The sequence below is a fragment of the Culex pipiens genome, chromosome 3 (genome assembly GCF_016801865.2).
Source record: "Culex pipiens pallens isolate TS chromosome 3, TS_CPP_V2, whole genome shotgun sequence".
Lineage (NCBI taxonomy): Eukaryota > Metazoa > Arthropoda > Insecta > Diptera > Culicidae > Culex > Culex pipiens.
The window spans coordinates 3,947,578-4,059,861 of NC_068939.1; the positions used below are offsets into that span (position 1 = coordinate 3,947,578).

The 112,284-nt window shown below is 36.6% G+C and overlaps 6 protein-coding genes across 10 annotated transcripts; 3 read left to right on the top strand and 3 right to left on the bottom strand.

Annotated features, from left to right (window-relative positions):
- Nucleotides 1–21,110: 21,110 nt before the first annotated feature.
- Nucleotides 21,111–59,757, top strand: LOC120417811 (pancreatic triacylglycerol lipase). Of its 3 annotated transcripts, XM_039580011.2 has the most exons (8): nucleotides 21,111–21,255; nucleotides 21,546–21,668; nucleotides 21,987–22,273; nucleotides 50,241–50,383; nucleotides 54,299–55,174; nucleotides 55,239–55,454; nucleotides 55,512–55,845; nucleotides 59,007–59,757. In XM_039580011.2, the coding sequence occupies exons 4-8, from the start codon at nucleotides 50,254–50,256 to the stop codon at nucleotides 59,110–59,112; spliced, it is 1,662 nt and encodes a 553-aa protein (XP_039435945.1). In that variant the 5' UTR covers nucleotides 21,111–21,255; nucleotides 21,546–21,668; nucleotides 21,987–22,273; nucleotides 50,241–50,253; the 3' UTR covers nucleotides 59,113–59,757. The 3 variants fall into 3 exon arrangements, with proteins under 3 accessions (XP_039435945.1, XP_039435947.1, XP_039435949.1); XM_039580013.2 differs by lacking the exon at nucleotides 21,546–21,668; XM_039580015.2 differs by lacking the exons at nucleotides 21,111–21,255; nucleotides 21,546–21,668; nucleotides 21,987–22,273 and adding an exon at nucleotides 50,574–50,652 and having other exon boundaries at nucleotides 50,280–50,383.
- On the bottom strand, nucleotides 59,309–61,053 carry LOC120417813 (serine/threonine-protein kinase Nek5-like). The gene is made up of 2 exons (XM_039580016.1): nucleotides 60,881–61,053; nucleotides 59,309–60,809 (listed from the first exon to the last, which is right to left on the bottom strand). Exons 1-2 carry the CDS (start codon nucleotides 60,955–60,957, stop codon nucleotides 60,026–60,028), a joined length of 861 nt encoding a protein of 286 aa, XP_039435950.1. The 5' UTR covers nucleotides 60,958–61,053; the 3' UTR covers nucleotides 59,309–60,025.
- A 3,949-nt stretch (nucleotides 61,054–65,002) lies between these two features.
- LOC120417821 (probable U2 small nuclear ribonucleoprotein A') lies at nucleotides 65,003–66,319 on the top strand. 2 transcript variants are annotated; one of them, XM_039580034.2, is made up of 5 exons: nucleotides 65,003–65,181; nucleotides 65,237–65,384; nucleotides 65,450–65,919; nucleotides 65,971–66,012; nucleotides 66,067–66,319. In XM_039580034.2, exons 1-5 carry the CDS (start codon nucleotides 65,100–65,102, stop codon nucleotides 66,087–66,089), a joined length of 765 nt encoding a protein of 254 aa, XP_039435968.1. In that variant the 5' UTR covers nucleotides 65,003–65,099; the 3' UTR covers nucleotides 66,090–66,319. The 2 variants fall into 2 exon arrangements, with proteins under 2 accessions (XP_039435968.1, XP_039435969.1); XM_039580035.2 differs by lacking the exon at nucleotides 65,971–66,012 and having other exon boundaries at nucleotides 66,151–66,319.
- A 105-nt stretch (nucleotides 66,320–66,424) lies between these two features.
- LOC120417820 (uncharacterized) lies at nucleotides 66,425–67,710 on the bottom strand. The gene is made up of 2 exons (XM_039580033.2): nucleotides 67,551–67,710; nucleotides 66,425–67,490 (listed from the first exon to the last, which is right to left on the bottom strand). The coding sequence occupies exons 1-2, from the start codon at nucleotides 67,563–67,565 to the stop codon at nucleotides 66,549–66,551; spliced, it is 957 nt and encodes a 318-aa protein (XP_039435967.1). The 5' UTR covers nucleotides 67,566–67,710; the 3' UTR covers nucleotides 66,425–66,548.
- A 4,377-nt stretch (nucleotides 67,711–72,087) lies between these two features.
- On the top strand, nucleotides 72,088–73,420 carry LOC120417806 (eukaryotic translation initiation factor 3 subunit G). The gene is made up of 3 exons (XM_039580005.2): nucleotides 72,088–72,238; nucleotides 72,406–72,867; nucleotides 72,937–73,420. The coding sequence occupies exons 2-3, from the start codon at nucleotides 72,414–72,416 to the stop codon at nucleotides 73,299–73,301; spliced, it is 819 nt and encodes a 272-aa protein (XP_039435939.1). The 5' UTR covers nucleotides 72,088–72,238; nucleotides 72,406–72,413; the 3' UTR covers nucleotides 73,302–73,420.
- A 3,094-nt stretch (nucleotides 73,421–76,514) lies between these two features.
- LOC120417833 (facilitated trehalose transporter Tret1-like) lies at nucleotides 76,515–95,157 on the bottom strand. 2 transcript variants are annotated; one of them, XM_039580048.2, is made up of 4 exons: nucleotides 94,902–95,157; nucleotides 94,013–94,455; nucleotides 89,030–89,301; nucleotides 76,515–78,335 (listed from the first exon to the last, which is right to left on the bottom strand). In XM_039580048.2, the coding sequence occupies exons 2-4, from the start codon at nucleotides 94,018–94,020 to the stop codon at nucleotides 77,014–77,016; spliced, it is 1,602 nt and encodes a 533-aa protein (XP_039435982.1). In that variant the 5' UTR covers nucleotides 94,021–94,455; nucleotides 94,902–95,157; the 3' UTR covers nucleotides 76,515–77,013. The 2 variants fall into 2 exon arrangements, with proteins under 2 accessions (XP_039435982.1, XP_052566677.1); XM_052710717.1 differs by having other exon boundaries at nucleotides 89,030–89,297; nucleotides 94,009–94,455.
- Nucleotides 95,158–112,284: the final 17,127 nt, after the last annotated feature.

The window sequence follows — 112,284 nt, forward strand, 5'->3', positions numbered from 1 at the left end:
TGGTATTGAAATGGTTTTATTTTGAGGTATTATTTTACCCTTGGAATAACACGGTTTAGTATTGTTGTGCCCTTCCACATACAAGACTTTGGTATGATTTCATGGTATTTTACCATCTATTACTGGGCAACCAAGTGCACATTTTGGTCTCTGTTATTTGCCCAAGTAATACCAAAATTTGGTATTCCCGTGTTATTTACCCCTGCTCGGGAGAGTCAGCCAGCGAACCAGTCTACAAGTGGTTGGTTTTAATTCACATCGAGACGGTTCCAGCAGCAGCAGTAGATTTTGATCTGCCCGTGCATTTCCTTCGGCGACTGCAACTGCTTGCTGGTGGAAAATTTTCAAAGGCTTATGTAAATGGCTTTACTTGGTCAGGGCGACATTTCTGAAGGTTCTGAACTAGAACTAAGGTTCTAGAACGTTGACTTCCAGCTGATGCGGATGCGAGATTGTATAAGACAAGAGGGGTGTGTGGCTAGTTTTAAGCACTTAATTTCATTTCATTTAATTTATTTCGCTGTTTAAGCATTACTTGTGTGAAGTTACTATCCTACGCTGAGATGTGGACTACCTTCCAACAGCGGATTAATTCAAAGGGTGCGGGACATTTCGCCGAATGTCGTTTCGCCGACGGTCATTTCGCCGAAGGTCATTTCGCCGAATGTCGTTTCGCCGCATGGGACGTTTCGCCGAATGGGACGTTTCGCCGAATTGACAAATAATCGTAAAATAAATATATAAAATGGACACAAATTGTATTGAAATATTTATTTTGAAAAAGTATAATGTCCCTAAAAGGTGATTTTGCAATCTTTTTAAAAAATAATTGTTGTTTCTTAGTATGTTATTTTTAATATTCCTCTAATTGGTCGCAGTGGTCATAAGGCTCAACAAAAAATAAATGTTATTTTTATAAGTTTATGCATTATAACATGCATAAACAATCGCTTAAAAAATAATCTAGTTGAAAAAAATTGTGCGAGTTTTTGCATTCTTTCAAATATAAGCAGTTATTTAATTACAGCAAACAATTTTAAATCATTTCTGTGAGTTTTTGCATTAATTTCTGTTAGTTTTTTGCATTCTTGTTTTAATAAATCATTTGAATTATTTCTGTAAGTTTTTACGTTTTGTTAACCACGAGCAGTTCTTTTAATTTTCTGCTTATAATTTTGATAAATTTCTGTTAGTTTTTGCATTCTTTGTTTTTTAAGCATATTATTTGTATAATTTTTGTAAGTTTTTGTATTCTTTCCAACATGAGGAGTTCTTTTGATTTTCAGCATAACATTTTGGAAAAATGCCGGTAGTTTTTGCATTCTTTACTGAGCATATTTTTTTTTATAGAGTTTTTGCATTCTTTCAAACATGAGCAGTTCTTTTGATTTTTAGCATAACATTTTGGAATTTTTTTGTTAGTTTTTGCATTCTTTGTACACAGAAAAAAAAAGTTGAATTTTGGAATGTTGAAAATTTGGTAGGTTGAATATTACCTCTTTTTTTGAGTAATATTACATAAAAAATGTGTAAAAATGTGAACCTGATGAATATTCATCAAAAACTGATAAAAGTTCATCATTTTCAGAGGTAAAATTACTCATGTTTTTCGACACAAAATCTGTCACCATTTCCTGCTGAATATTACCATAATTTTTTTTCTGTGTATTTAAGCATATTTTTTTTAATTATTTCTGTGAGTTTTTGCATTCTTTCAAACATGAGCAGTTCTTTTAATTGGCTGCTTATAATTTAGATTATTTCTGTTTGTTTTTGCATTCTTTGTTTTTCCCGCAATTTTTTTGTATAATTTTTGGGAGTTTTTGCATTCTTTCAAACCTGAGCAGTTCTTTTGGTTTTCAGCACAACATTTTGCAAAATTGCTGTTAGTTTTTGCATTCTATATTTTTGGCATATTTTTCAATTATTTCGGTGAGTTTATGTATGTTTAGTTTTTAAAGCATATTATTTCTATAATTTTTGTTAGGTTTTGCAATCTTTCAAACATGAGCAGTTGTTTTGATTTTTAGCATAACATTTAGAAAAATTTCTGATAGTTTTTGCATTCTTCATTTTTTAAGCAAATTATTTGTATTATTTCTGTGAGTTTTTGCATTCTTTGAAACATGAGACGTTCTTTACTTTTTCAAATTATTATATTATTATCTTGCCACTCCTTCTCAAGTTTGCATTAGTGAATTACAAGATGGCACTGCAGCGAACAAATAGCATAAATTGTATAAAAAAGTTAATTTTTATTCAATTCGGCGAAACGTCCATTCGGCGAAATGACTTTCGGCGAAACGTACCATTCGGCGAAACGACATTCGGCAAAATGACCGTCGGCGAAACGACATTCGGCGAAACGTACCAGATCCATAACCTTCGAAATAGCTGATAAATGGGGGATAGTAAGAGGAATGGAAAGCACTTAGTTTTACTGATGTTTTTCCCAATAAAGAAAAATGAATTGGCAAACCATCAAAATCTTGTTCCTTTGCTTTGTTTAATTTCTATCTTCCCGTGTTGAAGTGTTCATTTTAAGCAACTTTAATTCTACGAAAAAATTTACTTCTCTTGTTTTATGTTTTTCTTCTTTTATTAGTTAATATTTTAATTTGCATTTATATTGTTTAGTTTATCTTTGTTTTTGGTAGAATTTGGCCTATTCTACCAAACGGCGTGGCTGGAGCAAAATATTATAAACCAAGATACCCCATCGGAGATTTATTCGTAGAATGTTGTGTTTACGGGTCTGAATCAGTATCTATAAATATGAAAATATTCTATCGGCTTTTTAAAAAAATCATTGCTTTTTTAATTGGGCCAAAGCTTTCTCTAATTAGATATTTTTATTTAACTGTCATTTTGATTTTAAAGGGATAACTTTTATAATTTTACGGGTTTTCCTCAGTTCAAACTTGATAGTCAATGATTGTTCTTTTCAAATTCCTTACAAAACATATTTATAAAATAAAAGATCAAATTTTGGCTTGTGGAAACCTTGTGTTGTGCTTGTATTTATAGGACCTTTCCAATAAAAACTCTAGAAATGTTTTCGTGAAAACACTAACAACGATATTATTCGTAAAAGCAAACTTGACATTTCGTTAACATTTAAACGTTTAACAAAAATATTTTTAATTCCCAAATTCCAAACTTATCTAAATAATTCCTTGACAATTTTTTGTTATGCCATGGTGTCATATCGGTAAAGTATACGGATTTTGGCTCAGCAAGAGTTGGTAGCCTTACTCAAAATATAGGCAATGTTAGCAAAAAAAACCACAGCCAAAGTTGACAATTTTTTTAAAACATTGGCAAAGTCAAATAAAACAAGTCAATCTTCCAACCCTAAAACTTTAAGAGTTTTTCTTTCAATGCATTTTAAAGATCAAAAATTGGATCGAAGCCCGACTAGTGGCGGGGTTGGGTTGTAGATAGTTAAGCCAGATCAATTCATTAACTCAAAATTGCAAAAAAAAAAATGTGGGACAGCTTACCTTTCTAGTTTCCGAGATTTTCCACTGTCAGTATCTGTCAGTATCAAACAATTTTAATCCCTTTCACATATGGACACCGTATGATGCTCGTTATGATGTTAAACCGTTGCAAATATTTTTGAAAGTTTATGAATTTCACCGCAATTTTACGGTACCATTTCCACAATTTATAATTCATGAAAAAAATCCTTGATTCAAACGTTATTTTAGAACCGAAACATTTAAATTTAACTGAACTACGTCATCCTTGTTTTTCTTAAATTCAGAGAGTTTAAAAGAATAATTTTAAGATAATTTGTTGAAAACATAAAATTCGTACTATTATTGTATGGAAATTACAATTTAAGTGTAAAATCACCGATGTAAATTTTTTTTAAATTAACTAGATAACATTATACAGAAATCGCTAAGAATAATTTAGCCCAAAATATTGCCTTTAATCCAAACAAAACCCGAAAAATACTAGACATAAATGGAAACAAAAATTTAGCTCTACAAGGAATTATTTTTCGAGGCTCTCGAATAATCTATGAATCTGAAGGGCTTACACAGGTGTTTGACCTCACCTATTAGACGCCCATAAATTGTAAGATTTTACCTTCCTCAAACCGAACTGATAGCGACTACCAGCTGCAACTTGACAAACGCACGCACTCTCATTAACGGAAAGTGAAAGTTTTCCCAAACTGGTTCTTGGCCCGTTATAATCTAGTGCTGTCTAAGCCCCACACCAGACTGCAACGGTAAACAACCACAGAAGAAAACATAAAATATCGAACGGGATGCCCATAAACCTTCAAATTATCATTAGATAATCCAGTCGCGCACCCACCCCCTGTTTCTGATGCTTAGTTGCGACCAGAAGCCTGATCAACATTCGAGGAAAGGCAAAAGATGGTCTTTGGGTAAGGTGAACGAGAAAGAGTAGCAACATTATCACAAGAAACGCACACCTGACGGTGGCGTGCCGCCGCTTAAAACTGGTTCGTCTTCTCGAAGGTCGTTGAAATCTCCACCAGCTGGGCGGACAGACTAGTGGCGACTGGCCATCGATTAATTATCGTTTCACAGACTATATGAGCAATTCTCTACGAAATCGGTCTTTTTTCTTCAATTTTATTTTTTGTATTTTTTAATCCGACTGAAACTTTTTTGGTGCTTTCGGTATGCCCAAAGAAGCCATTTTGCATCATTAGTTTGTCCATATAATTTTCCATACAAATTTGGCAGCTGTCCATACAAAAATGATGTATGAAAATTCAAAAATCTGTATCTTTTGAAGGGAATTTTTTGATCGATTTGGTGTCTTCGGCAAAGTTGTAGGTATGGATACGGACTACACTGGAACACTATGTTCAATTTTTTTTTATTTTTTGATATTTTTTAGAGGGCATAAAATGACAACTTTTCAGAAATTTCCAGGTTGTGCAAAAAATCTTTGAGCGAGTTATGAATTTTTGAAACAATACTGATTTTTTCAAAAAATGTAATGTGTAAAAATAAAATGTGTAAAATCAAATTTGCAATCAAAAAGTACTTTGGTGAAATTTTGATAAAGTGCACCGTTTTCAAGTTAAATCCATATTTAGGTGACTTTTTTGAAAATAGTCGCAGTTATTCATTTTTTAAAATTAGTGCACATGTTTGCACACTTTCGGAAAAAAATATTTTTGAAAAGCTGAGAAAATTCTCTATATTAAGCTTCTTCGGACTTTGTTGATACGACCTTTAGTTGCTGAGATATTGCAATGCAAAGGTTTAAAAACAGGAAAATTGATGTTTTCTTAGTCTCACCCAAACAACCAACAATTTTTCAATGTCGATATCTCAGCAACTAATGGTCCGATTTTCAATGTTAATATATGAAACATTTGTGAAATTTTCCGATCTTTTCGAAAACATTTTTTTTTAAGTCAAGACTTACATTTCAAAAGGGCCAAACATTCAATATCACGCCCTTTTAAAATGTTAGTCTTGGTTTAAAATATTGTTTTCGAAAAGATCGGAAAATTTCACAAATGTTTCATATATTAACATTGAAAATCGGACCATTAGTTGCTGAGATATAGCCATTAAAAAATGGTGGGCTGTTTGGGTGAGACTTAGAAAACATCAATTTTCCTGTTTTTAAACCTTTGCTATTGCAATGCAACTAAAGGTCGTATCAACAAAGTCCGAAGAAGCAAAATATAGAGAATTTTCTCAGCTTTTGAATTTTTTTTATAAAAGTGGGCAAACATGCGCACTATTTAAAAAAAATGAAAAACTGCGACTATTTTCAAAAAAGCCAACTAAATATGGATTTAACTTGAAAACGGTACACTTTATCAAAATTTCACTAAAGTACTTTTTGATTGCAAATTTGATTTTACATCGAAAAATGAAGTTGAAAAATTTTTGCGACCAATATTTCGATTTTTTGAAAAAATCAGTATTGATTCAAAAATTCATAACTCGCTCAAAGATTTTTTGCACAACCTGGAAATTTCTGAAAAGTTGGCATTTTATGTCCTCTAAAACATATCAAAAAATAAAAAAAAATTAAAATAGTGTTTTTTTGCAAATCAAGTTTTAGTGATAAAAAGTTAAATAAAAAATCACCAATTTTGTTTACCGTGTCTCATTTTTTTCCAGTGTAGTCCGTATCCATACCTACAACTTTGCCGAAGACACCAAATCGATCAAAAAATTCCTTCAAAAGATACAGATTTTTGAATTTTCATACATCATTTTTGTATGGACAGCTGCCAAATTTGTATGGAAAATTATATGGACAAACTAATGATGCAAAATGGCTTCTTTGGGCATACCAAAGGCACCAAAAAAGTTTCAGTCGGATTAAAAAATACAAAAAAAATCGAATGACCGAAATCCTAGAGAACTGCTCTATACCAGAGCAACACGCTATAAATATAGATAGAAGTGTTAGGAAATAGCCGCGCTAGAATTCTTATTTATTGGGTAGAATTCTCAAATGAAGTCTAGAATAAATTTCCAAAACATTTGGAATACAAACCATTCATACGATGTTTTGAAATTTTAATCTAGAATCTAGAAAAAGGAGATCCCCAGAACGTTCATCGATACTCCCCATGCCGGAGATACTTGTTTTGCGCTGACGGTGTAGGTAACCGCGACCAAATTGGATCGTACCCAACCCCAAATGGCTACTAAACGGATAATGACGGCACGGCTTTATGGAAATGAAGAAACCCGGCTTTGCATATCAATTAGGGTCGAGTGTGATGTACCATGGATCAGTATGTCAGTTCGTGGGCATTTAATGACGCTTTTTATCATCATTCGACACGTAAACGTTTGCGGATATGTTCAACACTTTGCAACGCACAACAAAGATTTCACTCAATTTCTGAACGACCCAGATCACCCTAACGTTCGACCCTCCGCTATGCTGCTACTGCGTAAGGACAACTCGTGCGCGTTATCATAAAAATCTCATAAATCTATAGCATTAGTTACAAGGAAAGGGAAATCGCTTTTTTGTTCAATGTAGCCTTCAGCAAGGTGGCCCTTCCCTGCTTCGTCTGTCCATTTGTAAAACTTGATGACTTTCCATTTTGCTTGGAATTACCCTTTTTGATGCTGTTAATTCAACTAAATAGTACGACACACTAGACGAAAAAGGAAATTATCTCGAGATTGTTTCCTGGTTAAAGATTCTTATAGTGTTCAGTTTCTTTTTATAGATAGTGTTAGGTGCACCTAGACAGGTGTACATTCTAACTATAGGCATTATTTGTTATTGTAATTAATACTGTTTTATATACAGTCCAGACTTGATAATCCAAAATCCTTTCAAAAATTTCACTTCAGATAGCACTGACTATTTTTTTGTGCATTTTCAAATCATGGGGAATCATAAATCAAAAGGTTATCAGAATCATGTGCTTTTTGATTTTTTCAAAAAAAATAATAAAGACTGTCGACCCTTGGTTTTTGTGGAGTGTTAGGGCAGTTCGTCGTTATTGCATAAAATTAAAAAATTGCATGCAATGTGACCAATTTTTTTTTTAATTTTTGTAGCATAAAATGTGATAAAAATGCAATAAATTGGAAAGTCACTAGAAACATATAAAAACACAGAATAAACAATGGATATTGATTGATGACTGAATAATAGAACTGATACTAAAAGCTTACTTATTCATGCATACAAAAATACTGAAAAAATAAAAACAGAAAACAAGAAAAGTAGATTTCTGTAGAGCAAAATAATGGCTTAAAATGACCCAGACATGGATAGAATAAAAAGAAAACTACGAAAAACTCTGGAAAGTCGAGACAACTATTGTCATTAAAAAAGAACATCATTTATTTTCATAATTTTATTAAAATTATGCATCAATCAATCTTCTGAATCGTGTTTAAGCGGGGGAGCGCTTTTTTGTTGGCAGTGCTGCCAGTAAAACAAGTTTGATTTTGAAAATTTAAAAATAATTTTGAGAATTTTTTTTATGTCGATTGATCTTAAATTTTGTGAAGAGGTTATATTGATCACTTTCATGACCAGGTGGCCACTTGTCTACTCCGGAACCGGTTCCGTCGGATTCCGTAAACCCGGGTGCGGTCATTTGACAGATTGGTTCGAACCTCATCATGTTACATATGAAATGTCCTGAAATTTGAAAAAAAAAAATCTGGAAAGTCATCATTTTATTAAAATTATGCATCAATCAACCTTCTAGAATCGTGTTTAATATTAGATTTGACTGCTCTGACCTTAAAAATAAAAATAGTTTTTAAGGAAATTTTCAAAATTGTTTTTCAAAAAAGAAATTTGATTTTTTTTGTTAAAAAATCAAATCAAATTCCCTATTTATTTCAAATTCAACAATTTCAACCACACCTTGTAAATTTCCCAAAAACTAGAAAATTTTCATTGAACAAATCTTGTCAAATTGATTGAAGGCTGTACAGATTACATTGTATATCGCTTATTGATGTATTTATAATGAAATGAAGCCATTTTAATCTTATTATAAATTTAGATCACAGATCAGAAAGACGAAGTTAGAAAAAAATATAAATTCTTTGACATTTTGTAAATTTTTTAAATTTTTTAAGTCATGTTGTGATACTTTTTGTTTCTAATGTTTGGAAATCAGGCTTGTTTTTTTACTGCAAATACAGTATTTTTTTCTTTTTTTTTTTTTAATTTTTGCTCTGCAAATACGAGATAAGGGAATCCATGGGTTGCGTGCATGTTACATAACCAAATGAATATTCTGTATATTCCGCCACCGCTATTTTGGATAACATAAATAACCCTAAATAAAACAACTATTTTTTCCAGACTATCCGAAGTGATTTTTTACGAGGATTATCCAGTCTGGCATGTTAAAACATATTTTGAGTCTGTATATTATTTTGATATTTTTTTTATTAACCCTCTACAACCCAACCTTGCCAATACTCTAGGCGGGCTTTGATCTAAAAAATCGCCAAAAATCCATTTTCAATCAATGCTTGAAAACATTGGAAAGAAGAACTCTAAAAATTTTAAAAAATTGAAAAGGTGAAAGTTTGACTTGTTTTATGTGATTGTGCCAATGTTTTTTTTTAAATTTTGTTTTTAGGGGTCAACTATGACTATGTTTTTACTAACATTTACTATATTTTAAGCAATAATAAGTTTGCAGTAATTTTTGTAGTGTCCCAGACTATGCATTTACACATTTTTAAATAATTTAAATGATATCAGTATCATTCTAAAGTAAAAAAATGTGAAAAACAATAAAAACATGAAAAACCTAAAAAGGCAAAAGGTTTTTTTTTATTTTTTTTATTTTTTTTTAAATTTATATTTATTCAGATTTTCTCTTCCACGTACATTCATTCAGTTAAAATATTATTGAGTGTCCAATCACAATCGATGACTTTTCACCTCAATTTTAAAAACTAGCAATTTTCATTTATACATGAAATATTGTAGCTTTCGCTATTCAGTGATTTCAAATGTAGGAGGTCCTACATGTACAAAAGGGAAAAGGGATACCTTAAAACTAACTTATAAACTATATAAAGAGCGGATCAATGCAGCTGAAGACTGCAATGATTTTTGTCGAAATGCATCAATTATCTTATTGGACATAACATCCAAAGTGTCAACTTCGGCTAATTGATGAAGTTCACTGGTGCTGAACCAGGGAGGAAGTTTCAGAATCATTTTCAGAATTTTGTTCTGAATTCTCTGAAGTTTTTTCTTCCTGGTTAAGCAACAGCTTGTCCAGATCGGCACAGCATAAAGCATGGCAGGTCTGAAAATCTGTTTATAAATTAACAGTTTATTCTTGAGACAAAGTCTAGAATTCCTGTTTATAAGTGGATACAAACATTTAATATATTTGTTACATTTAACCTGGATACTTTCAATGTGATCCTTGTAAGTAAGGTTTTTGTCAAAAGCAAGTCCAAGGTATTTCACTTTATCCTCCCACTTTAAATTTACCTCATTCATCTTTATAATGTGATGACTTTTTGGTTTAAGAAAATCAGCCCTTGGTTTGTGAGGGAAAATAATAAGTTGAGTTTTTGCAGCATTTGGAGTAATTTTCCATTCTTTCAAATAAGAATTGAAAATATCCAAGCTTTTTTGTAATCTTCTTGTGATGACACGAAGGCTTCTACCTTTGGCGGAGATGCTTGTATCATCAGCAAAAAGTGATTTCTGACATCCTGGGGGCAAATCAGGCAAGTCAGAAGTAAAAATATTGTATAAAATTGGACCCAAAATGCTTCCTTGAGGGACGCCAGCACGTACAGGTAGTTGATCAGATTTGCTATTCTGATAACATACCTGCAGAGTACGATCCGTCAAATAATTTTGGATAATTTTCACGATATAAATCGGAAAATTAAACCTTTTTAATTTCGCAATCAAACCTTTATGCCAAACACTGTCAAATGCTTTTTCTATGTCTAGAAGAGCAGCGCCAGTAGAATAGCCCTCAGATTTGTTGCTTCGAATCAAATTTGAAACTCTCAACAACTGATGAGTAGTTGAATGCCCAAGGCGAAATCCAAACTGCTCATCAGCGAAAATTGAATTTTCATTAATGTGCGTCATCATTCTATTAAGAATTATTCTTTCGAATAATTTACTAATAGATGAAAGCAAACTAATGGGCCGATAGCTTGAGGCTTCAGCAGGATTTTTATCCGGTTTCAAAATCGGAACTACTTTAGCATTTTTCCAACTACTGGGAAAATATGCCAAATCAAAACATTTGTTGCAAATTTTGACCAAGCTACTTAAAGTTGCTTCAGGTAATTTTTTAATTAAAATGTAAAAAATGCCATCCTCACCAGGGGCTTTCATATTTTTAAATTTTTTGATAATAGATTTTATTTCATTCAGATCCGTATTAAAAACTTCATCTGATGAAAATTCTTGTTCAGCAATATTCTGAAATTCTATTGAAATTTGATCTTCAATAGGACTCAAAACATTTAAGTTGAAATTATGAGCACTCTCAAACTGCTGAGCAAGTTTTTGAGCTTTCTCCCCATTAGTTAATAGAATATTATCACCATCTTTTAAAGAAGGGATTGGTTTTTGAGGTTTCTTAAGAACCTTTGAAAGTTTCCAAAAAGGTTTGGAATAAGGTTTAATTTGTTCGACATCTCTTGCGAACTTTTCATTTCGCAGGAGAGTGAATCTGTGGTCAATAACCTTTTGCAAATCTTTTTGAATTCGCTTCAGTGCAGGATCACGAGAACGTTGATACTGTCTTCGGCGAACATTTTTCAGACGAATCAGAAGCTGAAGATCGTCATCAATAATGGGAGAGTCAAATTTGACTTGGACTTTAGGAATAGCAATATTCTTAGCATCCAAAATTGCATTAGTTAAAGATTCCAAGGCTGAATCAATATCAGCTTTGGTTTCTAAAACAAAATCATGATTTAAATTATTCTCAATATGATGCTGATACCTGTCCCAATTAGCTTTGTGATAATTAAACACAGAACTATTGGGCCTGGTAACTGCTTCATGAGAAAGTGAAAAAGTTACTGGAAGGTGATCAGAATCAAAATCAGCATGAGTCACTAAAGGACCACAATACTGACTTTGATTTGTCAAAACCAAATCAATTGTTGATGGATTTCTAACAGAAGAAAAGCAAGTTGGCCCATTCGGGTATAATACCGAATAAAGACCAGAAGTGCAATCTCTGAATAGTATTTTACCATTGGAATTTACTTTTGAATTATTCCAAGATTGGTGTTTGGCATTAAAATCACCGATGATCAAAAATCGAGATCTATGCCGAGTAAGTTTATTCAAATCCCCTTTGAAATAATTTTTATTTTCCCCAGTGCATTGGAAAGGCAAATATGCAGCTGCAATCATAATTTTCCCAAAAGAAGTTTCAAGTTCAATGCCCAAACTTTCAATAACTTTCAACTTAAAGTCACGTAAAGTGCTATAAGTCATACTACGGTGGATAACTATTGCAACTCCACCGCCATTTCGATTCATTCTGTTATTGGTTATAACTTTATAATCTGGATCACTTTTCAAATAAGTGCCAGTTTTTAAAAATGTTTCGGTTATAACAGCAACATGCACGTTATGAACTCGTAAAAAGTTGAAAAATTCATTTTCTTTCGCTTTTAAAGAGCGAGCATTAAAATTCATAATATTGATGGAATTACTTAGATCCATGATTAAACTTCAGGGTAAGAACAACATCATTCGCAAATTTTAATCCAATCTGGATAGCTTCCATCATGGATGTAGCATTACTCATTGTTTGAATCAAACCAAACAGTGAGTTTTGCAAAAAAGTCATTTTTTCAAACGTAACATCGCCGAGATCAGAAGATCCCAAAGCGTTGCCAGCAGAAAAAATTTCAAATGAAATTTGAGGTACCTGCCCAATTTCAGGAAGATTGGTAGAGGATTTAAAATTCGTGGATGAACCCGAACCCGAAACGACGTTGGCATTAGAAATACCATTAGTGTTACCTAACTTTTCCACGGTAGGGGTATTTCTAGCATTGTTCGAGTGAGACAGCACGAACGTTTGATTTAAAGACGCAGGTACAACCCGACTTTGAGAAAATTTCGGTTTGGATTTCGGCTGATGCTTAGCACGAGAATCCAAAACCTTTTTTCTGATGGGGCAATCCCAGAAATTTGATTTGTGATTTCCACCACAATTTGCACATTTAAATTGGGTGACTTCTTTCACGGGACAATTGTCCTTGTCGTGAGAAGAATCCCCGCAAACCATGCATTTTGGAACCATGGCGCAATGATCAGTACCGTGACCGAATGCCTGGCAACGCCGGCACTGGGTCAGATTCTGGCCATTACCGCCATGTTTCTTAAAATGTTCCCACTTTACCCGTACATGGAACAAAAACTGAACTTTGTCCAAAAGTTTCAAATTGTTGATTTCATTTCTGTTGAAATGAATCAGATAAAATTGTGAAGTCAACCCAAAGCGAGAAATATTCCCGTTTGATTTTTTCTTCATTGGTATTACTTGAGATGGGGCAAAGCCAAGTAACAACTTAAGTTCGTTTTTGATCTCATCCACCGACAAGTCGTTGGAGAGACCTTTCAGGACCGCCTTGAATGGACGAGCATTCTTGGTCTCATACGTGTAGAAATTGTGTTTGTGGTTTTTCAAATAACCAACAAAAGTTTGGTGATCTTGTAAAGATTCCGTCAACAAGCGACATTCTCCTCTTCGACCAAGCTGGAACGAAACCTTCAAATTGCAAGTTTCCTTGCAATTCTTCAGTTGCGTTCGAAAGCTGGCCAAATCGGAGACGGAAGTCACTACAATTGGCGGAGCCTTTACTCGTTTCTCGACGGCAGAAGGCTCAGTACGAGGAGAAGGATCCTTGTCAACAGTTTCGGATAAAACACCGAAACTGTTTGCCAATGGAATTGGAGGATTGACCTCACTTTCAGAATCAGAATCAGACCTCAGAAGAGGCTGTTTTCTTTTTCTGTTTCCGTTAGCCGGTTTAGCGTTCAAACGCTTCACCGACGTAACGATCAAATCTTCAGAAGATTTGCGTTTACCTTTGTTTTGACGCATTTTGCAAGCAGAGTTCTCTTAAAAAGATGGCTTCGTTTGTAAAATACAACAAAATTTCAGGTGGGGTTAGTCTTGAAAAGACTGTTTAGAATTTTGGAAAGTAACTCAGGTAGTCTTTAAAAAGACTGTGAATTTTGTTTGAAATAACTCTGAACTTAGGTAGTAAAAAATACCGCAGCTCTAGTGTCCGTTCACCACGAAGGTTCGCAAGACACTGAAAGGCAAAAGGTTATTATAAGATGTGGTAGAATAAGCCAAAAACAATCAGAAGCGAACATAAACTAAACAAAATAAACGAAAATTAAAATATAAAAAATGAAACAAGAAAAACATTTAACAAGAGAGGTAAAGTAGAATAAAAGTTTTTCAAAATAACCTCATAAACCCGGGAAACATAAAAACAAAAAATAAAGCATAAGAGGTAAGCCATGTTTTGGTAAATTTCTGGAGTGCTTGAATCAACAACTGAAGAGAAATTTTTTACACGAAATTTCGACGGTAAATAACAAAATTATGATAAGCTGCTTAAAATCATCCAACATCGACTTTCAGCTTGTTCTAATCAAACTGGTTTTCTCATGCTATTTAACCTGGCCATGGTCTTCGTTTCGTACATACACTTATGGTACTCGGGTCTATATGACCCAGAAATGTATTTGGCTGCCAAAATTCGGAATCTTGACCGATTTTGGATGTCTTGGCCGCAAATGAAAGGTTAGAATGTCTACTTTGCGATTCCGACTGGCAGAACCGGTTTTGGGCACTGTGGCCACCGGGAACCTGCTACAACCGAAAAAAGTCCTTTTTGAGGCCCCGACTTTGAGGACCTGTATCTCCGGAACGATAACACATAGCGGGTTGCTTCCAGTTGCATTTGACGGGTAATAACCTCAACTTTAAGCTCCCGTAGAGATGATTTGTCAAAAGTGGACACCGGTTCCGTTAACCCGGAACATCCGAAAAACATGATTTTTTCAGCTTTTGTTATAAAATCAACACATTAGTCAATTTTTTCAACCGGATTTTTTGTAAATCATTACATACGCACACTACATACTACCTCTGACTGTTTGGGATCGTTCCGGCCAACTGTGGCCAATCCGGAACCGGTTCTAGGGTACCACCAAAACGGTTCCAATAATGGTATCGCTAGAAACCCGTCATGTTGCATATCAAACTTCATGAAATTGAAAATTATGACCATCTGAGGTCATGCCGATATCCTCTGACCCAACCTGGTCACTACGGAACCGGTTACCGGTGGCCAATGGGGAACACTGCCGGAGTATGCAAAGAACCCTACCATGCGACGTATCAAACTTCATGAAATTGAAAATTATGACCATCTGAGGTCATGCCAATATCCTATGACCCAACCTGGTAACGCTGGAACCGGTTACCGGAGTCCACGGGGGGACACTGCCGGAGTATGCAGGGAAGCATACCATGCGACGTATCAAACTTCATGAAATAGAAAATTATGACCATCTGAGGTCATTCCGATATCCTCTGACTCACCCTGGTCACGCCGGAACCGGTTACCGGTGGCCACTGGGGGACACTTCCGGAGTATGCAGGGAAGCATATCATGCGACGTATCAAACTTCATGAAATTGAAAATTATGACCATCTGAGGTCATGCCGATATCCTCTGACCCAACCTGGTCACTCCGGAACCGGTTACCGGTGGCCACTGGGGAACACTGCCGGAGTATGCAAAGAACCCTACCATGCGACGTATCAAACTTCATGAAATAGAAAATTATGACCATCTAAGGTCATGCCAATATCCTATGACCCAACCTGGTAACGCTGGAACCGGTTACCGGAGTCCACTGGGGGACACTGCCGGAGTATGCAGGGAAGCATACCATGCGACGTATCAAACTTCATGAAATAGAAAATTATGACCATCTAAGGTCATGCCAATATCCTATGACCCAACCTGGTCACGCCGGAACCGGTTACCGGTGGCCACTGGGGGACACTTCCGGAGTATGCAGGGAAGCATATCATGCGACATATCAAACTTCATGAAATTGAAAATTATGACCATCTGAGGTCATGCCAATATCCTCTGACCCAACCTGGTCACTACGGAACCGGTTACCGGTGGCCAATGGGGAACACTGCCGGAGTATGCAAAGAACCCTACCATGCGACGTATCAAACTTCATGAAATTGAAAATTATGACCATCTGAGGTCATGCCAATATCCTATGACCCAACCTGGTAACGCTGGAACCGGTTACCGGAGTCCACTGGGGGACACTGCCGGAGTATGCAGGGAAGCATACCATGCGACGTATCAAACTTCATGAAATATAAAATTATGACCATCTAAGGTCATGCCAATATCCTATGACCCAACCTGGTCACGCCGGAATTGGTTACCGGTGGACACGGGGGGACACTTACGGAGTATGCAAGGAAGCATATCATGCGACATATCAAACTTCATGAAATATAAAATTATGACCATCTAAGGTCATGCCAATATCCTATGACCCAACCTGGTCACGCCGGAACCGGTTACCGGTGGCCACTGGGGGACACTTCCGGAGTATGCAGGAAAGCATATCATGCGACATATCAAACTTCATGAAATTGAAAATTATGACCATCTGAGGTCATGCCGATATCCTCTGACCCAACCTGGTCACTACGGAACCGGTTACCGGTGGCCAATGGGGAACACTGCCGGAGTATGCAAAGAACCCTACCATGCGACGTATCAAACTTCATGAAATTGAAAATTATGACCATCTGAGGTCATGCCAATATCCTATGACCCAACCTGGTAACGCTGGAACCGGTTACCGGAGTCCACTGGGGGACACTGCCGGAGTATGCAGGGAAGCATACCATGCGACGTATCAAACTTCATGAAATAGAAAATTATGACCATCTGAGGTCATTCCGATATCCTCTGACTCACCCTGGTCACGCCGGAACCGGTTACCGGTGGCCACTGGGGGACACTTCCGGAGTATGCAGGGAAGCATATCATGCGACATATCAAACTTCATGAAATTGAAAATTATGACCATCTGAGGTCATGCCGATATCCTCTGACCCAACCTGGTCACTCCGGAACCGGTTACCGGTGGCCACTGGGGAACACTGCCGGAGTATGCAAAGAACCCTACCATGCGACGTATCAAACTTCATGAAATAGAAAATTATGACCATCTAAGGTCATGCCAATATCCTATGACCCAACCTGGTCACGCCGGAATTGGTTACCGGTGGACACGGGGGGACACTTACGGAGTATGCAAGGAAGCATATCATGCGACGTATCAAACTTCATGAAATATAAAATTATGACCATCTAAGGTCATGCCAATATCCTATGACCCAACCTGGTCACGCCGGAACCGGTTACCGGTGGCCACTGGGGGACACTTCCGGAGTATGCAGGGAAGCATATCATGCGACATATCAAACTTCATGAAATTGAAAATTATGACCATCTGAGGTCATGCCAATATCCTCTGACTCACCCTGGTCACGCCGGAACCGGTTACCGGTGGCCACTGGGGGACAATTCCGGAGTATGCAAGGAAGCATATCATGAGACATATCAAACCTCATGAAATTGCAAATTATGACCACCAAAGGTCTTGCCCACGTTTTTTAATCCAACCTGGCCACTGGGAGACAATTTCTGGTGGCGATGTCCTCCGGCCCATCCTGATTAATTTGGAACCGAAAATGGGTTGGGAATGGAGGAAATTTGTGAAACATGCAAAGAACCAAGTTTGAAGTTTCTTCTCGAACCTAAGATTTAAAAGGTTTTAATGGGGAGAGCACCAAATCCTTTTCATTTTCCAAGGAACCTTCCATCCCAGAGTTCGGACTGACGACCTTTGGATTGGGAGTCCAACCGCCGCCAGCGACTCCACCGGAGCAGGCTTGGTTTGGAGTGTTGATTGTAATTATAGCAGGGAGAAAACTGGAATGATCAAATGACCGTACAACAACTGAGGCTAGAACCGACGTTCTACTTCCCCATCCGATAGAAGGCGTGATGACACATTACTCGTCACAAGAAATGTGGACGCAATCACACTAGCAGCAACACAACCGAGCCCGATTACCAATCCGGAACCATTTAATTGATGGTGGTTTTAATTTTCTGTAGTAGATAAATTTAGTTGAACCTTCCAAAATTACCTAACTTACAGACCCTCCGGAAGTGTCCCCCAGTGGCAACCCGTATCCGGTTCCGGAGTGACCAAGTTGGGTCATAGGATATCGGCATGACCTTAGATGATGATAATTTTTAATTTCATGATGTTTGATACGTCGCGTGATATGTTTCCTTGAATTCTCCGGAAGTGTCCCCCACTGGCACCGGTAACCGGTTACGAAGTGACCAGGTTGGGTCAGAGGATATCGGCATGACCTTAGATCAGTGGTCCTCAGCCAGCTGATCATCGCGGGCTTATTTGGAAATTTGCCCCAGAGTCGTGGGCAACATGTAAAATATAAATAAAAAATAAGTTGTAGAGTAGAATAGTTTGAAATTGAAATTTTGACAAACAACTAAATTTTTGACAACTTAGAAATTGTCACCAATTATACATAATCAATTGAAAAAAAATCAACATTCTTCATAAATTTTTCTCATCATATTTCATGTTTTAAAATATAAATGTTGTACAATTCGACAATATTTCACTTTAAAAAAAATATTTTTTTGTTATATTTATATTAACTTTTTTTTGTTTATAATTATTTTCTTGGTTTTGCGAACACATTTGGTTTGATTGTTTTATTTAAGCTTTGAATGTTTTGAACATTTTTTCAATGATTTTTTGAGTGAATTTTGAAGAAACAGTAATAAGTTTTGAATAATCCGTGTGTTATAGGAAAAAATCATATTCATTGAAATTTAGAAGTTTTTTTTTTGTGTATTATTGAACAAGATAAAAAAGTGTTTTTTCAATGATTTTGAAATTTTTTAAGATCTTTTCGTACGAAGTACAATCTTCTCGTTTCATTTTGAATCAAAGATTAGGGCACAAAAAAAAAGATCAAAAATATAATCAAATAGAATTTTTATGTTCTGTCGATTTTTTAGGATAACAAAATTGAACCAAAAAATATTAGCTCGGAATTCATATTTTATAATTTCCTTATTCAATATTTCTAACAAGTTTTAGTCAGAAAGTGATCTGATGTTTAGAACTGTTGGATATTTATTTATTCTTAGTATTTTTAGCAACGTGATTCCCAGATAATACAAAGTTTTTGTCACACTATCACATTCATAATTTTATATTTTTAAAGGAATGAATGTTTCATATTCATTATTTCCAAATTTAGAAATTTAATCGCTTTATAAATTCTACAGGAAAATAAGGCACCACTAGTTTAATACTTCCCATGACCTTATAAATATTGTAGAAATCAGAAATCAATTATGGTTATTTCGTCAAAAAAAAACATATTTTTTCTTTTTAAAGAAACTTAGTTCATGATTTCTCTAGCGAACTTCATATGAGAACGCAAAGTGGGCCGGATTCCAAAATAATTTCAAAACCATCCCGAAGGCCGTACAGAAAACCTCGGTTAGCCACATACGGCCCGCAGGGCGCATTTTGGTGACCACCGCCTTAGATGGTTATAATTTTCAAATTCATGAAGTTTGATACGTCGCATGATATGCTTCTCTGCATACTCCGGAAGTGTCCCCCAGTGGCCTCCGGTTCCGGCGTGACCAGGTTGGGTCAGAGGATATTGGCATGACCTTAGATGGTCATAATTTTCTATTTCATGAAGTTTGATATGTCGCATGATATGCTTCCTTGCATACTCCGTAAGTGTCCCCCCGTGTCCACCGGTAACTGGTTCCGGAGGGACCAGGTTGGGTCAGAGGATATTGGCATGACCTTAGATGGTCATAATTTTCTATTTCATGAAGTTTGATACGTCGCATGGTAGGGTTCTTTGCATACTCCGGCAGTGTCCCCCAGTGGCCACCGGTAACCGGTTCCGGCGTGACCAGGTTGGGTCATAGGATATTGGCATGACCTCAGATGGTCATAATTTTCAATTTCATGACGTTTGATATGTCGCATGATATGCTTCCTTGCATACTCCGGAAGTGTCCCCCAGTGGCCACCGGTAACCGGTTCCGGAGTGACCAGGGTGAGTCAGAGGATATCGGAATGACCTCAGATGGTCATAATTTTCAATTTCATGACGTTTGATATGTCGCATGATATGCTTTCCTGCATACTCCGGAAGTGTCCCCCAGTGGCCACCGGTAACCGGTTCCGGAGTGACCAGGTTGGGTCAGAGGATATCGGCATGACCTCAGATGGTCATAATTTTCAATTTCATGAAGTTTGATATGCAACATGACGGGTTTCTAGCGATACCATTATTGGAACCGTTTTGGTGGTACCCTAGAACCGGTTCCGGATTGGCCACAGTTGGCCGGAACGATCCCAAACAGTCAGAGGTAGTATGTAGTGTGCGTATGTAATGATTTACAAAAAATCCGGTTGAAAAAATTGACTAATGTGTTGATTTTATAACAAAAGCTGAAAAAATCATGTTTTTCGGATGTTCCGGGTTAACGGAACCGGTGTCCACTTTTGACAAATCATCTCTACGGGAGCTTAAAGTTGAGGTTATTACCCGTCAAATGCAACTGGAAGCAACCCGCTATGTGTTATCGTTCCGGAGATACAGGTCCTCAAAGTCGGGGCCTCAAAAAGGACTTTTTTCGGTTGTAGCAGGTTCCCGGTGGCCACAGTGCCCAAAACCGGTTCTGCCAGTCGGAATCGCAAAGTAGACATTCTAACCTTTCATTTGCGGCCAAGACATCCAAAATCGGTCAAGGTTCCGAATTTTGGCAGCCAAAAACATTTCTGGGTCATATAGACCCGAGTACCATAAGTGTGACTTTTTTTCTGGGGGGCACTTCCGGTGGCCACCGGAAGTCCATTTTTGGCTCAAATGTGTGTCTTGGTAAGATGCACAAAGTCATAAAATTTCAGCTCTGTAAGTGCCAAAGGTCAAAAGTTACGATAACTTTTATCATGCTCTTGGGTCATATAGACCCGAAGACCATGCCCGGGTTAAATTACCCAGCGCTCAGCATAACTCATTGAGCCCACCGGTTCTACACGAAACCTTCCATTCCTTCTGTTCTTTCCTTTCAAGGATTAGAACCTTCCAGTGTTCGTTCACCACAGACACAAAGCCACACAGTATCGTTGTCAATCCTTTTCCACTTTGCTGTGCGTAAATAAAACGATTTACTATCATAACCGCATGAGTGGCTCATGTTTGTTTAATGTATTTCTTCAGTAATTCTAATTTCATTAAAAATTTAGCAAAATATCTTTAAAAAGTTATGATTTTTCTAATCATCATAGGACAGTTTTGCACCCAAAGCCACGATCAACATTCCGAATAGTAACTCCAGTAGTAGTGTTAGTATCCACACGCGGTCGGAACCCACGCGCCCCTCTCCCAACAGAAGAAAACGGCCCGAAGTCGGCCCCTCTCGGGTTAGTCTTCGTCCAGCTGCAAGAGGGTGCGCACGTGCCTTTGCGTCTTACAAATCCGCCTCCGCGTTGTTGTTATTTTCATTCGTTGAGCGTCGTCGTCGTCGCGCGGACTTCGCGTTGTTTGTGTGTTTTTCCAGACAGGTTGGTCAATCGATTCCAATTCGCAGCGAGTAGCAATAAAAATAACAATAATAATAATAACACCCCAACAGCGTCGCGGCGGTGCTTCGAAACGCGATTGCTGCATTTGAGTGCATTTGCGCGACGTTGCTTAACGCGTGAAGATGGCTTAATTATTTTGTTTAATTCGAAAGACTGGCGCCACAAATTGTCATTACTCAGCTATCGTTGCGTGAAGTGGTTTTCCTTTCAAAAAACCGATCGTACCTTGTCCAGCCTGTTTTGAATCGCATATTTTTTTTGGTTACCAGTTTCACACGCACTCGAAGTTATTTCCAGCAAAATAAGAGGAAAAAAGTGAACATTCAAAGTGTCCAAAAAAGGGGCGCACAGCGCGAAGCAACATCATCCCCACCGGTGGTGGTGTGTGATTGGTGGGTGTCGAATCGGTGTTTACCTGTCTGATAAAACAAAATTGTGAACCATGGGGGTGGGTTGGTTACGAAACTAGCCAATCAACGACGACAACGAGGAAGTGAAATGAACGCCAATTAGCTGTCAGGAAATTTCACTGTTTGGTGCCCTAATGTGGAAATTTAAGTGCCAATTTAAGACCCTTTCCCTAGGAAGAAAAACCGTGACCTATCAATCTGTGGCATTTCTTAAATTTCATACATAATTTTAAGTGTTAAGAAAAATTAAATTAATAAAATTATAATAATCCCTTAAAACATCTCTCTACCCACATCCAGAGTGTGAATCAATTAGCAAAGTTGGCTGTGAGTGTGTTGTCGTCGCGAAAATGCATCAAACGTGAAGCACGTGGTGGAATTGGAAAGTTGTGACAGCACACTCGCTCGCACAAACAAACCAAAACACAAACAAATATATATATTGCATACCAGAAGGGGAGAAAACCGTGTCGTCGCCGTTTTGCAATATTTCTTCAGCGTCGCCGCCTTCGACTACAAAATTAAATAAGGGCCGAAGGAAAGGAAGGAGTGAAAATCCGCCTGCTTTGATGCATATTTTTGCAAACGTAAGTAACTTTTTTTTTCTTATTTGGTTTGTAAAGTGGGTTTTCCTTGAGTAGTAGACCTCTGGCAGGGCTCGTTTACGAGTTAGGTTTATTTATTCATGCCGGTTGACTCATATTCGAGTTTTCACAATATTTTGGGCGGAAAGCAATCTGCAGTGATTCGCCTCACTGTGGTAATGCTTGGTGTTATTTTCGATGAACACGTAAATTTTGTAAATTATCTTCCGTTTCTTAAGCTTAAATGAACCTTGATATTTTTAAATCTGATTCAAACCATATTTTTTAAATTGAAGGTTTATTTTTTTTATTTTTTAACAATGAATAATGCTAACTTACTAACAAAAGTTTAAGACTATCTTGCTTTATTGATTAAGGAATTAAAAATTCTTTTTTGTTTTTGTCCCCGGTGTTGGCTGAGGTCAAGAAAAGAGGAAAAACTTAGCTTAACATAAAATTCAACGTATGCTTAAGAAATCGCATATATTGCTAATTTAAAGTATTTTTTGGATTTAGTATCTGTCTTTTTTAACGTTAATATTGGTATATGGACAAATTTGGACATTTTCAAACAGAAAAATCGCTGATCTCTTTATTGACAGAAAAGCCACAAACAATTCGAAATATATATTTTTTAATTCATAAAAAAATGTTGAAGTTTAATTTATTTTTAATTTAAAAATAAAACAGCTTTCAAAAAACAGTACTTGATTTGAAAAACGACACTTCTTTTTCTCATAACAAATACTCTTTTTATGAAACAAATGAAAAAAGAGCAGAAAAAGTATAGAAGAAAACAAAATTTAAATTTGTTTGATCTGTAGTTTTCACATAAAAAATCACCAACAATTAATATAAATATGAATATAATTGTTTGGTTAGTTTCAAACACTTTTTTCAAATTCAATTCTAAATAAATAAATTATTTTATTTTGAAAATGACACCAAGCCCTATTTATTCACAAATGTTTTTTTTTTGTGAAATGTATGAAACAAATAAATTTGTGGATACAAATAAACAGAAGAAAGCCAAATTTATTTTTTTAATTATTTTACTTAAACTAAGGGTTATTTTTTTATAAAATTGAAATTTTTGAAGAAATGAGTAAGCAAACTTGCTATAAAAATATATATTTTCTTAATTTTTTTAATTTGGAAGAAAAAATATAAACACATTGTTTTAATTTACAGTATGTTTGAAATCATTCTAAAATATGTTGTATATATTGAAATAAAATTGAGCGGAACCTCAAAAATGATTTTCTTTTAAAAAGATTATTTTTTATAAAATAAACTATTGATTGTAAAACAAAAGCAATGCTGCCTTATTGAAATTTGAATTTTTATGTTTTTTACGAAAGAATTAAACTTTCAAAATGCTTGCAACGACCTAAGAAGTTTAAATTTTTTTATTTAGGGTATTTAATTACAATTAACCGGAATAAATCTAATATAATTTAAGACGATTAAAAATTGGAAATTTTTATTTGCCTGATTATTTTTGTATTATCATTGGCAGTTTAGAATTATTCTTTCCGGCCCACTACTGCGTAGGAAAAATCAGATTTCGGCCACAGAACCGAAAGGATTGTAAAAAAAGTGCTTTCAAGGATCCCTAAACTCTGCATTTTTACAGTCTCTGATTTTTTTAATCAAATATTTTAATTTTTGGTAGATATATTCCTCGTATTTACTTCAGTTTTAGCCATTTATAATTTAGTAAAATCTTATCAAATCGAACACAAGCGCAGTCAGCTAGAAAAAAAATCCCAGGAAGAACTTGGGGTAGAATTAGGCTTTTCTTTCTCACTTATCAAATATATTGTTTATAAAAAAAAATATCAGTTATTTCAAAATATGTTTCAAGTTGGTCTGAATATTAATGTTTAAAGTTTTTAATTTCTAATTAAACAATTTAAAAAAATAGCAAAGAATGTGATTGATATTTATAAAGAATTACTAATATGATAAAATTGTTAAAAACGGGAGAAGAATCAAATAACTCCCAACATTTGAAAAGTGTTTTATAAACTGGTATTTTAAAAAGTTTGGTTGAATACAAATAACTATTAAATTAAAAAAAAAATCATACCAGCCGTTAGATGATTGTTTGAGTTTACAATACAAAAAGGGGATCAAGTCTTCCCACTTACCCCTAATCTGATTTATGATGCTCCCATATCATCAGACCTCATTTTCGTTGTGAATCGAGTTAAAAATAAACCACTTAAGAAACTTAATAACCGTGCAAACGAACCCAACTACCCTGGCCCAATAAAAAAGTTGTTGAGGTGTAGTGAAAAAGTTCATCAACAAGCAAAAAAAAACTCAATTTAGTTACTTTCAATTCGATTACATGGCCCGGTTTGCATGCTCCAGTTATGCATGATCAAAAGCGTTCATTCCGGGAACGCTGGCTGAACCACTTTCAGCAACAGTGTGTCCAAAGTAGCCCGGTTTGACAGTGTGCTTTTGGGCTGATTTGGTGACGCGGGCACGTGCGAACACATGATAAACATCGGTCGCGCACGTTAAATTACGTAAAATTTTGCCGACTTTTGTTTTGATGGTGAGTTTTGTGCTCTCACGTTTCTTTTATTTTGGCGGAAATCAAAGCCAAGCATAACAAGTTTCCAGCGGTCAGAATCTTCCGTCGAATAAAAGTGCTCCAGAAGGTTTCCAGAGCCCAAGATCCATTAGCCTTCGAGGAAGAATAAAGAACGATAAATGTAGACTCGTTCTATTTTTTTTTTCCATGGAAGAAATACCCACACAGGGTAACGAGATTCCACTCGTTCCTCAAAAGGTCGTAGCTCCTCTCGAGTTGCAATCTTGCACAGCTGCTTCAAGGATATCAAGTACATACATATTTTATTTATCTGTCGCAACGCCAGAGTGCAATAAATGGGGTACCTACACGACGCACTTGGGATCCAGTTCCTTCCAGATCATAAAAGAGTAACTAGTGACTGGTGCAATTCAACCATGTGACAGTAGCCTGTCCCATTTTGAGGTCATGTCGAGGAATTTCAGGTGCTCACTTCTTAAATGATAGATTATGATGTTAGGAACAATGTTTTCTTAGACAAGAAAAAATAATAAAATACTTTCTCGCACCCCCTAGTCGATTTACTGAAAAAAGTCACTTTTTTGAACAAATTTTCTAAAATCGCTTGGAATCAATACAAAAATTGTTTCGATCAGGTGTGTATTACCATCAAACGATAGGTTTCTGTCCATAGATTAAGATGCACTATCAATATTGGACCAAAATTTAAGTTTTTGGACTCTTCCAGGCGGATTTGTGTCGAAAAAATCGCATTTTTTCGAAACTTTTTTCAGAAATGTTCATTTAATTTAGGGTAGCCTATTTTTCCCAGTAAAACCAATACATGCAGCTTATAGGAAATTTCATGGCGAACATTTTTCCCTCTGAGAAAATCCAATTTCGACACTCCAGCGCCGAGATATTTGAGTTTTAGTGAGGAAAAAAGTGCCAATTTTCAAAATTTCTCAGAATTCAGAAGCAAGGCCTACTAATTACACGATGTAGCAAGCATATGTCTCAAAGGTCAGGGTATGCTTTTTTATAGTAATTTTGGCCGCTGAATCCGAATCTGAAATCAAATTTCGTGTAAACAGTGATGTTTTGGAGCTACACCCTTTTGGAATGTTATTTGCGTGTTTAAGAGGCAGTTTTTGTAAATATTGCTCGGTTTGTTCTAGAGGTCGTCTCGAGGTGCTCCGATTTGGATGAAACTTTCAGCGTTTGTTTGTCTATACATGAGATGAACTCATGCCAAATACGACAAAGGGAAGTGGGGTAAAACGGGCATTGAAGTTTTAATTTTCCGAGGATTTGAAATATGACAAAAGTGAGACTAAAAAGTGCCGCTATGGATGCCTACAGGACAATAACTAACGTTGTAAAATGTTTATTATAGAAATATCGAAAAACTATGAGAAAAACTGCGATTAGCCAAAAAGTTATTACCGCAGGCTTATAGTCCATGAAATTCCCTAACTTGCAAAAAGATATTGAGGTTTTTTTTAAAAAAAAAAACCATTTTTAACAGTAATTTGCAAAAGCTATGAGAAAATGTTAAACCAATCCTGGATGTCTATGGCTCATTTTGAAGTGCTTCAAAAGACCTTTCGAATGCATCTAAGAGAGTTGGAATTGATGAAGTTTTACTAAAATGCGAGCAATTTTAAGATTTTTTATGTTTTTTGGACCTCAAACTTCAATGCCCGTTTTACCCCACTTCCCTTTGTCGTATTTGGCATGAGTTCATCTCATGTATAGACAAACAAACGCTGAAAGTTTCATCCAAATCGGAGCACCTCGAGACGACCTCTAGAACAAACCGAGCAATATTTACAAAAACTGCCTCTTAAACACGCAAATAACATTCCAAAAGGGTGTAGCTCCAAAACATCACTGTTTACACGAAATTTGATTTCAGATTCGGATTCAGCGGCCAAAATTACTATAAAAAAGCATACCCTGACCTTTGAGACATATGCTTGCTACATCGTGTAATTAGTAGGCCTTGCTTCTGAATTCTGAGAAATTTTGAAAATTGGCACTTTTTTCCTCACTAAAACTCAAATATCTCGGCGCTGGAGTGTCGAAATTGGATTTTCTCAGAGGGAAAAATGTTCGCCATGAAATTTCCTATAAGCTGCATGTATTGGTTTCACTGGGAAAAATAGGCTACCCTAAATTAAATGAACATTTCTGAAAAAAGTTTCGAAAAAATGCGATTTTTTCGACACAAATCCTCCTGGGAGAGTCCAAAAACTTAAATTTTGGTCCAATATTGATAGTGCATCTTAATCTATGGACAGAAACCTATCGTTTGATGGTAATACACACCTGATCGAAACAATTTTTGTATTGATTCCAAGCGATTTTAGAAAATTTGTTCAAAAAAGTGACTTTTTTCAGTAAATCGACTAGGGGGTGCGAGAAAGTATTTTATTATTTTTTCTTGTCTAAGAAAACATTGTTCCTAACATCATAATCTATCATTTAAGAAGTGAGCACCTGAAATTCCTCGACATGACCTCAAAATGGGACAGGCTAATGTGACAGCCAATTGGGGCGAACAACTGACCTTTTCAACGGCATTGTCCAGCAAGGTAGGAAATGATTTCGCCGATCTTAGTCATATCTCGAAGAGTTTATTGATCCTGAGGGCTCACACACCCCGTTTCGATAATCGTTTTCTGTCGACCAGCCGAGGGTAGAAGTAGGTACGAGGAAATACGATTAATCACTATCATTTTATGGCGTGTTTCTCGATTTCAGCGCGATGAAAAATAACCGCAAGTTATTATGTGAGCAACGATAAATCGTTTGTTGTTTTCTTCGATTTTCAAGGCCGCGGACACGCGCCTTGGCTGATGAAAGAGGTAATTACCGGGCGTTTTGTAAATTGAGGTATGCGAGAGGAGAATTTTCGAGAAGTGTTGGAGCGAGTGAGCTTGAGTTTTTTTTACCGTACCAAATCAAAACAAAGACATAAGTGTTGATGATTCAGACTCTTTTATTAATAACAATGAATATGATACCGTAAACCGAGGTGACTTTGATAGGATTTCAATTTGTTTTTGGAATATTTTCCAAGAGGTAAGGTTTTTCTCAAGATTATTATTTTTAAAACATGTACCTCCCATGTGGCCTCCCCACAGACAAAGTCCATGCATATTTTTGGAAAAAAAGTTTTTTCAATAGTGTTTAAAAAAAATAGTTACGTTAAAAATTCTTAGTTTGAATTCCGCGGTGACTATCAATAGTTTTTCTTGTTAAAATCATATTTAAGATAATTAAACTTTATTTGTACGTTCAATGTACCATCACTAAAGTAGCTGATATAGTTTTTAAGAAAAAAAACTCAGTGTTTATATTAAGTTAACGAAGTTTATAAGCTTTTTACTAAAATATATATAAATTTCAGGTAAAATTGTTAAAAAGTCAGAATTTTGTCTGAAATTTGTTAAAACTAGTTTTGTTCATAAAATTATCGATTTATATTGCATTTTATACTGAATTCGAAGCACGAATCACAAGTTTTCACATTTTACATGAAATTTGTTCAACTTGAATTGCCTATAAATTTGGAGATTTTTTTAAGTGTGTCTCAAAAACACATGTTATTTATTATTTACAAACTTATTTAACCTTCTCCTAGTGAAAGATTGTCCAAAGAATCCAAATATGCATTCCGTTTTCGGATTCAAAATCATGTTTATTGAGAAAATCATGACACTTTGAGAAGTTTAAAATAATGACTTTCATCAACATTTTCTTAACTATAGTTAACTAACTTTATAAACTTTTCAAAATTTTATGAAAAGTTCTTCTTGAGGTACTTTGAAAACTTCTCTAGCACAGTCAATATGATTCTAAACCAGTCAGTAAGTATTTAAATTGTACTCTTCATTTTGCGGAAAACCCTATCAAAGTCACCCCGGCTATCAAAGTTTTACGGTAATATAAAATAAGAGAACATATATATAAGATATATCTTTTTCAAATTGTTGCATTCAGGGGCCAAATCCTGAAAAAATTTGATTGAAAAAGAGCGGGTTCGCGTTGCTCTAATGATATTACAACAAAATAGCATCAAAAAACCTGGGAGCACGCAGATTAGATTGAGGATGAGGATGCAATAAAATTCCAATGCATTTCAACTTTTTTGAAAAAAATCTTAGGTACATATCCGGCTTTTTCTTCAAATTTTAAAGCAGCCACAGAAGGCACCAACCACCTAAGGGTGGATTAAGTAACGTTTTTTTATATATAAATTGATCACTAGAAACGTATCGAAGAATTCTCAATTAAATTTTTAACAAAAGTAGTTAAGTTAAATGCGCTTGAATAAAATAAAACTGTGAGAAATCGCAATTTCTTCCTACAGGAACAGTTAAAAAAAGTATTGAACAAATATTAATTAAGAGGCAGGTTTTTTGAAAATTTGTTTTTTGAAAATTAGCCAAGAGAGGAAAAAAATATATTCTAAATTTTAAAGCATCACAAAAAGCTTATTCCCATTTTTAAAAGTTGAGCAATTCTTTACAAAAGCGGAGGATTTCATGATTTTCTTTATGCGGGTTCTTTCTTACTCTAAAAAAATCTTTTTTTTTTCGATAAACTATTTTTATAAAAAGTAAAATTCCCAAAAAACATATATTTTTTAATTTTTGATTATCCGCTGAGAAGAAATCCCAAACTATTTTTTACGGAGATACAAAAAAATCATGATTTTAAAGAATATTTAAAATGCACCCTAAAATTTTTTAAGTAAAAATCCATTTTTCAAGCGAAAAGTTCTTAATTTTTTTTTATCGATAAATCGCGTTGTCGCAATGCAATTTTAAAAATATCTAAAAGTATTTTTAAGAGCAAAATCAAAATCGCAAACGAAAAATAGTTATATCAAAGTTTCAAAACAAAATACCCCTTGTTTTTTTTAGGTGTTTTGGAGCAGTGCTGTTAAACGTATAAATTAACGACGTTTAACTTAACGGAATCGTTAAAAGTTAACCTAAACGTGAACGCGAACGGAGCCTACGTTGATGTTAACGAGAACGTGAACGGAGCACGTTAATTAACGTCGTTAATTAACGCCGTTAATTAACGCGTTAATCCTTCTGAGGCCCCGACTTTGAGGGCCTGTATATCCCAAATGACAACATTTAGCGGGTTACTTCCAATTGGACTTGACTCTATAAGCTCCCGGAAGAGGTATTTGGCCTTTGTGGCTACCGGTTCCGGCAACCCGGAACTTCCGGAAAACATATTTTTTACTGGTTTTATCAAGAAACAAGTATTTAAGTAAATTTTGGTTTTATCAAGAAACAAGTATTTAAGTAAATTTTTCAAACGGATGTTTTTTTGTTAATCTTAACATTGCCTGTTTTGGGTCGATTCAGGCCAACTGTGGCCACTCCAGAATCGGTTCCAATGTACCTTGTACCCAGTTCCGAAGACTGCCTTATTGAAACCCCCAACATGTAACATGTTGAACTCTGTGAAATTCATCTGTCATGGTCATGCCTATGTTTGCTGGCCCAACCGGACCACTCCGGAACCGGCTATCGTTGGCCAACATCCAAGGTTACGCCGTTTTGAAAAGTTGCTACGGAATCATACCGACGCCTAATGACCCGACCTTGTATTGAACTTGACCTTGAATATGGAGAAAAATTATGCCTACGACCGACATACAAAATTCCATGATTTTTTGTAATGCACTGCCTATTGTTTTCGGTGGTCCAGTTAAAAAACCTACAGTTTTCGTGGGTGCTTTCAGTTAGCATAGTGCAAGCAGACGCAGTCGCAAAGCACTGAATCCAAGTAGGCCAGCTATCCTGCTGCTTGTCACAGTTCTGCCGTCTCTACTTCCACCGTAACCATGGAAACCACGCTGGTTACCACACACAAACACCCACCCACCCCACGATAGGCTGCGTGGGTTGGGCTGCATGGTGGTTTCCATGGTTACGGTGGAAGTAGAGACGGCAGAACTGTGACAAGCTGTCAGTCAGATCTTAACTTCAGGGAGTCCTTGCATGACCCAGGACATCCAAACACATTAACAAAGAAGTCTACCATACTCACTGAAGCTATTCGGGTATGTGCCGGGGTCAAAAACCGTCAACCTCTGGCTTGTCACGGCGGTAGACCCGCAGATCTTAACTCCAGGGAGTCCTTGGATGACTCAGGACTTTCCAACACATTAGCAAAGTAGTCTACCATACTCTCTGAAGCTATTCGGGTATGTGCCGGGGTCAAAAACCGCCGACCTCCTGCTTGTTACGGCGGTAGACTCACCGGTCTTAACTCCAAGGGGTTCTCGGATGACTCAGAACATCCCAATAAATTGTTACAACAATGCACTGTAACCTATCATACTACTGAAGCAGTCTGGGTACACCCAAAACTGGCAGCGCTAGTCCGAGATAATGATGGTCTCGAGTCGAGAGAATAGTGGTACCATTCACGGACACAGAGAACACAGCTCGAGATGGGCGATAGAACTATTCTCTCGAGGTTCATTTGCAAAAAAAGTTCATCCGTCAAACAAAAAACTAAAAGTGTTGACTACGGGAATCGAACCAGAGACCTTTGACATACCATTCCAATGACTTAACTGCCTCGGCCACCACAGCTTGGTGACCAAGGAGAGGTCAGAAGTCGATGTATGACACTTGTTGGAAATTTATTGATTCAACTAACGAATGAACTCATTTGTTATGATGGTGTGAGTTGGTACCATTATTCTATCGATTTTGGCACTGATCCCTCAATAAATTTTGAGAGAACGATTATCTCGACTGTGAATTTTGGGTGTAGTATCCGTTGTCCGTTGTCGACTTGTTTCTTTGGTAAGCCTGTTGCAAAACATTCCCGGATGTTTCGGATGAACTAGAACATCCTAGGTTTTCCAAAACTATGCTAAAATGTGTTAATAACAAAATTAAACGAATTACAATTGATACATTTTGAAAATTATCCTCAACTTAAGTCATGGACATTCTTTTTTAAAACGTTTCTCGATTTAAACAACCCCATTTTGTTGTGTTAATCAAGTATATGGTGTACATTGGAACCGATTCTGGAGTGGTCACAGTTGGCCTGATTCGACCCAAAACAGGCAATGTTAAGATTAACAAAAAAAACGTTTGAAAAATTTACTCAAATACTTGTTCCTTAATAAAACCAGTAAAAAATATGTTTTCCGGAAGTTCCGGGTTGCCGGAACCGGTGGCCACGATGGCCAAATACCTCTTCCGGGAGCTTATAGAGTCAAGTCGAATTGGAAGTAACCCGCTAAATGTTGTCATTTGGGATATACAGGCCCTCAAAGTCGGGGCCTCAGAAGGATTAACGCGTTAATTAACGGCGTTAATTAACGTGCTCCGTTCACGTTCTCGTTAAGATCAACGTAGGCTCCGTTCGCGTTCACGTTAATTTTAACGATTAACGGACGCGTTAACGTTAATTAACGTTTAACAGCACTGTTTTGGAGTAATTTTGAAGAATTTCCAAAGATTTTTTTTGGGAATCTGTTACCCCCCCGTGGACAATTGTCCATACAAAAAAAAACTTTTTTGTATGGATCGTGGACAATCGCTACACAAACCCCCCCCCCCCTAAAGTGTCCACGTGGTTTATGGATGGTCCCTACAACATTATAAACATTATATATAACAAAAAGTGAATTAAAAAAATAGATATTGGGTAATTCTCTACCAACTCACACGAAATCGGGAAAAGTTGCCCCGACCCCTCTTCGATTTGCGTAAAACTTTGTCCTAAGGGGTAACTTTTGTCCCTGATCACGAAACCGAGGTCCGTTTTTTGATATCTCGTGACGGAGGGGCGGTACGACCCCTTCCATTTTTGAACATGCGAAAAAAGAGGTGTTTTTCAACAATTTGCAGCCTGAAACGGTGATGAGATAGAAATTTGGTGTCAAAGGGACTTTTATGTAAAATTAGACGCCCGATTTGATGGCGTGCTCAGAATTCCGAATAAACGTATTTTTCATCGAAAAAAACACTAAAAAAGTTTTAAAAATTCTCCCATTTTCCGTTACTCGACTGTAAAATTTTTTGGAACATGTCATTTTATGGGAAATTTAATGTACTTTTCGAATCTACATTGTCCCAGAAGGGTCATTTTTTCATTTAGAACAATTTTTTTCATTTTAAAATTTCGTGTTTTTTCTAACTTTGCAGGGTTATTTTTTAGAGTGTAACAATGTTCTACAAAGTTGTAGAGCAGACAATTACAAAAATTTTGATATATAGACATAAGGGGTTTGCTTATAAACATCACGAGTTATCGCGATTTTACGAAAAAAAGTTTTGAAAAAGTTACTTTTTGCGTTTCTCTTTGTTTCGTCGTCCGTGTCTGTCGCGGGTGACCATGAATGGCCATGATCGATGACGACCAACTTTTTCAAAACTTTTTTTCGTAAAATCGCAATAACTCGTGATGTTTATAAGCAAACCCCTTATGTCTATATATCAATTTTTTTGTAATTGTCTGCTCTACAACTTTGTAGAACATTGTTACACTCTAAAAAATAACCCTGCAAATTTAGAAAAAACACGAAATTTTAAAATGAAAAATTTTGTTCTAAATGAAAAAATGACCTTTCTGGGACAATGTAGATTCGAAAAGTACATTAAATTTCCCATAAAATGACATGTTCCAAAATTTTTTACAGTCGAGTAACGGAAAATGGGAGAATTTTTAAAACTTTTTCAGTGTTTTTTTCGATGAAAAATACGTTTATTCGGAATTCTGAGTACGCCATCAAATCGGGCGTCTAATTTTACACAAAAGTCCCTTTGACACCAAATTTCTATCTCATCACCGTTTCAGACTGCAAATTATTGAAAAACACCTCTTTTTTCACATGTTCAAAAATGGAAGGGGTCGTACCGCCCCTCCGTCACGAGATATCAAAAAACGGACCTCGGATTCGTGATCAGGGACAAAAGTTACCCCTTAGGACAAAGTTTCACGCAAATCGAAGAGGGGTCGGGGCAACTGCTGTGTGAGTTGGCGGAGAATTACCCTATTATCTTTTCAGTGCCTATGCCTCTTTTGTATGATCAGTTCGCAAAATAGAATGGAAACTTGTGTGGAAAAACTTACGATGCTAAATTGCCATTTTGATATAGAGCATGCAGTAAAAAAGGGATTGAATGGACAACCTTTTGTCCGAATCCAAAAAAAAAAACATGGCGATGTTTGATGTTTTATAAGAATGATATATATCCCAAGTATTTCTGGATAATTAATCTTTTGAGTTTTTCTGATTTAACAGAAAACTAAATAAACCTAACATAACACAAAATATGTTCGTACTACAAACAAACGGCATCCACCTCAATTAAGCTTCACCGTCCTAAGGAAGGCTCATTTACTGTACACCATACAGCATAACTAACTTCGGTATTAATTTAGCTTCCTCCAATAATCCCCTTGGCCGGTAATGCAATGCACAATGTCAGGTTGTTGTTGTTTTTTTTTTGTGAGTAAGTACCCAACGCCGAACGCACCCCACATGAGTGTGTCGAAGTGCGGCGGTGAAGAAAACCGGAAAGGCATTGGTAATTATAACTGACAGTGTGCTTGCTTGGGGGGGCTTAACCGGTTGTCCGTCCGTCCGTCCATTATAGAGTTGGAATGGTATGGTTATCGGTTACGGCGACTACGGCGTGACGATCGGCAATCATGGAGCTAATCGTTTGGGTCACCTTCCGGGTTCAATTTGAAGGATTTAATTAAGCAGATCGCACGCCGGTTGTTGTATCGGATGTGCAGGCTTTTACTCTGAAGGGTTAACGATGTGGCAACATCGTAATTGCTCACTGATAGGTACACGATTGAGGGAGATCAGGGTACTTTCACTTTCAAAACAGCTTAAATCTTTGGGAAATTAAACCTTTCTCGACAACTCCAAAACAACAACTTCCGAAAATTGCAACACTTCCTGCCCAAAACCGTCCAACTCAACTCCAATCTTAATTTGCATACGCGTATATCAAATCGGACGCAGTTCATTCAACCTGCAGTTCAGCTGGGGTCTGTCCGGTCATTCCAACGGTGGCGACTCGGCCAAGTTCGACGCAGTGCGACAACGACCTAGATCCTACTCGCTGACTGTGGCTACCCCTTTTACGCACCAATAGTCAACTAGTCACTCCGGCCAAGTGCCAACTTTTTTGCCGTTTTATTTTTCTTCGGTTGTGTGACCTCGAAATTTGGCGTCAAAAGCAATTTGGTCGCGCGCGCTAATCGAAACAAACAGCGCCAACAACCCCGCGAGCATCAACCTAGTTTTTTGTCGTTTTAGAGCTGTTGTTGTTGTGGGACTTTGGCTGGTCGAGACTTGAGCTACCGCACCACTGCACTGCAGCTGATGATATAATTTGGGCCTGAACCGTTGGGTTGGGTGCATTGGGTTGGGAAGTAAAGGGTGAAGCAGTCATTTACTGTTGGATGAACAAAGAAGGAAAATAATATAATTTAATGAGAAAAAATTGTCAGCGATATCAAAATTTTCAATAGGGTCCTAAACTGCCGTTCTACGCATAATTGTCCCATGTCAGTTTTGGACGATTTTAAGTTTAGTCTGATGTGTACTTTAAGAAAAACACATAAAATCTGGTAGTTTGTTCGGAAACTCATTAAAAACCACACCAAGTCTGTTTGTCCCATCGTTGAACTTCTACGCATAATTGCCCACCAAGTATTTTCTTACACGGAATCATTAGTCTTACTAAGCATTATGTCTTGTTTACCTGTTGTATAGCAAGAGAATCACAAATAAGGATGATAAACTGCTAACTGGGGCGATTAGGGACACATATGGCGAATAGGAACCCACGGGACAATTATGCGTAGAAACACAGAAATCGGTCGAAAAATTTCAATCGCGTTTTTCCCAGTTGCACTTTTTTGAACATAGGACAATTATGCGTAGAACGGCAGTAAAGCCCTATGTCAATGTTTATGTACAACGGCAAAAAACACGATTAAAACGTTACTTAATCCACCTTTAGGTGGTTGGTGCCTTCCTCATATTCATAAAGTCAATACATTCAGTAAAAATAGCAACATTACCCCTTAACATGTTTAACAAATCAACTTTATTACTCATTTCTTTTGATATGGTTCGCAGACCATCAATATTTCTGGCTCATCGGTAAGGTCTGATAAAAAAAAACCCTATCCAAAGATAGTTCGCATGGAAGATTCAGACAATATTTTTATCACAATATCTGAAATCCGACCTCTAAAAAGTGTATAAATAACACTTAAGTGCCAATAACTTTTAATAGGGTTGTCAGATCCTTGATGTTTCAGGCTCATTTGAAAGGTCTTTCGATTATCTAACTAACGATGGGTCGCATGATGGACCCGGACATCATTTTTACTGAAATATCTGAGATCCGGCCTCCAAAAAGTGTATGAATAACACTTAAGTGCCAATAACTTTTGATAGGGTTGTCAGATCCTTGATATTTTAGGCTCATTTGAAAGGTCTTTGGATTATCTAACTAACGATGGGTCGCATGATAGACCCGGACATCATTTTTACTGAAATATCTGAGATCCGGCCTCCAAAAAGTGTATGAATAACACTTAAGTGCCAATAACTTTTGATAGGGTTGTCAGATCCTTGATATTTTAGGCTCATTTGAAAGGTCTTTGGATTATCTAACTAACGATGGGTCGCATGATGGACCCGGACATCATTTTTACTGAAATATCTGAGATCCGGCCACCAAAAAGTGTATAAATAACACTTAAGTGCCAATAACTTTTGATAGGGTTGTCAGATCCTTGATGATTTAGGCTCATTTGAAAGGTCTTTCGATTAGCTAACTAACGATGGGCCGCATGATTAACCCGGATATCATTTTTACTGAAATATCTGAGATCCGGCCTCCAAAAAGTGTATAAATAACACTTAAGTGCTAATAACTTTTGATAGGGTTGTCAGATCTTCAATGTTTTGGGCTCATTGGAAAGGTTTTTTTAATACCTTTCTGAAAATGTATAACATGAAAGGGTTTCTTACAAAAACCACCCTTTTTACAATCTTCCGGACATACACCAAAATCGTTTTTTTAGCATAACTTTTGAAGTACTTAACTAAACTTGCTGATTTTAAATAGAGACCTATGGGACCCCAAGACGGATCGAATGACTTAACAACACGAATAATTAATTAGTTTAAGAGAACCTATCACTGTGTTAAATAGTTTTATTGAATCACGCAAGCACACAAATTGTAATAATTAAAAAGATTTTATCTTACGTTACATGAATAAATAAATAAATAAATAAAAAAAAATAAAAATAAATGAAACTAATTCGCAATTCGCAATTCGCAATTTTCAGTGTAAGAACGGGCCTTGACCGATCTTATGCACTAGGTTCCCGACGAACACGCACTGCCCTTACACCTACATTTCACCCTTGCTCTGAGTCAGTACGAGCAACACGCTAGAACACGCTTTGAGTGTTCGTGCCAGGCATGCACACCTTCTTTTCCGGTTACGCATTTTAACTCGGCCGGGGGTGGTACATTACGTAGGGTTTGATGTAAGTATAAGCGCCTAACCATTTATAGTGTGGCCTATCAACTTTCATTAAAAGCAAAAACTGTTTTATTTTAGTTTGAATTCAAAAACTAATTGTTATTTTACTGTGTATTGTTTTCTCCTGAAATCTTTCCTAGTGTTGAGTCGTGTTTATATGTTGCTATTTCTTTTGTCGCGTTGTTTTGTTACAATTTTTGGTCCTAAGCATGTTATAAAAGTTTACCAAAAATACAATAGTAATATTTGTGTTAATCCTTAACCATTCCATAAATTGAGTAAGGGCTCAAACCTCACTTGTCTAAAAACAAAGGGTGAAGATTAAAAACAATAAACAGTAAAAGAGAATTTATTTTATAAAAATCAAGAATCAATAGTAAGAGAATGATGAGCGTATTTTAAAGAATAAAAATGAGAAGCTAGATGTATTAGATGTAAAATTAGACAATAGTTAATAGAGATACAAAACAAGCTTAGATTATAGTAATGATAATTTATAGGACAGATAAAGAATTATTCAAATAAATAAATTCGCAATAAAATCAAAAAAGATTAGACAAATGATAAATAGACTTGATATTACTAGTACATTAAGGAAAAGTATATTTTTAGGAATTGAGAATCAGTAGAGCAAAATAAAAATAGGAGATAGGTGGTAGCTGAGAATGAAGAGAAGAGTAACCCCGTTGTGCGATGCTCAGGTACATCCACAGCAGTTGACTCAACATACTGCGAATCAAAACAATACCGTCTACAATCACAAATTACTTCCCTTTCCCACATTGTCGCGCCCCTTTCTTTTAGCCGTCTCGACTCTGACCCGCGGTGGTCAAAGGTTTACGATCCGTTTCCACAGGCCACCAGCTAGGTCATCATGAAAACCAAGCCAACGTGGAGGTAAGAAAATAGGACACTCGCAAGGAACCAGAGCTATACTGTTCTGATCAAGATAATTCGGATGATCTAACAGAACTACGGATGTAGTTAGTTACGCTCCTTCCAGGATGTTCCTTACGTGGACGTCAACCGAAGAGCACGCAACAAGGTCAGTGCCATTGCATGCTCTTAGGTATCAATCCTTGGCCTGCAATAAATGAAACTAATACAGTCAAAATCCGTTCATCCAGTCCGGAGATAATCGAGTGACAATTTTTTTGTCTACGAGGTCGAATTAAGAAGTTCATTTTTCGAGTGATTTTATAGCCTTTCCTCAGTAAGGTGAGGAAGGCAAAACCAGTTCTGAAGTGATCAGAAATGGTTTTTAATAGTTATAATGCAATAAAATAAATTGACAAGACAACATTTTTTCGATGGATCAACTATGGTCCCCTTGGAACGAGCTGTCTAATAGGACTCTTTCTGTCAAAAAGGGCTGCGAAGTTATTTTTTTTAAATTGGTTTAAAAATCAGTTTTAAATCCTTTGCGGTCGTACAAAGGGTCATTGTACTCAGAAAAATGAGCTTTATTGTTGTGAACAATAATATCAGCAATTTAAGCTTAATTTTAGAGCCCAATTAAGAAAATCTACACTAAAACTAGAGAAATGTCTAACCATTTTATTTAAAAAAAAAATAGGAATAAAATAAGGAATATTTCCCTAAAATGTTCATTTTATTTTTTTCTGTTGTTCTGTTGATCAAAATCAGATAAAAGTCTCCATAAAATTTTGGGGACTGGTCAAACAAAATGGGTTTGTAGATGTGTGAAATTTTGCAGATATGATTTTTTGAATGTAAAACTGGTTTAACAAAGCAAAATTGATTATGGAATCTATAAGTACCTTATGTATAATCTGTTTGATAAAATTTATAGTTTTCAAGTTGTTAGCTACTTTTAAGTAAAGTTTTTATTTTTTTAAGTTTTTTTTAGCTTAAAGAAATCTTTGAAGAAAGCACATCTGAAAAAATATTTTTGAAACGCTGGAAACATTTCCTGTAGAGAAAACTCTCTGGAACTTTGAAAATCGGGCAATTCGTTTCAGAGATGAATTGCCCAATGAATTTATCTAAGTAACTATTGATCCGATTTTATATGCTAAAAATTTAAACTTTTGCAAAATTGTCTGACATTTTCAATATACATATTTCAAAATTTGAAAATAAGGTATAACTTCTTAAAAGGTCTAAAAATAGAAAAAAATTATCTAATTTCATATTTTAGATCAAATTATTTTGCACCATGGCTCTTAAGATGTTTTTTAGTCCTTTAAAATATATAAGAATAAATCGAAAATTGAAAAATACGTATTTTGGAAATTCAACTTATAAGAAATAACTATTTGTTTTTGTTTGAAGATTTAAATTTTACTCATATTTAAGAGGTCATTTTGAGAGAAAAAAAAATTCTTCGAATTATTTACTCTACTTGTTTTAAGCTTGACTTTTTTCACATAAAGTCAGTCTGGTTGACTATGGGCCAAGTTAAATAACAATACATTTCTCATAACTTTTTAAGAACAAAAGGATATGAAATAACTTTTCATACGGAAATGTTCTAAAATTATTTTCAAACATTTTTTTCTCCAAAATGTATGTAAATTTTAATGATTTGGCCATCAAAATTCTTGATTCTTGATCTTGATGATCAACCATTAAAAATATTTGAAATATATTTTTTGGCTATAATCGTATCTCAAATTTGATCAGCTGCCAAAATGACAACGTGAAACGTGGTATTTTCATTTAAGTTTCCTCAAAAAATATTCCCATCACTACCTCTCAAAGAGAATAAAGTTTGATTAGAAAAGGAGCTATTAGACTATGCAAACAAACAAACAAACTCGCACTTTTTTGTATTTAACAGTTTTCCAAACTAGCAAACTTATTTGCGGCAAACTCGCAAACAAAGCCAAATGTATGCAGACTGACTGAAGTTTGTTTGTTTGCGGGTTTGTTTGTAGCAGTCTTATACTTCCTTAAGAATCTGAGTAATTGTTAAATGATGTTATTTTAATCCTGAATTTAAAAATTTGTCAATTTTTTAAATTTAAGAAATTTCCAAGAAAATAAGAGAGATTTGAAAAAAATATCACTTTTATACAATCTCTGTGTAAAGAATCTGATATAGATCATATAAAAAATAAACATGAATAAAAAAAAACAAATTTTACAAAACATTCCCATATCACCCCTTTCTTCCCCAAAGAAATAACTCACCATCATTCTCCGGTCAGCTGTTTGGATGTGGCTTCGTCATCCTTGGCAAGGCCGCGAGACGTTAGCTAATTGTTGCACCGCACGAGTGTTTTGTTTCATGTTTCAGACCAACTGCAGAAAGATTTCGCCACACTGCTTCACAACATTTCTGATTGGGTGTGAGTGAGTGTGTGCACTTTTGGAGTGAGTTTAGTTTGATGAAATCAACGGCTGATGGATGCATGGACTGAGCACCTCCTTAAGGCTTGAGGCGAGAGAAAAGAAAGGGTAACAACCTGCACGGCGACCAAAATAAACCCCAGACAGCAGGTTTTCCAAGTCAGCCGTAGATTCTTTTGTATGAGAGTGGCTGAAAGTGGTTGGACAGTTGGGATCTGCGCCGAATCTGCGTTAAGCCGGATTTAATGGATTTAACCTTAGTCCCAATTTCAACTGCTGTGTGGTGCAAGAGTTGGAATGTTTGGGTGCCCAAACCAGGGCCTCAGGCTGTTTTGTCTGGTTGGTGAGCGGCGCCAGTGAGGATTTGGAAATCGATTTCCGATCGATTTCTTGGTCAATTACATTTATTTTTTAAATTACTTTGATGTTTGATGATTGTCAAAGTGAATCTGGGATGTCCCAACATTGCTCGTCTAGAATTCCTCGTGCTCAATCTTTAAACACATCACCAGTCGGTCGTGACCCACTACTTGGGTTCAGCTGATGGATAGTTTAAGCATGTGACTTTTCTCTCTCTCTCTCTATTGACACTCGCCAGTTCTATTTGTAAGTCTATAATCACCGTGTTTGTGACCAGCTTAAACCGGTACGCACCAACCCGCAAACCACCCCACGGCTGCTGGTTGTCCCATTAGGGTGTAATATCAAAATCGATTTTCCAGCACAGCAATTTTTCAGTTCCTTTTGGGGTCCTAAACAACTCCCCAAAGTTTTGGAATGATTGGTTTAGTCCTCACTTTGCGCAAAGCGATTCATTTTTCCATATAAATTTGTATGGGAAAAACCATTTTTTTGGATTTTGATATTTATAAAATCCACGTTTTACGCTGTACTAAAACCGGATTCATATTCGGATGCTCTGGAAGGTGCTCTACAACTTTCCCGAAGAGAGTATGGTGCTAGTTTGTCCCTGAAAGAAGATACAGCGTCCTCAAAACTCGTCTAAAACGTGATTTTCGAGCAAAAAACACGTTTTAGACGAGTTTTGAACACGCTGTATCTTTTTTTAGGAGCAAGTTAGCACCATACTCTCTTCGGGAAAGTTGTAGAGCACCTTCCAGAGCATCCGAATATGAATTCGGTTTTAGTACAGCGTGAAACGTGGATTTTATAAATATCACAATCCAAAAAAATAGTTTTTCTCATACAAATTTATATGGAAAATTGAATCGCTTTGCGCAAAGTGAGGACTAAACCAATCGTTCCCAAACTTTGGGGAGTTGTTTAGGACCCCAAAAGGAACTGAAAAATTGCTGTGCTCGCTAAATTTGGACAACTTATTTTTTTTCCATACAACCATATTACACCCTATTGTCCCATGCAAACAGGTAGTGTCGGCGGGCGGTTTATTGCTTGCAACATCATCACTTTAAAAACATCGTGTGTGTTTTGTGCGGTTTTGCTTGCTTTCGCCTGGGCCGTTTCCTACTGTAGCTGCAATTTTGAAAAAAAAAATTGTTTACTCAAAAACTTGAAAAAACGGATCTTATCTTAAAACCCGCATTAACAGTGGACGCACTGTACAGATTTGTCATTTCAGCCAAATACGAATCGCACGACAAGACTGCAAAATGTCTGTACAAAATTTATGTAATTGTGTCAATTGAAAGGCTGCTGGAAGCAAGTGACTTGGTCGGGCCAGTAGGTGACGAACCCCGTTCTGGGACGTTGGCGTTTTTCGTCTAATCGTCGGATTATGCAGATTTCGGTGAATCATACGGGCAGTAGTTCCACTTTCTGGCAACCTACAAAAATTTCTCGCAACGACATCGAGCGCATACAAATGTGCAAACTCTGCCATTAGAGTGATTAATCAGCTGTCAGCTTAGATTTCGAAATCAATGAAACATGTAGCTTTACATCAACCCCTTCCAAGTGATTGGTGACTTTCTTTGAACCACCAACCCAACCTATTGCAAACCACATTTGTCCAGGATTGAGCCCAGCGCGCTGCCGTGTGGGCTTATTAAATGCTTCATTGAATTGCACATACCTTGCCTAATGGTTCGCGCGATCGATCGGTTGGCAGAACTCAAGCTCGGGCAAAGTCATATGGCCCTCTCTAAAGTGACATTTATTATCTAATGTAGTTGTGGTTACGTTTGCAAATTGAATCAGCAGCTGTAGAAGTACCTAGCACGCGGCAGGAGGAGGTAGCGAAATGGTTTATTGATGGCAGTAAAATTGCTGCTACACCTCGTTACGGTCGTTACTTCAATAAAGAGAGTGATTGTGTTGCAACTGGAAAAGTTCTGTGGGAGCGTATCTGATGAAACGTAGGTATCTGCTTAAGAGGTTATATATATATGTAAATCGGCAAAAATGTCAGAGGTTGGTTTGAGCACACACTTAAACTTTTTTCAAAATCTGTTTTCAGGGCATTAAAAAATACATTTCCATCTATTAACAAAACAAATTTGAAGACATTTGGTTGTATCATTGCCGAGATATAGCTATTTGAAGTTAGCAGTTTCAAAAAACGGGTGCCACGATATCTCAACATTGCTTCGACCAAATCGGCTCAAAATTTTGGTGAAGACTCGTTAAACCAGTCCCGTGTGCATGACGAAGGCCGATTTTCAAAAAGATTATTAAAAAAAAAGATAAAAATATTTATCTGTTTTTCATATAAAAAATTGCCAGTTTTTGATTTTTGTAATTTTTGAAAATTCAAGATTTCGAAATCGGGCTTCGTCATGCACACGGGATATGTCTTGGGAGTCTTCACCCAAAATTTCAGCCAATTTGGTCCGTCCCATCTCGAGATATCGTGGCACCCGTAAATCAACTTGGTGTTCAGAGAAAAACGCTCTCAAAGTTTGACAGCTCGCTTTGCGCATGGCAAAATTCTGAGCTTAAATCGTCTCTAACTCAGTTAAATCATGAAATATCTTCATGAAACTTTCAGGAGTGATTGAAAATCATCTTTTAAGTTGATTTAATAAATTTTCTGTAATATGAAATTTTGTGATTTTCTTCATGTATGTAACCCCTTAAACAAAGTTTTATTGAGAAAATCAAACCTTTTTTTAACATTTTGTTTAGTTTGCTAGACGCTAAAAAAATGTCCCTGCACTTCGTTTTCAACTGTTGCTATTTTTTACTAGGCTATAGTGGGAGAAAGGAGATTTCTCCAGGAGCCATTTTTTTGAAACAGTTGCACCCTTTAAAAATACCAATTTTATACAAATTATTAATTTATGCCTTGATCTATTTTAAGCTTTAAGCTATCCTCTTTTTTAGCAAATTAAGTATTATTTTTACTTGTTTTACTCCAGCTAAAAAAAAAAAATCTATAAGTTGTAACAGTTTCAAGATGAATTCAATGTAAAATATAGCTTATAAGGCTACCAAAACTCTATTTGGAGCGTAAAAATAACAAATTGTAAATTGATTATTCACAAATAAAACTAAGTTGAATTTAAAAAATACCCATTTTTTTAACTCTATTTCACTAACACTTGTAAATTGACCAAAAATCCATTCCTTGCAAAGGGGTTTTCTGATCATTTTGGTATCTTCGGCAAGGAATCGAAGTAAGCTACGCTCGGAGAAGGACGTCAAAGATTTTCGCTGTCGTTTTTTTCCTTGAATATTTGTTCTAAAATTGTGATTCCGGCAGATTCCGGTAATTCCGGTACTGGTGTTGGTTGCTGTGGAAGTGCGGAGTATTTAATAACAATATTTGAATGTTCGAATTCAAAAGTGAAAGTGCAGAGAGGAACGGCTCACGGCGGTTCAGTGTCCATGCCAAGAACCTGAGCAGCTGTTTTACAATTGGCAGAGGAACTACGAAACCTTTCAACGGGAAAGGTTCAAAGTCATCACTCAAGATCTGAAGAACTTGTGACAGCTTCAAAATTTGGTGTTCCTTTCTGGTTTTCATCACGGTCAGCATTCCCCAGTAGCAACAGTAACGGAAAATGGACGTCGCGATTCAATCCCAATAAGCTGGAACTTGACATCATTGGAAACCTGAAGTTTGAAGGCTGGATTGGATCAGGATTTGATGTTTTCTTATTTGGTGAGCCCGTTCTTTTTTTTTAAACAAAAAAACTCTCACTTATTCTATCATACTCACAAAACAATCAAGACAACTACGCCAACCTTATTATATACGCGGTAGGGTGTTTCCTTGGTCGTTCGCTGTGAGTTGTGGATTGCCTGCTTCTCTAATGAAGGTTCGACTGAGGGGGCATGCTTATTAATTTCTCGTCGCTCCATACCCTCAGTGACGTGATGGGAACAAGGGCGTCTATGCAAAGTGTCCCTACACCCGCTACAAATTTCCGGCGCTTGGGAAGGGAAGAGGGGACACCATTTCGATCTATGCGCCGGTATTTGTAGCACTAAAATTCGTGCAAAAAAACTTATGCACACGGGTGTACAGATTACGGAGTATAAGATGATCGAATTGTTCACCTAGCGCTCACATGTGTTTCGGGACCAAGTTGCCTGCGGGTATGGGGATCATACATACATACATACATTTTGGTATCTTCGGCAAGGTTGTAATTGAACAATTCTCTACACCCAACTGGCAGTCGCATGATTGTGATGCATGGCGGCATGAAAGTATATCAGAATCTGCATGAAATCTGTCCTCATGCATTTTTTGCGATATAGGAGTATGACATTTTTGCCCGTTAACGACACTTATCGACATTACCACGGCTTTTTGGTTGTATTTCACCAAAAAAAACACTTAGCAGAACGAGGATTGAACCACCAACTTCTTGGTTATTGATCCGACACGCTACCACCGCGCCATGGACGCTTGATGAAAAGTGAGTGAAAGAGCACCAACATATGCTTCTCTTTGGAGTGTTGCTCGGGGACGGGCCAGCATTATATGTGTTGGTGAGAACTGCAGATCGCTGAAATTTTTACACGCGGGCAAAAATGATCTACGGGCTTGCTGCAAAAAATGTTATAAAATATGACATTTTCTGCAGCAAATCCAATGTTGCAGATTTTGAGATATATTTTTCCTTTGGGTGTACCAAAACGTAATATTCAATGTTTGGCCCTTTTAAAATGCTAGTCTTGATTTAAATTTTTTTTTAATATTTTTTTCGAAAAGATCGGAAAATTTCACGAATGTTTCATGTATTAACATTGAAAATCAGACCATTAGTTGCTGAGATATCGTCATTAGAAAATGGTGGGTTGTTTTGGTGAGACTTCAATTTTCGTGGTTTTTTTTAAAGCGGCCTTATCTCAGCAACCCGAGGTCCAATCTTCAATGTCTCTTAGACAATTTTATAGCAAATTTTCTGAACTTTTCATAAAAAATATTTTGAGAAATGGTCACTCATAGTCACTATTTTTAAAAATCGAAAAACTGCAAATATTTCGCTTAAATCAAACTTTCGGTGGCTATATCTTGAAAACGGAGCCCTTTATCAAAAATTCTGTAAAGTACTTTTCGATTGCAAATTCAATTTTGCATTAAAAAATAACGTCAAATTTGTTTTTGCATGAAACTTCGATTTTTTCCAAAAATCACTATTTTTTCAAAAATTCATAACTCGGCGGCAGATTTTTGACCATGTTTCTCTATGGCTCAAAAGTTGCGGATTTTTGTCCCCTAAAACATATCAAAAAATCTCGAAAATCAAAAAATAGGTATTTTGGGAAATTGAGTTTTAGTGCAATTTTTTTCCGTGTACCTATTTTTTTCTCAATAGTCCTCAACAATACCTACAACTTTGCCAAAGACACCAAATTGATTAGAAAATTCACTCAAAAGTTACAGCTGTTTGAATATTCACATACCATTTTTGTATGGACAGCTGCGGGGGTGTGCGGACGCGATAACTTTTCGCTGTCACAGTTTTTCTCGGGCTTCAATAATTTTTGATGAAAAGTTGTGAAAGTTATGTTTTTCAAACGAATAGTTTTCGGTGGAAATTTTAAAAAAATCTGGAAGGATCGCGGTGGTGATGGTGCTGGAGGAGGACGGTTCAATCGAGGCCGTGGTTCGTTCCGGGTTGGTTGCGGAACTGGCATGGAACGCGATAGCTGTCGAGCTTCCTCCAAAGACCAGGATGGTGCTGGGTTCGACCGGGAAGTGCAAATTATCGGTCCTTGATTAGTTCACTGGTAATGTGGAACGCAGTCGCAGCAAGGAGGTTCCGTTGCCGCAGCGATAGAAGCATGGAAAAATCCTACCAAAGGAGGACGACGGAGCAGATTACGAGTGGAGCGGTGGCAAGCGGAAGTAGCTTAAGCGGGAACCGGCCTTTTTGACGAAGACGATTAGGACAAGCTGGTTTTGAAGATTTTGTTGACTGGTGAGCTCGTTCTTTTTATAAGACCACAATTCTTTCATTTATTCTGACATACATACACATCATTCAAGACAAAACCGGTTAACCGGTGTTTACAAGGAGCAGCCGTGGCTGACTGGTTACGGTGTTCGCTTCGCGAATGACACTGGGTTAGATGCCCATCTGCTCCCAACGAGAAAGTTTAAGACTTAGAAATACTTGAAATTCTTGAATATGAACGAAAGTCGCTCGAGGTGGGGTTCGATCCCCCATCCTTTGGATTGGTGAGCAAATGCTAGTGGTGGCCATGACGGCTTGGTGAGCTATGAGTGGAATTAGGAATACTGTTACTACCAACTATATACGCGCTGGGCCTTTGTCCACTTGGCAAGGATTCGGAAGTTCTAAATAACGTTTGAATCCGATTGATGCAAACGTTCTTCAGGGCGGGGCTTGTCGATTCAAGCTGAGGTACCTCGCGCACGGCTAGCCTGCGTAGAAATGGGTCACCGAAGCTCGGCAGAGCTAACACCATCCAAATGCCTATGCGAGTTATTTGCATGTATACAATGAAAAAAATCTACAATACATGGAAACAACTCAATTTGTAAGTAGCGGCCGCGTGGTCCCGTTTGGTAGGTTGCACACGCACGCACGCACACGCACGCACGCACCATTTTTGTATGGACAGATGCCAAAATTGTATGGAGACTTGTATGGGTGAACCAATGACACAAAATAGCTTATTTGGTCATAGGGAAGGCCCGCATAAAGTTTTAGCCAAACCAAAAAATACAAAAAATAAAAATGGTCAAAATCGACCGATTTCGTAGAGAGTTGCTCAATTTATGATAAGAGCAATTCAATACAATTGTGGGTGCTGTCCATACAAAAATGGCACGTAAATATTCGAAAATCTGTATTTTTCGAAGGAATTTTCTGATCGGTTTGTCATCTTCGGCAAAATTGTAGGTATTGATGAAAACTGTCCAGAATAAAAATTAGGACACGTAAAGAATTGCCGATTATTTGATTATCTTTTTGCCTTCCTCACCTCAATGAGGAAAGGCTATAAAATCACTCGAAATATGTACTTCTTTATTAGACCTCGTAGACCCACCTTCACGTAAAGGTACCTATACCTATCGACTCAGAATCAAATTCTGAAAAAATGTCTGTGCGTGTGTCTGGATGTGAGTCCGTGCACCGAAAAATATGCACACAATTATCTCCGGATTGGCTGAACCGATTTTGACCGTTTTGGTCTCATTCGACCCGTCTTGGGGTCCCACAAAACCCTAGTTAATATTATGAAGTTTTGTAAAGTACTCCAAAAGTTATGCTAAAAAAACGATTTCGAATAAAGTCCGGAAGATTGTAAAAAGGGTGGTTTTTGTAAGAAAACCCGTCATGCTATACATTTTTAGAAAGGTATTTAAAAGACCTTTCCAACGAGCCCAAAACGTTGAAGATCTGAAACCCCTATCAAAAGTTATAAGCACTTAAGTGTTATTTATGCACTTTTTGGCGGCCGGATCTCAGATATTTTGATAACAATAAGTCTTATTTATACTCTTTTTTGAGGCTCTGTAGTGTATTAACTTTATGAATGTAAGGAAGGCACCACCCACCTAAAGGTGGATTAAGCAACGTTTTTTTACAACAGAATAATTCTTAAAATCAATGTTATTATTTTTTTGACATTTTTGACAAAAAACCGCATCTTTTAAGCCATAGAAAAGCCATAGCCATTTTATTGACTTTATGCAAAATCAAATTTGCGAACAAAAAAAACTTTACAGATTTTACCGTTTTCAAGATTTAGACACTCAGAGTTTAATTTTGACTGGATTTTTTTTTAAACAGTGTTCATGATTTGAATTTCCTAAAAATATTTTTTCCGAAAAGTCGAGAAAATTTCCAATAAAATTGCCTTTGACATTGAAGATTGGACCTCTGGTTGCGAATAAAAGAAAAAGAAACAAGTAAATTTAAGTTTTATTAGTATCATCCAAACTTCAACTAATATTCATGTTAAAAAATTCAAAAAATATTCTAAAATCTTCTGACCTCTTCGAAAAAAATATTTTAAAGATAGCTTTTTTTAAGGGCTTTCTTTTTGCGTTAGTCATCATTTTCTATGAAAAAAAAATGTATTTATGTTTAAAGCGTTTAACTATTTTGCCAGAACCATTCAAACCAATATGTACAACTTAGCCGAAGACACCAAGTCAGACACTTGTATGGACTTGTATGGACGAACTAATAACGTAAAATGGCTTCTTTGGTGAAAAAACTTAAAGGGTAATAAAAAAATTTAAATGAAATTACTTCCGTTTTTTATTATTATTATTGTCCTTTAAAATTTGTTAACTGAATTCTCAAACGTATCTATGGATTCTTAAATCGTTTTCCTAGCATAAAAATAGCATGCTTTTGCATGAAAAAAATTAGCAATATTTTCATAGGGCTGTTGCAAATATTATAAAAAAAAAATATTTTCTTCAAAACTCAGAATTTTTGAAAACTAATTATGGAAAACCGACTGTATTGCTGTATAATTCATTTTCCATGTTTTTACATTGAAATGTTGGATTTCGGGCTTGTTGTTTCAATTTTTTTTTTTCGAGGGTTCTCAAAGCGATGTGAATTATTTAAGATGGCAATCAAAATATCAAATTTATTCGAAAATTCTTTGGTTGCTTTTTGTACACTGTTGAATTAATTCTCTATATTGTGTATAAATAACCAAAAGAATTCGGATAAATAAGCTTTATTCTGCATGAATAAATTTTTTAAAATGATTTAGTCATTATAAAAAGAACGGCCTTCATTTAATCGCTGAAATTGCTAGGCCAACTTTGAATCACCACGACAAGCAACGAGCTCAAACCAAAATGATCAACGAGTTTGGTTTGGGTTTGAAAACCACAAAAGGCCGCATTCCAATTGAAACCGAGCAACTTTTCACTTCCTTCTTTGAAACAATGATTTTTTTTGGCCCCGTTTCTTGCTACCAACTTCGCTAGGTTAAAATTTGGTTTCAGGATATTCTGCACTTATTTTTCGAAGTTCACAATAGACCGAGCACCTTAATATTATTTAAAGCAATCCATTGAAATTAACCGACTGCCATAACGCGATACTAATTTCATTCCACCCCTATTCTCGAATTCCATTTCCAGACCCGCCGCAACGATGTTGGGCTATCTCGCTGCATCATTGTTAGTTTTAAGTACCATCTACTCGATTGATCCCAGCAGTGCTGGTCCGCTGGACGCGCTAAGCTGGGCCCGGATGGACAACATCAACCTGCCATGGCTGCCATGTAAGTACAACCAATGTGTGTGTGATGATGATTTATTTTCGCACTCTATCTCTATCAAGTGACGAATGACCTCTCTAGGTTAAAGTCACGTTAATAAAATAAACAACAACAACTATCTCTATCACGCGCACTCATATTCGCTATACTATTTTCTGCAATTTATGAAATTTCTCATTCTATACACCACCAGACAGGAAGACAAGAAGATCAACAGCTATAATGTTTCCGTTGAGACCCAACTACGTTGAATGGTCCCTTCTGGACTGTAGGTAAATGACTGTGTGTTGAAGCTAACAAACTCCTCAAAACGACTCAATAAAAAATGGTATAACCTTACCAGTTTAATCTACTAACAAAATGTTAAAAATGCACTTCCGAGCATAGTCAGTAAACCCTAATTAGCATTCAAAGTCGGCAAATCCACCCAATGCCAAAAAGCCGGCCACTAAAGTGTTAATCAAACACAAAACCTACATTCAACTCGTAGACTTGAACTTGACCCCCGACCGGGCCTCCAGAGCTTGTGCGAGAAAGATGCAAAACTCACTAACACACACTCTCACTCACAATGCCGGCTTCTAAACACGAGTTTATGCTAATTATTATCATCGGCGATAAGCAGCGTCGAGAGCAGCGACTTTGAACGTCGTCGTCGTCGTCGTCGATGTCGATGAGGTGCGATATCCAGCCATGGGCATAGGTGTGACCGAAGCTGTGTCGGGTCGGATCGTGTCAACGCGAGTTTTCGCGGTCAAGAGCAAAAATAGATCAACCTTTCCTCTAGTAAGGCCGTGCATTTGATAAGGTCATTTAGACAAATTTATTTGCAAAAAAAATGGAGTTTTTGGAAAAACTATGTTTCACCGTGCAAACGTTTTACAGTTGAAATTAAACAATTTATGGGTGATTCTCCGCAAACAGTTACCCCGACCCCTCTTCGATTTGTGTGAAACTTTGTCCTAAGGGGTAACTTTTGTCCCTGATCACGAATCCGAGGTATTTTTTTATATCTCGTGGCGGAGAGGCGGTACGACCCCTTCAATTTTTGAACATGCGAAAAAAGACATGTTTTTCAATAATTTGCAGTCTGATATGGTGATGAGATGGAAATTTGGTGTCAAAGAGACTTTTATGTGAAATTGGCCCGATTTGGTGGCGTACCTAAAATTCCGTAAAAACGTATTTTTCATCGAAAAAAAACTGCCGTTTTCCGTTTACTCAACTGTAAAATTTTTTGGAACATGTAATTTTAAGGGAAATTTAATGTACTTTTCGAATCTTCATTAACCCAGAAGGGTAATTTTTCATTGAAAGCAAAATTTTTTCATTTTGAAATTTCGTGTTTTTTCTAGCTTTGCAGGGGTTTTTTTGTTCTACAAAGTTGTAAAGCAGACAATTACAAAAAAAAATATATTTAATAATCACGAGTTATTCCGATTTTACGAAAAAAAAGTTTTGAAAAGGTTACTTTTTTCGTTTCTCTTTGTCTCGTCGTTCGTGTCTTCGCAGGTGACGATGAACGGCCATGGTCAATAAAGATCAACTTTTTCAAAACATTTTTTCCTAAAATTCCGATAACTCGTGATGATTACAAGCTAAACCCTTATGTTTACATATCATTTTTTTGTAATTGTCTGCTCTACAACTTTGTAGAACATTATTACGCTGTAAAAAAATACCCCGGCAAAGTTAGAAAAAAAACACAGAATTTTAAATGATTTTTTTTTTCTAAATGAAAATGGATCCTTCAGGGTTAATGTAGATTCGAATAGCACATTAAATTTCCTTCAAAATGATATGAACCAAACATTTTTACAGTTGAGTAACAGAATATGGCAAATATTTGAATTTTTTTTTTTTTGGTGCTTTTTCACTGAAAATGCGTTTTTTCGAAATTTAGAGTATGCCATCAAATCGGGCGTCTAATTTTACATAAAAGACCCTTTGACACCAAATTACCATCTCACCACTATTTCAGGCTTGCAAAACATGTCTTTTTTCGAATGTTCAAAAATTGAAGGGGTCGTACCATCCTTCCGTCACGAGATATCAAAAAATAGACTTCAGATTCGTGATCAGGGACAAAAGTTACCCCTGAGGACAAAGTTTCCCGCAAATCGAAGAGGAGTCGAGGCAACTTTTCCCGATTTCGTGTGAATTTTAAGCTTTCGTAAAACGTGATGAAATTATTTTCTCTTTGTTTTTGCCTTCCTCACCTTACTGAGGAAAGGCTATAAAATCACTCGAAAACTGAACTTCTCAATTAGACCTCCTAGACCCACCTTCATGTATATTTTTTTGTCAACTTCGGCTGTGTTTTTAACTTATATTCTCTTTTTATGCCAAAATAATATACAGTTATTTTTGTAAGTCTCAAACAATATTTCAGCGAAGTTTGTTGCAACTTAAAAGCTAAATAAAGTGCATGGAAAAATGTGACAAACAAGCCTAAAAAAGTCTCAAGAAAAACATTTAAAACAAGACAAGTCTCAAACAAATTCAGGTGACAAATTGAGAGTCTTCGGAAAGTTTCTTATTTTTGACTGTCGAACTTAAGTATGACCCCTAAACTGCGCTAAAGTGATTTAGAATCATTAAATCCAAGATGGCGGCCAGTATGGCGGTGACTAAGTTTTTATTACTTTAATAGGCTATTCACTATTCAAATTTGGCTAAAATCACAGAACTCGAATTTTATTTCAAAAATAAGAAAAAGAGAAAAAAACTATTTTTTTCGTGATTCGTTTATTCGAGATCCCATACAAACCTTCGGATAATCGAAGTTGAGAAAATCGATTTTCGGATAATCGAAACTTCGGATAATCGAGTCTGGATTGTATATCTTTTTTTTTGTAAACTATTTTAAATACATTGTATAATAAATGTTTATTTTCGTATTTTAATGAATTAGGGCAATTTTGACCTTTTTGCACCCTTTGCATTTTGGGACTACAAATCGGAAAAAGGCAAAAAATTAGGAATAAAAATATGTTCATAAATCCATTAACATCTTGCAAATTTTCGAAAGTAGCATAACTGAATTATTGTATAAAACCGTATTTAGAGCAAGATTTTTTTTCAAAACTAGGGGAAATTAACCCTTTTTCGGCGCTTTTCTGTTATCGGCCTATCAGCACTTTGATCATGAGCTTTCATAAAGTGTTTGGACAATTCCAAAGTAATAAATAGCTCAAATAAAAGACAGGGAACAACTCTCCATTGTTGATGCATCTCAAGACATACATGTGATACTTTCTGTTCAATTTTTGGTTCAATTTTAGCAGATTTTTTTTTATTCTTTCTTGATCTTGATCCAAGCCGAAAGACCAATCTTGAAATATTTTTTTTTAAATTGCAAACATTAAACCTGCTGATAATACCTGATTAAAATGCTTTGAGACCTTCCCGACTTGCACTTGCACAGCTTGAAACTTGGCTGCTCGTTTCAACTCCAAAGTAGCCAACCTTCCGGTAACCTCTGTGATATTTAGTAGCGCTTGGTTGCCTCCCAGCTAGATATGAACTTCAGAAGCCGCTGGGACGACAACCCATAGAGCGTGTAATGCGATTTTACGGCTTCATAAATTCAACCCCTTTTCAAGGATCCCATTATGAACCGGACACATTTCCTCCTTCTCCTCCCCCAAAAGCAAATTGATGAATTGAACGAAAAAGAACCTGTTTGATTGCAATGCAACCTTGCTCCATTAAAAACCCGAATGATTACTTTCAGGAATGACCCCACCTCGACGCACACGGACCTTCTCCACTATCAACGGCACGGCCCTTCACCTATACAGACTCTACCTTCCGGACCATACTCTGCATTCGCACTTTCAACATCTTTTCAACTGTTTAAAGAAGAAAAACTAATCGTTTCAATCTAAACTACAACCTTCCTTCCCCCCGGCGCAGATGAGAACATGACCCGCTGCTACGGCGAGTTGGGATGTCTCAACATTACCAAGGAGTGGTACCACTTGATCTTCCGCCCGTTCAACGTGTTCCCCCTGCCGAGGAGCGTCATCAACACGCGGTTCATCCTGTACACGGAGAAGAATCCGACCGATGGTCAGCTGCTGCAGGCCGAGGTGAAGGACACCATCATGAAGAGCCACTTCCGGTCCGACTGGGACACCAAGTTCATCATCCACGGCTTCATCGATACGCCGCTGTCCAACTGGGTGTCGGAGATGCGTGACGAATTGATTACCCGCGGCGGGTTGAACGTGATCGTGGTGGACTGGGCGGGGGGATCGTTGCCACTGTACACACAGGCCACGGCCAACACACGGTTGGTTGGGCTGGAGATCGCGTATCTGATCAAGAAGTTGGGCGAGTACAAGGGCTTGCGAGCGGAGGACGTCCATTTGATTGGGCATTCGCTGGGGGCTCACACAGCTGGATATGCGGCTGAGCGGACACCCGGATTGGGTCGAATCACTGGCCTTGATCCAGCTGAACCGTACTTCCAAGGAATGGACCCGATCGTACGGTTGGACCCATCGGACGCCTCCCTCGTGGATGTAATCCATACGGACGGGCGTAGCGTGTTCCGGTTGGAGATTCCCGGCTATGGGATGTCACACGCGTGTGGCCACTTGGACTTTTATCCCAACAACGGTAAGGAACAGCCGGGATGTGCGTTGTCGCAGGAGGGCGCCGCCACAATTCCGCTTACCCTGATCAAGGATGGCATCGAAGAGGCGTCGCGGGTTCTGTTGGCCTGCAATCACATTCGAGCCATCAAACTATTCATCGACAGCATTAACGGGAAGTGTCCGTATGTCGGTAAGTTTGGATCAATGTGTTATTTTGAAGTTTTGAAATTAAGTATCTCTCCTCTCCCCCACAGCTCACCGCTGTCCTTCGTACCAGCATTTCCTCAGTGGTAACTGCTTCAAATGCACGTCTGGCAATTGTGCCCTCATGGGTTACCACGCGTCCCTGCCCATCACCACAACCAGGCAGAACATTTCCGAGAACGACATCGCCGTCGGTTCGTCGATTCCTGTCGCACCCCAGCCGGGCAAATACTTCCTGGCCACCGGGCGGGACTTTCCATTCTGCCGTGAGTCATTCAAACAGCTCATCGTTATCCCAAAAACTGATCACACGTTTCCCACAGAGCGCCACTACCGCTTCACGATCGAGCTGGCCAAGCCCAAGTCGGCGGAACCGTGGGTCCAGGGCCACCTGACGGCCGGCATCTTCTCCGAGCGGGGCGCCATCCGGAGCATCGACCTGACGCCGAAGGGGACGGCACGGTTCGAGCACGGCACCGTGTACCAGGTGGTGGTGACCAATCCGCACGACCTGGGCGACCGCATCCGGAAGGTCGAGCTGAGCTGGACGCACGACATGAACGTGCTGGAGCCGACGACGTTGTGCTTGCTGTGGTGCAACAATCACCTCTACGTCAAGACGATCCAGGTCGAAACGATGCAGATGCCATCGCGGGAGTGAGTATTCGTTTTTATTAGGGTCGAAATTTGAAGAGGAAAAACTATGGTTATGCAATCGCTCCTAACTCCATCCAATTTGCTGATTTTCACTATTTAAACAACATATTTTGTAAAACTTTTGATAGAAACTTGCTTGCTCACTTCCTATTCAACTATTTATCACTCGATTTCAGTTGAAAACGCCTTTTAAGAGCTGAAATTGAACGTCAAAGTGCTAATATGGTAACATTAGAGGCACGATGGATTTGGATGCTGTTGTGGATTTTATTTATATTTTTTTAATTGGCTAAAGTTTTTTGGGGCCTTCTGATCGATTTGCTGTCTTCAGCAAGTTGTATGAGGACTATTCAGAAAAATAATGGCATACGCAAATTTGTTTTGCCGATTTCTTAATTAACATTTTTTCACAAAAAATTCAACTTCCATACCTATTTCTGAAATTTAATAAAAATGTTCGAAAATTGAATTCACTAGCCAAGGTTTCAACATTTGAATGAAAAACGTGTTTTAAAATGCATTAAACACCTGTCCGGTTGTTTTGCAATCGTTAATTTCCAAAATATCTAAGTATTGGCGAAAATTTTATTTTTTACAAAAAAAAAAGCTTTTGCGACGCTGTGCATTAATATTTCATAAAAAATCTTAATATTTCTAGTCCAGCCCAAACATGCTAAATATGATTATCAATGCAAAAAAAAACAGTTAATTTAACTATTTTCATATTTTCAAAATTTTGAAGTTTTTGAAAAAAATATTTTTTTCGCCCCCTGATTTTTCGGGCGACATAAACTTTGAAAAATATTTGCAATGGCCTTAGGGGACAACAAATCGCAACTTATGAATTAAAAAAAAAAATTGGAAAAATTTAAATAATACTCGAATTTTTTTTTATCATCAAATTTTGGAATTGAAAGGTTCCTTACAGATTTGATTAATTGCACTGTTTAACTTTAACAGAAAAATCCGGGATTTGAAAAAAAAATTGAAAAATTGAGAAAATGTCGAATAACATTGGCCAAGAGACACTGAAGATTGAACCTCTGGTTGCTGAAATGCAGCGAAAAAAAAAACAAGAAAATCTAGAAAAGTTTAAGTCTCGAACAGCCTATTATTTTCTATAGTACCAATATCTCAGAAACTATAATGGTCTTATGTAATGCTTGTTAAATATCGGCATTTTTGTTGATAGGTGACACAGTGCTCCCATCGTCTTCACGATGACAAACTGATTTTGAAATTCTGCTTTTGTTCGTTTTACACACAAACGAATGCTACGCAAATTAACTCACACAGTCAGTGAACTCTTTCTTCAAATAAATTCGCTCAGAGAACGATCGTTTGACATTCTACCGAGAGTCCGATCATCTCTCCCATAATCGCATTCAAATGACTTTTTTCACCACGCAGCAAATACAAGGAAGAGAGAGACGACAAACGAGGGAAAGAGCATGCTGTCTCGTTCGGGCGGCTGTTTGAGTGGCGCTCGTTTTTCGTTCGTTTCGTCTTTGTGTTGGCGTTCACCGACCGTCGCCGTCGTTTTCGGAAATGAATGTTGACTGGAATTTCTTTCATATTTCGAGCAGTCCCCTTTTCAAGCCTTGGTCCCTATGTTAAAAAATGAAACATTTGTGAAATTTTATGAACCTTTCTGAAAAAAAATGTCAAGACATTTGAATCAACTCTAACATTTCAAAAGGACGTAATTTTTAATATTTGACCTTTAATTCAACAAAAGAAGAGATTTAGAAAATTTCACAAATGTTTCGTTTTTTAACATTGATAATAGGACGATTAATTTCGGACATATCGGTACTAGAAAATAAAAGGCTGTTTGGAAGAGACTTGAAAACTCAAATTTTCTTGTTTTCTTATTCTGTAAAGTTTTAAATTGCAAATTTGATGCAAAAATTGAAGTCAAAATTTTTCGAGTAAAATTTCAATTATTAAAAAAAACATTTAACCCTCTACTGCCCAAATTTTTTTTCGAAAATTTTTATTTTTCCCGTGTTCAGGAGGTCATTTTGAGCAACTTTTGTTCTACGAAAAACTTTACTTCTCTTGTTTTATGTTTTTCTTGCTTCATTTTTAGTATTTTAATTTGCATTTATCTTGTTTAGTTTATGTTTGTTTTTGGTAGTATTTGGCCTACTCTACCACCTCCTATCATTACATTTTACCTATCTAATTTTTTCATGTTTTTACAGTAACTTTTTCAATTTTTTGCATGTTTTTCACATTTTCTGCTATAAAATGAAACCATTATCATTTAAATTGTAAATAAATGCGTAGAGGCATAGTCTGGGGCACTAGAAAAATTACTGCATACTTCTTTTTACTTAAAATATAAGAAATGTTAGTAAAAAACACAGCCAAAGTTGACCCCAAAAAAAATTACAATTTTAAAAACATTGGCAAAGTCACATAAAACAAATCAAACTTCCAACCCTAAAATTTTCCAAAATTTTAAAAGTTCTTCTTTCCAATGCTTTTTGAAGATCAAAAATTGGTTGAAAAATTGATTTTTGGCGATTTTTTAAATCGAAGCCCGTCTAGAGGCGGGGTTGGGTTGTAGAGGGTTAAAAAACCTAATTATTTTTAAAAGTTTTTGTCGTTTTTTTGGGGGCCGAAAAAATATGTTTTCAAAAAAAGAGCAATGTCATACCGCCCCTTTCAAATGTTGCTCCAGAAATGGAAATGCAAGTGCAATCAGCTGAAATCAATTTAAAATGCATTCCCCTGCGTTTAAAATCATTGTTAGCATGTTTGGGTTTATTAAAAAATGTATTGAATTTTTGAAAAATCAGTATCGTAAAAAGTTTTTTTTCTCGAAAAAAATGTTTTCGTCAAATTTTACTTTTTTTAAACTAATGATTGAAAAACAACAGAACTAGTGTAAAATGCATTTTAAAACACCTTTTTCAGTCAAATATTGAAAATATGACTTGCTATTCCAATTTTTATATTTTTGATCTTCTGATTGGATTTGGTGTGAATCAATGAAAATTATGATGTAAGAAATAATTCAAAAATATGTGCTTTTCAAATGTTTTAAAAACTAACATAAAAATAAATACTTCTTTTGATATTAGAAATATTGTTTATTGTAACTCGATTATTTCACCAACCTTATTCAATATTTTTTCTCAATTCTTTCCCAGGAAACGCAACACAGAGTACTCCAACAAGCTGTGTGCGCAGAAGCGTGATTTTGCCGACATTGCCAGCCGTGGAACGTACGCATTCTACGACAACTGTAAACGATGAAATTCCTATCACACCGAATCACACTTCAACCTTCCAGCGTAGTTAATATAATATATATTTCAACAAACTGCCGTTTAGCCAACAAGAGGAAGGAGAAGATGATCAGAAGACAAATCCAATCGAAAGAGAGAGAGAGATTATATTCGTTATTATTTTGTTTCTAGCGTTCATCTAGACTAGACTAACCACCTTTAAAAAAAACCCAATATGTATTCAATGAAAACCCCAGTTTAAAAAAAAACCATTTCGGTAGAAAGATTTCACTCGACCCGACGACCCGACTCCGCGTTCGAATGGTTTAAGAGTGCGCGCAAGAAGCGAAAGTGAGACGAATGTTTGAGGCTGATTGTAAACAAAGTCATTTAATTTCGTTATAAATATATGTTAGATTATAAGGTTCAATCACATTGCGAAACTTGTGTTCCAAACAACCCCCCCGCAAAACTTTATCCCAAGTATTGTACAAATTTGTCTAGAGCGTAGTAGCGATTCGATTCGAGGCAGGAGTAAACCGTTTTTTTCCGCGTGCTTTTATTATTACATTGTAAGATTATTTCTATGAAATTTACTGAAACTCCCAAAAAACTGAAACAAACTTGAAAAGTTTACCTGTTGTTAGGGTTAAATTTTCAACTTTTACAAAAACCGTTCGAAAAAAGTAACGTTTTCCCCTCAAAACTATGCTTATTTTACGCGCGTCCTTATTTCGTTTTTAGTTTCGTAAACGTTGATTTTACGCTAGTTCTATCATGTTCTGTAGTCTTGTCTTTAGTTTACCTGCTAAGCTAAGAAATGTGATACATTGTGAAATAAATAAATTATAGACAATTAAAAGTCAAATTTGGTTCTATTGCATGATGACATCCACAAAAAAATATTAAATAATACAAAAAGTAAAAAAAAATAAATCTACTCACATTTCACGTTCCATCAGCCCAACCACGCGCTCGTCCTTCAGTATCTTTTCCAGCGTCCAGCGCTGCTTCGGCTCCACCTGGATCATCATCTCGCACAGCGACTGCATGTCCCGGCTGAATCCGTGCCGGGCGCAGTCAATTTGCGGCGGCGAAAACTTCTTCCTCTCCATCGACTCCTCGCCTTCCAAAAATCGCTCCACAAACGGATGTTCCAGCATGCACAGCTCGTAGAAAATCACTCCCAGCGGCCACACGTCGCTCTTGTAGTCGTACCGCTTTCCGCTGGCCACTTCCGGTGCCATAAAGAGCGGCGTCCCCACAATCGTCATGTTCATCTCCTCGTCCAGACTCACGTTGGTGCAAATCTTGGCGATGCCAAAGTCCGCCAGCTTCAAACGATTGTCCGCGTCGATCAGCACGTTTCCCGGCTTCAAGTCCCGGTGGATGACCTTGCGCTGGTGCAGATACTGCAGCGCTTCCGCCATGTCGCGATACTTGGCCATCACGACCCGCTGGGTGAGGAACGCGCCCTGCTGCTTGCGACGGTGCAAAAACTCCGCCAAATTTCCCCGCTCGGCAAACTCCGTGATCATATTCCAAGAATCGCTCGTTTGAAAGAAGCCAAAGTACCGGAGGATCCTCGGGTGGTTGACCTGCGACAGAATCGTGTGCTCCTTCGTGACGGTCTCGTACGCGTATTCCGGGCTGTTGTACGGAATCGACTTGACCACAATCCGGCGGTTGCGTTTGTCCTTCCGGTTGCGGTACAAGCAGACGCTTCTGTGAAAAGACAAAGGAAAATCTCTGTAAAGAATGGCCACCGGGAACCATTTTGCTCTTAAAGCGATTACCCGCCGTAACATCCGGAACCCAAACACGATTCGAACTCCAGCTGGCTCAGGTCAATGTTGAGGAACTTGAAGGACATTTTGTTAACTTTTAATCAACACAAACACAATAAATTAACACAAATTATAAATTAATATTTTTACAGGTAAATTTCGATAAAATATGAGCGATTGAATTTCTAACAATTTCAAACAATAAAAGTCAACTCTTTTGTTTATGAATTCCCGGATTCGGCGGAATTTGGTCGAAAGTCAAAACGCCGAATGTCATAAACTTAAAATCTGGAGCAACATTTGAAAAGGGTGCGTAGGCATTTTGAAAGCCAAAACATTTTTAAAAGTGCATCTTTCTGTCAAGCTTCTGTGAAGTTAAGAATTGGGTACTAAACGAGGTACTAAAGCTCTATGTCAATTTGTATGTACAACGGTAAAAAACACGATTAAAAACAATTTCTAATCACTTTTTTTTCATTTTAACGCAAAAAAAAAAATTTCGACAAGACAACATTTTTTCGATGGATCAACTATAATCCCCTTGAAACGAGCTGTCAAGTAGAAGCTTTTCTGTCAAAAAGGACCGAATTTAAGAATTTAAGAATTTAAAAATTTAAGAATTTAAGAATTTAAGAATTTAAGAATTTAAGAATTTAAGAATTTAAGAATTTAAGAATTTAAGAATTTAAGAATTTAAGAATTTAAGAATTTAAGAATTTAAGAATTTAAGTATTAAAGAATTTAAGAATTTAAGAATTTAAGAATTTAAGAATTTAAGAATTTAAGAATTTAAGAATTTAAGAATTAAAGAATTAAAGAATTAAAGAATTAAAGAATTAAAGAATTTAAGAATTTAAGAATTTAAGAATTTAAGAATTTAAGAATTTAAGAATTTAAGAATTTAAGAATTTAAGAATTTAAGAATTTAAGAATTTAAGAATTTAAGAATTTAAGAATTTAAGAATTTAAGAATTTAAGAATTTAAGAATTTAAGAATTGAAGAATTTAAGAATTTAAGAATTTAAGAATTTAAAAATTTAAGAATTTAAGAATTTAAGAATTTAAGAATTTAAGAATTTAAGAATTTAAGAATTTAAGAATTTAAGAATTTAAGAATTTAAGAATTTAAGAATTTAAGAATTTAAGAATTTAAGAATTTAAGAATTTAAGAATTTAAGAATTTAAGAATTTAAGAATTTAAGAATTTAAGAATTTAAGAATTTAAGAATTTAAGAATTTAAGAATTTAAGAATTTAAGAATTTAAGAATTTAAGAATTTAAGAATTTAAGAATTTAAGAATTTAAGAATTTAAGAATTTAAGAATTTAAGAATTTAATAATTTAAGAATTTAAGAATTTAAGAATTTAAGAATTTAAGAATTTAAGAATTTAAGAATTTAAGAATTTAAGAATTTAAGAATTTAAGAATTTAAGAATTTAAGAATTTAAGAATTTAAGAATTTAAGAATTTAAAAATTTAAGAATTCAAGAATTTAAGAATTTAAGAATTTAAGAATTTAAGAATTTAAGAATTTAAGAATTTAAGAATTTAAGAACTTAAGAATTAAAGAATTTAAGAATTTAAGAATTTAAAAAATAATTATTTTTTTAAGAATTTAGTAATTTCTATGTTTGTAATGTTTTTTTTAACGATTTTTTTTTAACATTTTCAATATCCAATAATTTTTGCCATAATTTTTTTGCAGTGGAATAAAATTAATGTAATTGAAATTATGTTTTAATGTCATTAAACAAATATTTAAAATAATTCCCTTGATTTCATATTTTTTTAGCATTTCATTTTCAAAATATTTTTTTCCCGTAATGAAATCTTCCATATTTCCCGGGAGCACCAGGGCTGAGCTGTAGGTTAGTCGAGGTTAGTCGTCGACTAACAAGTTCTTTACAAAAAATGTCGCCCTCCTTAAACAATTTGGCGCCCTCAGCAGGGCCCAAGAGAAACTTTGCATTTTGCAAATTTGCCAAGTTGCCGATTTGTGCTGCGCCTTCATAAAAAGATATAGCGCCCCGTCAGGAGGCCCCAGGGCGCCCAAAATGCCATTTTTTGCAAATTTCAAAAATATGCCGAAGGGAGTCAGGGCTGAGCTGTAGGTTAGTCGAGGTTAGTCGTCGACTAACAAGTTCTTTACAAAAAATGTCGCCCTCCTTAAACAATTTGGCGCCCTCAGCAGGGCCCAAGAGAAACTTTGCATTTTGCAAATTTGCTAAGTTGCCAAGTTGCGCCGCGAAACGCTGCCGCGTTTGTTTTGAATCAACTAGCAGTGCTCTTCGACGTGTTCCGTTTTGATGATTCTTTCCTTTTTTCTAGATGCTTATCTTCAGTAAGGGTGAAATTGGGTTAAAATGATTTTTTTATGGAATTTACAATTTCTCAGTCTTTTCAATGAAACTTAATTCTGTTTAAAGGGTTGAGTAGGAGACATCTTAACATTCCAACGCCCAAGGCTCCAAAAAAGTTGGAACGGTAACTTCAACTCGCTGGTTCTCGGGCATAACTCAACCAATCAAGATGATTCTTTTTTCCAGTGATTTGTTAGGATGTCTAGAAGGTTCTAGAACTTTGCAGAACTTAATTTGATCAAATCTGTAATTTTTGCGATCAAAAACATCGTTCCAACTTTTTTTTTCGCGTGTAAAAAAAAATTCGCCAAAAATTCCGCGGAGGCAGTCGTTTAAAAAAAAGGTGGAACGATGTTTTTGGTTGCAAAAATTACAGATTTGTTCAAATCAAGTTCTGCAAAATTTTAGGATCATCTAAACATTCTAACAAATCACTGGAAACAAGAATCGTCCCGATTGGATGAGTAATGCCCGAGAACCAGCGAGTTGAAGTTACCGTTCCAACTTTTTTGGGAGGCTTGGGCGTCCGTGTAAGTTGGACATGCGTTGGGCCTTCCAGTGTTAAAAAAAGTTTGCTGAAAATGTCACTTTCCTAGAACAAAAACTGATTTTTTGGCAGCTATATATATTTGGGGTACTTTTTTCACCAAAAATGATTTTCTAAAAATCTACCTTTTAATAAACTTTTTGAAATGGGTCGAAAAGTACCTCAAAGTTTAAAAATATCCACTTCGAATATTGTAGCATGTCAATACGATTCCTTGGAAATAGTAACATTGCTGAGTGATTTGTTTTGATCCTTGCTTTGTATTTGAGCATTATTTTAGTTTCAATTTTTCAACCGATTCATCAAATTCCAACATAATTTTGGAAAATGATGGTAAACTATCTAAGAACAATCCTTCGTTAAAAGTTTGTCGCTATCAATTAATTTTTTTTTATTCTTTAGAAGTAATGTGAGATGTATCGTTTTTGACCCATAGTCACCCAAACTGGCGGTACATAAATTTAAACTTGATACAATTTTCAGTGTAATTTAAAAAATGCTAGATTTATATTTTAGTAAGATTTCATTATGGTAAGATAATTGTAATGCGGTAGATTTTAATCGAATCGTTCATATTAAGGAGAACAGGGTTTTTTTTTTTCAGTTGGTGGTAACATCTAAAAGAGCATCAGTGGAAAAAGAAACAAACCCATAGTTTTTTTTAGAAGATTCTATAAACATTTGAAACACAATAGTTTATAGGGTAATTTCAAAAAATACTTTAGAAAACTGCTTAATTTGAGCGAGTATTTTCTTGTGATTTTGTAATGTCTAGTATTACGATGTTGTCCCGTCACGCTACATTTTCTTCTTAGGTACAATAATGTGTATTTCAAATGAAATATTTTTGTATGAAAATGAAATATCCGAATAGGGGATATATAGAGGTGCAAAAAATGACAGTCGAATAGATCACGTTGGAATGTTGTTGTATATCAAAAGGTTTTTAAAATGTATTGACGTAGTTGTTATTATTTGTAAGCAAAAAACGAATAACATATTAAACCCCCCCCCCCCCCCCAGCAGTTGGCGCCCCTTGTACAAATATAGGCGCCCTACGAGGAGAAACGCCCTCGGCAGGAACATTGGCGCCCTAAACCCGCCAACAGCGACTAACTAGTTCAAAATCGTACAGCTCAGCCCTGGGGAGCACACTCCCCCATTTATTTTTCACTGGGGCGCTTCGCTGCCTGCAAACAAACTGTCAACCGCAAGCTGTCATCCTCCTTCAAGCGGCATCATTTCGCGAAACATTCAAAACGTTGTAGCCCGATTTTAGCTTGTATTTTGTTGCTAAATTTTAGGAAAAACTCCGTCAAAATGGTGAAACTAACGCCGGACCTCATCAACCAGTCGATGCAGTACATGAATCCGTGCCGCGACCGCGAGCTGGATTTGCGAGGTGAGTTTTGTTTACCGATTTGTCGTGCTTCAAGGTTTTGTTCCGTCGTTTTTAGGGTATAAGATTCCGCAGATTGAAAATATGGGCGCCACGCTGGACCAGTTCGATACGATCGATTTCTCCGATAACGACATCCGGAAGCTGGACGGGTTTCCGCACCTGCCGCGGCTCAAGTGCCTGCTGCTGAACAACAATCGGATTGTGTAGGATTTAACGTTGCTTGTATCAGCAGGAGAATCGACACTAATTTGGTCTTGCTTTTTTGTAGGAGAATCAGTGACACCCTGGCCGAATCGCTGCCGAACCTGGAGAGTGTGATCCTCACTGGAAACAACGTCCAAGAGCTGGGCGATTTGGAACCGCTGACGAAGCTGGCGAATCTTCAAACCCTTTCCCTGCTGACGAATCCGGTTTCGACGAAGCAGCACTACCGGGAGTATGTGGCCTTTCGGTTTCCCAATCTGCGCCTGCTGGACTTTAGAAAGATCAAGCTGAAGGAGCGCGAAGCGGCCAAAGAGCTGTTCAAGAGCAAAAAGGGCAAAGAGCTGCAGCGGGAGATTATGCGCAAGGCCAAGCTGGCGATGCCGGTGCCGGACAAGCCGACCGTTCACAACGCGTCCCCGGCGGATATTCAGAAGATCAAGGAAGCGATCAAGCGGGCCACGAACCTGCACGAGGTGGAACGGTTAACGCGGATGCTGCAGTCGGGACAGATTACCGGCGATTTTGGCTTAAACGGTAATTTGGCGAAATTGAATTTATTTCGTATGAATGTTTGTTTCTTTGCAGAGCTTAAACTTGGCAATCAAGGCTGGAGGACGATGGCACCAGGTCTTTAATGCTTTAACCCAAGATCAACCGTTACTGATTGAATTTTCCTTCCAGATGGCCTCATCCAGATCGGCTAGAGATCGTCCCTTTGAACGTTAATCCAACTCAACTGATTGCCCATCTTTTCTATTCTTCCAGGAAACGGACACATGGAAACCGATTAGATTCGACGTTGACTGCGGCGGTTCTTTCGCTTTGGGTTTTCTCTGGTAACAACAGATACAAATTAAGAACAGATACAATTACACACTCTTAGTTTAGTTTGGCCAAGAGGGATGAAATGAATTAAAATACAGCATTTAAAATATTTGAAATTATCTCAAATCGAAAGAAATCTCCACAATTAGGTTTCACTAAATTTATTTGTAGAAATCAGGGTGAATAAAATTGAGATATTCATAAAAATATACAATTACAACTAGTTACAGTGGACATTCGGCCAGTAAATCGCTCGATCGTCTACACTTAGAAGATAAACTTTAATCGACTTTCACACTCGCACAGCTCTCTACTCTAAATCTCGAGGGGGAAAATCTCTACATTGCATCGTTGGTGAGCGCGTTGGCCAGCTCGTTCATCCCGTTCGAGAGTTGCAGCAACGCCGCGGACATGTTGGTGAGGGCCTGTGCGATCGCAAATTTCGAATCGTCCAACCGTCGCCGTTTCATGACCGACTCCAGCTTCTCGGAGGTCCGCTTGAGATCTTCCCGCAATCGGTCGGTCGAGGCAGAAGCAGCAGCAACGTTGACCGGAGTGGACGTCGAAGTCGATGCCGACGATGTCACGCTGCGGTGGACCACTTTGGGCCTGAGGAATTCGCTGGTGCTCGCCTCCAACGCGGCCGACGTTGTCAACTCGACGTATTCCGCCGTCGTAACTGCGTTGGTCAAATTCTTCAGCTCTTCCACCGTGGGCTTGCGGATTTCCAGTTCCGTTGTGACCGACGTTTCCTGGCTGTGATCTTCGCAATGATCTACCGGTTTGGAGAAGCTCGCCACAAATTCCTCGTCCAGCGGATCGTCACTGGCGTAGTGTTCGATCACAATTTCCTCCTTCTGAACCCCGGAATCATCCGGAAAATACTCCTCGTGAACATCCCCGGACATTGAAGTCTCCAGCACCCCGATCCCATCCGACGACAAAGCCTTTGTCCACAAATCCAGCACGTCGTAGCAGGTGGCTGCCGACAGAATTCGCACCTCCAGCGGACTCGGACCAATCTTCTTGGAACGTCCCTCGATGACCAGTTTGCACTTTCGCTTCAAATTAATAATGACATCCGCCCAATATTTGACCCACTTGGCCGTCGATTTCATCGTTCCCCCGGGAATTTTGTTCAGCCGATGGGTGGCCTCAATCCAGAACCGCTGCCGTTCCTTGTAATCCGTCTCGGCATTCTCCTGCTTCGGCCTCTGATTGTACTCCTCGAATATCCGCACCAATTCCTCCTTTTGCTCATTCGACGCACTTTTGGGCTTCTAAAAACAAAACATCCATAAAAAACCAACATCACACCACAATGAATCGAAGCAACCTACATCGAGTGGTCCCATCGTTGCCGAAACGGAATCCGGAATCGTCTGGATTGTAAATATTATTGGTGAAGAAGCCAGAGTGAAAATTTCCGGGCGAGATTTGAGAAGTGAAGACGCCAAACTTTCAGCTCGCTGCTCGCGCACTGGGATGGGATAGGCGGATACGCCGACGGTGAGCAGCTGTCAAACGGAGCCAGCAGACGCAGCTGTCAAGTGGTTGAGAAAAAAATAGGGGCTGTTAAATATTTGAAATTTTATGCATTTCCCTTTTTTTTATTGTTGGATTGCGATTTTTGGCAGAAAAATAATGGAGCACATATTCATCAAAATTTTATGTAAAAAAAATTATAACTGATATCAAAAAATTTCATAATTTTAAGTATTGTTTATACCAAAAAAAAATGAATGTAACCTCTATTAGAAATTCTGATGTGATTTGCTGGGCTGGGCTGGAAACTCTAATATTACTTAGGAATACTTAGTATACTAACGAGATTCCAGTATACTTGTTAGTATGCTAACCGAAAAGCAATAAACTGTTAGTGTATTAGGATACTCTCAGTATATTGGTAAGTATACTGGCGGTATGTAAAGGAAATGATAAGTATACTAACATATATTTTGATATACTGGTTAACATAATAATTATAGCCCTAAGAGTTTCCAACCCGCATAATCAAAAACCATCGGGGGAATAGTCCAAACTATATTACTACTAAAAGAGATGTAGTTACCACATACTTAACCATTATCATATAGTTACGGCACTATACAAAACCATAACGAAACTGATCGTCAAATGATGACGTTTTTATTGAAGTAAATCTAATGATTCTAACTATTTTTGAACTATTTGGGGTACAATAACCTTACACTAAACAGTTCGGATTGTTTAGACAACGTGACTCAACGAAAAAATGTACAAGTCCAAATAGTTTAAACAATTTATCAACTTTATTGAGAACAATATAGCAAAATTCCACAGATTTTAGATTTTTATAGTCAGAACCTGTAAGAACTAAAAACCTACTATAAATGCTATAGTAGAACACAATTGATGGCGGCCACATTTTTTTCGATAAGTTTGTATAATCCAAATAATTTGTCAACTTACATGAAGTAAAATTACTATACACCATACTATTTTGAATTAAAAATTTCTATAAGTCCAAATAGTTCAAACAATATTTCAACAGTATGGAGTACAATTACAGTTTGTTATATAATCCAACTATATGTTAAACGATTGGTACAAAAATTTCAACTTTTATCAAGTAAATTGATCACAGTCGATTCCTCTGGATGATAGAGAACCTTCAACACCCCCACTTCTCCTCAGATTATCAGAAAACTCCCCAAAAGAAGAAAAATGTTACGAGGGCTCATGAAATTGACTTTCACTATTCCAGAAAAAGTTGGCATGCTGTTCTTACCATACACCAAAAATATGTGTACTACATGGTGGACTATTACTGTTCACTATAAAATGAGTCAATTGTTTGGACTACTTGGACTTATCGAAAAATACTTGCCCCCGAGCTTGCTCCCTTCTAACACAACATGTCACCAAAACCACTGAAAAACCACCAACAGATATAGATCAATCGGATAAGGCGGCAGCAGTTCGGCAGCAACGTAAATAACATCACATATAATGGCGGTAAACATTCACCAACTATCGATAGAACTTAAAAATCAAATTTGATTATATCCGAAGTAGTTATCACAACAATTGTAGGGTTCATTTTTGCGGTCTTTTTTAAAGTGTCGGCAAAGTAGTGTCGGTAAAGTAGTTTTTCAGAAACTATATAGGGAATAGTCAATTTTTTGGGCAATGACTATTTGACGTAAAATCCAAGTTTATAAAAATATTTACATATGTATGAAAACCTCATATAGTTTTCTGCCTAACAACTAATTTCTCATATAGTAAAATCGACCAAAACTATTTTGGGAATGGAATTAATGGTTTGATATATCGTACATATATAGTTGGGTTACAATTTAATGAATAGTAGAGACCATTTGATAAATAGTTGAGTAACTATTTGTCATAAAGTAGTTATATAGTTCTTGACTATGCGGGAACCCCTTGCGATCGAACTGTTATTTGAAATTTTATGCATTTCACTTTTTTTATTGTGGGATTGCGATTTTTGGGAGAAAAATAATGGAGCACATATTCATCAAAATTTTATGTAAAAAAATTATAACTGATATCAAAAAATTTCATAATTTTAAGTATTGTTTATACCAAAAAAAAAAATGAATGTAAACTCTATTAGAAATTCTGATGTGATTTTTTTATATTTTTTAAATCAGTTGATTTTTTTTTTAATTATTACATAATATTCTGAAACTCTAAAAAAATAAAAAAAACTTATAAATTTTAAAATTCTATAGAATTTAAAAATTAAGGAATTTACTATATATACTATATATAGTTCTAAAAATCAAAATTTAAAAGTTCTTAAATTTTAATATCAACCGAGATATCAACATTTCAATTTTAACGTTTCAATTTAACATTGTTTAGAATATTTTAAATATGTAAATTCGAATTTTTTTTTATTCTTAAATTCCTAAATTTTTAAATTCTTAAATTTTTAAAGCTACTACTTTTTCGGCATTCTCAGATAAAAAAAATCATTAACTTTGGAGCCATGTTTAAATATAAAATGCAACATTTGAGAATGAACGAAATCTCGTGATTCGATTATCCGGAGTGAAATTTTGGCGAGGACATCGGATAGTCAAGAACGAACTTTTTTTTATATCTTAAAAGTGAAAAAGCTCAGGATTTTCGAATTTTTAAATATCTTTTTTCAAATATTTTTTTGTTTTTGAATATTTTTGCTTTTGTTAAAGTTCCAATTTAACATGTATTTTATGTATTTTTAAATTTCGTAGTTTGTAATTTTTTTAGTTCCTTGATTCATAAATTTTAAAAAATAATAATTTTTACACTTTGGTTTTTTTCTAAGGTTATGCAAAACAATGGGACGATTTTGAATTGTAAACTAAGAGTCTATCCTCAAATCAGTTCATGTTTACATTAAGAACGAGCAAGATATACCAACTACATTGTTTTGCACGAGGTTAAAATTTGTGTAGGTTTAAATTACTTAATTTTTCCATAATTTTTATCAGTTTCTTTTTTTCATTTTAATTTTTTCTATTTTAAATTTTTGAAGCATTTTTATTTTTTTATTGTTTTTCTTCAAAATAGTGATTAAGGTGAAGCCGTTGATCATTTTCGAAGAAATTTGATCATCACTATAAAATATTCTGTATTAAATTCAATTTAACGAATTTCAGCACCAAAAGGAATCAGCATGTGCCGGTTGTTGCCATCTTGAAGCCACTGAAGGAATTTTTGATCTAAATCAATTGTGCTTCAAAATTTATATAATTGTGTGGCACAGTCATTGACGTCCTAGTTGACAATCATTGATTAATGACGATTTCCATAACTTTACAAGGAATGGGATAATCGTTGCCAAAAGGAATCAGCATGTGTAGGGCACTATTCTAAACAAGTTGTTGAAGGAATTTTGTCAAAATATTGAAAGCGACGCAAAATTTATAACTTTGAACGAAAAATCATGACAATGATGGAAGTCTTCACGTTAAATAAAATGGAAAACTATAGTTGCAACAATTGTATACATTGTATACATCTCCGTGTTTTTTTAAATTATTTTTGGATGCTGTATTTTGAATTTTTTAAATATTTTATTTATTAATTTTTGCAGGAAAATTCAATAATAAGTGCATGTTTTAAAATTAAGCCTTTTAAGACAATTCTGGATTTTCAATATTTTTGTATGAAATATCAAATTAATATAAACTTTTGTAAATTTCAGTCGCATTGAAGTAAGCAAGTTTAAACTATTTTATTTGTTCTTCAAAACATAGTGCAGTCAAGCATCGTGCGAAGATAAGGAAAATGCCACTTCCCACTGAGAAATGTAACGCCTCGATCAGTCTGATGGAAGAATTAAATCGGGCTGACAAGAGCTGATCGGGGCATTAAATTTCTCAGCGGGTTTTCGTTTTTGTCCCCCAATTTTTAGCTGCGTACTGCACAATTAAGAATAATTTGTTAAGGTTCATGAAAGGAATTCCTTCACGCAGAAAAATATTTTGTACGATCAGCGTACGAGGTTTGGTTCAACAAAAATTTTGTTGAATATAATCAACGCCGATTTTGCGTTGAAACCTAGGTTAAAACAAACCTTGATTTCTCAATTCCACAAAAATCTTTTATTGTTTTGAAAAAGTTCCTTTGACGATTAGCGTTGATTCAACAAAAATCTTGATTTTCAAATTAACAAAATGTTTTGTTGATTCAAATATGCCTTATTTTTCTGCATGTTGACAGTTTCTTGAGCGCTTTTTTAAGAGCATTTTTTTGTGTTCTTTTCGAGCTCCGTATTAGCATTTTGCCACAGAAAAATTTGTTTCTTCCAATTTCCCGGATCGACCCTTCTTTACCAACTCCCTTTCAACGGCATCGTCTTTCGACCTTCCAGTCCGATTCCCCTAACCCGATTTGACAGCTGTCAACATTGGCCTCCGCCATTTTTGACGTGCTCGTAAAAAAGTAAATTTCGGCGAGCGGAACGTTTTCCAGCTTTCCCGGTACAATTCCTTCGTTTTTCGTTGTTAAACTAGCTGTTGAGTAAAGTGTAAGTGCTGTGGCTTGTGATTTACTAGCTTGTGAAAGGATTTACGTGGTTTTTGTGGTGGAAAATGGTGTTCAAAAAGTAGCACTCTACCGCACATGTTGACCACGAAAGCATTTTGCGATCTGTCATTAATTTTGCTTCTCGCACCAAATTATTCTTCCGCACAGTCACGACGATGCCGGCGCTCGACGAAATTAAATCCTCCTGGGCCGATGAGGTCGAGCTGGACTCGGGATCGCTGCCGCCGCCGACAGAGATCGTCGAGAACGGCCAGAAGGTCGTCACCGAGTACAAGTACAACAAGGACGACAAAAAGGTGAAAGTGGTCCGAACGTACAAGATTACGCGGCTCGTCGTGCCGAAGAGTGTGGCCAAGCGCAAGAACTGGGCCAAGTTTGGCGACTCGGCTGGCGACAAGCCGGGGCCGAACCCGCAGACAACGTTCGTATCGGAAGACATTTACATGCAGTTTGTGAGCAACAAGGAGGAGGAGCAAAAGTCCGACAACGCGCTGGACTCGCTGAAGAACATTGCCAAGTGTCGTATCTGCGAGGGCGAGCATTGGTCCGTGCAGTGTCCGTACAAGGGCACGTCGTACGAGGCGGGCAAGGCCAAACCGGTGCCGGCGGGTGAGTTTTGTTGGATGATTTTTGATGCAAGTGGGTTTTGCGAAGCTAATCTTGTTTGTTCGCTTTCAGCTCAACCGGAGTCGTCGAGCGCGCCGATCAAGAGTGGCAAGTACGTGCCGCCAAGCATGCGCGACAGCCAGAAGGCGGCGCTGGGTGCGAACCCGCGCGGCCGCGACGACACCACGGCGATCCGCATCTCCAACTTGTCCGAGGCGATGACCGAGGCCGATCTGGAGGAGCTGGTGAAGAAGATTGGGCCGCACAGCAAGATGTTCCTGGCCCGCGACAAGAACACCGGCCTGTGCAAGGGTTTCGCGTACGTGCACTTCAAGTCCCGCCGCGACGCCGCCACCGCCATCGAGCTGCTCAACGGACACGGCTACGACCATCTGATTTTGAACGTGGAATGGTCCAAGCCGCAGAATCCGCAGTAAACGGGGAGCGCACAAGAAGGACGGTTCTTTTTTCTTTAGTGTAAGTGGATTGCGTTGAGTAAGCAGTGGATGATGGAGGGAAATAAATGGAGAGAGCGTGGGAGTGATGACCCGTAAAACTTGCTTTATTTTTTTTTTTGGATGATGAGAAACGCGGGGTGGCCGACTCGGGAAAAACGGGAAAATCGGAAATTTGACTGGCAAACTGGGAAAGTATTCACTTTAATGAATTAATTCTGTTTTATTTTTCTCGATAAGAATTTAATTCTAATTATTCTAAATGAATTATTCGGAAAACTTGTTGAACTTTGGGTAAATAATAGACTCAATTTTTTATGCATTCAATTTTACTTTCTGTTGAGTATCCAATGATATTTTTTATCTCCAGCGAACTTATTTATTAAGTTAAATTAACAGTTTCCGTTAAATTTGGATATTAATTGATATAATTTCGAATTTTTCATAACTATATGATTATTGAAGTCTTAAAACCTTTTCAATTCAATGAACACAATAAACAACCGAATTAATTAATCTTTTTTTTTTAGAATGTATTTAAAAATAGTTGTTTATTAATTTTTTTTTAGCATTCAGCATTCTTGAAATTTTCTTATCTTTCGAGTTAAGTGTATCTTCAATTTTTTTATTTAAATTTCTAGTAAAAATTCGGATAACATGGAAACAAATGTTTTCAAAGTTTGTCATGCTTGATCATAACTTCAACTGACAAAAAACTAACTTTTTATTCAAACAGTCACTTTGACACCTACAACATGATAACAAAAATTTAAGTTTTTAAATAAGATTAAAAATAAATAAATAAAAAAAGTTTTTTGTTTGAGACTTTTTTGGAAAGTTAGGATTTCTAAAAAAAGAGCAGAACTTCCAGCTGAATGCAAATTTAAGTAGAGCAATTCTCTCCGATTTCGGTCGTTCGATTTTTTTTGTATTTTTTGATGCCTTCGTTATTCCAAAAGAAGCCATTTTGCATCATTAGTTTGTCCATATAATTTTCCATACAAATTGGGCAGCTGTCCGTACAAAAATGATATATGAAAATTCAAAAATCTGTATCTTTTGAAGGAATATTTTGATCGATTTGGTGTCTTCGGCAAAGTTGTAGGTATGGATAAGGACTACACTGAAAAAAATTAAACACGGTGATGGTGATTTTTAATTTAACTTTTTGTCACTAAAACTTGATTTGCAAAAAAAAACACTATTTTTTTCTGATATGTTTTAGGGGACACTAAATGCCAACTTTTCAGAAATTTCCAGAATGGGCAAAAAATCTTTGCCGAATTATGAATTTTTGGATCAATACTGATTTTTCAAAAAATTGAAATATTGGTCGCAAAAAATTTTCAACTTCCTTTTTCGAAGTGAAATTGAATTTGCAATCAAAAAGTACTTTAGTGCAATTTTGATGAAGTGCACCGTTTTCAAGTTATAGCCACTTTTAGGTAACTTTTTTAGAAAATAGTTTCCCACTTTTGGAAAAAATATTTTTGAAAAGCTGAGAAAATTCTCTATATTTTGCTATTTTGAATTTTGTTGATACGACCCTTAGTTGCTGAGATATTGCCATGCAAATGTTTAAAAACAGGAAAATTTATGTTTTTTAAGTCTTACCCGACCAACTCACCATTTTCAAACGTCGATATCTCAGCAACTAATGATCCGATTTACAATGTTAAAATATAAAACATTCGTGAAATTTTCCGATCTTTTCGAAAACATTTTTTTTTTTAAATTAGACCGTTGCAAATATTTTTCAAAGTTTATGTTGCCTCCCTTCAAAATCGGTTCGAAAAATCAGGGGGCAAAAAAAAGAAGTCTAACCAACTGAAAACAATTAGAAATGCATTTTCCTGTGTTTAAAATCATATTTAACATGTCTGGGATAGCTGAGATTCATTATCTGAAAATGAGTTAAATTTTTTTTTTATAAAAATGTTATCCAGTTGAATTTTGACCATCTTTTGTCATAACTCAAAATATGGCAAATTTATAGTATTTTTTTTGTTTTCATGTGTAAAATTGAAAAAAAACGGGTCACTTTTTAGACTTATTTTTTTTCTAGAATTTATCCCATCAATTCTTGCTTTTTTTCAAACATTTTTATAGCATTTTTGTAAAGACAGCTGCCAACATTGTATGCAGATTTCTATGGCCGAACTAATTCTGCAAAATGTGGCGATTGGTTGCGTTCACACTTTGCGCATTTCATTTTGATTTTGTATGAAAATTTGTATGAAGAAATCAGCTGTGTTAACTTAATTTTTTGTAATTATTATTTTGCATTGATTTTTCAAACCAGCTTTCCCTAAGAAAGTGTGGTGCTTTCAAAAGATACAGCGTGCTCAAAACTGGTCTAAAACGCGATTTTCAAGCAAAACACGTTTTAGACCAGTTTTGAGGACGCTTTATCCTTGGACAGGAGCAAGATAGCACAACACTTTCTTAGGTAAAGTTTTAGGGAATTTTCTCAATTAAAACGCTATTTGGTTGGTTTAAAAATACTATTCAAAATAAAATTTACAAAAAAATTACAAAAGTAGGTTTCCCCATCCAAATTTCCATACAAAACAAAAATTAAATACGCAAAGTGTGGACGCAACCAATCGGTTCCAGATTTAAGGGGTTGTTCTAGGGCACAAAAAGCATAAACAAAACTTTGTTCTGGTTTGATTTGATCATTTCTAAAATTTTCCATATAACGACGAGCCAGAAATCGCTCTTCTTGAATCATACGAGTTTTTTTTTTTTTTTCAAAGAAGTTGGTAATTGCATTTGCATAAACGTTGTAAACTTTGTATTTTATAAAATGTTCTCTACAAAATATTAAATTTTGAATTTTAAATGAAAATGATTATCAAAACGTCTCGAAAAATCGCAAGCTTTGTGGAAATTAAAAGTACCTGTACCAAATGAAGTATTTTGATACTCAAGTCAGGTTAAAATGCATTGTAGTTTGATGTAATAACTTCCCGGGAAAATTTATGTTGGTCTCGGGAGAAAACCAGGAATTTGAAATTCAAAATCTGGTGGCCGACCCTGAAACGGATTTCTTTCTAAGAAGTCGAGAGTTTTGGTTAATTTTTACGTTTTATTCAACTTACTTTGCTAACTTGACAAAGTAATCATTGCATGGAACTTGGGAGTTTAGTCGATTCTCGAAGTTTAGTTCGTTCCAAATGAAGTACTGGCAAATCGATTTGTTAAGTGTCTGTTTATTTCTAACTATCTACAAGCAATTTGTAAGCCACTTTTCTGCCGTTCCAGCACTCCTCGAGGAGTAAGTTTTGGAAATCTGCTATCACAATATCGCGCACTTGTTGTGTTCTGTCTTTGTAAAGCACGTGACGGTGTACCTGAGTTGCTTAAAATTAATAGTGGTTGGTCCTCTGGCTACGGTGCGCTCTCTTTCGATAAATCAGATCCTTTATCCTCTCCAATTGAGCGTTTTATAATAACGAAACAAAATGAAAAATTAAAGATAGTAACTAATAGAGTTGTAATACTATGCTGAGAAAAGAGCTCCTAAAAAGTAATCTAATATAGACTGTCTAAAGTTTAAGCACGCTTAAATTAAACCTCGCCTTTCGCTGGACTGGACTGCGCGCAGAGGACTGAAATCACGGGACGAAGGAAAAAGAGTATCACTTTCCAAGAAACGAAACAAAAAATACTTGTATGGCACACACTGCGCTTAAGGAAGCAGCTTGTTCTTCTCCGGGGCGAGCAGCTGCGGTTTCGAGTTGCCATTGGCCGCCGTCGTCGCTTCCAGCTGTTTGGACTTTTTGAGCGTCTTGGTGCGGCCGGAGAAGTAGTCTTCGATCTCTTGCAGCGTTTTGCCCTTGGTTTCCGGCAGGCACAGATAGAAGAAGACCGTTCCGACGAACGAAATGCAGCCGTACAGGATGAAGGCACCGTGACGTTCGAGGAGGTGCGCCAGGACTGGGTACGTCTTGACCACGATGAAGACGCAGGTGTGTGCCATGCAGGTGGTGAAGCCGCCAACGATGCCGCGAACCTTCATCGGGTAGAGCTCACCAATCATGACCCACGGAACGACGAGGAAGCCCAGCGTGCAGGTGATGGTGAAGATGAAGATACAGGCGACGGGGAACCACGTGGCGGTGGGTTCAATCGGCGGGTCGGCCTCCTCCCAGCTCTTCTTGAAGTACAGATACGTGCCGAGACCGATCATCGTGACGCCACAGCCGATTCCCGAGATGAACGTGAGCGGTCGACGGCCGCACCTCCGCAGCAGAATTGCCGCAATGATGGTAAAGATGAATCGCACCAAACCGAGCATTATCGTGCACGTGTTTTTGTCCATGGTCGTGCCCGAATCCCGGAAAATCTCAACGGCATAAAATGTGATTGTGTTGACCCCGCTGAACTGGTACATCATAAAGTAAAGCGACAGGATGCCAAACGGCTTCAGACAGGACGGATGGAGCAGCGCTTGAATGGTTTCCTTCGTCGTGAGCTTCTTCTTCTGATTACTTTTCTGAGCGAATGTCTGCAGCTGAGTCACCTCACGTTCCAGATTGTACGTCGATCCGCGCAGCTTCGCCAAACTTTTCATCGCCTGGTCGGGTTTGTTCTTGGTCACCAAATAGTTCGGAGTTTCCGGCATGAACAGCATCAGCACGAACGCCACCACCGGCACAGAAGCCGAAATCGCCGACAACGTCTTCCAACTGGTGAACGCCCCGAGCGTGTACTGCAGCAAAACTCCCAAGCTGATTCCAGTCGAAGCGAGTGCACACAACATCCCCCGCAGGTGGGGCTGAGTCACCTCCGAGGTGTACACCCGAGCCGGAGCGCCGACCATTCCGGAACCGAATCCGGTCAGCACGCGGCCCGCGTAAATCATGTCGACGTTGGTGGCGCATGCGATCACGATCCATCCGATGATGAGTGGAATTTCCGTTAGAAGGAGCGCCTTTTTGCGCCCGATTGTATCCATCATGTAGCCGGAAAGGAGACATCCGATTGGGGTGCCGATTGCTGAGAGGGATGCTGGAAGGAGAGAGAGAGAGAATAACGTTGTAATAAATAAAATTTTAATCATCAACTTTGAAAGAATATCATGCGTCTCCATATAATTTGAAAAACTATGCGTCCCCATTGAGAATCAAAGGAGGCGGTTGTTGTTTAAAATTGGTCGACATTAAAGTTTTTTAGGGGAAACAGATTGGCCAATGTTTGACAGGTCCAAACGCGCTGAACACCAACCTTAGGGCCAGCAAAACTGGCAGTGTTGCAAGCTCAAAACATACGTTGCCAGTGCCAATCTGTTTCCCCTAAACAATCTGTAGTCGGCATTTGTGTTCTCAGAATACCTGTCAAATACTGTTGTAACCCTCTACTGCCCAATTTGTTTTTAAAGATTGTAAATATTTTTTTCATTTTTGAACATCTTTTCCCCTACGAAAAGCTTTATTTCTCTTGTTTTATGTTTTCTTCATTAATTTCTGGTATTCTTGTATGCATTTATTTAATTTAGTGCTTGTTATTTCTTGAAAAATTGAGGCCAATTCTCAATTGTTTTTCACTATTTTTGTACAAATAATTGCAAACAACTTAAAAAAAACTCTACAACTCATTTTGACATAAATTACGGGAATAAGCAGACCTTCATCGGCACTAAAAGCTCTTTTGAATGGCCATTGGATCATTGGAAAAATGTCATACCAGTAGCAGTTACATGACGAAAAGGGCGCAAAATTTAAAAGGACCAAAATAAATACCATTAAATTTTTGTTCGCTCGGGTAAAATTAAACATAAAAAAAATCAATTAAAAAACATATTGATGTTACCTGAGATTTTTGCCATCCATCTCTCGAAAAAACGAACTTCTAACTTCGACTTCCTAGTCCCACCTTCACGTCTACATATCGACTCAGAATCAACTTCCGAGCAAATGTCTGTGTGTGTGTAGGGATGTGGATGTGTGCACCGAAAAATTGTCACTCGATTTTCTCAGCATTGGCTGAACCGATTTTGACCGTTTTAGTCCTATTCGATCCGTCTTGGGGTCCCATAAGTCCGTATTGAAAATTATAAAGCTATAAAGTACCGTCATCAGGGGTTACATTGGGTTTGGGGGATGAAATTTGGTCATACAAATTACAGCATTTTTGTATGACCCAATGTCACCCCTGATGACCGTACTTCAAAAGTTATGAAAAAAAAACGATTTTCACTAAAGTTTGGAAGATTGTTGAAAGAGTACACAGAAAAAAATGATGGTAATATTCATCAGGAAATGGTGACAAATTTTGTGTCAAAAAAAATTATTATTTTTTCAGTTTTTGATGAATATTCATCAGGTTCACATTTTTACACATTTTTTATGTAATATTACTCAAAAAACGTTACTTAATCCACCTTTAGGTGGTTGGTGCCTTCCTCACATTCACAAAGTCAATACATTCAGTAAAAATAACAACATTCCCCTTAACATGTCTAACAAATCAACTTTAACACTCATTTCTTTTGATAGGGTTTCCAGACTTTCAATATTTCTGGCTCATCGGCCTCCAAAAAAATGTATAAATAACACTTAAGTGCTAATAACTTTTGATAGGGTTCAGATCTTCAATGTTTTAGGCTCATTTGAAAGGTCTTTCGATTATCTAACTAACGACAGGTCGCATGATGGACCCGGAAATCATTTTCATTGAAATATCTGAGATCCGGCTTTCAAAAAGTGTATAAATATCACTTAAGTGCTGATAACTTTTGATATGGTTGTCAGATCTTCAATGTTTTAGACTCATTGGAAAGGTCTTTTCAATACCTTTCTGAAAATGTATAACATGATAGGTTTTCTTGCAAAAACCACCCTTTTTACAATCTTCCGGACATACGCCAAAATCGTTTTTTTTAGCATAACTTTTTAAGTACTTTGCTAAACTTGCTGATTTTAAATAGAGACCTATGGGACCCCAAGACGGATCGAATGAGACTAATACGGTCAAAATCCGTTTATCCAGTCCGGAGATAATCGAGTGACAATTTTTTGTCCACCCACCTACACACATCCACACAGACATTTGCTCAGAACATGATTCTGAGTCGATATGTATACGTGAAGGTGAGTCTAGGTTGTCAAATTAAGAAGTTTATTTTTCGAGTGATTTTATAGCCTTTCCTCAGTAAGGTGAGGAAGGCAAAAAGAGGTAATATTCAACCTACCAAATTTTCAACATTCAAAAATTCAACTTTTTTTCCTGTGTAGTTTTTGTAATAAAACCCGTCATGTTATATATTTAGAAAGGCTTTTGAAAGACCTTTCAACCGAGTCCAAAAGGTTCAAAATCTGAAAACCATATAAAAAGTTATAAGCACTTAAGTGTCATTTATACACTTTTTGGAGACCGACGAAAACGACGACGGCCCATCGTTGGATGGCTAACCAAAAGACCTTCCAATGAGCAGCAAAGATTTAAGATCTGATAACCCTATCAAAAGTTATAAGCAATTATTTGTTATGTATACTCGTTTTTGAAACCGATTTTCAGTTTCTTTGATGAAAATATTGTCCGTATCTATCATGCAAACTATCATTAGATAGGTTACCAAAAGACCTTTCTGATTAACCAGAAACATTAAAGATCTGAAACCCCTATCAAAAGAAATTAGTAAAAAAGCTTAATTTGTTAAACATGTTAAGGTGGAAAGGTGCTTTGTAAAAGATTAAAAAGTTTTTATTGGATATAAAATGCATAAAGTTTATCGTTATACAACACAGAAAAAAAAATGATAATATTCATCAGGAAATGGTGACAGATTTTGTGTCGAAAAAAATGATAAATTTTACCCCAGAAAATGATGAATTTTCATCAGTTTTTTTCATCAGGTTCACATTTTTAATATTCAACCTACCAAATTTTCAACATTCTAAAATTCAACTTTTTTTTCTGTGAATGTATTCTGAAGGAGCTATTACACTACGGCGAACAAACAAACAAACTCGCACTTCTTGATATTTTGCCAGTTTGCCTGGATATGTTTGTACAAACGTCAGCCTGCATACATTTTGCCTTGTTTGCGAGTTTGGCAAACTGTCAAACACAAGTTGTTTGCGGTAGTGTAATGGCTCCTTGAGTAATTTTTAATAAATTTGACATGTTTCTTCAATGAAAATTGAAATCAGTAATTATTTTGTCCTCTTATTTTTTGGGGAAATTTTTAAGGGAAGTGGGGGACGAAACTTGAAAAAAAATGTGCAGTGAACCTGAAATAATGACAAATTTAAACAAGCTTGCCAAACTGATATCGTTCCATGGAGATTAGAAAATTGAGATTTTTCCTTGTGTATTGAAATCCGTTGTAATTGTTCCTTTTTAAACTGATGCAATTATTAGGAAAAAAAGTTGATCTGTTATAACTTTTTTTTTAATTTTTAATTGTAAAATCAACAAGCATTGAATTCTCTTTCTTCAATAAAAATAGCGATTTTTTCTGGAGCGCCGAACTAAAAACTCATAATTTTATTCACATTGGCTCTCCAAAGATTTTTAGTTTCATTGAATTTTTGGCATTTTTTACGAGCTTTCTAGAGCTAGGTTTATTTATTTTCCGAAAATGTGTCTATTTTAATTTAAATTTTACCCTGTAACTTGCGTTTGTTCAAATTTGATGACAAGAAAAAGAAAATCATCTTTTTAACGCTTTTTGAAGATAACAAATCCTAATTTTGGCTCTAAATTACTCCCACTGACGAAGATTTAATTTGATTCTATGATACTAAGTTATTTAGCTTTTGCCACAATCTTCTAAAACAATCTGCATATTTGAATATTTTTCATGACATTATGATCCAATTATGGCAAACAACAATCGCCCCTCCCTCGATTGATATCCCTTCGGCGTCAACTTTACACCCATTTGTCTAATCCAAACAAATTTAATCGCACAGTATAATTAGATAGCGACCAAAAGCGGCTGCGAGTGTTTTATTGTTTTTGCTCGTGAAAGCACTTCTATTCCCGTTTATCAACACCCCCGCGCAGTATCATCTCGCGCTCTATCTCTCAATCGCCTAGCTGTCATCACGCCGTGCCATAATGGCTGACCTTAATATCATCGCGGCAGGCAGGCCACGAAAGTGTCGCGTGGCCGACATCACAGAACCCGTAGTTAGTTACAATAATGTGAGATGTGGTTCAACGGACTTGCAGAAAACAATCAAACGACGAGTGTCATGTTGGTTGGTTGGTGGCCTACTGCGATTCAACCGGCAGGACGACGATCATCTGTATGGCTTCCGCCGGCGTCGTCGCGCCGGTTGTCCATTGAAAAGCTACTGGAAAATTCGTAACCATGGGCAACAACAGCAACAACAGCTGCGATAAGAAAGCACGTGTTGCTCTCTTGAAGCGAATTTCCACGCATGAAATCGAGCCTTTTCATCAACGCGAAATATAGTTTAAATATTTGCTCGGGGCAAAACAAATTGCTCATCATTCGCTGTGTGTTTGCTTAGTTTTGCAAAACGGGTTGATGGCGGCGGCGGCAATAAAATGAAGAGCGCGAACGGGACTTGGCGCGGTTTCACCTTGGACTGTCGCGGCGAGGCATTGTCAGTCGATTGTCGCGAAGTCGTTCGAACGGCTTTATGGAAATCGATGTCTATTGACAATTTTGCATTATTGTGTGCGATAAATAAGCGTAAGAAAGCGCACACTTCAAGTGTGCTGAACTTGAGGAATAAAGGCAAGATTGCGTTTGCAAACATTGTAGGGTGATCTAGTCGAGTGGCAGTTGTACACACAGAAAAATATTTTGTGCTATCAGCCTGACTCAACAAGAGATTTGTCGAATACAATCAACAACATTTTGCAATTAATCAAACCTTAAGTCATCTAAATTCCACAAAAGTCTTTTGTTGTTAGGAAAATCTTGCTTTCACGTGTCTTGTTAAAAAAAAAACAACAACAAAATGTTATGTTGATTCAAGTTTGTCTTATTTTGCTGCGTGTAGGCATGAATAACGGATAAATTTGGCTGAATCAGGAAATGATTGTGTAGTTTCTGAAATAACAATAATAATAAAAATTACCGCACAAAATGAGTCATCATGCTTCTCCATTGACTCGTTACGGAATCAAATAGTTTTGATGGAGACACATGGTTGTTATAAAAAATATAATTCTAGCTTTTAACACACCTGAACACATTTGGATTTTTTGTTTTGATAAGGTCCAATAAGCATATTTCCATCGAAAAACGGACGAATTAAAAAAAAATCATTTTGATTTCTTTTAACATGTTACAAGTACTCTTTGAAAGAAAAGTACCCCCGAAAAAAAATATTTCAGCCTCACAAAAAAATCGAATCGATGAAAATGAGTTTTTCTATGTGTCATCTAATTAGGGGAAATATACCCTTACTAATCAAACACCTATCTTCGTCATATGAAGAGTTTATTGCTCGATTAAAGCTCCAAAAATACTATTGAGGCTATAAACTTACCTGCAACAGCACCGCCTCAAGTAAGCACGCAAATTTATGCCATTTACTGGCCAAAAAGATCAAATTTAATGCACTTTTCATCATAGTTTCTATTTTGCGAGACCATTACTCATCATTTTGGTGGCACACATATCCACACGCAAGATGAGAGGTTAACTGCTCAACGAAAGTCGCCATCAATATCTTTTCACTTGCGCTAACGTTTTCAAAGCGCTTAAGATATGAAATTGCTTCCAACTACCGGCAACATGTTCTTTTGACCATTACTTAGTCACTCACTTGAAAAATAATCCCAAAAAATGTAAATAATTAGCAAGCACCATAAAAAAAACCAAACGCAAGTCTTTTGACGTTTGAATTTTGACTATCCATTCCAATCGAAGGCTGAAGAAAACCGAGCGAGGAGCGAAGGCAAATAAAGAACAAAGGGTGGCCACCAACACCACCAGCAGCACCTGTTGGAGTGAGCCAGTGATGCCAGGAAGTTTTCTCTATAAATGCTACTTTTCGTGAGTGTTCACTTAAAATTTCATCAATTTTGGCAGCACTAAGCAGACCCAAAAGAGCGCTGGAAGAAAAAAGAACTAAGCTGAAAATAGAAAAATGGGCGTGGCCCAATGCACTCGACTGATTAGAATGCATTTTTGAAATATTTTTTTTTTAAATGCTTGTAAAAGGAATAGCATAACTTTTAATAAAAGTGAAAATAAACAGAAATGTTCACAAAACGTTGCCCTACTCGTTGGTGTACTTGGTTTTAGTAAATTTCAAGGAACACTCCAGATTATCCAGCATCACTCAAACACGACCGCTTATTAGGCTTAAAATGGGCATATTTCCCCTAGCTTGCAATTTTCAACTGACAATTAGATTCTACGCCGACTCGATTTGGAGGTTAGCACTGTTTACAATGGACTTAGCACAGTTCGATGCGGTCGTCGATTTTGTTCGGGGAAATTCGTCGACAATTGACGAAGACCATGTAAACAGTGCACACGAGCTGTCAAATGACGTCACGGTGTAAAACCTAATGCCTCGAAAACTATTGACTGATGCATGAAGTGTTTTGTTTACCTTTTTTCGTTACCCTCAGCAAACGTCAAATCATACAAAATTGCTGCCGGATCTTTTCCGGGAGAGATCTGGAAAAGATCCGGAAGCAGTTTGTATTGATTTGACGTTTGCTGAGAGTGCCGAAAAGTTTGGTTATGTTACTGCTTGCAAAAGACAGTTGGTTCAATTTTTAACGTTAAAAAATTAAACTTTTCTGAAATCTTCTGATCTTTTCAACAAAAATTATTTTTAAAATTTTAATAAGAAGTATAATAAGAAAATTTCACTCAAGTTTCGTTTTTCAACCTTAAAAATCGAACATAAGTTTTCGCGGTAGAAAAAATATTTTTTCTAGATTCGAACACATTATGAGGAATTTTTCAGCGCTTCAAAAATATGTTTTTTTTAGTGGTAGCTTTCCTTTATAAAATATTAAAAAAAGAAAAATGAGAAAATTTATTAAAATTATAACCTAAAAGTGACTAAAAATCAAAAACAGTGCACCTTGTCAAATCCCATAAGAACTTTTTGATTGCTAATTTAATTTAGCATTTATATTTAAAAAAAATTACAGCGGCTTAATTTTTTTGTATTTATTAAGTTTTTTTTTCAATAGAGTGACAAGAAAAATTGAAAATTTTAGAAAATCTTAAGAGATACCCCCTGGCTCGATTCATTAGGTAAAAATAAGTAACTGTAACAATTTTGAATCAAATTGGTTAAAGGTAAAGGGTCGCTTTTTATCGTCAAATGGGTAAATTCGAAAAAAAAAAACAAAAATTTCAAAATTCCGCCAAAAGGTTTCGCTAAATGTATCGGATCATTGTCAAGTGTGAGATTCTGATGTAAAATTTTATGAAAAACAACTTTGTCGAGGACCGCGTAACGATCCGAGTTAACCCTGACGAGTTGTTAACGATTTAAAGAAGACGTTTTGGCAGGAAAAGAATTTTTTTAACAACTAGATTACAAATTTTGCGATTCGATTACAAAAAAGAAGCAAAATTTTGCGAAAACTTCGGATAATCGAGTTCAAACTGTTCATATCCGAACCGAACCGGAAGTACCCGGTTAAGAAACACGACTAAACTTCGTGCAATTCATATTCCAATTTCACTTATCATCCTTATCGTCCCACAACAAAAACAAAAGAGAGAGAAAAAAAAGGTTTATTGTGCCAAGAAAGATAAAGTGAAAAGGTGAATACGACCTGCCACCTTGGCCAAAACGATTGCTCGCCAACTTTGATGGATTAGTCGAAGAGGAACCTAGACCGCAATTATCAAATTAATAGTCGTAAACAAAAGTCAGACACATTACGGCTGGCGGACATTGTAGTAAAATTTAAGCCGCAATGCATGGTCGTTGGCTTGAGGTTCCCCTTATCAGCGAGTGAGGTGATGGGCACTAGATAAACGAGGGAAGTGCAAATAAACAACGCCTCAAAAGGTGTGAACACAGGGAGACAGTTTGTCTTGCAAATTGAGTTATGCAAAAAGGAAGATAAAAAGCAGAATTTCTTTGTGGCAATTCTGAAATTATGTCATACTAGCCATATTCATTTCAATGTTAATATTATTCGGGGTAGAAACGGTTTGCAATAAAGAGTACACATTGTCATTAAACAGTCTATTTTAAGACATCAATTTCGATGGATAGCAACTCGTTTTTTAATTCACTGCTGAAACAACAAGTTTGTTTATTCATTTTCATTTTACGAATTTTGTTGAATAATTGAACAAAGTCGGCAGAATCAAAAGGAATAATTATTTGAAATGACAACTTTTACTGAAACAAAGACTTATTTTTATTCCAGTTAAAATTGAAATTTTGAATTTTTATCTTTGAAAGAAATAACAAATTGACAACACAAGTTATGAAATCTGTGGTTTCAAAATCATAACCAATCTGACACATATTTCAAAAATACATAATTAATTCAAACAAACCTTGTCCCACAATTTCGATTAATCCCTTCGCGCAACTCACCCAACACGAAACTATCAGCTCAGCTGTTCCAGTATTTTTCCCTCACTTTTCAAAACAGCTGTTGATCACATTTCGTGGTGTCGCTATGCCAACCGAACCAACCGAAGGGGAAAATAACCGGCGTGGCAACCAAGACCACGCGAGAAACTAAAAACAAAACAAAAAAAAAATACTACCAAAACAAACCCTCAATCCAACACGAGACGACGACTTAAATCATCATCCCAAGTCCAAAGTATCCAAGCAGCCGAGGACGGCGGAAGTCGTTGCCATTGGGAGCTTGTGCCTCGAAAAGAAAAAAGTTACGTGATGATGCGGCAACCGACGAAACGTGATTTACGGGGGGGCATCGATCGAATTGGGTGGTTCTTTTATTTTCGGATAAGAGGAGCTTAAATTTAGATATCCGATCGCGAGCGTGGACGCGCCGTGAATGAGCGATTAACGTGAAGACTTCCATCATTGCCATGATTTTTCATTCAATGATATAAATTTTGCGTCGCTATCAATATTTTGACAAAATTCCTTCTACAAGTTGTTTAGAAAAGTGCTCTACACATGCTGATAGGGGAAATATACCCATTTTAATCACTCTAAGCTATTCGACCAATTCTCATCACTTTTGCCGTTTTCCGCTACTTTATCAACATTTTCAGATGTATCAACAATTGAGAGTTGCTTGCTCACTTTTATATGAGCTAATTATTACTTTGGAACAGTCAAAAACACTTTATTGAAGCTGTAATTCATGATCAAAGTGCTGATAGGCCGATAATAGAAATAGGCTGAAAAATGGTATAATTCCCCTACTTTTTGGTAACGATTAGCCCATTCCTTGCGAAGTTATGGAAATCGTCATTAATCAATGATTGCCAACTAGGACGTCAATGATTGTTCCACAATATTATATAAATTTTGAGACATATTTGATTTAAAAAATTAATCATTTTTTCAGTGACTTCAAGAAGGCAACAACCGGCACATGCTGATTCATTTTGGTGCAGAAATTTGTTAAATTGAATTTTGTACAGAATATTTTAAGAGGGATGATCAATTATCTCCGAAAATGATCAACGGCTTCACCATAATTCGGAATCAATCGAGCGTAACCTTTGAAAATAATTGTTTTTTAATTTGAAATTTTAACATATTATCAACATTTTTGATAATTTAAAAAATAAAATGAATAAAATGAAAATTAAAAATAATAAAAATTAGAAAATCAGAATCAAAAATCATTAAATTGATGACTTAGCCAGCAGATGTCGAAGATTGCGCGTTAAAATCACTCTGTTTTTCTTGATTAAATTACCCTCGAATGTCCCACACATGGCTTGCTGGGTTGCTGTGTTGTCGGTCGTACACATTCGCAACGCCGCTTGGTTCTGGCTCGCGGCGGAAAATTTTGTTTACCAACAAAGCGAAACAAGTTCACTCGGGTCAACCCGGTCGGAGATTGAGGAAAGAGATAATTTATTGGCTATTTTTTTTGTGAGAAATATTTCATTTAAGTTTTTGAGTAGACATGTTGTAGTTTAAGTGTTTTTCAAAGTGTATGTACTCAAAGTAATCTGTAAGAATTTAACAATGTTATACTTCTATTATCCAAAAACCCTCTTGGAATCCTTTGGATAATTAAAACTTCATATAATCAGGGGATATTCAAGTCCAAAAGATTAAACTCAAAACAAAAAAAATCAAAACAAATTTAAACAAAGTCTCTTCCCTCCACGTTTAGCTGACTTTGCTAAACATTGTGAAACGTGAACTCTGCCCATCAAAGATCTCTTCCAAAGAGCGTCCCCACACGCCACACACGCGAGCCGTGCAAACTTCTAATTTTAGCATAGAATTTCGATAAACAAACTCCACCTCACGTGTAGCTCGGCCGACTCTAAAGTTTGGCAATTTGACTCCCTCCCCATATTTTGCGTTTGGAAAGTGCATCCCACCACGTCACCCTGCGTGATGTAGTTGCCATTGTTGTTGTACACACGCGGCTCAAAATAACCCAATGTTTTGTTTAGACCACGCGACGACACACACGCACACAAGGAAGAGGAAAATCATTTTCTGTCACGACGCTAATGGCGCAGAGGAAATTTTGTTGTCGCTTGAGATAGGTCGTGATCTCGCGTAAACAGTTCCACTTTTCTACGACAAATTATCGCAAGGGTCCACACTTACCAACCCACGACGATTGGCTTTCGTCCACCGGGATCAGCGTGTCGGCGGCCTGCAGCTGGGGAATGACGACGGCCGAAAAGCCAAAGATCAGGCCCGTGTTGATGGTTCCGATGTTGGCGACGAAGGCGGCGATCACCTGGCGCAGAGCCTTGCCCCGCTCACTTTTGCTAGGTTGACCCTCGACGTTGGGCAGGGTCATCGTGACGCCCTTCTCGTTGGTGGCCACTATTTTGGGCAGGGCGCCCTTGTCCACCAGGGCGGAGGTTTCCTTCCTGAAGGGGGTGGAGAATTGAAAAAAATAGAGTTAAAAAGATTACATTTGATCATTCGGGTAAAGTTATTTCCTGTTATAATCTATCGATTTTCGATCAAGTTTTATTCTTTAAAAAAATCAATAGTAAGGCCGATGCAAATATTTTTCATAGTTCAAAGAAACGAGAGACATGTCAATTTATTAGGCTTAGATTAGATTAGAGCAACACATGTCTCATGGTGAGAAACATTGGAAAGTGATAAACATTGAATAAAGAAGTTAGGCTTATTGATTTTTCAAGCCGAAAAACACAAAATTTCACTGTGATTCCAAAAAATTGAAAAATCGTTAAATCAGATGATTTAATAAAAATGTTGCTAACAAGCAAAGATCCAAAATGAAATTTGTAAGACTGGCTTATCAAATGAAAATATAAACCTAAAAATATGGGGCATGCGTATGCAATTTTCTTGTATTTATTGTTTTCAAAAATATCCGCTTTGTTTTTAAAAATATCTCCAATGCATATACAACATACTCAAATTTGCAGAAAATATGATAAAGCATCTCTATGCACCATTAGGGTGACAATGAAAAAAATCTACATCAGTGTTGAACTTTCTTATAATAATAACATTTCTTTCACATGCTAAGTGGTATGGCTTAATGGTCTTCATCTTTGTTCGCTTTATTATTAACTGATCACATTTATTGTAATTTACTTCAAATTGATTTACATTTTTGCATTGAATTGAATACATTTGGGTGAAAAGAGGGATATACCCCTTGAGCCGATTCTTTAGGCAAAATAAGTAATTGTGCCTGTTTTGAGCCAAATCGGTTAAGGTTTAAGCACTGACGAACTGACGTGCCACCCCGAATCCAAACTTGACCGCACTTTCCTATCTTCCTTCTCACTCACCCTCAGTGATCGGCGATTGTCAAACAGACGATTTGACAGATGCCCAGCTGCACTGGCTGAGAAACTTTCAGGAACAACAAATGAAAATGGGGGAAAACATATTGAAGCCTAAAAACTTTTGCAAATTCTGAACTAAACGATGAATATTTTGCAAATCTTGCATTATTTAATGTGAAATGATTCGCAATTCGCAATTTTCAGTGTAAGAACGGGCCTTGACCGATCTTATGCACCAGGTTCCCGACGAACACGCACTGCCCTTACACCTACATCTCACCCTTGCTCTGAGTCAGTACGAGCAACACGCTAGAACACGCTTTGAGTGTTCGTGCCAGGCATGCGCACCTTCTTTTCCGGTTACGCATTTTAACTCGGCCGGGGGTGGTAAATTACGTAGGGTTTGATGTAAGTATAAGCGCCTAACCATTTATAGTGTGCCTATCAACTTTCATTAAAGCAAAAACTGTTTTACTTTTAGTTTGAATTCAAAAACTAGTTGTTATTTAACTGTGTATTGTTTTCTCCTGAAATCTTCCCTATTGTTGAGTCGTGTTTATATGTTGCTATTTCTTTTGTCGCGGTGTTTTGTTACAATTTTTGGTCCTAAGCATGTTATAAAAGTTTACCAAAAATACAATAGTAATATTTGTGTTAATCCTTTAACCATTCCATAAATTGAGTAAGGGCTCAAACCTCACTTGTTTGAAAGAAAGGGTGAAGATTGAAAACAATAGACAGTAAAAATCAAGAATCAATAGTAAGAGAATGATGAGCGTATTTTAAAGAATAAAAATGAGAAGCTAAATGTATTAGATGTAAAATTAGACAATAGTTAATAAATAGAGATACAAAACAAGCTTAGATTATAATAATGATAATTTATAGGACAGATAAAGAATTATTCAAATAAATAAATTCGCAATAAAATCAAAAAAGATTAGGCAAATGATAAATAGACTTGATATTACTAGTACATTAAGAAAAAGTATATTTTTAAGGAAAAAAAACAAAACAAAGTTTGTTACAGCAGTATCAATTGGTAAAAAAGAGTGGAAAAGCTTTAAGAGATAAGAGAATCAAAAGTTAGTAAAATCAAAATCAAATGATGGATATTAAATAGAAGAATCAGTGAAGAAGTGAGAATCAGTAGAGCAAAATAAAAATAGGAGATAGGTGGTAACTGAGAATGAAGAGAAACCCCGTTGTGCGATGTTTCAGGTACATCCACAGCAGTTGACTCAACATACTGCGAATCAAAACAATACCGTCTACAATCACAAATTACTTCCCTTTCCCACATTGTCGCGACCCTTTCTTTTAGCCGTCTCGACTCTGACCCGCGGTGGTCAAAGGTTTACGATCCGTTTCCACAGGCCACCAGCTAGGTCATCATGAAAACCAAGCCAACGTGGAGGTAAGAAAATAGGACACTCGCAAGGAACCAGAGCTATACTGTTCTGATCAAGATAATTCGGATGATCTAACAGAACTACGGATGTAGTTAGTTACGCTCCTTCCAGGATGTTCCTTACGTGGACGTCAACCGAAGAGCACGCAACAAGGTCAGTGCCATTGCATGCTCTTAGGTATCAATCCTTGGCCTGCTATTTAATGTGAAATGAGGCAAGAAATTGCTACAAACTTCCAAATTAGGCTTTTCTTTAGACTTTACGATACATTTCCATTCCAACTCTTATCCGCCATTTTCACTTGTTGTTCCAGAATCCTTCACGGCAAGGAAACAGCTGATGTGACAAAACGTCAAACTTGAATTCTGACAATCGCCGAAGAAGAGAATAGTAGAAGGAAAAAGAAACAGTGTGCGGTCAAAAATGATCGACAAATTTGTTCCTGGTGGCACGTCAGTTCGTCAGTGCTTTAAGGGTCGCTATAAAGCGTTAATATTGATGAAAAAAATATTTTCATACTAAAACGCCTCTTTGAATCGCTAATAACTCGTCAGAGTTAACTCGGATCGTTTTGCGGTCTTCGACAAAGTTGTTTGTCATAAAATTTTACAGATGAATCTTACACTTGACAATAATCCGACACATTTAAAGCCACCTTTTGGTGAAATTTGGATTTTTTTGCTTTTCCCCATACATTTCTGCGAATTTTCCCATACTTAAACGATCAATAGCAACCATTAAAGCTTAACCGATATGACTAAACATTTACACAGTTATTTATTTTTACCTAAAGAATCAAGCCAGAGGGTATCTTTTATGTTCTCCAATTTTTTTTTCTTGTCTTCCTATTGCATTATTAATTTGCAAGACAACGATTGCAATTTTTAGAACAGTTTTTTTGTTTTTATTGCAGAACTTGAAGGTCAAAATATTTGAAAATTGTGACAATTGTGACAAAATGTGTTGGATACAGAAAATTAAAATAAAAATCACGGGTTTTGACGGGAAGTATTAAATTTCACGCGTTCTGCGAAATCGTGAAAATTTGATCATCCTGCAAATTATGATGAAATTTATTTCAAAACTAGATTTTTCAGCACTTCAGCATTATCTTTAAAATAACTTTGGTAAAGTAAAATAATTTCAGAGTGAATACAAAAAAGATGTATAACATTGTTTTGTCTTGGTTATCCGGAGTCCTCGCTCCTAACTCCATCCAATTTGCTGATTTTCACTATTTAATCAACTTATATTGTATAACTACTGATAGAAACTTGCTTGCTCACTTCCAATTGACCTATTTATCACTCGATTTCAATTGAAAAGGCATTTTATGAGCTGTAATTGAGCGGTAAAGTGCTGATATGGCAACATTAGAGGCACGCTGGAGTTAGATGCTGTTCCCGTAGATAATTTATTTATCTTTTTATTTTTCCTAAAGTTGCTTTAAAAGCATGGGTAAAAAAATACAAAAAATGCTTTTCCCAGAGTAAAAATATTTGAGAAACAAAATTTTCTAGGAAAATAACCGATTCTTAAGCTGGTTTCGTATAAAGCTTATCAGGTTGTCTAATGATTTAGGACAATTTTAGCGTGACGTACTATATGCATGACGCCTCATTTGTTGTTTTTTTTTATTTATGTTCAAGTTACTTTTCACTAAAAGGGAAATAATTGAATGTAACAAAATGCAGTTTAGTTTAACTTATTTCAAGATCATGAAAATCGACAAGACATGGGGCCACAAAAGTGGCAAAATGACATGAAATGTTACAAAAAATTCCGAACTGAAAATGAATAATAAAAGAAGAAAGGTTGTGTAATCGGTATCAAACTTTGAATTCCAAATAACTATAAAACTGTCGAATTATGTTTCTAAGCATAACTATTCACATATTCAAATTAAATTGTTTTTGATCTTTCAAATGAATTGACTTAGTGATTCCTAAACTATAAATAACTTTCAGGGGGAAATTCCAATTTTATTTTTAGCAAAGTAGAATGAAATTGCACTAAACAAAACAATGACAAGCATAACATTGTGGTTTACCCTTAAAAGTCTGCAAAAATGACTGACTCACCACAGGCCACTACCAAAGCAATTAAATTAATGTATTTCCAGCTATCATTTCACTTTAGCGCAACTTTTATCATGTGAGCTTGTGCGCAAAATAAATTCACATAAAAAATAACACCGGCGTTGTCTACCGATCAACTCAACACCGCTAAAAAAATGAGCCCCATTAAATCTCGTAACATTTTGGTTCCTCTCCAGAGCACAACACTTTGATGTTTATTTTTCGATCAAACCACAACTAACAACGTCAGAGTTGTGGAAACGAAATAAATTAAAATTTATAGGAAGAAATCTACGTTTATTTTTTTCGCGTTAAACTTACCCCGTCATGTTTTATCGCTGTGGTTTGTTTTCTTGCTCACTTCTTCTTAGAACGATCGTCGTGGATGGAAGTCACTTAACTCTCGAGAACACCACACACGTTCTTGTTGGCACTTTCAACTCAGCACACACTTGTAGTGGGATCACTCACTTAGCTTATTTTATTTTACTTTATTGGAAAACAGCAGAAAGTACGCGCGCTTATAAATATCACAGCTTGAGAATGTGTGTGTGTGAGTTGCACAGGCACTGCACTGCAGGAAGGTTCAGAGTTCCTTGTTCTCAGAGGACAAACCCCGAGTCCCTGGTGGCGGCTCGATGGTAGGCTACACCGGCTTCAACGAAGACGTTGCTAGATAATGGACAGATCACTGTCATTTTTGTCCCGGTCGGGGGTCAGGATGCGGACCTTTGTCCTGGCCGTCCCACAGGGATGGAAGGAACCTGATGAGTAGAGAAGAGAGAAGGAGTAGTAGAAAATTACTTTCGATTGAGGCGTCTAAACACGTGCGCTATTTGTTCGACGGCTAAATGATGACTTTCATGGGTTGTTTTATCTTGGAAAAGAAAACACTTGGCGTATCGCATTTATCGTTAGCTGGGTTGAGCACGACGGCCGTGCTGTGCGCAAATATTGGATGAACTCGTCATCTGGTTCCAGCTGTTGCAAAACTATTTGACTGATAAGGCGTGAGTCGTTTGCGGGGAAGTTATCCAGTACAAATGTGACTGAAATTTGCACAGCTCTTGATGTTTGAAAAATAAGCTAGTTAGCCTCACATTGACAACACATTAAATAACGAGTACACTGTTGAATATACATTTCCAATAATTGATCAAACAACAACTGACTTCTTCGTTACACCGAGCAAAACCTCTCAAATACTCACTTTTGCACGAAATAAAAAAAAACTAGCACAAAAAAAATCTTCTTCAATCCCCTCACTACGGTACGATTGGTCAAGATGAGCTGATAAGGCTTCTGGTGCTTCTTCGTCCACGGTTGGACAAGGACTGAGCCGGACCGCTCATTGGATACACACCAAACAGGGGCAAAAGAAAACCAAAGGGAAAAAAGAAACGGAAGTTAAGAACCGTTGCCAACGATTCGAGCTAAGCCGCGTTCGAAAACTGACTAAACCGAGGAGCTTCGGCGGCATGGCTACTTAAATCCAAGCAACCGCGTTGTTGGGCTGCGAAACGCTGCAAAGAGAGAAGGAATAGGAATAGAGAGAGCGCGCGCGGAAAATCGCGCGGTTTGGCGTGCGAGAGAGAAAGGTGCTTGGTTTTTCCGCTTGCCGGTGAGAGAGGCGGTTCGCGGAGTAGGCCGGTTGTTGGGAGAGCAACAAATGTTTGGTTCTCTGTTTACCTTTTTTTTTGCATCTAATTCAGTTTGAGAGGAGAGAAGCGAGAATCGATGTGGTGTTTGTATTATAATAAGCTTGGACGATTTTTTTTTGTTCTTTATCATAATTAATGATTGGTTGATCATCATAGGGGAAATATACCCTTTCTAATCAAACACCTATCTTCGTCATATGGAGAGTTTGATGCTCGATTAAAGCTCCAAAAATACTATTTAGGCTGTAAACTTACCAGCAACAGCACCGCCTCGAGTAAGCACGCAAATGTATGCCACTTACTGGCCAAAAAGATCAAATTTAATGAACTTTTGATCATAATTTCTATTTTGCGAGACCATTTTTCATCATTTTGGTGGCACACACATCCACACGCAAGATCAGAGGTTAACTGCTTAACGAAAGTCGCCATCAATATCTTTTCACTTGCGCTAACGATTTCAAAGCGCTTAAGATATAAAATTGCTTCCAACTACCGGCAACATGTTCTTTTGACTGTTACTTAGTCACTCACTTGAAAAATAATCCCGAAACATGTAAATAATTAACAAGCGCCATAAAAAAAAACAAACGAGAAGCGAAGGCAAATAAAGAACAAAGGGTGGCCACCAACACCACCAGCAGCGCTTGTGGTGTTGCCAGGAAACTTTCTCTATAAATGCTACTTTTCGTGAGTGTTCGCTCAAAATTTCATCAATTTTGGCAGCAGGAAGCAAACCCAAACGAGTGTTGGAAGAAAAAAAGAACTAAGCTGAAAATAGAAAAATGGGCGTGGCCCAATGCACACGAATGATTAGAATGCGTTTTTGAAATATTTTTTTAAAATGCTTGTAAAAGGAATATCATAACTTTTACTAAAAGTGAAAATAAACAGAAATGTTCACAAAAAGTTGCTCTACTCGTTGGTGTACTTGGTTTTACTGAATTTCAAGGAACACTCCAGATTATCCAGCATCATTCAAACAAGACCGCTTATTAGGCTTAAAATGGGTTTATTTCCCCTATTGAAATAAAAATAAGTTTGTTGTTATTTTTTGCTCAGACCCCACTATTTTTTTGTAATGATTTATAGTTTTCCCGCGTTTCAATTCAATCAAGTTTTCTTCTGCCAAAAAATTACTTGACATTTTTGATGTTTGATGACGTCTTACTCGAAGGTAAAGTGTGAAAAATCCGGGCTGCAGGCTCGAGAACAACATGTATGATTTCAGAAGCAAATAATAAGTTTGTTCATCAATCAGTATTATCGAAATCGTAAGATAATGCGCAATTGGTTAATTTTTAATGATATGTTTTGGCATAATCTTTTTTTTTTTGTAATTATTAAACTCTAACCATCAAGAGGCTGCAAAAGGTATAATTCACAGTCGGCCATTTTGTGGGCCATGTTTGTTCAAGGAAAACATTGAAATCTTGATTCGGAATGCATAACATACAGACAACAATGTTTAACTTGAAAATGGATTCGATTCTTCATCAATTGGGTACTAAAGCCCTATGTTAATTTTTATGTACAACGGTAAAAAACACGATTAGAAACCATTTCTGATCACTTTTTTTCATTTTAATGCAAAATTTTTTTTGACAAGACAACATTTTTTCGATGGATCAACTATGGTCCCCTTGGAACGAGCTGTCAAATAGGAGCTTTTCTGTCAAGAAGGACCGCGAGGTTAATTTTTCAAAATTGATTTAAAAATCCATTTTAAAATCTTTGTAGTCGTACAAACGGTCATTGTACTCAGAAAAATAAGCTTTATCGCTGTAAACAATAATATCAGCAATCTAAGCTTCATTTTAGAACCCAATTGAGGGGAATGATGACAGATTTTGTGTCAAAAAAAAAGTGTAATTCTCCGTAAGACATTTTTAAATTTGCAAAAAATAGCGATTGGGTCCTAAAATAAGACTAAAATTTGTGATATTATTGTTCACAACGATAAAGCTTATTCTTTTGAGTACAATGTCCCTATGTACAACCGCAAAGGATTTAAAATTGATTTTTAAATCAATTTTCAAAAATAAAGGAGAATGGGCAAATTTGTATGGGAGCTGGTCCAAGGATGTACACGAACGAGACCAACTTTTTTCGAAAGATCTCGCCGAGACATGAAAAAAAGTCTTCTGGACCAACTCTCTAAACCCCGGGGTTCAAAAGTTACAAGCTGTTGAAGTTTGAGCATTTTGGGTAAAAATGTACGAAAATTCGAATTTTTGCTATTTCTAAAATCATTCATAAAATCTCTGTTTCATTATGGATTTCGATTTTCTTGACTTCATTCGATGCGTATCAGCAAAAACTATGAGTTCTGATATGTCTTAGCATGATTGAAACATGATTTATCTTGTTTTTATCCGTTTGAACCGTTTGTGCAAGAGGCATCCCATAGAAACAAGTCGAAACTTCAAGGTTTTGAAACCGGATCCGACCCAGACTGCTTCAGTGAGTATGGAAGGCTTCAGTGCAATGTTGAAACAACTTATTGGGATGGTCTGAGTCATCCGAGAACTCCTTGGAGTTAAGACCGGTGAGTCTACCACCGTAACAAGCAAGATGTCTGCGGTTTTTGACCACGGAACATACCCGCATAGCTTCAGACAGTATGGTAGACTGCTTTGTTAATGTGTTCGGATGTCTCTGGTCATCCTAGGACTCCCTGGAGTTTAGATATTTGGGTCACTGTAACAAGAAAAAGGTCGATGATTTTTAACCGCGCATCATAACCGCAAAGATTCAGTGAGTATGCCAGACTGTATTGCTGTTATGTTGGGATGTTCTGGACCATTCCAGGGAGTCCTAGGATGACCAGAGACATCCGAACACATTAACAAGGCAGTCTACCATACAGACTGAAGCTATGCGGGTATGTTCCGGGGTCAAAAACCGTCGACCTCTTGCTTGTTACGGCTGTAGCTCCACAGATCATAACTCCAGGGAGTCCTTGGATGACCCAGGACATCCTAACACATTAGCAAAGTAGTCTACCACACTCACTGAAGCTATGCGGGTAGGTTCCGGGGTCGAAAACCGGCGACCTCTGGCTTGTTACAGTGGTATACCGGCAGATCTTAACTCCAGGGAGTCCTTGGATGACCCAGGACATCTCAACACATCAGCATAGTAGTCTACCATACTCACTGAAGCCATGCGGGTAGGTTCCGGGGTCGAAAACCGGCGACCTCTGGCTTGTTACAGTGGTATACCGGCAGATCTTAACTCCAGGGAGTCCTTGGATGACCCAGGACATCTCAACACATGAGCATAGTAGTCTACCATACTCACTGAAGCCATGCGGGTATGATCCGTGGTCAAAAACCGCCGACATCTTGCTTGTTACGGTGGTAGACTCAGCGGTCTTAACCAGGGTTACCAGGTCAAAATTTGAAAAATCTGGCAAAGTATCGAATAAAATCTGGCAAAATCTGGCAGACGGAAATCTAACAATTCGGAGTGGTGAAGGGGAGGGAGGGTATAAATCAATCCAAAAGTTTGTAGAATTCAGACGGTTTTACTGGTTGTATAGGAGTCAATATTTTTAAAAGATAGGCCCTGTTTATATACAACAACTTTCCAGAAGACACCATTTACCTAGGATGCACTTGAAACGAGTTAGAAATAAGTGTCGTACTCATATTAGGTAAATGTACTGCCAGTGTTGTCAGGAAATATAATTTTCCTGACTTATTTTCCAATCGGACTTTTGAAAACGCTATATCTTTTTTCAGAAGAGAGATAGAACCATACTTTCTTCGAGAAAGTTTTAGAGGACAATCAGTGCTACACTCCTACGGTATTGGTTTTAAAATTGAGTGAAACCTGAAAATTATAAAAATCAAAATACCAGGGTGACCACTCAAGTCGGGAAATCGGGAAAGTCGGGAAAAAGTCGGGAATTCGCCTAAATCCGCCAAAAAATCGGGAAAAGTCGGGAATTTATGATTTTTTGTCATAAAGTCGGGAAAAGTCGGGAATTTTGAGCATACTTGTTTGAAAATTATTTTTTAACTCTTGAATTATTTTGTAATATTTTGTACAATTTTCAAATTGAATTCACTCATTTCTGCTATAGTAACTTACTTTAAATTCAAGGTTCTTTTCACTGTTTCAATAAATTTGAGGCATTCAAAATCTTAATGAATATTGGATTTTCATAATATTTTTTATGAATCAAATGATCGCTATTAATTTTTGTTCATCAAACATGAGGTAAAGTTAATGAAAAACTGATATAAAAATAGAGCCTTAGAATTATGATTCTATTTAATTTTGTCACATAATTGAATATTTGAAAACAGATTCTAACTTGAGTTTGGCAATGGTTTTTTTTTTGTAAACATTTTTAAATGTTTAACTAAATTCATTTAGTAATTTAAAATTTGCTTTTTTTTCCGAATGTTGCCATTGAACTTTTTTTGTGAGTATGGGTAAATTACCTACCATAGATAAAGCTTATTTTCAGTTTTCGGAAAACTTAAATATCGAATAAAATCCAAAATTGAAAAACTTTTTTCGTTTTGAAAACATAAATAATATACAGCAATTCCCCACGAAAACAGCATGATTCGAAAAAAAGATTCTATGACAATTTCCGGAATTCCATTTCCCGGAATGGACGTTTTCCGGAATGGACATTATCCGGAATGGACGTTTTCCGGAATGGACGTTATCCGGAATGTACATTATCCGGAATGGACGTTATCCGGAATGAAATTTCCCGGAATGGACGTTTCCCGGAATGGACATTTCCCGGAAAAATGAGTTTTTTTATATTACCTGATTATACAATGAATGGAATGTTGCCTACTCGCTTACTTGTGGTTAAGAATTATTAAGTTTGTAACTCGTTTGTTTGGCCTAGTCATATTTAAAGAACTTGATATTTTGACAATAATATTGAATATAATACCTATATATGAATGATAAAAAAAGAAAGTGCAATGTTCGGACACGAATAATAGAAGCAAGCGTTGACTATTGAATCAATACTTTATTACCCACCTCGAGATGTAACACTGTGGATCGATAGATAGTAGACAAACACTAGATGTTTTTAACATTCTTTCAATGTGATGTTATGTAAGAATTTTCCCTTTTTTCGTTAATCAGTTGACTTTTGTGACTAAATTCTACCAAATTTTATTATTAGGCAGAATGTGTATTTTCAAAGAAGGGAAAACCTCAAGAAAATAAAAAGCTTTACAGAAAATCAATGTATGTATAATGCGTACTTTCTTGAGATTTTCCCTTCTTTAAAAATACACGATCTTTCATCAAAGTAATGGGATTTATATAAGAGTTTTCCCTTCTTTTGTTGGTTCTACTAAATTTTACCAAGTTTATCATTAAAGAACTCTGAACTATACAGAAGAATGTTTATTTTCAAAGAAGGGAAAACCTCTAGAAAATAAAAAGTTTTCAGAAGATCAAAGTATAATGTGTATTTTCTTGAGGGTTTCCCTTCTTTGAAAATGAACACTCTTTCATCAATGTGATGGGATTTCGTGTTAGAGATTTCCCTTCTTATGTTAATCAGTTGACTTTTGTGACTACATTCTACCAAACTGTATAATAAGGCAGAATGTTTATTTTCAAAGAAGGGTAACCCTGTAGAAAACGAAAGAAGATCAAAGTATAATGTTTATTTTCTTGAGGGTTTCCCTTCTTTGAAAATTAACACTCTTTCATCAAAGTAATGGATTTTTTTATAAGAATTTTCCCTTTTTTGTTAATTCTACTCAATTTTACCTAGTTTTTCGTTACAGAATTATGCACTATAAAGAAGAATGTTTATTTTCAAAGAAGGGAAAACCTCAAGAAAATAAAAAGCTTTTCAGAAAATCAAACAATAACGTGTATTTTCTTGAGATTTTTTCTTCTTTAAAAACACACGATCTTTCATCAAAGTAATGGGATTTTATTTAAAAACTTTCCCTTCTTTTGTTGATTCTACTAAATTTTACCTAGTTTTTCGTTAAAGAACTCTGAACTATACAGAAGTTTTTTTTCCTTAAAGAACTCTGAACTATACATAAGAATGTTTATTTTCAAAGAAGGGAAAACCTCTAGAAAATAACAAGCTTTCAGAAGATCAAAGTATAATGTGTATTTTCTTGAGGTTTTCCCTTTTTCGAAAATGAACACTCTTTCATCAATGTGATGGGATTTAGTGTAAGAGATTTCCCTTCTTGTGTTAATCAGTTGACTTTTTTTTTTTTTTAAAAAAACCCGCATCCTAACCTGACACCCACATTAAGATAGGGAAAAATCACATATGTAGCGGTTCATTGTACAAATGTGATATTTCCACTATCGGAGAACCTCCTTGTCTCGATGACAGCTTACCGGCCATCGATTAAGCCCTGAGACTGCGTCAAAGTGGGTTCTCGTAGCATGAAGTGGTGTCCATGTGTAAAAATGGAAGCTTCAGCAATATACTGAACACTTCGATTTTAATTCCACATCGAATCAAATCATACTCTTTGCCAAACAAGCATCAAACCGATGACACTCATTATGACAAAGCCCAGGGTGTGTTAATCAGTTGACTTTTGTTACTAAATTCTACCAAATTTTATTATAAAGCAGAATGTTTATTTTTAAAGTAGGGAAATTCTCAAGAAAGTACACGTTATACCTTGATTTTCTGAAAAGCTTTTTATTTTCTTGAGGTTTTCCTTTCTATGAAAATAATCATTCTGCTTTATAATAAAATTTGGTAGAATTTAGTCACAATAGTCAACTGATTAACACAAGAAGGGAAATCTCTTACGCGAAGTCCTATCACATTGATGAAAGATCGTGTAGAAGAAGGGAAAACTTCAAGAAAATACACTTTATACTTTTATCTAATGAAAGCTTTTTATTTTCTAGAGGTTTTCCCTTCTTTGAAAATAATCATTCTACTTTATGGTAAAATTTGGTAGAATTTAGTCACAAAAGTCAACTGGTTAACAAAAGAAGGGAAAATTCTTACATAACATCACATTAAAAGAATGTTGAAAACATCTAGTGTTTGTCTAATAACTGTCGATCTACATTGTTACATCTCGCGGTGGTTAATAAAGTATTGGTTCAATATTCAACGCTTGCTTCTATTGTTCGTGTCCGAACATTTCACTTTCTTTTTTATCATTCATGTATTTATCATTCATATAGTTGTCAAAACAGCGAGTTCCTTAAATGTGACTAGGTCAAACCAGTTCATTGTCACATCAGGTAATATAAAAAAAAACTCATTTTTCCGGGAAATGTCCATTCCGGGAAACGTCCATTCCGGGAAATTTCATTCCGGATAACGTCCATTCCGGATAATGTCCATTCCGGAAAACGTCCATTCCGGATAACGTCCATTCCGGAAAACGTCCATTCCGGATAATGTCCATTCCGGGAAATGGAATTCCGGAAATTGTCATAGAATCCGAAAAAAAAGTTCTCCGATCGGGCTCAAAATTTTTCTGGGAGATCCTTGGCCGAAATAATTAGACCCGTATTTTTTTGTTTGGCCATTAGGGTGACCTACGCCGTGTTAGGGTGGTCCGAAAAATGGCAATTTTCATCGATTTTCGCAAAAACCACTTTTTTCAAAAAATCATATCTCCGCGCCATTTCATCCGATTTAAGCTGTCCTAGACGCAAAAGAAAGGTGATTAGTTTGGCTATTTGGGAAAAATAGTAAGAAGTTTCGAAAATCTAGCTTAACATTTGAAAAGGTCATATGAAAACTTAAAATGCTGTTTTGAAGGTCTCGGGACCAAAGAGCCTATGTCTGAAAATATTTTTAACGGATTCCTCGGAAAATTTCACATAACATATCAAAAAATGGTGAAGTTATGTTTTCGATACTCTGAGATACGATTTTTTGAAAATAAAAACTGGGTTTTTCGACGCGCCACGCGCAAAAATTGGAAAATGACAAAAACGGGGAAAAATCGACTTTTTTCACTAAAACTGCGATAATTTTAAAATTTCAGCGATGACCTATAGATGTTATGGTACCAAAAGTTGCGTCTTTTAATTACGAAAATTTTAGTACCCTAACATGTATAGGTCATCGCTGAAATTTTAAAGTTATCGCAGTTTTAGTGAAAAAAGTCGATTTTTTCCCGTTTTCGTCATTTTCCAATTTTTGCGCGTTTCGCGTCAAAAAACCCAGTTTTTATTTTCAAAAAATCGTATCTCAGAGTATCGAAAACATAACTTCACCATTTTTTGATATGTTATGTGAAATTTTCCGAGGAATCCGATAAAAATATTTTCAGACATAGGCTCTTTGGTCCCGAGACCTTTAAAACAGCATTTTAAGTTTTCATATGACCTTTTCAAATGTTAAGCTAGATTTTCGAAACTTCTTACTATTTTTCCCAAATAGCCAAACTAATCACCTTTCTTTTGCGTCTAGGACAGCTAAAATCGGATGAAATGGCGCGGAGATATGATTTTTTGAAAAAAGTGGTTTTTGCGAAAATCGACGAAAATTGCCATTTTTCGGACCACCCTAACACGGCGTAGGTCACCCTAATGGCCAAACAAAAAAATACGGGTCTAATTATTTCGGCCAAGGATCCCCCAGAAAAATTTTGAGCCCGATCGGAGAACTTTTTTTTCGAATCATGCTGTTTTCGTGGGGAATTGCTGTATATTGAAATTGCAAAAAAAAATAACAATAATCCAAGAAATTTTCAGTTATTGCAATTTAAAAAAAAATGTCTTCAAACATTTTGCTTAAAATAAGTGGGAAAATATAAAATCATATCAAACTGAATTATCATTGAAAAAAAAACAGTTAAATACTGACCACTAGATAAATTAACATTGATTAGAAAATTCAATATCAAAAATTACAAAATTAAAAAGGGAACTTGGCAAAAAGGTTTTTTTATGCATTTCTTGACATTTTTCTAAATCCTTTGATTGAATAATAACAGCAGTCATGTTTTAAGCATTCTTTGTTTAAAAATAATGATGAAGTTTAAAAAAAAATTGGAACGCTATTTTAAGTTCAGTTATATTTAACTTTGTGTCATTTCCAGTTGAAACGAAGAATCAAAAACTATACGTTTGCCAATTTAAAAAATAACATGGAAGTTATAAGTATTGTTGAACTTTCGATTATTTTTTCAAAGATTAATTGTTTGTGTTTCTACTCTGAATCATAAATAATGAAATTCAATTATTGAAGTTTTTTTTATTTGTTGTTTAGTTTCTGTATTTACAAAAAAAATTTTTTTTTGCCTATGTTTGGATTTTTTTTTAAATCCATTGAGATTTTTTTTCGGTGGTTAATATTGACTGTTCTTATAGAAAGTTGTTTGTGTGAAATCATTCTTTAGATAAGAAATGCCTATTATTTGAGCATTCTGGAAAAGTCTGAAAAAAAAGTCGGGAATTTGAAAATGAAATTTTAGTGGTCACCCTGAAATACTAAAAAGTTGGTTTTCCCATACTAAATTCCATACAAAATTGAATCGCTTTGCGCAAAGTGTGGGCTGAACCAATCGCTCCCAAATTTTGGGGGGTTGTTCATGGACCCAAAAGGGACCGAAAAAACTTTGTTCTGAAAAATCGATCATGTCGAGCCATCCTAATGGGCACAAAAATGATAAGTTACATTATCTCTAAGGAAAACACAATCAATTTTATTTTATTTGCAATAAAATTCATTCATTTTAATCAAAAAGTTGTACAAAAATGGCTTAAAGTAAAAAATCTGGCAAAATCTGTCAATATCTGGCACAGAGAAGGGCGAATCTTTATTCTGGCAGACACTTGAAAAATCTGGCATTCCCAGATTTATCTGGCAACCTGGCAACCCTGGTCTTAACTCCAAGGAGTTCTCGGATGACTCAGACCATCCCAATAAGTTGTTACAACATTGCACTGAAGCTTTCCATACTCACTGAAGCAGTCTGGGTCGGATCCGGTTTCAAAACCTTGAAGTTTCGACTTGTTTCTATGGGATGCCTCTTGCACAAACGGTTCAAACGGATAAAAACAAGATAAATCATGTTTCAATCATGCTAAGACATATCAGAACTCATAGTTTTTGCTGATACGCATCGAATGAAGTCAAGAAAATCGAAATCCATAATGAAACAGAGATTTTATGAATGATTTTAGAAATAGCAAAAATTCGAATTTTCGTACATTTTTACCCAAAATGCTCAAACATCAACAGCTTGTAACTTTTGAACCCTGGGGTTTAGAGAGTTGGTCCAGAAGACTTTTTTTCATGTCTCGGCGAGATCTTTCGAAAAAAGTTGATCCCGTTCGTGTACATCCTTGGACCAAATTTGCCCATTCTCCTTTCACCGCCCTTCTTGACAGAAAAGGTTTTACTTGACAGCTCGTTCCAAGGAATTCATCGAAAATTTTTTGTCTTGTCAATTTTTTTTGTTTGCATTCAAATGAAAAAACGTAACTTAATCCACCTTAAGGTGGTTGGTGCCTTCCTCACATTCGTTGAAAAGGTCATTTAATTACCTATCCAAAGATAGGTCGCATGATATATTTGAACAACGTTTTCATCAAAATATCTGAGATCTGGCCTCCAAAAAGTGTATAAATAACACTTAAGTGCTAATAACTTTTGATAGGGTTGTCAGATCTTCAATGTTTTGGACGCGTTGGAAAGGTCTTTTGATTACCTGTTCAACGACATGTTGCATGATAGATCCGGACAACGTTTCATCATGATATCTGGGATCCGGCTTCCAAAAAGTACATAAATAACACTTATGTGCTAATAACTTTTGATAGGGTTGTCAGACCTTCAATATTTTGGACGCATTGGAAAGGTCTTTTAAATACCTTTCTAAAAATGTATAACATGCCAGGTTTCCTTACAAAAACCACCCTTTTTACAATCTTCCGGTCTTTTGTTAAAATCGTTTTTTTAGCATAACTTTTGAAGTACTTAACTAACCCGGATAATTTTTAATAGCGACTTATGGGACCCCAAAACGGATCGAATGACGCCAAAACGGACCAAATCGGTTCAGCCAGTCTCGAGATAATCGAGTGACAATTTTTTGATCAACATCCCACCACACACACAGACATTTGCTCAGAATTTGATTCTGAGTCGATAGGTATACATGAAGGTGGGTCTAGGAGGTCTAATTGAGAAGTTCAGTTTTCGAGTGATTTTATAGCCTTTCCTCAGTAAGGTGAGGAAGGCAAAAAGATCCGAAATGGTGCTCAATCGTGTTTTTTACCGTTGTACATAAAAATTGACATAGGGCTTAAGGACCCTATTTAGGCGCCCAGAGGCCTCTTATGGGTGTTAAATCTTTTTCAAATCGGCAACTTGGCAAATTTGCAAAATGCAAAGTATCTCTTGCGGGCGCCAAAGTGTTTAAGGAGGGTGCGTTAAATATTTTTATTAAAAAAAATGTTAGTCGGCGACTAACCTCGACTAACCTTGAGCTCAACCCTGTATTATTTTACATACGGAACTGGTGAAATTTCATCAGCTTCTATTGAATTTCAGATTTTTACACAATTTTTAGGTAAAATTACTGAAAAAAGATAAACCAATCGTAATTTAAAACTTTCTAAACTCAACTTTTTTCCTGTGTATTTTTTCAAATTTTCACGAAAAAAGCGAAACTTTGAGGTGATTCCAATTAGGAAATTTTCTACAAATCTGCTGCAATGAATAATATTTAGATTATTTTTTTAAATTTATATGGTTAGGTCAGTTAAAAATCCGTTTAAAAAAAAATTAAGGACCTGAAAGTTGAAAAAAACAAACAAATTTGAACAAATTAATTTTTTGAAGCAACTTTTGAGCTGAAAACACTTAAATAACATTTCGGAGATGGCCAGTTAAAAACAACCTAAAAATATTTACACTCACACTGCACGTGCATTTGTCAACACCACAAGTGCATCACCACCATCAGGAGACACTTGACTAACGAAAACATTGCTGATAAGAATTTATTGTTGCTGAATAAACCAACTCGCGGCTTATGGCACAACAGTCTGCTTGAAATTTATCATCTTTGTTGATTTGCCAAACAAAGGTGATACTCTCATTTTATAAATAGAACCGCAGATTCAAAAGTTGCATAAGATGGAAGTTTATTTATTAAATACTCACATATTTATGTGGAGTTCAAGGAAAATAAATTCTATACACAACCTGGAATGAGAAATCAGCGATGCCTAATCTATTTTGATTACGTGATTAAATCAAACAATGATAGTAGAGATTCTATTTCCACCACTCATCGCATCGCAGGATGTAGTGCGTCATACGTTGAGCTGATAAGCCAGATCTGCCACCAGTTGTTGCCCAAACAGACCCGACCCGAATGGGTCAATTGCGGAGGAATATTTCTGGAAGAGACTGGTAATAATAGTGCGATTGACCATATGTTCGTAGGAAGGAAATATTGCAGGGAAAATAAACAAAACTGCGAAAGGTTTTTGCTTTAAAAAAATACAGCAGAGGTTATTATCATCCCCTCTTTGGTTCTACATAACTTATTAGTTTTGATGGAAGATGCCTCTTTTTTCCTCTATTTGCTGCGCAGTTTTTGACGCCAGAAAGGTCACGCAAGAGAAAATGAAAAATGAGTTTCAACGAATTCGTTGAGTCGCAGCACCACTTTGCTTGCTTGAACACCTGAGTTTAGTTTTAGGTGTGGGTATTGAATGATTGCTCAAATTCTGTGGTATTTGATACCCCTTGCGGCAAAATAATTTTCTTAAATTATAAAATTTTAACAAAAGTTCTTTTGAATGGTTGAAATCTCATGTAATTTTTATAAACAATATTCGGATCATAACAATTTAGACACCAAATAACGCAAACCACTTGATCTTTCAACCTCACAATGCAGTCAACTGCTGTCACTCACTGATTTCGCCAATAAAAAACGGCAAATTTTATGCCTTCCAAAGACCAATTGAACCACGAGGCCACCCATTAGGGAGTCCGAATCTGGAAGCGGCAACTGGACACCGAACATCAATGACGTCGTCGAGTGTTTATCTGCCATTCGAAATTTCTGTAATAAAATTGAAAATGGCTTCGAGGCGATAATTGTTTTTCGGCCGAGCTGTACTTTTCCAAAGTGACTTGACAACAAAACCCGTTTTCTGCATGTTCGCAGAGAGCTGTTTACTCTGAGAATTATTATCTCAAAAGGGTGACAAAAGGTGATCGCGAAACATGTATGTTTACTTGTTGATCGCTCGATCGATAAAGTAAATCGAAAATCGCAAATATAGCGACACCGCCCCGGGATGATAACAGAACTGTTGATCCTTCAAGCGGACTCTCATGATGCGGGAGAGAGTGCGCGAATAATATGTAGAGCTTTGATATTAGCGAAATTTGCAGCTTCACGTCACTGGCGACCCTCGATTTAAGTGAACTGCGTGCAGATTTTGATCGAAAATATTTGCTCTTCGTGACAGATTGACGTACTATTTTCCCAAATAATTGAAAATGTGATAACTCATTTGTATGCGTTGACGTGGATAGTACTGAAATGGATCAGATTCGACTGTTGCGCGTGAAGTCAACTTTCAATAATATAGAGAATTTATCTTGTGAATGTTTTCGATGTAGTAAACAACACCTGAAGTTCATATAAAGCTACTTAAGTCACGTACAAGCGCCACCGGCTTAGCTGTGAAGCGCCATCTTTTTCCGTCCACACATCGAGTGCCTCGTTTGCTTCTTTGTTTGGTTCAACACCACCATAGGGTGTAGAGGACGTGTCATCAAATCAGGGGTGCCAGGTTGCCAGATAAATCTGGCATTGCCAGATTTTTTGAGCGCCAATTAGAAAAAAATATTTTTTTATTTCTTCCTCACATTGTTTTATTGACGTATTTTGTTTATTTTGTGAAGCTATAATGTATAAAAAGTGAAAATACACAGTTTTTGAACAAAAAATTACTTATTACTTTGAGAAAAGTGGCTTGCCAGATTTTTCCCAGATTTTTTGCCAGATTTTTTACTCTTCAGACCTGGTAACCCTGCATCAAATTCATCAATTCAATTAATATGCCCGCCGCGATATCATTGAGCTCAATTGCCTCAATTGAATTGCGACCCGTGCGAGACCAGCATCTTCTACTACCACGAATCTATCATGCGGCAAAGTGTCCTCGAACCGCAAACTGGTTCCAACCGGGAGCGGTTCCTTCGCTTCGATAAATGAACCATTGCGTTAGTGGCACTTGGCAGTGATTTGGAACCATAAATTTTATCTACCGAGTATCGTGATTCCAGTTTCGAGTGGAACAAACAACTGGGGACGCCTTTATTGAACCTCAACTGCTACCGGAGCTTGGCCAGAGCAAACTTCATTCATATCTCCGCACAAGTATAATAGTACTTGAGAGGAAAAGTTTCCACAACAATTTGCTTTAAACTGATGGAAAAGTACGTCACGCGTCCCGTTCATGCTGATAGGCGGTTAAAAACTAAACGTCTCCTCTAATATCTAGGACTAATCGAAGGGTAGCATCTGTGCACCCAAAACAGAGTGCAGATCGTAACCAACTATTCCACAAACCACAAACAAATCTTCAATCAAGTAGTTCAACTACAAGTTCACGTCAATGAACGCCACACTGCAATTGAAAGTGTCCCAGCACAATTAAGACGACGCCGGATCGTTGTACGTTTAACAACATAGTTAAGAACGCGTGACAGACGCGTGACGCTTCCAGATCGTTCCGTCTAGCTAGAAGCGATTAATTGCTGACCGATGTCAACCGGCTTCTGGTCTTGTGCTCAATTTACCTCCGCACCCCAGCAGTGGCGGTTGATACGGATGAGGTAACCTACTAACCGGCAATTTGAATATAAATTGGCACGCTTTATTTAACAGCTGTGCTGGGAGTGCTGACGGGGCTTGGCTCATCTCGCGACGTACAATGACTTAATCCGTATGATCCGTACAGGTAAAGGAAGTGATGCTGGGCTCTCGGTGGGAACCGGTTTCGAGCGTTTAAGTAGGCTGTGACCAAGGACAGTGACAGTGCGTGGGGACGGTTTAAAAGCGATTTAGTGACGGGTGTCGTCTTTTTCTGCGCAGGACCGGTTTAAAATAGTAATTTTGTTGACCCATGAAATTCGATATTGTGCCAGGTTGGACAGGTTATTGACACGAAAGATACACCAAAATAACTTTGAATAAATCCATGATTTTTTTTTTCAAAGTGGCTATGTTGCCTCCCAAGCTAACGATTTTGATTTTATTTTTGGGGTCCTTTCATGAATTTGAATATATTTGCGTGATTTTTTAGAGAATGCTCAGTTTTATTTTTCTAGTATTCATTATTCATCGTTATATTAATCGGTGTTTCTCTTCCTCGATTGTCCCTTGAATATTGACAACCAGAGAGTCGATTGTAAAAAACGGAATCGACTGTATCACCATATGAATGTTGGTTAGCTGAAAATGAGTATTGTTATTAAAAAAAAATCAAGTGTCAGCTCATGTTTAAAACTAATGTGGGTAATTCTCTACCAACTCACACAGCAGTTGCCCCGACCCCTCTTCGATTTGCGTGAAACTTTGTCCTAAGGGGTAACTTTTGTCCTTGATCACGAATCCGAGGTCCGTTTTTGATATCTCGTGACGGAGGGGCGGTACGACCCCTTCCATTTTTGAACGTGCGAAAAAAGAGGTGTTTTTTCAATAATTTGCAGCCTGAAACGGTGATGAGATAGACATTTGGTGTCAAAGGGACTTTGATGTAAAATTAGACGCCCGATTTGATGGCGTACTCAGAATTCCGAAAAAAACGTATTTTTCATCGAAAAAAACACTAAAAAAGTTTTAAAATTCTCCCATTTTCCGTTACTCGACTGTAAATTTTTTTGGAACATGTCATTCTATGGGAAATTTAATGTACTTTTCGAATCTACATTGTCCCAGAAGGGTCATTTTTTCATTTAGAACAAAATTTTTCATTTTAGAATTTCGTGTTTTTTCTAACTTTGCAGGGTTATTTTTTAGAGTGTAACAATGTTCTACAAAGTTGTAGAGCAGGCAATTACAAAAAAATTGATATATAGACATAAGGGGTTTGGTTATAAACATCACGAGTTATCGCGATTTTACTAAAAAAAGTTTTGAAAAAGTTGGTCGTCATCGATCATGGCCGTTCATGGTCACCCGCGACAGACACGGACGACGAAACAAAGAGAAACGCAAAAAGTCACTTTTTTTTTCGTAAAATTGCGATAACTCGTGATGTTTTTGAGCAAACCCCTTATGTCTATATATCAACATTTTTTTAATTGTCTGCTCTACAACTTTGTAGAACATTGTTACACTCTAAAAAATAACCCTGCAAAGTTAGAAAAAACACGAAATTCTAAAAAGAAAAATTTTGTTCTAAATGAAAAAATGACCCTTCTGGGTCAAAGTAGATTCGAAAAGTACATTAAATTTCCCATAAAATGACATGTTCCAAAAATTTTTACAGTCGAGTAACGGAAAATGGGAGAATTTTTAAAACTTTTTTAGTGTTTTTTCGATGAAAAATACGTTTTTTCGGAATTCTGAGTACGCCATCAAATCGGGCGTCTAATTTTACATAAAAGTCCCTTTGACACCAAATTTCTATCTCATCACCGTTTCAGGCTGCAAATTATTGAAAAACACCTCTTTTTTCGCACGTTCAAAAATGGAAGGGGTCGTACCGCCCCTCCGTCACGAGATATCAAAAAACGGACCTCGGATTCGTGATCAGGGACAAAAGTTACCCCTTAGGACAAAGTTTCACGCAAATCGAAGAGGGGTCGGGGCAACTTTTCCCGATTTCGTGTGAGTTGGTAGAGAATTACCCATGTAAGTAATCTTAAATTCATTCATGAGTTTATTTTATGCTGTGGAATTTCGAGCATCATCCATACTTTTTCTGTGGAAATTGCAT

Bases quoted from the DNA above. Each gene is read 5' to 3' on its own strand.
- LOC120417813 (XM_039580016.1), bottom strand. From the start codon at position 60,957: ATGTCCTTCAAGTTCCTCAACATTGACCTGAGCCAGCTGGAGTTCGAA. The intron at 60,810-60,880 runs GTAATCGCTTTA...GTCTTTTCACAG, and splicing joins GGTTCCGGATGTTACGGCGG to AAGCGTCTGCTTGTACCGCA.
- LOC120417821 (XM_039580034.2), top strand. From the start codon at position 65,100: ATGGTGAAACTAACGCCGGACCTCATCAACCAGTCGATGCAGTACATG. The intron at 65,385-65,449 runs GTAGGATTTAAC...GCTTTTTTGTAG, and splicing joins CTGAACAACAATCGGATTGT to GAGAATCAGTGACACCCTGG. The intron at 66,013-66,066 runs GTCTTTAATGCT...TTTTCCTTCCAG, and splicing joins CTGGAGGACGATGGCACCAG to ATGGCCTCATCCAGATCGGC.
- LOC120417811 (XM_039580011.2), top strand. From the start codon at position 50,254: ATGTTGGGCTATCTCGCTGCATCATTGTTAGTTTTAAGTACCATCTAC. The intron at 50,384-54,298 runs GTAAGTACAACC...CCCCCGGCGCAG, and splicing joins CAACCTGCCATGGCTGCCAT to ATGAGAACATGACCCGCTGC. The intron at 55,455-55,511 runs GTGAGTCATTCA...CGTTTCCCACAG, and splicing joins GCGGGACTTTCCATTCTGCC to AGCGCCACTACCGCTTCACG.
- LOC120417806 (XM_039580005.2), top strand. From the start codon at position 72,414: ATGCCGGCGCTCGACGAAATTAAATCCTCCTGGGCCGATGAGGTCGAG. The intron at 72,868-72,936 runs GTGAGTTTTGTT...GTTCGCTTTCAG, and splicing joins GGCCAAACCGGTGCCGGCGG to CTCAACCGGAGTCGTCGAGC.
- LOC120417833 (XM_039580048.2), bottom strand. The intron at 78,336-89,029 runs GTAAGTGTGGAC...CTCTCCTTCCAG, and splicing joins AAGCCAATCGTCGTGGGTTG to CATCCCTCTCAGCAATCGGC.